Raw genomic sequence first — 144,179 nt, forward strand, 5'->3', positions numbered from 1 at the left:
AAAGTTGACCATAGAATTTAGTTTGAAAATTTCCATTTTTGAAATGTTTGTTTGATTTTCCAATGGTTAGTGGGGTCAAAGTGATGATCAATTTCAACTATAGCAAAAAGAGAAAATGCAAAGGAGCAGAATGGAATTGTTTTCTGGAAGGAAAGAAATTCTTACTGTAAGTATGGTTTTTGTTCAGGAGAAATTGCACATATTTTAATATGTATACTGAAAACCTGTGCTCGGAATTATAAAAGGACAAAGCAGCTTGCACATAAATAGGCAGAAAAAAAACATGAAAAAAATAAATCGGAGCACTGATTAAACATAAAATCTCCCATTCTCAAAAAATGGCAGTACATGTAAGTGACAACAAAGACCATGTGGGATTGCCAACATGAGCAGTGTGATATATCCAGCTGGTACTGCAACCACTCTTGTATGGAAAACACTCACAAAGCAATCCAGGATATTTCTCCAAATAAAACTTCAGATAGCAAACTCCCCATCAGGCAACCACAACACCACATGAAAAGAAGAATTTCCAGCTCATAGAGTAGTAAGTTAGTTGACTTAAATTGCACTTACATAGCAAGCATTTAAAACAACATAGCAGTAACACTGTGGTAAGTTTCAAACCAACAAGATGGCTGTTTTTCCTCCAGAGCGTGATGACGTCACACGGTGTGGCTCCACCCCTATTTTAATATGCATGTTCTAGTGACAAAAGAAACCTGTCTAAGATATCCGAGATTTGACTTGACTTCTGGATTAAATATTAGTTTTAGTGAAATTTTTTAGTTTTAGTGAAATTAGTTGACTCGATGGCTAGATTAAATTATTTTTCAGAATATTTGTACAAATATGGAAATTCTGCTGGTGTATAGCCAGCTCAGTTACCCAGATGTTGCAACTGTAAGAAATGGGCTATTTTACATTTAGCACAATGAAAATATAAAACACTGAATGAACAAACCCAGGTTGCTCTTAAGGGTGAGAAGAAACCAGCTAGGCCTCATGCACACGCAGTGTTTAGCCCCTGGGCGTGAGACTCCGGTGTTTAGGTGTAGGTGGAAGGCACTGGCGAAGCATCCAGCCCTGCTGCTGGCAGCCTTTAAAACTCAATTAGAGGCTGGAAGCTGCTCCAGCTGGATGGGTCTGGATGGTGTACCAAGTGGTACTGTTTAGGTTTTGCATGTGTCCAGAATGTAGACTGCTTGAAATGAAATGATAATGATTTCTTGCTATGGGCAGGAAGAATTGTTCCTGTTAGCACAGTTTTACCCCAGTGTCAGATTGGTATCCATCATTCTAATTTGATGTGGATCTTCTCATCTGAATATATACATTGAGGATGGGCATGATTCATAATTCTGAAAAGTTTCCTTATAGATATATTTAAATAAATATAGTCTAGTTTTATTTCTGGTGCCAGCATTGACTGATCTATTTTGCACCTTTATGCCCATGCTAAGTAAACCAGTTAGCTGTATATATACACTTTGCTTACATTGACTCCATGTAGAAAGGGCTTGAACTTCGAACACCAATATCTATGATGGAGAAATGGTGCTTCGCCTTCAGAGGACTTCATGTTTGAAGTGAATTAGCTTGCAAGTCAGGCCCATATACGATTTGATGAGTAAACGACACAATAGTATTGTTGCTGTGTTGTGGATATTATTGTATATATTGAACAACCTTCTGCATATATGCTTGTATGGTGAGATGCACTCAAGTTAAACAACTAAATACACAGAAAAAAGCTGTTTTACCTTCCGAGGGATTTATATTTCTGTCCATTCAGTCCCAAGATGAATGCAGCACAGCCAGGTGGATGGCACCACTTACAGTTACAGTATACCTTTATCCCAAGTTTTTTAGCATTTTTGAATAGATTGGAGAGGGATTATAACACCTGTCAGGTTTTTATTGCTGTCTGTGTCCCCATTTGGGACAGTCACTCCCTCTATTGGTCATGTTTACCAGTATCAACAAAAGTTAAAGTAAAATAAAATCTTGTGTTGACACCAGAACAGTAATAGAGGGGAATCTTCCAATTGGGACAGTAGTTCTATTGATTCTGGTGACACCTTGGTATTCCCTCACTTTGAAAAAAAGGTTCTACCTTAAGGAATACACTGAATACACTGTACCTTAAGAAGTACACTGCCTGGACAGTGAAAGAACAGCAGCAGACTTATGAAGTCATCTCTCTGTTCCCTGCCCTTTTTTTTCCTACCAGCATTTTCCTTCTCAATTTGTTTGCATGCAACACACCTGATTGGCTCCCAGTCCTGCCCCAACCTCTCCTTGCCCGAGTGCAACTGTATAGGGAATTACAAGAAGCTGATATCAAGTCAAATTTAGGTCCTCTCATTAGTTGCTAACACAACACAGAAATCACAGGAATCATTTAATGGTTTATTAATACAGAGCTTCCTTAACCGCTTCCCAGCCGCCCTATAGCAGAAATACTGCTACAGGGTGGCCCGGGTGCACAAAATCACGTGTATATACATGATTTTGCATTTCTGGGTAGGGGGCAGGCACTTGGCCTACCCGCACAGCCATTTGCACCTGTGGCTGGCAATCACCGGGTCATGGCCAGTAATTACTCGCCGGTGCTCGGTAATTACCGAGGGTCTCCAACGGGAGAACTGTTTTGTTTATTAACAGTTCTCATCCCTGTCAGCTCGGGCACCTTACTTTGGATGGATGTGCACAACACAGCCATTCAAAGCAGTGTGCTTACAGTGAAGCACACAGACACCGCCCTACAGTAAAACACACGCAGCACACAGTTAACCCTTTGATCGCCCCTCATGTTAACCCCTTCCTGCCCAGTGCCATTAATACAGTGTGAGTGCTTTTTTTTATAGCATTGATCACTGTATAGGTGTCATTGGGGATGTCAGTGACACCAAGTCAGTTCCGCCCAGTGTCAGAATGTCTGCCGCAGTCCCACTATAAATCGCTGATCGCCACCATTACTAGTAAAAAAAAATCCCAGTATCTATACTGCCATTTGTTAATGCTATAACTTTCACGTAAACCAATTAATTTATTGGGATTTTTTTGGGGAAGACATATAGCAGAATACATTTTGGCCTACATTTATGATGAAATGTGTTTTTTTAAATTTTATTACTGGACATGTTTAATAGCAAAAGTTCAAAAATATTGTTTTTTTCTCAAAATTGTTGGTCTTTTTTTTTTTTATAGAGAAAAAAATAAAAACGCACAGGCAATCAATTACCAGTGAAAGAAAGCTCAATTTTTGGGAAAAAAAGGAAGTAAACATTATTTGGGTGCAGTGTTGCATGACCAAGCAATTGTCAGTTAAAGTAACGCAGTGCCATAACGCAAAAAATGGCCTGGTCAGAAAGGGGGGTAAATCCTCAGGAGGGCAAGTGGTTAATGTGTGTCTTATACACCAATCAGCCATAACATTATGACCATAACCCGTTGAATCAAGGACTCCACTAGACCTCTGAAGGTCTTTGGTATTTGGCACCAAGCCGTTAGTAGCAGATCCTTTAAAGCAGTGGTCTCCAAACTTGGGCTTTGCTTGTCTTTTTCCAGCCCTTGGGGCACCATTCCATCCACTGACTCCAACAGAGCATTATTCTTCCCACTGATACAAACAATGGAGCATTATTCCTTCCACTGATACCAGCAATGGGGCACTATTCCTCCCACTGATACCAACGATGGAGCACTATGCCTCCCATCGCTACTAATGATGGTGCACTACTTGACATCAACGGTGGGGCACGATTCCTCGCACTGACACAAACAATGTGGCACTAATCCTCCCACTGATACAAACGACAGGGCACTATTCCTCCCACTGATACCAACTATTCCTCCTATAATACCAAAAATTAAGCATTTCGTACACCCGCTAGCCACAATCCAGCCCTCCTAATGTCTGAAGGACAGTAAACTGGCCCTTTGTCTAGCAAGTTTGAAGACCCCTGCTTTAAAGAATAAGTTCACTTTTTGCACAAAAATAATAAATGCACATTTTTTTGCAGGTAAATAAATGTGCATTTATTATTTTTGTCCAAAGGCGCCTGTAAAGCATTGCACCAGTGATCAGCAGCTTGAATGAACTACCATGGTGCTCCACAGCGCCGTGGTAGTTCATTGAAAACTACAAGCCCACAGCTGCTAAGGCTGCCTGGACTTGTAGTCACTCATTCAGTGAACTCTGTGAATGAGTGATGCGGCCGTGTGGGCGATAGTATGGGGAAACTTCTCCCTGTATTATCTGTCAGAGGGAGGGGGCAGTGGGCGCAGCTGCGGCTATGGGAACATGTTACATGTTCCACCCTGAAAACAGTGGGAACATGTAACATGTCCCAAAGGTGAACGTATCCTTTTAGTCCATTAAATTGTGAGGTGGGGTCTCCATGGATCAGACCTGTTATTCTAGCACATCCCACGGATGTTCCATTGGATACAATTGGATAAAGACTTAGAGAATTTGGAGGCCAAGTCAACTCCTAAATCACATTGTTACATTCCTCAGATTATTCTTGAATATATCAGACCAGGCCACAGTCCCCTATTGCTTCTGTAGTCCATTTTGGATGCTCAAATGTCCATTGTAGGAGATGCTGGCTGTGGACCTGGGTCAGCATGGGCACCCTGACTGGTATGTGGCTATGCAGCCCCATACACAACATACTGAGATGCATTGTGTGCTCTGACACCGTTCTATCAGAACCAGTGTTAACTTTCTCAGCAACTTAAAGTGGTACTAAACTCAATCATTAGAAAAATTGCTGACAGACAGGGTTTTTATAACAGAGGAGACCCTGCCTGTCGGCGAGTAATGTGATCTCTGTGTGCTTCTGCGATGTGACTCCTGGGCGCATGTGTAGCACCCTCCTAGTTCAGCTAGGTGGCGATAGATCCCAATATTTAGTCGGGAGCTGGTTAGCAGCTCAGGTATAGTAGCCAGAGGGGACAAATTCGGGCCAGGACTGAGAGACTCTGCAGGCCAGCCCCTTCTCGAATTTCCCTCTGCTCTGAGGCTTTTGGAGGAGGGCTTTGGAGTGGCTGTCTGCACTCCTGAGGGACCTCAGCCAATCCCCAACAGAATGCTTAACAAGGGGCTGGGACTCTCTTAAAAATGTTGGAGTTTGCACAGTAGCAGGAGTGTGGTGGTGGGAGAGGTGGAGACAGCTGGAGGAAGATGTGAGGCTGGAGAAGGAAGGCTGCCAGGAGGCCTAGTGGGATGGGGCCTTCCTGTGAGCCTGGAGCTGTAGAGGCTGAAAACTTGGAGCTCACTGGCCCCCTGTGCGAGGACCACTTGTATGGCAGGGAAGGAGCAGCCCAACTGACAGGCCTGGTAGCAGCAGTCAACCCACAAGTGGTACAGGAGAAAGTCAAAGAGTGAGTACACCTGCACCCTCTGGATGGATAGGGGAATGAGAACTCTGATGGGAAACAAGATTATGTGACTGTTCATCCATTTAAAAGGACAGGAACCAGATCCCCTGCTCAGGAAAACTACCAGATTGCTGACTAAAGAGGAGTTCATCTAGAGTCCCATAGAAACTGTGTTGCAGAAGAGAAGCCTGTGACTAGTTCCAGGAAGTTTGTCCTCAGTTATCGGTTCCCTTGGGCATCCTTTACCCCCCTTACCCTATCCCAGTTAGATCCCCTCAATAAAATACAAAACAAGAGGACTGATTTCTGACTCAGAATGCAAGTTTGTGTGGAGAATGCAGATTGCCTGACTGTGCAGGAAGTCTGGGTGAAGATACAAGAGCCGTGACAGTGCAGCACTGGATGGCTCAATCTGTAGGTAAGTCTCTCATAATGTACTAGTATGCAGTGCATATAAGTACATTATGGCTTATTTTAAAATAATATGAAATACTTTACTACCGCTTTAAGCTACAGTAGCTTGTAGGCAGATGCAGTTATCTACTTTGACACTAGGTGGCTCTGTACCAGAATAGGGTCTGGTTAGAGCAGACTGTGTCATCATGTGCTAGGCCCCTTTTAGATAGAGAGACCTCCGGCAGTGAGTGAGGCAGGGAGGAGCACAGATACACTTGAAGCATGGGAGCTAAACACCCCACACCTATGAGGATGTAACCAGCACATATAAGCCCTGGACAGGGCAGGAGGCCAGTAGGAGTAGACCTGCACACAGGAAGAGCCAGTTGTAGATTTTCTGTCCCTTATGGAGATGGGGGCTAGAGTGGATTGCAAAAGACCTTTTAGGCTAGGCCAAGAGTTCCCTGAGTGAGGCTGCTTCCCTGGAGTGTTTCGGTAGAGGTGTACCAAAGGAGGAGGTGACTACGGAGCACAGTCCTGTGAGCACTAATGACCCTGGGTGGAATGAGAGACTGTTACAGGGTGATAGCTGCTAAAGGTGCTGCATATGCTTTCAAATGTGGCTATGGTGGATTGTTCACTAAATGTGATTGACTGTGTAATGTCAAGTGACTCCGGTTTGTATGTTGATATGATGTGACTATTATGTCATTTCCAACATTCCATCAGTAAAGTGCAGCAAACTACTTTATGTGTAGACATGTCTTCCTGGGGATGTAAAGGTTAATGGCCAGGAATGTCATGTGGAGGCCTCAGGCATGGAGTGGGGCACAAGATGGCGAAGGTTCTACTGGATTGGACAACACTGGCCAGCCTTCTCTTCCCCCATGTGAATCAGTCTTTGCTGCCCATGACCCTGTTGCTGATTCTCTGGTTTGCTTCTTTGGGACATTTTTGGTAGGTCCTGGAACATCCAACTAGAGCTACAGTTTTGGAGTTGCTCTGACCCAGTCATCTACCCATTACAATTTGGCCCTTGTCAATGTCATTCAAATCTTTACACTTCTTTTTTTTTTTTTTTTTTCATTTTTTTCTGCCTTTAACACATCAACTTCAGGAAAACATGTTCACTCGTGGGTTAGGTGCAGCGTTGTGCAGTGGCAGTAATGACACTGAGGCCCAAGATGCAGAAACTGGTGTATTGTAGAACTTTCAGAACAGTTACAATAGCCAGATGGGGAATCACTATTCTAGGAACTCACAGTCAATGCAGTGGCGAGTCAGCGATAGTAGGCCCAAGCTGCACACCGCGCCTGGCAAGGGAGGTAAGCTGCAGTGTGGTAGGTCCAACCCAAGAAGGAGCTTGCGGAATTGTAGACGTAGGCCCTATGCTTTCCCTGCTCCTCTGGATCCTCCGCCTACCAATAGTGCTGTCTCTGACAGACAGGGTATCTACTCTAGCCACTTTGCAGAAGCGCACCAAAGCCTGGGGGCAGGGTCCTAAAAAGGCTCTGCTTGACCCAAGTTGACCACCAGGGTCATCTGGATGCAGCATAGCCAACCGCCACGCTGTTCCAGGGGACCGAGGAAACCAAAAAGAAGCCAAGTTTCTCTTGATTTCCTTTCCAACTGCAGTGCCGCTCCAGTCTAGCACTACTTACAGTGGAGAAAGCAGACCTGCCTACAAACTTGCTGTCTAATTTATCCCACCCACTTTCAGATGCCTTTATTGTGATATAATTCATGTTATTCAATTTACCTGTCAGTGGTCATAATGTTAGGACTCATCAGTGTATGTTTTTCTGTAATTGAGCTTAAAGGTACCCCTTAACTTTTTATGCAATTTACCTGCTGTTGCTGAAATCAGCCAGATAGAAGATGTTGGGAAGTAATCGCAAATCTTGTAGACATTTTCATCAAACTTTCTTAGGAGGGACAATTCTACAAACAGTGCATGCCTGTTCAGCTGTAGATAGTCCCCCTTTACTAGTGAACCTGTATAGTCATATTACAGATACCACCACAGCCTGGGGTGGAAGTCAGATGAAGTGTAGTGGTAATGAGCATGTTACATGCATGCATGCTAAGTAATGTGTAGGTGGAACACGTCCAGGCATTTATGACCTTTCACAGAGATCAGAGTATTACCCCTGACGATGTCTTCATCTGGTTTTCGCCCCAAAGGGATGAAGTCAACTTTACTGGGACATTATCCAATATCAGTATCTACTAGGGATGCACTGATACTGTTTTTTTTATTGGTGAGTATGAGTACCGATACTTTCGATCAAGTACTCGCTGACACCGAGTACCGATACTTTACGTAAATGGACACAAATTGCACCACAAAGAATAGCATGCGATTTGAACAGGAATGCTATTCCTGTGCAAATCGCATGCAGTTTCCCCAGTGTGTGAACCCAGGCTTGTCATAGACGGAGTTCACACAGGAGCAGTGCAGGAAACCCCCTGCAGGCATCCCATTCTGAGTGTCAGTGGTAGGAGAGGCATCCTTGCAGTGATGACAGTTCGGGCTAGACGTGATCTGATTGGTCAGCACCATCAGGGATTTGAAATCCCCACCATTTTCTCTCCTCTCCTACCACTGACACTCAGCATGGGATGCCTACAGGAAGGTTTCCCACACCACTCCTGTGTGAACTCGGGCTATGACAAGCCTGGGTTCACACAGTAGCAGTGAGGAAACCGCATGCGATTTGGACAGGAATCGTATTCCCGTCGAAATCACATACTCATTTTTATTCTATTAATATCTATCTATCAATGCAAATCGCACCGCAAATTATCGGTTAAGGTAACATGAGTATCGGCACCGATACCGGTATTGGTGCATCCCTAGTATCTACTTTCTGGAATGCGATCATATCTCAAAGATGACACAATCATGTAAATTGTGGTGTCTTTGCAGTTGTGTTTACAAAATTGTATGGCAAAAATCAGCCTCTGCTCCAGCCTCTCGCTTTGTGACTTGCTACGATATTACAATGTAGCTATTTGATCACTGGGGGGATGATACTCCAGAAACACCTCCTCTTGCCTGCAGACTGATAACACTATCTAAGGCTGGCCATACATGGGTCTGTGCAGTTTATGCAGTGCTTTATAACATAAGGGCAGACAGTACAAGTACAACACAAATTATTACAGGAGGGAGCAGACGGCCCTGCTTGTTAGAGTTTACAATCTAAGAACTAAGGCTGGCCATACATGGGTCATTTTCAAAGATTTTTCGCTCGAAAATCAGACCTAAGAATAATTGGATGATTTTCGTTCTGTTAGTGGCACCTGCCGATTTTCGTGGTTCCTCCCCATTTCGTTTATTTGGCATGCTGGAAAATTCATGAAAAACGACCGATTTTTTAAATCATTGGTGGCACCATTGGATTACAGAACAAGCAATGTTTTCGATTTTCAATCGAAAAATCATTTGGAATTCGACCCATATATGGCCTGCTTTACCCTAGGCAAAGCCACAGGAGCAAAGCCACAGGAGCTCAAGAATGGCTTGTTAGTGATAAAATGTGGCACTTTCTATACAGTTGTTGTATATAGTGACATATCAGATATGTATCCACAGGAACCTGTAAATGTACTTTCCCTGCACACATGCCACTCACTCCCACCTTTCTCAGATGAACTCTTTTGGGTTGCAGTGGCTACATGCTACCTGTGTCACTCCTATATAGAGCTTGGTGTCACAGACATCCTATATAGCTGGCTTTTTAAACAATATCTGCAACTGGGAGTAGAGATTTAATATCACCATTATACATAGCCCCAGCAGGAAAATATAAAAAGCAGTATGTTTCTGCTTGCACATGGTTTGATGAAGAAAGTCAGTAGAGCTTCACCACATTCACTATGCTAAGGGAAAAGTCCCCATGCATAGTGAAAATTCCCTTTTCAAAGTGGACAGTCTTATACAGGCCCATATGCATTATTTATCTTTTTGTTTTGTTCAATATGTTTATTGTTTTATAGCTTTCAGAGTATAAACAAGGTAACCAAGGATCCGATTAACAAATCATAGTATATACCAGCCTTTCTCAACCAGGGTGCCCAGGCACCCCGGGTGCCTTGAGGTTCCTTCAGGGGTGCCTTGGCAAAACGTCAAAAAATTGCCCAAAACTTGTATACAGGCCAGCAGGTGGAACAAGCCTGCCTTTTAGCCACATGTTTTCATTGTGCACCATTACGACCTTCTAGCCGGGGGAGTCCTGACAACCAATGACATCATCAGTTGATAAGGAGGATGTCAGCTGCCAGCACAGCATCCTAGTTTGACCCACCCCCACCCCTCTCCATCAGAGCTGGGGTTACATTACATTAGTGATGGAGAAAAAATGAAGGAGAAGAGAAACATTGGAATACTAGTCAGTAGCAGTGTGCAAAAGTGTATTTGCTTTGGAAGAATAAATCACCTCTAATGTTGGGTGTCCTACATGTGTGGATGTTGCTGTTAGAATAGTTTTTACATTATAAAATGGGGTGCCCTTTTAAAATTATGGACAGTCTTGAGGCACCCCATTTTAGAAAGGGGTGCCTTAAGACTGTCCTTCAATTTAAAGGGTGCCTCGGGACTGTCCATAATTTTAAAGAGTGACTTGACTGAAAGAAGGTTGAGAAACACTACATACAATACATCTGAGTAAAGTGAGATGACCAGAAATTGAAGCTGATAGGTAAATGGTCGATGACAACAAGCTTCATTATCAGTAACAAACATAGATGGGGAGTGAAGGTTCATCTTAGGTAGAGAATGCACATTATTTTTTTATTCCAGGTAGTGCATAAATAAAACACAGGGCGAATTGTGTATTTATAAAGCATTTTCTTTTTTTACCCATTCTCTGTTAAATAGGAATAGACTCTTAACTAAAATATCAACTGTACAAATACATTATGTCCAGCAGATGGCGCCAGTGTCACATAATGAAAAGCACAATTGGAAAAGGAAGTACAGAAAGGGTGTCCCTTGAACCAATGGTTCTCCACATTTCTCAAATTAAGAATCACTTGACAAGCCCCTTGAATAAGTAAGGGCCATCTTCATTTTTTTGTTAGTTGCCAATGCGCCTTAAAAATATTTACAATTTTATCTTGGACTGAAGAGAAGGCTGTAATAAATGACATTTCAAAAACAATTCACATGGCCTAGAAGTGATTTTGGTCTCTGCACAGCTTTTAGTCTGCGGACCAGAATTGGACTATGAAGGAAAGGTGGAAGACCGGCGTACTGACATTTATTACATCTGTGCTTTTCATCATCGTAGATAATACTGACTGAACAATTTATCTTAACAAATAGGATAAAAGCATAAAGCAAAATATACTTTAAACTTTCCGTTCCCCTATGTGGAAAGGCACAGAGGCACAAAGTAAATTGATATTTTTTTGAAAGCTTACCCCATAACCCACTTATCTTTGCAGTGCCTTCCTCTGTTGGGTGCTTCTACGTTTTTCTGATCATGTGACCCCTCCCATGATGCAGTGCCTGGGCCTCAGTGGCCAATGGTTAGGCCTGTACACTGTACAGGAAGAGGAGAACATCAGTAACCTTGTGTAAGCTCCACCCAAGATGTCATCCATTCCATGCACTGATGGGGATGAAGATGTATCTCTATGTAAGGAGACATAAGAATTCACCTGTTTTTACTAAATGAGTAGAGAATGGTCACATTCAAAGTAAATGTTCACCTTTCTAAGTAAATGGGATGAAACTAAGTGAAAATCATCCTCATAAAGAACACCCAATCGTGTCCAAGGAATTGAAAAAAAAAATATCAGGATTTTTGCTCCCATATTATTGGATGGAACATATACCTTATGGCCCCACTCCAAGCTGTAGATGGAAGGAAAAAGATCGCCCCACCAGCAAGTGAGAAGAGGGGAGCATGAGTCTGAGTGATTCCAGTGTCAGCCAATACAAGTGAAGGGATGGACACTGCTCCACCGACTCCAGGAGTCCAATGTTGAGGAATGGTCTCAGTCGCCGTACTGGCCATGCCCCCTGACGCATTTCGCCCCACCCACCGGGGCTTGGTTACAGAGGTGAGAGGACTGCCACTGACCTAGAACAAGAATGCAGATCAGAAAATCTGAGAAAATGTAGAAGTAATTATCTGCATACTTGTTCTACATTATTTAATCAAAGTATTGATGCAATTGGATCAGCATGACAGACAGGCAAGTAGTAATTGCAGAATGAGAAGTCGTCATTGACAGGATCCATGTTTCTCTCCAGAGAGCTTTCCTTTAATAAGGGAAGTTAGATGAATCAAATACAGAGCTTCCTCTAGTGCAGGGGTACAGAATTAAAACTCATGGAGGTCCACCTTTCTGGCCACACCCTCTGATGTGTTTCACCCCGCCCACTGGGATTTGGTCACCGAGGACTTCTGTGGTGGCTGAGGCCATTCCTCAACATTGGACTCCTGGGGTCGGTGCGACCGGGGTCTTAGTGTGCATAGTCTGGGCACAGGCTCACCAAAGACACCAAAGTCTATTCATAATACATTATTTATATCATTTATATTTTTTTGTTATGTGTTTAGAGGTGTATGCTTGCTATGCTTTTGTCTGCTTTTCATCTTATGTCTTTTTTGCATTAAAGAAATTAGGGGTTTGTAAAAAATAAACATACATACTCACCTATATACTGTAGCATCAGTGTGATGTTGCAGCTCTCCCATGTCGGCCACGAGTGTTCACATGACCATCAGTCACTGCTCTCCGCTCTGCTCCCCCAACACTCACTAGAGCACCAGGCTAGGGAAAAGGGTGTGAGTGGTTGGCTTCGGCTCTCAGCCGTGCACTGAGAGACAGAGCCACTTGTCACTCAGGGCTCTGGGTGGATTCTGCCAATATTGTCAGGATTCTTGCAGAGTCTGGAGCTGCTCTGCTACATCAGCTGATAGTGAGAAATAGCCCACTATTGGCTGAGTTTGGGTCACGAGAGAGCAAAAGCAAGTGCACTTCTATACACTAAAGAGATGTATGGCAAAAAAAGCTTTGGCCATTCTTCACTTTTAATCTCCATTTTGTTGTAAAATCTTCAGCAAAGGAAACATTTTTGAAACCGTTTCAGTTTTTCCTCTGTCCTTGCTAACCAGACTCCATATCACCAAACATATTGACATGCCTGCAGTGAGGCACTGCAAACAGAATTTGGTGCAGTACAGTATAACCCTGCATGCTGATATGAAATCCTCTTACATTAAGCTAGTAAGGCCTGCTTCACACCAGTGTGTTTTTTATTGCTTTTTGCAGAAAAGCACTACAGTACATTGAACATGGTTTCCTATGGGACATGTTCACATCTATGCCTTTTTCAGCCGTTGCGTTTTTGGGAAGGGTCAGGGACTTTTTGAAAAGCAAAAAAACAGCATTTATGCCACAGTAGTTCAATGGAGACGCTGCTGAAACACATGCAGTGCATTTTTTGCTGTATTTTGTGTTTTTATTTCCCCTTTAACAAAAAAAACCTGAAAGAAATGTAAAATGCAGTAAAAACGCACTAAAAACGCAAAGCGAAATGCAAAAAGCATTGCAAAAATGAATCAAAACCAAACTGCATTGGTGTGAACCAGGCCTTAAACAAACATGTCTCTCTGCTTACAATTGCTGTTTTTCCACTGCCTGTTTATGTTAGGCACTTGTGATATATCCAGGGTCTCATGGCTGCATCCTGGGAAGGCTACGTCACCAGTGTCTTCCACTTCAGGTGATGTTCACTGTCACATGTTCCAGGAGACAGACCCACAGTTCTAGCACAGTGCCAGGAAGTAATGGGAGATGGATTTATCTGCCCTTAGTAAAAATGGCCTTCCTGAGAAGACTTAGGAGGAAAAGAAAAATAAGGGATGTAAGGAATAAAAAGACTGTAAGCTGAGCTCCAGGGAGATATAAACCATCTGAGTCCTTTGTGCCTTTTTTAACCACTTCACAACCGCGCTATAGCCGAATGATCACTGCATCAAGGTTTTCCAGTTCAGGGAGGGCATCCTCCCAGAATGCGCCCTTCCGAGCGGCCCCAGCAGAGTGCACCCGGCGCTCTCCAGGATTGCTGTGCCCTAAGGACACAGCTGATCACATGATGAGGTAAAAGGCCAATCACAGTGACCTTTTACAACGTGATCACCTGTGTCCAATGACACAACAGATCAAGGAGAAAATACAATTGCTGGTTATCGGCTGCACTTTCCTCATGTTGTCACAAGATGAGGAAAGTGCAGCCGACAACTGACAATTGTCACAGAGCAGATCGGCACTGATCATCAGTGCCGCCTATCAGTGCAGCCTCATTAACAGCCTAATCATCTGTTTGCAAAATTTTATAATAGAAATTTTTATTCTAATTTTTTTGCACTTTTTTGTTTATAGTGCAAAAAAAATAAAAAACCCAGTGGTGATTAAATACCACCAAAAGAAAGCTCTATTTGTGTGAAAAAAATGATAAAAATCATATGGGTATAGTGTTGCATGACTGCGCAATTGTCATTCAAAGTGTGAGAGTGCTGAAAGGTGAAAATTGGCCTGGGCAGGAAGGGGGTAAAAGTGCCCAGTAGGCAAGTGGTTAAAGTGTAAAAAATCATTAATAGATAGTAATAGTTCTATATAAATAATAAAACATGATATATAATTTAATAAAGCAATCAATCAATAAATATAAATAAATGTATATATATATATATATATATAAACTTCTTTCTCAATTAATCCCCAGGCTGCCTCAATTACATTGCATGATTTGGATGATATGAGGGTTATTTACCAAATCTGAAGAGTGCAGAATCTGGTGCAACTCTGCTGATGATAGAAGCTGATTGGCTCTCAAGCACAGCTGCACTAGATTCTGAATGCTCCTGTTTTCGTTTTTAAGCAGGCCATACATAGGTCGAATTCCGAATGATTTTTCGATTGAAAATCGATAACATCGTTCGTTCTGTAATCCGATGGTGCCACCAATGATTTTGAAAATCAGTTGTTTTTCACAAATTTTCCAGCATGCCCGATAAACGAAATGGGGAGGACCCACAAAAATCAGCCAGTACCATTGCCCCACTAACAGCAAAAATTGGCCGATTATTCTTAGGTCTGATTTTCGAGCGAAAAATTGTTCGAAATTCGACCCATGTATGGCCAGCCTTAGTTCTTAGATTGTAAACTCTAACAAGCAGGGCCGTCTGATCCCTCCTGTAATAATTTGTGTTGTACTTGTACTGTCTGCCCTTATGTTATAAAGCACTGCATAAACTGTTGGCGCTAAATAAATCCTGTATAATAATAATAATAATATTACTAGTAAATCTACCTCCATGAGTCAAGTTCTCACATAAGCATGTGCCATACCATTTAGAGAGAACGCATTGTCACCATTGTTCCAATTTGTGTCTGCGCAGACAAACATGATCTTGTGTTAATGTTATGTGAACAATTTATAATTATAGGTATTTAAATCAGCTACTAATTTGACACACTATTCAAAAAATAAATACATAAAATAAAATAAAAAAATCAGGTGGATCACAAAAGCTAAAGGGTGTTGAGCCAAAACACTGTCAAAATGGAAAAAAAATAGAAGAGGTTTAAAAATGGCTATTAATGGAATTTGGTGTAATCTATTATACATGCTGGTTGGAAAAGAGAGTAGATTGTTGACTGAGTGATGAGTGGTCACTGTCCAATCACAGACTTGAGGCTGGAAAGTGATCTATCTGTATTGTTTCTCTGCAGTGGAGAAATGTTATGTCACAAACCTGGCTGTGCTGTCTGGTAGGACTGTGTTAACCTTAGCCCTAAATACACAGAAATGTAGATTATTTGTCAATTTAACAGGTAAAACAACTCTTATATTCTGGAATACTGCATCAAATAACAAGTGCACTTTAGATTCTTAGATTGTAAGCTTCAAGGAGCCTCCTAACCCTCTTGTATTGAACTGTATTGTTGCTGTATTGTCTCCCTTTATATTGTAAAGTGCTGAGCAAACTGTTGGCGCTATATAAATCCTGTATAATAATACTCCTAGATTGTAAGCTCCAAGGAGCAGGGCCCTCCTAACCCTCTTGTAATGAACTGTATTGTTGCTGTATTGTCTCTCGTTATATTGTAAAGCTCTGAGCAAACTGTTGGCGCTATATAAATCCTGTATAATAATAATAATAGATGACATCCTTGACAAATTTAAAGTGAAACTGTCATTCGAATTAGTGTCTATTCCCTCAACGCTGACAGAAAGCTATGGTATATTTTTCTACCAGCCCAACGTTCTTTATATGACTCTGCAGCTGTACAGTGGTAACAACACCAACAACCTTCCTGAATAAACAATTGCCATTTTATAGCGCAGTAAACCATAAAAATTCCCTCTGCTGAAATTGACAAATCAGCAAGCACGACCACATGGCCATATTGATCCCTGGGTAAGGTTCCTCTTTGTGGCAAATGCTAAATAAAACACAAATGTAAAACTTCAGCCCAAGATACAGCAGAAACATAGGACAGGGATGTATTTGCTTTTTTCTCATTATGTATAGTAGGTGCTGTTTAAAAACGTATTTGTGAATTTGCTGAAAGGTTCACTTTAAGAAACAAAAAACCGTAAACACGATTCTATATAGTGGAATTTATGTCACAGTTTTTCAGCCTTCGTGTTCTCATAAAGACCGCATTAACAGGATGTGTGCTAAGGACCATCTCCTCCCTTTGTTAACCACAAAGGTGTTGAAATAACAAACTGAAATGGCTTCAGTGGCGGCTCCTTCCTCACATATTTGCAGTGGGGGGAGGAATAAAGGGCTCAGCTTTCTGCTCATTAACAAGCTATGCTTTAGAGGGAATGAACATTTTTCCATTGCACATGTAAAAGCTTAATGTGAATATCAATGCATGTGAATGTTTTTTGTTTTTTTCCCTTGTTTTACGTGTGGTTTGTACAGTAAGAACATATGGGGCAGCCCTATTTGCTCATTACATAAGCGGGCGCTGCTTCCTGCTTCCTAGTGCTACATCTACATAGTGGTTGGGCTTACTTCTCTTTCTCACAAGTCAAACCTTTAAAGCATATCTAAACCCAAAGACAAAAATGCCCAGATAGCCCAGAACAATGTAACTGATAACAGTCAGTACAAGTAAAGAGTACAGGATGTTATCAGCAAGTTTCTGGCAGGATCAACTGGTATTTTTTTAATGTATCAAAGAGACAGAGCAAAACACTTGCTAAGGTCAATTTTACCATCTAAAATGGGGCAAACAAGAGAAATTCTTTGCGCAGATTTACAAATACTTTAACCACTTCAATACCAGGCACATTTACCCCCTTCCTGCCCAGGCCAATTTTCAGGTCTCAGTGCTCTCACACTTTGAATGACAATTGCGCGGTCATGCAACACTGTACCCAAGCTAAAATTTTATCATTTTCTTCACACAACTAGAGCTTTCTTTTGGTGGTATTTAATCACCACTGGGGTTTTTATTTTTGCTAAATTTACAAAAAAAGACAGAAATTTATTTTTAAAACCCTACTTTTTTTCTTTGTTTCTGTTATAAAAGTTTGCAAATAAATAATTGTTCTTCATAAATTTAGTCCGAGATGTATTCTGCTACATGTCTTTGCTGAAAATAACCCAAATTAGTATTTATTATTTAGTCTGTAGGAAAGTTATAGAGTTCACAAACTATGGGATATATCTGAAAATTGATCAATCCTGAAGTACTGACGGCCAATCTAATTTCTTGTGGCCCAAAATTGTCAGAACAGTACAGATATCCCCCAAATGACCCCTTTTTGCAATGTAGACAGTGCGACATATTTCATAAGAGGCATGGCGAGTTTTTTGAAGTTGTCATTTTTTTGTCATTTTTCAGAAAAATAAATAAAAAAAATTTTCACAATTTTTTTTTTTACATACTGTCACCTGTGCAGTACAGCGTCATCATATAACTGGCATGGCGGTGATCAGAGACACTGACTGGTGACAGTACGAAAAAAAAATGATGATTTTTTAAATTTTTTTCTTTTTATTTTTTATTACATTTTTTTTTTTAAGATTTTTTTTTCATATTGCACTATGATCAAAGTAGTATAATGTTACCATAGTAACATTGTACTACTTTGTGGAAGTGCTCAGTATTTATTTTTATACACAATTTGATTATAGCAAAGAATTTCTTTGCTATAAGCAAGCATTTAACTGAATGAAATCGATTCATTCAGGGTTTTTTGTTTTTATCTGTGATTGGCCACGGCTAATCACATGACACAGATGGGCTGTGATTGGCCCAGCCTGTGCATGTGATCGTTGTGATCATTCACAGCTAGACACACTTGTATACAATGGATGGCATGAAAGGAAGCCATCCATTGTATACAACTATCATGTGACCTGCTGTGATTGGTCACAGCAGGTCACATGGTACTAACAACGGGGCCTGTACACAGATCTGTCATCGGCTGTGTCCAAGGTACACGGCCGGTGACAGATCTCACCACAGCGCTGGCATGCGCAATGCACAATCTGGGAAGGAAGACATATGGCGTCCTCCCGGAGGGACGATTGTTCGCCCGGCTGCCATTTGGCCATAGGCCGGGTGGCAATTGGTTAAGGGTTTCCGCTGGATTGAAATTCAGCCGGTTCAGCAGAGACAGTCTATCAATCAACTTGTGTACAACCAGCCTATTAAGTTTTTCCTGAACACTCAGTTCCACCAGCTGTAGAGGGCAACACTGACCAGTGTGTCAGAACACAATAACAGAGCGGGAGTGATTCCCCTATCCACCTAAAATGTGTGGATGGGGAATCGGATCCTTTTTTTTATCATTCAACCAGCAAGTTGAATGGAAAAAAAAAAAGATTAATGCATGGCCAGCCAAAGGTCAGCCATAGACGGATCAAAATGCAGCTGGTTCAGCAGGAACTGGCCGAACTTTAATCCATGTGCAGGCTGGTTTCACTGAAGTTGATATATCAATCAATTTCAGTACAACCAACCAGTCAGGTTTTTTGTGTGATCAATTTATTCTGATGGCGCGGAGAACCCACCCCCTGCCAAAATACAAACGCACAGCGGGAGAGATTCCCCCATCAGCACTGATTGTGTTGATGGGGAAATAGAGTAACTTTCTTTAGTTCAATCAGTGGTGGAAAGAAAGAACATTCCATGATGTAAGGACAGCCTAATGCCTGGTACACACATTCAGTCTTTTTTCTTTCAACCCAGCAGGCTGAACGTAAAAAAATGAGAGATCGCTGTACTAACTAAACGTTGTTAGTGCAGTGATCTCTCCCACTATACAAGCACTGATCAGATGCTGGTTTTCCAGCATGTCCCTTCAACAAATGCTGATTCTTAGACGGGCTTCTGTCAGAAGGTCAGCTGTACACATGGTCCAAATGTCAGCCGGATGGACCCGGCCAATATTCGGACCATGTGTACCCACCTTAGATCAGCCAGCTCATTTAAAACAAAACGCTCCCTTTGTGATTGATATCTTATCTCAGCCTTGTCTATGAGAAAAATAGGGCCTACAACTGCTTCATCTCCTTAAAATGTTAGTTTCCTGGATCTTATGCTTAACCTCTGACTTTAAGTCCTTATTTACATTTTCAGCAGCCCTTGCCGCCCCTCTGAAATGTGATTTTTGGTGGATCTTATTTCGGAGGATGGTTGACAGGCGGCTGGGAGGTGACATGTTTAACCCTGAAAAGTTGACACCACCCTTCTGCAACCATGTGCATTGTATGAAGTTGCAGGGCGGTTGTGGAGATTCCTCTATTCACTTGAATGGGTCACGTTCATTGGAGGTACTGCCTGCCAAGCAAAACAGAGGATTTCATTTTTGCCATGGCTGTGAAGCAAAGCATCATAGCGATGGCATTTGTACAGCCCTGTCTGATGGCCTTTGCAGCTTAAGGAGGTAGTAAAGCCACTGTCTATTTTTACTGCTTCCAACCTCAAGTGTAAATGAGTCCTAACATTTTCAAAGTGAAAAGTATACCTTATGGTGCCATTCCAAGATATGGATGGAAGGAAAAGGATCACCCCAGTGAGAAAGAGGGAAGCATGAGTCCGAGCGATTCCAGTGTCAGCCAATACAAGTGAAGGGATGGACGCTGCTCAACCGACCCCAGGAGTCCAATGTTGAGGAAAGGCCTCAGCCGTCGTACTGGCCGTGGTCTCTGATGCGTTTCACCCCACTCACCGGGGCTTGGTTACAGAGGTGAGAGGACTGTCACTGACCTAGAACACGAATGCAGATCAGAAAATCAGAGAAAATGTAGAAGTAATTATTTGCATACTTGTTCTACATTATTTACTCAACGTATTGATGCAATTGGATCAGCATGACAGACAGGCAAGTAGTAATTGCACAATTAGAAGTCGTCATTGACAGGATCCATGTTTCTCTCCAGAGAGGTTTCCTTTAATAAGGGAAGTTAGATGAATCAAATACAGAGCTTCCGCTAGTACAGGGGTACTGAATTAGAACTCATGGAGGTCCAACCAGTAAGATTTTCTTCCAACAGAGGTCCAAACGGCAGTTTTCTCAGCCCTCTTACGGTATATCACAATCCCTATACTTCAGTTTCCTCAGGCCCCCCCAACACGTCAGAGTCCCCAACTTCACATCAGTTTCACCTTCACAGTATCACCACCCAACCCTTTACAGTACTCCCCCATTATTTTCAGCAGTCCTCAACTCACCTTCAAATCATCACCCCCGCCCCACACTATTGTCCTCTTCCCCTTCACATAACCCCAAGCAGAACTGTGCCCCCTTCACAGCCCCCCCACAACAATGCCTCCCCTTTACATCTCCCTCCCCACAGCATTGCCCCCCTACATCTCTCCCAACAGCACTGTCCCACCCCCTCACATCACAATTCCCCCCCCCCAACAGTATTGTTCTCTGCCCTTTTCACATCAACCCCCCTCCCCCCCCTCACACGCACAGCACTGCCCCCTTCCCCCTTCACACCCCACCCCAGTAGTATACTTTGCCCTCCTCACATCAACCCCACCCCCCTCTTCACATCCCCGCATAGTACTCTCCTCTGCTGCTTCACATCCCCCCACCACATCAATGCCTCCCCTTTACATCTCCCCCTCCATAGCAATGCCCCCCTCCTCGCATCACAAACCACCCCTTTACATCACTGCCCCTCTTCACATTTTGCACCCCTTTACATCACATACACAGCCAGAGTAGTGTCCCCGGCCCCCCCTTCACTCTCCCACCTTAGAGTGGAGAGTGGAAGGAGTTTCTGAATTGGGTGTGGGAAGCACAGCACATCATTGAACAGAGCCACTTCTTTCCCCCCGTCCTCCACCACTGTTATAACAGCAGAGCGGACAGGAGTTGCGGGGGTTAACTTTTTGTATTAAACAGCAGGTGATTGGCTACTAGCACTGCCCTGCTTCCAATCAGCTCCTGGTTAACTTAAAAAGGTAACCCCGGCAGCTCTCATGCTCTATTCAATGCTGTATTATGCTTCCCCAGAAATGGTATGACAGCTCTCGCTCCCGCGATCTGTTCAATTCTGTGCTGTTATTCCACACTCGCTCCAGAAATGTTCTGTCTCCTGCTGTCCACTCTGCTGTTATAACAGTGTTGGAGGATGGGGGGAAAGAAGCCGCTTCTAAATGGCATGATCGGGTCCGGATGAAACAGTGGCTAGGTCCACATCCGAACCGCGGTCCGCCATTTAATGATTCCTGCTCTAGTGGTTAATCTGCAAATCCCTGTATTTATTAGGCCTCATTCACACATGTGAATAGTTCCATTAGCAGTTACATGCAGATACAGGTGGAAACCCCATTGAAAGCAGTGGGAGGCTGATAGCTCCCCCAGTTAATTGTGGTAGCTCACATGTAATCACTCATGGAGCAATTACTGGGAAGGATCAGCCCTGGATGCAGATAATCTGCATCCAGGTTGAACATTTTCGGAAATCCCTGCTTATGCAATTGCATGCAAACAGCCATGATTACCTGCAGAAGTTGTCAGCTTCCCATTGCATTCAATGGGGCTTCCTCCTGCAGCTAATCGCTGGAAACTCCCGCTGGATATCCCGCATATATTTGCTAATGGCCCCATTCGCAAGTGTTAATGGGACCTTAGAGTTAAGTTGGCCATGCAATTTGATAGTGATCAAAACTTTCAATTAAATTTTTTGGTAAAATATCAAAACAGATAAAGACATACAATGGTAATTTTAAGATTCTGCATGATTATGGAACCCAAACAGCCCCAATCCAACAAGGTAGAAAAATCAGATATCTAGAACTGCTAACATTTTTTCCTGTTTTTCCCATTGTATTTCAAATACATATTTCAATAAACTGTACTGAAGCTTTCAATTCATCACTCAGTTTTGACTTCACCACTGACTGAGTTCTGGCGTTTGACTGTGCTCGTAGGTGGTGACTTGCTTAGAATCTGACATTTACCAATGACTTTAAAGTGATTGAAATTGTAAAAATGACAAAGTTGTATAAAATTACTTTAAATGAAACAAAGCAATAGTAACTCAAATAAATAATAATTTCCCTTCATTGAAATGCAAACGTCTCATATCTTTCGTTACTGTAATATCAATATGTTAAATATGTTTTATTATTATTATTATTATTATTATTAATAATAATAATAATAATAATAATAATAATAATAATATATTAATTATTATGCTTAGATACATTTATTTTTTTCTTTTTGGGTTAATTTACCTTTAATTTCATGTGCAACCTTTTAAAAATATATACAAGGTGCAAAAATGAAAAATGACTCCTAACAACTGATCAGCTACTAAGTGATCATACTGTTAAAAGCTGGTATTTGGTTGGTCATTAAGGGATATATCATTAATACTTGCATATTTAGGATTATTACTCATTGTCAGCCACCGCCTGGCGGTATCTCTAGCTGCCCACAGCGCGGGGTTCCTCAGGGCGCGGAGTCTAAGTCCCAATCTGCTTGTTCACCAAGGCCCCTGATGGTGGGGAAGGACTTGGAGCAGACTGAGACCAGGTCGCGACCCCTGAGTACGTCCGGCTATGGTAGAGGGTACCGTCAGAGGTATGCAAGGAATAGAGCCTGACATGAAGAGGCTGGCAGGCCTGGCAGCAGGGACTGGATCTGTGCGGGATGGATGGCAGACCGTGGGGTATAGCATAATCAGGCGGGCCAGGTCGGTAATGTGTGGGCAGCGAAGTACCAGAGGAGCAGACGGAGAATAGTCAGGTCAAGCCCAAGTTCAGCAACGGGAGATCAAATCATAAGAGCAGGCAGGAGGGTAGTCAGGACAAGCCAGGGATCGAGCAGGAGACAGTCAGCAGGGTCAGGATCAAGCAGAGGTCGGCAATGGGAATACTTCACAGACAGAATGCAAGAACAGGTAATAAAGACCAAACAGCAATGTTACATACCCCCAGCTCGTTTAAATAGCGCACCCTGTGCTGCCATTGGTGCCAGGCATGTGTCCGCGACAGCGAGTGGGCATGCGCGGCCGCCGCTGTTGCCGCAGTTGCCCAGGTCCTACCGCCCGCCGGCCAGTGTGCGTCGGCATTCTGCACATGCGCCGCCCCACGTACCGCCGTGAAGCCCAGGGTCCCTGACACCCATACTGTAACTGAACCGACCCAGACTGCGCTTGAGTATGTCCGTTAGACTACTGCTTCCCCGTCCGAACACCGACAACAGACACCACAGCCGACCATACAAGACTAGACGACTTTATTTGAACACAGATACAAGATATATACACTCAGGGGACAATCCCCCCTCCCTGCATAATAATGACACAGGGCAGAGCAATCTACATTTAGTAACAAGAGACACACAGGTATTCAAACTGGTATTCAAACTTAACACCAGCAGACAGCCCCATCAAGAGGGAGGGCTGCTGGAGACACTTCCCCACTAAGCTAATACACATAAACACATACATCCCATAATCGTTTGCTCCCAAGCCATACAAACAATAGAACAACGGGATGCAGCCACATAACATTAAACAATCAACAACCCCCACCAATCTCCTAAACATGTCTACACAGTCTGAGACAAAGCCCACACAATATTAGGACAGATCACCCTGTACCCCTAACAGGCACAGGGTGATTTACACATAAGAGGGATATGGGGAGCTGAGACAGGGATCTCCCCACCTCTCCAAAGTGAGCTGGGTTCCATGGGCCCCCCACCCAAAGTGACTCCCATCACACATACCATACAGAGTCTAGCTAGCCTTAATAAAGATTCTGATTGGTTGTTTCAGGAAACGCCAACACACTTGATTCTGTCATTTTTTACAACTCGTTTAGATTGCAATTTCCTTCTGTATTGAATTGTAATGTAACTGTCAGTCTCCCTTTATTTTGTAAAGTGCTACACAAACTGTTGGTGCTACACAAATCCTGTATTATAATAATATTAATAACGACAACTCAATTCTTGTGAAAGCTCATATTTTGTAGGTAAAGCCAGACCATGATCTAGTACAATATGGTGCAATAATATAGACACCATTTATACACTAATATTCTTTTGGGGACAAGATAAACTTCACACATTGAACTAGCATTGCTGCATTGCTCCCAATAGTGAATGCCACTATGCGAGGAGCCAAAATTATTATTATTATTATACAGGATTTATATAGCTCCAACAGTTTGCGCAGCGCTTTACAAAATGAAGGTAGACATTACAGTTACAATACAATTTGGTACAAGAGGAAACAGAGGGCCCTGCTCGTTAAGGCTTACAATCTAGTATGACATTGAAAAAAAATAAAAGAACTGGTTGGTAGTGGATTTTACAGTTTTCTCTGATCCCAGATTTTGTGACAACACAAGGAGATCAAAATGAATTGTAAAACAGGCTTTTTAACCTCCAAGGGGTCACAAAGTAAACCTGCAAATGAGATGCTGTCATTGCTGATCTCCTTTTGAAAATGCTGGTTGCCTGGCCATTATTTGAATACAACGGCTTCAATACTTACAGTACTTTACAGTACATTACTCAGAGTCACTGACCTAGAACAAGCTAAAGTTCAAGCTTTGATTTTTTTTAATCAAAGTTTTCCAAATACATGCTCTGCGTTTGGAGAAAAGTCTGATAAGTGTGTGATTTTCCACTCTAGCCTCATGGGCCTGTACTAGGTGCAGCTTCTGCAAAGGACAAAATCACTGGCTCTAAAAGCCCTGAAGCAAAACTGGCCGGCTGCTCTGATTGTTCAGATGAGATGTTCCAGGTCTTGGCATTCAGAGGGCTGATGCATGCAAAGTTCAAATCTCCTAACCAACAGGCCAAACAATGCCGGCCCAGCCGAATGTGAAAGCTAATGAAATAATTCTTCAACTCTACGCTTCTTAAAACAATGCAGGCTGTGCATCAGCAGAGCTGGGTTTTCATCGGAGCTGTAATCCAGTATTATCGCTTTGCATCACGCTGGAACTATTTTGTAAATAGTCCTGGCACTGTTCGCCTGTCTACGTCCAGTATAAAAGTGACCCGGAGCCGTAGGCCCCTTACTGGAACAAGCGGGTACTGGCATACGGGTAAGATCTGCTTACTTCTTGGATTTTACTCTTTTGGCTCTGATTTGAGTAGTGTTATCAAGCAAAGCAATACACAAGTAAATGCCTAAGACAAAAAAAGTCACACAAGATTTTCAGACCCCTGCACAGATATATTTCTTGGAATTCCAATCTATCATAAATATAATAGTCCCCATGGAGGTAGAAATGTGTTAATTTGCCTACTGTTTGATTATGATCTATTGTTTAGTCTTTTTACATACACAGATGAGGGGATTTACTAAAACTGATGCACACAGAATCTGGTGCAGCTCTGCATAGTAACCAATCAGCTTGCAGGTTTTATACTCAAAGCTTAATTGAACAAGCTGGGCTTAGAAGCTGATTGGTTGCTATGCACAACTGCATCAGTTTCTGAGTGCACCAATTTTAGTAAATCCCTCCCGTTGTGTATTAATATAAACAATTTCTAAAATAAGTTATTTATTCTGATACACATTTGGTTGCTCCTGGGCCACTGATGATCTTACCAAAGGCACCTAATTAGTTATGGTCAGAGGTATCTCATAAGTACTGACACTTACATTAGACGATACCTGTAAAAGTTAAAAAGGCACATAAACTAGTATTTCATCTAATTTTTTTTTTGTAGTTTAGGGCTAAAATATATTTAATGCCATCTTTGATTTAGATAGAATGGGAAGGGAACCTATGTTAAGTTTTTTTTATTGCTGCCTGTGTCCATATTGGAGAGATTCACCATCTTTATTTGTAATGGTGACTATTATTATCAAGACCAGAGGTAAGGATAAATCTTCCAATGGTGACACTGGTGTCATAGTCTAAGAGGGGAATTTTCCTCATGTTGGGAGATTTCATGTAACTTTGTGCTGAGTGGGAAAGAAAAATGAAAGAAATCTCCTCAATGTTACAAAGACAGCAAAAATTATTTGATGAGGATTTTAACTATTTCTTAATGTAAATTTAAAGAACGTTTTGGCTATACATATACTTTATACAAATATTATAATATTCATAGTAATTGGCTTATCTCTAAAAATGGAAAAACAAGCCTTTGGGCACAGTTTCACCTTGTCCTGAAAACTATACTAATCTTTACAAAATATTATAGTTATTGTACATGGTGTATGACAACTAAGAAATTGTGGGGGAGATTTACTAAAATTAGTGCACTCAGAATCTGGTGCCGCTATGCATGGTAGCCAATCAGCTTCTAACTTCAGCTTGTTCAATTACGCTTTGGCAATAAAACCTGGAAGCTGATTGGTTTCTATGTAGAGCTGCACCAGATTTTGCACTCTCCAATTTTGGTAAATCAACCCCAGTGGTGAAAACAGACAACTGAATACTTCTCAGAAATTAATAAAAACTATGACGGGTGACTTATATTTGTCCCATGTGTCAAGTCTTTTTTGCTGACTTAGCTGTCCTATGCTGTATGAAGAACATATATGAAACATGCTAGACTACTTGAAAGTATTGTGCAGAGAAATTTTAAACAAGAATAATCTCAGAATTAATCACAGTGGGGAAAAATTACTTTTAAAGGAACTCACATATGCAATGAAATGTATATATTGAGAAATAAGGGCCCAATTAATAAAAAAGTTAGGATATTTATAGTAAGTACATATTAACAGTTATTGATGTCGTGTATGCCTTAATTTTTTATAATGCTTGCTCTTATATTTATTTTGTGTTAAATATAGATATTTGTAGAAGATACTTTGTCTTTGGCCATTTCACCCTGAGCTGAGTTCATTAAATGTAAAAGCACAACCTGCAAAAGAAGAGGGTTTATACATACATATCCGTCCATCTGTTCTTCTGATCTTTGTTCCCTTGCAGAGCAATGGAATCTTCACATCTTAAACACCCCACATGGCAGAGAAATATATTTCCAATATATTTAGAAAAAACATTACATATGTGACATATTTACAATATATTGGCCTATGCTAATATATTTTAAGATGTATTCTAAAAAATGTAAATTTATATCATATTTTCTAAAATAAATATAAATACATTTTCTTAAAAAATATATATATATTTTAAAATATATTCTTCATTTTTTTTGTTTTAACATATAGAAAATTCATTTTAACATGTATTCATACACGTTTGTTCCAAAAATATATTCCTGCATTCCAAAATTGTAGATTAAATGTATTTTCAAAGACAGATTTGAAAATGTATTATTAAAAATATTTGTCATATATTTTTTAATATATAAAAAATGCATTTCAACATACAGTGTGTATATATATATATATATATATATATTTATTTTTAATTAATTGAATACGGCCAAAATTGTAGTGAGTGTTTCAAATATATGTCAATATATTTGGGAAGAATATTTTTAAAATATATTTTTCTTCCACGTTTTGAATCCCTGCATGTCTTCCCATGTCCAAAACTCCTGGAAATGTAACATAGGAAGATTGCTTTTAAAGTGGTTGTAAACCAAAGACATGAAATACTAACAAAGCATATCCCTCTGTAGTGTGTACTTGTCTCAGTTAATTAACAGCACTAAGTGTAATTTTTGTCTGCTGCTTCATTCCTCTGCTATTAGCATGAATCACTTTTGACAAGTTTTACTGACACCAAGTGAAAATTGGTGACAGGAGAGGGAGCTTCAGCAGATTGACAGCCACAGCCCTGTTCCTGTGTGCTGTGTAAAGAGGGGTGTGTCCCTTCCCTCCAATCATCTCTCAGAGCTCTTCTCACTAAGCTCTGCAGTGTGTAATTTCAGTTCAACACCCCCTGTTTCTTAGACAAGCTTTAATAAACCTGCACTTTGAATGGATGTAGGTATCAGACAGCTGTAGATAGACAGGTACAACTTATGTAGGAGGATTTGTTTTATCTCTGTGTATCATCTGAACTTCACTGGGGTTATGTAAGGTTTTACAACCACTTTAGAAGTTCTTAAACAGGTGACTACTGGGGAATGGGTGGTGGAATAGGTGAGTATAAACCTACTTCACTTGCAAGTCCTGCATTTTTTAGCCACGTAATACAGTCAATGAGGTAAGATTTCAGCCACCCAGAGAGTGCATTATGTTCAATGAGTCTATGACACATAGACTGGCATAGTGAGAAGGAACAGTAAAGCAAACCATTGTATATCTCTGCAAAACAGGAAGAGGAGCCTAAATAAGTAATGAGCAACCATGGCAGCCCCCATGTACATATATAATTATAAAATACACATAGAGACACATTTTTTAAATCATTAAACCACTTAGATTACATTATTTACATAAAGCGAGTCTCTGTTACACCTATGTGTGAACAAACAATTGAAAAGACTATACAACACTTCTAAATAGCACCATCAAACAGATGGTGTGTCACTCCCTTCTTACCTACACATGCTGCGTTTGGTAAGAAATGAAGAGGAACCATAAAAGTCAAATCTTATATACAGTATATATGTATTTGTTTCTAACTTCTTGAAGGTTGCTCAGGGACTACATTAAATTGGCCATTCATAAATGCTTCATGAATGAGAAATCATATGAAAAATGACTAAGAAAGACAGCCTATTTGGCCCAGTGTCTTTTCCAGAAATGTCTATACGAAAGCATCCAAATACAATTTGGCCAGACAAAGCTTACTTCAGTTGAATAACTGCATGTTTTTTTTCCCCAGGAACCAAATATCAGCATAACAATGGCATCTGACCATCAATCTCCTGCCACTAAACAACAGCAACCTAGCTCAAAGGTGGGTGCAACATACCTGAAATATTGGAGCTGGGGGAAAACGGAAATGGATATCTCTGTCTTACATTAATATGAAGAATACATTTCTCTTGTGTAATATAAGGAAAGCTTGTTTATTTTAGCAAAAGAATATTTTTTTCCGCAGTTCCATCTAGTATTTATATTAGCATGGTACTTGTATTGAAGCTGAGACTGACCCCTAAAATTTACCATGTCATCCGGGATTCCAAGTAAACATATTTTGAACTCCCTGAGTAGTACTTTACTCAGATATGTAAAAAAATACATTTATGCTAATGTTAATAATAAAGTAGAAGTATAAAAGACATAGGTAGGCAGCAAGAATAATAACCAAAGAAATATGTATTGCAGAAAGGGGTTGGATGCTCTTTGCATAAATTCACAATTTTTGCCCCAAAGCTAGAATTGTAAGGCACTACTCTTTGATTCAGATTTAAAGTCCATTCCAATCACTTTTTTCATGCATAGAGAGAGATTTGTGCCATGAAACGGGGGCCACCAAATCAGAATGAAAACAAAAACTAAACAAAAACTGGCACAACAAAATCAGAGCCATATAAAATCTGGACAATTACTGAAACTAGCTAGGTCAGTGATTCAGAGGTCTGAAACAATAAATGGTATATGTATAAAGAAGGGAATCTGACATTCACCAAACAGTTATTGCACGTGACTTTTCCAACTTATTTATTTCAGGTACTTATATAGCACCGTCAATTTATGCAGCACTTTACATATATATTGTACATTCATATCAGTCCCTAACCCTCAAGGGGTGTACAATCTAAGGTCCCTAACTCACATTCATATACTAGGGCCAATTACCTTAGGTTGTACGCCCCTTGAGGGTTAGGGACTGATGTCAATGTATATGTATATATGTAAAGCGCTGCGTAAATTGACAGCGCTATATAAGTACCTGAAATAAATAAATTTAGACAGGAGCCAATTAACCTACCAGCATGTCTTTGGAGTGTGGGAGGAAACCTACGCAGGCACAGGAAGAACATGCAAACTCCAGGCAGGTGGTGCCGTGGTTGGGATTTAAACCAACGACCCTAGTACTGCCAGGCAGGAGTGCTAACCATTTAGCCACTGTTCATGTATTTCAGGGTTTGGTAAAAGTCACATTCACTACTTTATAGATATGCTCCTAAGGGTTTCATTATCAGACTCTACAAATTTCAACAAGTAAGGGTATAAATGCATAATTATATCCATGCATTCATTATGCTTTATTGTTACATATTCTGCTGGAGCTAACATAAGAAAGTGAGGGATATGAAAAAAGGTGCTTACATTGTGCCCAGAAAATGTTTCAGTAAGACAAAGAAAACAGTAATAACCCATATCAATCATGTTAAACATATTATTGTTCTCTCTTCAGCAAATTAAAATGTGATTGTTTGCTATGTCATTAGTGATCCTTGGTCTGTGCTGTATTGGAAAATAAGCTGGTATGCATGGATTTGCTGACTGTTACTCTGTAGAAAGTGTAGAATATGTCACTTTAGCTAGGCTTTGGCAATTGTGGGTTATTATATAACTGGTCACTCTAAAAAAAAACTGCTAAATGTTTGCAACTGGCTTAACCTATTTAAGTATTTATTTCAGGTACTTATATAGTGCCATCGGTTTATGCAGTGCTTTACATATATATTGTACATTTACATTGGTCCCTAACTCTCAAGAGGTGTACAATCTAAGGGCCCTAACTCACATTCATACATACACATACAAAGGCCAATTTAGACAGGATCCAATTAACCTAATAGCACGTCTTTGGACGGAAACCCATGTAGTCACAGGGAGAACATGCAAACTCCAGGCAAGTGGTGCTGTGGTTGGGATTTGAACCAATGACCCTAGTACTACCTTGTGGAAGTGCTAACCATTTAGCACTGCGCTGCCCAAGTATGCCTTTTAGAGCCTAGTGAATCTCAAATGTATACCTGTGTAAGCAGTGTCACCAGAAAAAAGAAGCAGTGCAAAACTAAGAAACCCTTCAGATATCATGTTATATTATGTGGAATGATCCTTTTGGATTTCAGTATTCGTAAAACTGGAAAACCAGATTATCCCAAAGAAAGAGGATCACTGTTGGCAAAGAAATGAACCAGTGAGGACAAATCAACAAATTAGCAGTAAAAGAGTATTTAAAACACACAAAATTGCATCATTTGCATCATGTATAGCAAGAAAGTCAGAAATATATGGATCTTCACATGTTAACTCCACTAGGAGTGTACACAGACAGTGAGTTACATAGTTACATAGTTAGTCTGACTTAAAAAAGACAAAGGTCCATCCAGTTCAACCATAGAAAAAAAAAACTATAATCCTATACCCACAGTTGATCCAGAGGAAGGCAAACCCCCCCCCCCCCCCAGCAAAGCATGATCCAATTTGCTCCTACTGGGAAAACAAGTTAATTCCTGATCCCCCAAAAGACAATCGGATATTCCCTGGATCAACTTTACCTATAAATGTTAGTATCTAGTTATATTCTGTGTATCTAAGAAAGAATCCAGGCCTTTTTTGAAGCAATCCACTGAGCTGGCCAGAACCAACTCTTGAGGGAGTCTATTCCACATTTTCACAGCTCTCACTATGAAGTAACCTTTCCGTGTTTGGAGATTACATTTCTTTTCCTCCAGACATAAAGAGTGCCCCTTTGTCCTCTGTGATGACCTCAGGGTGAATAGCTCTACACCAAGTTCACTATATGAACCACAGATGTATTTATACATGTTGATCATATCCCCCCTTAATCTCTTCTCAAAAGAGAATAAATTCAGTTCCTCTAATCTTTCCTCATAGCTGAGCTCCTCCATGCCTCTTATCAGTTTAATTGCCCTTCTCTGTACTTTCTCCAGTTCCCCAATGTTCTTCTTGTGAATTGGTGCCCAAAACTGAACTGCATATTCCAGATGAGGGATTACTAATGATTTGTACAGGGGTAAATGATATCTCTCTCTCTCGAGGATGTTTCTCGCTTTAGAAACCGCAGCTTGGCATTGCATGCCATTATTAAGCTTGTGATCTACCAGAACCCCCAGATCCTTCTCCACCATTGAGTGAGTGATGTTCGCTTTGTTACCACCTGGTATAGTTGGATGCTGACAGTAGAATTTTTCAGACCCCACAACATACATCAGTTTCAGGAGGGATGAACTGGTCATTTATTAATTTCCTCTTTACTCTAACGTGTGTATGGTGGAAAGGAAATTGTGAATAGATAGAATTTTTCATTGTGTGTTTTTGGGGTAGAATTACCAGGAAGATCTTATTTTATGTATAACTGTGTATAACCTCCTCCCTCCACGCTGCCAAACAATCCTACTTCCTGACCCTCATCAAGACTCTCTCTTCCAATCCTCGCCGATTCTTCTCCACCTTTAACTCTCTACTTTCTCTGCCCCCACCTCCACCCAGCACCTCACTCACCGCCCTTGAGATTGCCAATCACTTCAAAAACAAGATTGACACAATTTGCAAGGACATCGCCGCTACTCAAACTCCCTCCAAACCCGTCCTCTCTCACACAACTACCCCCTAATCACCCCTCTTCCTCGACACAATCTACAGAGACATCGTCGCTGCTCAAACTCCTTCCAACACTGTCCCCTCTCACACAGCTACCCCCTCATCACCCCTCTCCCTCGGCCCCACCACTGCTCTGACCTCCACCTCCACCCCACCCAACATTCCTCACACTGAAATCCCCTCAACACTCCACACCTTCGACCTTACTACCATTGAGGAGGTCTCCAAGGTCTTCTCTGATGCCCGCCTCACCACCTCGACCCTATCCCCTCACAACTCCTACGACCTTCCTCCCCCTCCATCCTACGCTCCCTCACCCACATCTTTAATCTCTCCCTCTCTTCCGGCGCATTCCCCTCCCCTCTGAAGCACGCACACATCACCCCCATACTTAAAAAGCCCTCCCTGGACCCCAATGACCCGAACAACCTCAGACCCATCTCCCTGCTCCCATTCACATCCAAAATCCTCGAGCGCTTAGTCTACTCTCGCCTAAGCTCTCACCTCAACAACAACAACCTCCTTGATCCCCTACAGTCCGGCTTCCGTCCCCTACACTCCACTGAAACTGCCTTACTCAAACTCTCCAACGACCTTCCAACCGCCAAAGCTAATGGCCACTATTCAGTGCTCCTACTCCTCGACCTCTCCGCGGCCTTCGACACAGTTGACCACCCCCTCCTCCTCAAAAAACTACACTCCTTCGGCCTCAGAGATTCCGCTCTCTCCTGGCTCACATCCTACCTATCACAACTCTCCTCCAGCGTTACCTATAACACTACCACCTCCCCCTCACTCTCCCTCTCTGTTGGGGTCCCTCAAGGCTCCGTCCTCGGGCCCCTTCTCTTCTCCATCTACACCTCCTCCCTTGGCCAACTCATACACTCTCACGGCTTCAACTACCACCTCTATGCTGACGATACACAAATCTATCTCTCAACCCCTCGCCTCACCCCCTCAGTCTCCGCCCGAATCACAAATCTACTTAACGACATATCAGACTAGATGTTGCTCTACTTCCTTAAACTGAACCCCTCCAAAACCGAGCTCCTAGTCTTCCACCCAGCCCACACACCACCCCCCAGTGACTTCTCCATCACGTTCAACAATGCCACTATCAGGCCCGCCCTGCAGGCCAGAGTACATGGTGCTCCAACCTATCCTTCCAGCCCCAAGTCCAATCACTAACTAACTCATGCAGACTCCACCTCCGCAAAATCGCCAAAATCCGCACGTTCCTAACCCCAGAAACCACTAAACAGCTCATCCACTCCCTCATCATATCACGGCTCGATTACTGCAACTCCCTCCTCACTGGCCTGCCTCGCTTCAGTAGATCCTGAATAGGGCAGCCAGACTCATTCACCTTACCAACCGCTCCGTTTCCGCCACCCCCCTCTGCCAATCCCTCCACTGGCTTCCGATTGCGCAACGGATCAAATTCAAAATCCTAACACTGACGTACAAAGCTGTCTACCATACTGCCCCAAATTACATCACCGACATAATATCCAAGTACCACCCAACACACACACTCCGCTCTTCACAAGACCTCCTTCTCTCTAGTTCCCTGGTCTCCTCCTCCCATGCCCGCCTCCAGGATTTCTCCAGGGTGTCACCCATCCTCTGGAACTCCCTACCCCAACCCATCAGACTATCACCTTCTCTCCTCTCCTTTAGGCGCACCCTGAAAACCCACCTCTTCAGGGAAGCCTACCCCATCCCCTGCTAATTTGCTGACCTCCTCCACTCTTCCTACCACTCCAACCCCCACAGCTATCTCCTCCTGTACCACTATCCCCTCCCTCCTAGATTGTAAGCTCCAAGGAGCAGGGGCCTCGAACCCCTTGTGTATTGCATTGTATTGTTATTGTACTGTCGCATGTTCTGTCTCCCATTGTAATTTACAGCGCTGAGCGAACTGTTGGCGCTTTATAAATACTGTATAATAATAATAATAAGGAATAGTTTGAGTAAAGGAGGTGATAAAGGCATAAGTCGAACAATCCTGATTGAAACAGCCATCTCCTTTGTAAAATAAATATATTCAGATGCTTCAACTGCCTGAATACAATAGCCAGCAGTTAGAATTTCCAGCGTAGATGAGGGAATTGACTGGAAATGTAGCCATGCATGGCTAGTCCTATTGTGCAGTGTTCTCCCTGCCTAGGTGCTTACTCAGACCTGATCAGCATGTGACTAGGAGCTATATGAGGAGAACAACCCTGTGGATCTGTGTCATTTGACCTGTTCCAGCTCCTGGCACTCTAGGATGGGATATGCGCTAATGTAGAGGTCAGACAAAGAGCTCTCTGTAACACAATACACAATGCAAGAACAGCAACATGGTACAACCGTACCTGCTGTGCCAGAACTGTGCCAATATACCCGTTTATCTGCACTGCCAGAACCAGAACACAGGGAAGTGAGGGAAAAATATTTCTGTTTTAGTTAAAAAGACCCTGTGACAGTGTTTTTTTAAAGCCCACCCCTTGGACCCAGTTATATTCACCTTCACACTCCCCCTCTGCTCCTTCTTTCACAACAGCTGCATTAAATGCGTAAAGTCATGAAGAAGCAGTGGGGATCACTGTAAAAGTGAGTTTATCAGGATGCTGGGAATGGCGGCTATTTTAAATATACCTTGTCATACTGCCTTATAGGCTCTGTTCACATTAGTGCAATTGCTTATGCGACCTGAGTCACACAGAAACTTATATACAAAGGGCCACATAGTGTGATATCCTTAAAGCATTTATTTTATATACAGGCATAGGATGACATAGGATGGCAGATACACTCCAATGAATAGAAGATATACTGACCCAGATGCAGAACAAAGATGGCCGCCGGGGCCCCTCGTGGCGCCGGCGGCAAGGCGTCCAACCTACTGTAGCTTTCGCTGACGCGTTTTGAGCAAAAGCTCGTACTCATAGGGGTGCAGCTTACAGTGGTGGACGCTAGTGACACTGTTTAAATACAGGACGGAAGATGGCGCATGCGCGGTATCACATCTTCCGTGTGCTGGATGTTTGCGTAACGGGTGCCATTTTGATGTAGCCCAACCTGACGGCGCATGCGCAAACGCCCTGTTATCGGGTACGGAGACAAACAGCAGGCAGTAATGCTGTGAACACCAGGAACAGTCCAACTAGTACTCTGGGCAACACGAATCCACTATGTAGGATCATAGATGGATCATAATACTATGGGCAGAGCTAAATATGGACAATGAACAAAAGGCGAAAAAATGTAAGAAATATATGCGGGATCATAGGGACTATGCCGAAAATCAAGTTTTCAAATGGCAAGTGGACTCAGATGAGTCCACCAATGTCTCCCCTACACCTATGGAGACTACCCCATATACACCTAAACCAAAGAAGAAAGGCAAAGGTGGGAAAGTCCCCAATCACTCTCGCCATACATACTATCTCAGCCACCCAGGGAAGCCAGGGTCACTCAAAATAGCAATATTCCCACGTCTAATCGCTTTGAACCATTGAGATCTATATCGGATGATAACATAGGTTCAAGAAACTATGAGTGGTATCCCAATCAAGGGTATAGGGATAATCAGTTTAGGAAACCATTTCAACAACACGTCAACAGACCCCCTTCTAACAATAATTACAGTAGGGGATATGATAATTATAATTCCCCGAGAAGAAATCATGGAGCTCCTTATAGACATGATAACTTTATGACACCTATGCCCAGAACACCACAGGAGCCATTTAGACAGCCACCTTATGCCCCACCTTATGGAAACAATATGTACTATCCCCCAACAACTAACAATTCCACATATCAAAATGGGAATTGGAATCCCACCCCGGTTCATTTTTTAGACCAGGGAAGCTCACGCAAAAGAAACGTTCGAGCAGAGGAAAAAGGGGAGGCAAAAGGGTCAACAAACCCAAAAAAGAGGAAACTTTAAAAGGCAAGGGGATTTTCAATCTCAGTGGGAAAACATTAACTCCCCACGAGTTGGACCTATTAGATAGAGGACTAAAATTTGCACCGAATAATAAACTGGATAAATTCCATACATATATTGATATAAATAGATTTGTAAGATCGATAGCATTGAAAAAATATTTTCATCTGAATCCTATCACTAGGAATACGACGAATATAACTACTTACTCTAATTTAAGGAATGCATCTTTATTTAACCCTCCCCCACAAACTCATAGCTATATCAACACCTTTAAAGAAATGGTACTTAAAGATTTAGCTGCTGTTAAGGTAAAGAACCATAATGACCATCAGGGGACTTCAAAAGCTATCAATTCCCTTCTTGACCAGAAAGACCTAGTCATAAGGCCTGCGGACAAAGGAGGAGGAGTTGTATTAATGAATAAAGATAGCTATAATAAGGAAGTATATAATATTCTTGGAGATGTAGACACATATTGTCGTCTACTAAAGAACCCTTTAAGTACATACAAAAAAATCTCTCAAAAATATCATTGCTAAAGGCTATTCTGATAGTGTTATTAATAAGAGAGAGAGGGAATTTTTATGTCCATCAGTCCCTAGAGTACCAGTCATGTACATTCTCTCGAAAATACACAAAAATTTAGAGAATCCTCCTGGTAGACCCATCATAAGCGGTATAGGATCTCTATGCTCTAGAGCAGGAGAATACATAGACTATTTCCTACAACCGCTAGTACGAAAAACGCCATCTTATCTGAGAGACACTAAACAAGTGTTACAAGACATTCAGAGTCTCTGTGTGAATGATGACACATTTCTAGTAACAGCTGATGTGGCCTCTCTGTACACAAGTATTGACCACTCAGAAGGTATGCAAGCGGTAGGTTTTTACCTTAATGAGTCTGCTTTGCCTTTTTCACAAAAAAACTTTATCCTCACACTTTTAGATTTCGCGATGACTAGAAATTATTTCTGGTATGATAGTAACTTTTATCTACAAAAAAGCTATGGGGGCGAAGTTCGCCCCCAGTCTGGCCAACTTGTTTATGGCGAGATGGGAGGAGGATGTTATATATGCCAGAGACTGGCCGGAACTGTACTTTTATAGGCGATATATAGATGACATATTGCTTATTTGGAAAGGGGATGAACAAGCATTAGTTAATTTTTTTGGTACCCTTAATAACAACACCCTAAATATCAAATTAACTTTTGATTACAGTAAGACTAGTGTGAATTTTTTGGATTTGACATTAATAAACCAAGATGGTACCATAGTAACTTCTTCCTTTTTTAAAGGAACAGATCGCAATAGTTACATTCCCACTAGCAGTTGTCATCACCCACTGTGGCTTTCAAACATACCCAAAGGGCAATTCTTAAGGCTGAGGAGAAATTGCACCTCTGTTGATACCTTTTTATCACAAGCATCTATATTGACAGATTCTTGGAAAAAGGATACGACGAGTCATGTCTCACCCGCACTATGCATGAGATAGGAAATATGGATAGAGACTCCTTGCTTGCTGACAATATCTCACAAAGGCCACAGAAGATCTGTCCCTTTGTTACTACCTTCTCTAGACAATATAAGACTATTTCTAGGATCATCAATCGGAATTGGAAAATTCTGAAAGCCGATCCAGTGTTGACTAAAATTCTTCCCGACAAGCCTGAGATTACTTATAGAAGAGCTCAATCTCTGAGAAACCTAATAGCCCCAAATATCATCAATCCCCCTAAGAGTTTTTCTTTTCTAGACAATACCATCGGTTTTTTCCCATGCAACAAGCGTATCATGTGCGCCTGTAATGGCAAAAGGAAAAAGAGAGTTGACAATTTTACATCTACTAGTACGGGTAAAACATTCAAAATTAATAACTTCATATCATGTCACAGTAAATATGTTGTTTATCTCTTGCAATGTCCGTGCAATAAACAGTACATTGGGCGCACCACCAGGAGACTTAGAGACAGGCTTCGTGAACATGTCAACAACATTAAAAAGGGCTTTAAAGACCATTCGCTATCTTTACATTATAGGACCCACCACAATAGGGATCCATCTTCCTTGCAGTTTGCAGGAATTGATATTGTACAAGCCCATTGGAGAGGCACAAATAAAAAAAGAGCAGTCTCGCAAATGGAAACGAAATGGATATTCCTGATGGAATGTATGCGCCCGAAGGGACTTAATATAGAACTGGATATCAATAGTTTTATTGATAATAGTTAACTTAGATTATCCAGATATATATTTTTTATTATTGATCTCAGTACATATTTTCATCCTTTTGACATCATGACTGAATTTTTGTTGTTTAGGTGATTTTAGTATTGAATGCCTTAACATTTTAATATTGGCATGCACTAACGAGTTACAGGTGTATGTCACATTTTAATATTATGTAAATTTTGGATAAATTGTTATTGTTTATTTTTATTCTTGATTTTATTCCTGGTTTATACCAGATCAATTCTTTAGGTGTATTATGTATACACTCAAATATTTATGAATTGTCATTTTATTCATGTCTATTTATGTTTGGTAGATCGCATATATTTTTATTACCCATTTAGATATTATTCGATCTGTATATGCATGCTCACCAGGTGTATTGTTTACAACTATCATTGTTGGTAATTATTTTTATGAATTTAATAATCAATTTAATTTAATCCACATTTCACTCTCATGTGAATAATAATGATATATCCATATATAGTATTTAATGATATATCTATTGTAATTATAACAATTGGTATTATGGCAAACATGAGCTATGTAATATCATCTTGGATTTGGTCATCATTGTCCATATTTAGCTCTGCCCATAGTATTATGATCCATCTATGATCCTACATAGTGGATTCGTGTTGCCCAGAGTACTAGTTGGACTGTTCCTGGTGTTCACAGCATTACTGCCTGCTGTTTGTCTCCGTACCCGATAACAGGGCATTTGCGCATGCGCCGTCGGGTTGGGCTACATCAAAATGGCGCCCGTTACGCAGACATCCAGCACACGGAAGATGGCGCGTGTGATACCGCGCATGCGCCATCTTCCGTCCTGTATTTAAACAGTGTCACTAGCGTCCACCACTGTAAGCTGCACCCCTATGAGTACGAGCTTTTGCTCGAAACGCGTCAGGGAAAGCTACAGTAGGTTGGACACCTTGCTGCCGGCGCCACGAGGGGCCCCGGCGGCCATCTTTGTTCTGCATCTGGGTCAGTATATCTTCTATTCATTGGAGTGTATCTGCCATCCTATGTCATCCTATGCCTGTATATAAAATAAATGCTTTAAGGATATCACACTATGTGGCCCTCTCTGTTTATTTGAGCTCTGGTGAAAACCAGCCAGATCTACAGAGCAGCCGCATCTATCCGAGCGTCAGGCAGTGGAAATTGTTGCTGACCAGATCTGACCAGACCAGTCTGATGACTCCAGAGGTCCGGTGACAGTATATACAAATGCGCATAAAGATTGCGTATCTGGTGAGTGCGCAATCTTTACATTATTTATCACCCTGCGGTTCCAATCATTGGACGTCTAAGGATCATCTTGGATCATAAGAGCACCCCTTCATTGGACTCTTTTATTTATTTATTTTGCACCCTTTTCACCCTGCAGCCACCATCCAGTGGCTTTATTTCATTACCACTCAGTCACTGTCTATTATATTATATATTATATATATTCGATTCTTGATTTTATTGCTGTCTATTAAGTGTTTATAGCACTGCACCTCCCCCTCCTTTGTATATCTACGTCTCGGAAGGTTATATGGTGCCTTTTTTTGGTGTACAGCTGCTGTGTATCTATTCAAGCGCTCACTTATTTTGTTTTTTTGACACAGAAACTTATGGCAGTGGAGATCACACTGTTTTCAGTGATACCTGTTTGCATCAAGGCAACTCAGCATTTTGGAAAAAGGTCCTGCACTACTTTGGTGCGATTCCAGCATGATTTTCACCCCAAAGAATTTGCAAACCACTTAAATAGTAGCATCCAAATAGTATCCAAATTCCATGCAAGTTGCACTACATAATCACACTGAAAGTTGGATCAAAATCAGATCGCAGCAATGTAAACCTAGCCTTACTTCACTATTTCATACTTTTTCTGTGCAGTCTGTTTGCTTTTTTGCAAATCATATATACTTTGTTCCTTAAAGCGGAGCTCCACCCAAAAGGGTAAGTTCCGCTTTAAGCCTTTGTCCCCTGCTCCCCATTAAGGATTGGCACCTTTGGGAAGCGGGTACCTGAATTTCACAGGTACTCGCTCCCACTTCCGCTGAGATTGGAAGCGGAAGTTGTCCACCCCCCTTCCCTCCCCATAGTCTTTTGGGACACATGACAGGTCCCAGAAGACTATGGGGCCAGTCACAAAGTGCAGCGCTACTCACACATGCGCAGTGGGCACCCGGCTGTGAAACCGCAAGCTGTCACAGCCGGGTGTCCACACTGAAGATGCCGGCACCAGGGAGAGAAGATGGCGAAACCAGAGGTTGTGAGGACATCGCTGGACCAAGGGACAGGGACAGTTTTTGTAGCTGCTGACTTTTATTTTTTTTTCCATGTGGAACTCTGCTTTAATCTTACTGTAGGAGACATCAAACATGAAAACAGACATTTTAAAACTCAAACACAAAAATGTAATATATATCAACCTATCAGTCTTTAGATGTGGTGGCTGCATTTGTTTCCTTTTTTTCAAGATTTTTTTAAAGACCCGTTTACACCAGCAGGTGCACTGTAAAAATACATACTAGACCCATTGGGGGAGATTTACTAAAACTGGTGTACTCAGAATCTGTGTATGGCTTCTAACTTCAGCTTGTTGAAACTTCAGCTTATTCCATTAAACTTTGATAATCAAACCTGGAAACTGGTTTTTATGCAGACCTACATCAGATTTTGCATGCGCCAGTTTGATTTTTTTAAATCAACCTCTATGAGTCTGGAATGGATTTTAAGGGATTACATCATTAAAAAAAATTTTAAATGTGTGAGGTCCCTCAGGAAATCCATTCCAGATGGAAAGAGGTGGGAACAAGTGTGCGCCCCCTCACTCAAATCATGCCAGGCCACAAACTCTCAATATAGGGGGTGCCTTGCCATGGGGAATGCCTTGGCAAAGTATTTTGTCCGTTGTTGATGAAGAAAGCTGGTGGTTGCCGTGATTTGCAGGGAGAGAATTTTTTTTCAAAATAATATAAATGTCCAAAAAAGTCCCTCATTGTAAATCCATCATCAATCACAATGCCAGTTGACGCACTAGAAAAAAAATAACGATCAATCCTGATGGTAGCACTAGCTATTTCACTAAATTTCATGCTGTATGATGATAACAGACAAGGAAATGATAATTTAAAAAGTGTTGACTCTTACGGTTAACGCAGGAAACAGGAAGATGGACATGCAATGGAAATATAGAAGATAACAGTCTATATGACCTTAGAACAATACCATTAGCAGAAAAGTAAGGTGCCCGCTTTGCTAACATGTTCACACTAAAGACATTTCAGTAGCAGTGTTGCAAGAAATAAGAAAGCTCCTGACCTTAGGGTCAATTCAGTTAGATAATATAAATGATGGAATTCACAGGTTAACAATAATAAAACCTTTTACGACTATCTGAATCCATATGCATACAGTGTGACCTTATGTGTTCTCCTGGAATAGACTGACAACCACAAAATGCGTCTATGTGGAAATAATGCACGTTAATCCCATTAATGCATTTATATTTATGTTTGAAACAGCAAGCCTGGCAACCGTAAAGAGTCAATCTGATAACATTAAAGAGGCATGAATGTTTTCTGTCATTTGTCTTGATAGGTTTGCAGATACCTTTCTTCTAGGAGACATTCATTCATTTTTGTAGATAAATACAAGGCTTGGCTGTATCATGCAGTATGTGTTTATATGTGGGGGTTGGTTTTCCAACCTACTTGTTTAATGAATGACATTCATAACTCTAATTAGTTTATAAGGACGAAATTGTAGCCACTGAAGCTCATGTGACTGCCATGGGACCCATGAGCACAACAAACCTTCTCTATCTGGTTGAGTGATATTAAATAATAGTGAGACTGTAAAATGTTTACGTAGTATTGCACCTGTGCCAGTGTAATCTACAAAGTAGACAGCTCTCGGTGGTGAGATTATGGTGATGTGAGGAGTAGGGATCCCATAGTAATTAACCACAGGTTGGATTTTAGCACTGGAGCCTATATACTGTATGTGTAGCATTTACCCCCGAAGGAGCTGCTTGATGTGTTGGGTCCTCTGTTCTTGTGCCCATATATTTGAGTGCATGTGTGTTGGGGATATATATACTGTATGTGTATATATATATATATATATATATATATACACACACACACACACTGTATATCTAATGTGTGAATGTAGCCAGGTGCTGACCTACAGAAATATGGAAATATTGCAATATTTCCCTTTTTATAATCAGTTTACTTTCGCCCTCTACTGAGATCCTAATGTTTTACTTCATCATTCTCCTCTGGCCAGCAGGGGGAGACCTAAAGCCAAGCAAGCCTATAGACTTCTGCACAGAGCGTTGAGAATCCTGGGTGTTGTAGTTTGAGACAGCAGCCATATTATGGGACACATAGACTCATTAGGCTTCAAATTCCATAGGCACTGCGCAGTAGGAGGAGTGGAGAGAGGATTTTGTTTATTGAACTACCCAGGAAACTGCTTCCTCTTGGTGCCAAGGAGTTGGAGATAGAGGACCTCTGTCAGGGTGTTCATCTGCCAGTGGGGATGCAAACTTGAGCCCAGGGGTGAGGACACCTGGGGGCAACGCAGCACCACCGACATCACAGCTCCTGCACTGCTGCCACTCACCCTTTCCTTCCCACTGCTAATCACCGGAGGCCATCAGGAATAGACTGTGGGGGCCTCTTCTACATCCAGTGTCCACAAAAGCATCCAAGGAACTGTTGAGAGCGCTATCTGCCCATTATTGACACTGCTAGCAGAGACTGAGTCACTAAGAGCAGGACCCCAAGTGCAAGAAATCCATACTGCATCTATATCAGCCCTGTACTGCACTTCTATCAACTCTATACTGCAGTCATACTGAAATGTCAATGCATTTGACCCGCATATACACTGCACCTGTATCATACCTATACTGCACCTTTACTGCAACTATACTGGATGCTGGTTTACCAAAACTGCCACTAAGTACACCACTGATTCTTAAAGGGCCTCAAACAATAGCTGGCAGAAGAACATCATCAAGGATTGGCCCTCCAGCAAATCCATCCCACAAGTCCCTTTTGATCCATTCTCTCTTTCTTTCATTTTAAGGACGGTACACATCCAGTTGGTTTGGGCCTAGCAGAGTCACAACTAACGCACTTTGTCAGCATAGTCTCCTGTATTCAGTAAATAAAGCCAACTGTTGCACTTTAGGTTACCTTGCTACTGTTTATCAAATATAGTGAAAATTCAGCGACCGCTCAGGATAGAAATACTATAAGCTGCATATGCACCAATATAGGAACCCTAAAGCCTTCTGAATAATATCAAAATAAAGAAACGGTGCAGCGCTAAAAAACAATGTAAAAATATATTCAAAATAAAATCTATAATAATCAAATCATCCAAATTATAACGTAATAAATATATAAGTGAATATAGCACTAATTTAGGCGCCAAAAATAAATGTGATCAGGTGAACAGTCTATTGTCAAAAAAAGTGTTCATAGATTAGTGCAGGCTTGACGCGATTAGGTCAGCATATTAGTGCTCCATATGGTTATATTGCTCTAGTGACATCCAATAAATCCATGTGACTTAATCCGTGCGAAAGACTGTATGAAATGCGCACTCACCAGATGCGCATAATATATGCGTAATAAGCTGAATATGAATCTGTAGGGAACCCCTTTAAATGGATCTGCCAGACAGCATGGAACCAGGATCCCTCCTCTTGACACAAGCCTCCTCTGCAGCCACGACAGAAATGCCTCATAGTGTAGTAATTAAGGTTGATTTATTGTTTAAAATAAGAATCTAGATGATCATCTGGGAAAATCCACAGGTTTTCGCTTCTAAAAAACAATGTGGCTGACCAGCCACTCACTAAGATGGCCGCCAGACCTTTGTGTGGCTCCGGCGGCGTGACGTCATGGCGTACGGCTCCTCCTTGACATGTTTCGTGCTCACGCACGTTTTCAAAAGGGGGTACACATCCAGTTGGTCTAGGCCTAGCATAGTCACAATGAACACACTTTGTCAGCATAGTCTCCTGTATTCAGTAAATAAAGCCCACTGCTGCACTTTAGGTTACCTTGCTACTGTTTATGCTGATCTGGACACCAGCAGCCCCTCCAGCAAAACCATCCCACAAGTCCCTTTTGATCCATTCTCTCTTCCTCTCTCTCTCTATTTCATTTTTATGGACAGTACACATCCAGTTAGTCTAGGCCTAGCAAAGTCACAACAGTTACTGTTTATGCTGATATCGACACCAACAGAGTTTATTTACTAAAGCTGGAGAGTGCAAAATCAGGCTCACTTCTGCATAGAGACCAATCAACTTCTAACCTCAGCTTGGTTGATTAAGCTTTGGCAATAAAACCTGGAAGTTGATTGGTTTGCAGAAGTGAGCCTGATTTTGCACTCTCCAGTAAATAAACCCCCAAGTGTCATCTTATGCCTAATTCTTATTATTAATCACTCTGTATGCTACATTGTGTTATTACCTTTGTTAATCCATTTTCTTGCTTGCCTCGTTACCTACCAGACTGATAATATATTAAGTTTACTTTAACTAACTAGTTCAGTGCCTGTTTTCTTGGACATGGTATCATTACTGGTTACTATGTATCAGGGGTGGACTGACAACTCATGGGGCCCCTGGGCAATAGGGGATCATGGGGCCCCTGTGTCCTTGCCCACACTCAAAAAAGCCCATGAAAAAGGTACCAGGGACATCTCATGGGGCCCTCTACTGACCCCGGGCCCTTGGGCAGGGCCCGAGTTTCCAAATGGTCAGTCCGCCCCTGCTATGTATTACTTTCAGTGATTTTCTGTGATATTGCATGCTTTGTATACTCAACCTCAGTGGCGGACTGACCATTTGGAAACTCAGGCACTGCCCGAGGGCCCGGGGTCAGTAGGGGGCCCCATGAGATGCCCTTGGTACCTTTTCCATAGGCTTTTTTGAGTTTGGGCAAGGACACAGGGGCCCCATGATCCCCTATTGCCCGGGGGCCCCATGAGTTGTCAGTCTGCCCCTGCTCAACCTAGTGTGTCAGAGGGGCTGAAGTTCTTATGGAGGTCGAGGCAAAGAACAGAGGGCCCACCTTAACCAGTGGCTCCTACGAGGGGTAGCACTACACATATATATGTACATTATATATCCCCAAAACACAGTAACACAGATACACCAGAAAGTGACATTAAACAGTTAGTGGCAACTTATATTGCAATCTGATGGAGGTAAGAAAAGACTGTACAGTGATGAATCAGCAAAAAAAGATACTTTACTAGTTCACAGTTAAAAGATATACCACAATAGTAAACAATCAACAGGAAATAATAATACTGTAATATTTACCTGATATAATTAATAGGCTGCAAGCAGTGCATGTTTAATAGTTCCCCTTGTTCTTGAACTTGCACAGGGTAGGCCTAATTAAGGGAGGAACTATAAGTGTTCATTGAAGTAACAGTCAGCAATAAGTAGTACACATGCTTTAAACCTTCTGCTGGCCAGCTCTTTGGGACCCAAACCCTTGTGCTGGAGCACTCGTGGTAGTGTTCCTTTAAAAGTTCATGCATGCAGTGATAAAGTGACTAATCTGAGAAATCTGTCCCTCTACTTGTAAAGTGTAGAATGGGTGGCCAGCAGCTGATCACTGATCCTTTGAAAGCAGTGGCTTTCCATCCAAACACAAGGCAAAAGGATTTCTCTGTTTGATAGTGTTCTCCGCGTCTGTTTCTTTAACTGCACAGCAGGTTCCCCCAATCCAGGTGGCACTCCAAGGCTTCAGAATAGCGTCCGCTCTGCGTCCAAGTAGAAATTGTTTGCTGACCGCCCTCACTGCATTGAGGTGGGTTACAGTCTGTCTTAATCCTGGTCTTCCTGCAGAAACACTGAGCATTATTCCTCTCTCAGCCTGGGAAAACTACTCCAGCTCCTTCACTTTAATATCCCTGTCATGGGAATTGTTGTTTCCAGCAAACCTGTGGTGATAGCTCTTCAACAAACTACACTCTCCACAATCCTCTATGTTTTTTCCTCAGAGTCTCTTGTAGTCCATGTCCCCAGAGCATCCTCTAGTGGACAAAGGGCAGAATTAGCACCGGTTGTAACGGTTCCACAGTAAGAGTCTCTGTTATGACTGTGTAGAAATCCTTTATGGGCACACACACACAGAAGCAGCAGCAGAGAGTGAGAGACTGTAGTTGCTCCTCCTGCCAGCTAAGTACCGGGTTACATACGAACAATCTATGCTGTCCTACTAATGGTTAGCCTACTACAGCTAGGTAACAGAACTGACAGAAGCAGAGCTGCATTTCATTCCAAAACTGAATTTACTTCTGTGATTAGATCTGTAAAACTGCAGTACAATCACATAAACTGAAGTTATAATATGCTTGTATATAAGTCTCTCACAAATGTTTACAATGAACACATTTCTTACAAACAACTACCTACAAATCCCATCAAATATATTGAAAAGTGATCTAGACATATATATATATATATATGACTTTGACAAACACAATGAAAGAACTTACAGGCATATGTTTATCAAAGGGAGAAGGGAAGCCTTCACTGGTGTGTTCTTCTGGAAGTTAAACTGGAACTGGACTGATGTGTGAGTGAACCTTCCTGTTTCAGAATAGAATAGACTGCAATTACAGTGAATGTCTAATAGATGATTTCCTACTCAACAATGATGTAAATACAGAACAAAACCCAAACTCCTTTCTACCAAGATCACCTCTTTTACGTAGGCCATTTTCTTGTTTACTGGTTCTTATCCAGTTTTAAATTTTATGACTATATACTTTTGTAGCCAGATGCCCACTGGCTCTGTGTTTGCGATCCTCAGCCAGCTCTCCCCTCCTCCTGCTGTTGTTTGTTAGCAGCGCAGCGGCAGGATTTATCTGGCTGCTGTGCTACAGAGCAGGCTGTGAAAGATCCTCCTATTTTCCTATTCCCCTGCTCCCCCTGCTCTTCCCGGCAGCAGTGGAGGTTCACCAATTAGCAGCAAGGAACTTATGATGCAACCACTTATCTCCCCCTCCCATCGGGGTGATGCAAGCATGCTGGAGGTCCCTGCAGGCAGAGGAGGAGAGGACAGAGTCTTTCCTGGGCAATTCTGCAGAGATCTGGGAAACAGTGTGGGGAACCCGGAGTGTGCAGACTTGCTGTTGTGTGTGCCTTCACCGAGAGCGAACATGATGGAAGCCAGAGCTTTTAGCTGCATCAATAGAGACTGAGGAATGAGCCACTGAGATCCTCTGGTGATGTGAACTATGGGTCACACACCTGATGCTTCTACCTTTCTGTGCACACCTTCAGGGAGACTGATCTTGAAAGAGAGGGCGAGAGTCTGAATGCTGGGACAAAGCTTTGTGGGAGACCTGATCATGAGGAATGAGCTTTCTGGGACACAAGGCCACCATGTGCACTAGATCAGAGCTCTTGCATACCAGGAGGGGTGGGCAGAACAACTGACCTTAAATTGGAGATCCACCCAAAAGGGGAAGTTCCACTTTAAGGCTTCATCCCCCGCTCCCCTTTTAAGGATTGGCACCTTTGGGGAGCGGGGAGGGGGTACCCGGATTTGACAGGTATCCGCTCCCACTTCCCCTGAGATTGCCTAGGTGATCGGAAGTTGTCCTCCCTCCATTCACAAAGTGCAGCTCTACTCGAACATGCGCAGCGGACACGCGGCTGTGAAGCCACAAGCTATCATAGCCGGGTGCCCACACTGAAGATGATAGCGCTGGGGAGTGAGGAAGGCCAGTGAAGCTGGCTGTGGTGAGGACACTGCTGGATTGAGGGACAGGTGGAAGAGAGAAGGGACGGAGCAGGAGAGTACATCGCTGGACCCTGGAACAGGTAAGTGTGTGTTTTTTAAAAGTCAGCAGCTACTGTCTATGTAGCTGCTGACTTTTATAAATTCGACTGTAGCTCCATTTTAACCCCTTACTGCCCACAATTAATAGTGACTGATCTTTACCTAACAGCCCATCAGCCTTCTATTGAGGACAACCTTAAAGTCAGCTTCATGTGCACCATCTTACAGATGGGCCCCAATGATAGCTAATACTGATAATTAGGTGCCAAGTACTTTGTAGCGACCTCCAGGAGTACTCCTTGTCAGGAACATGTACACCCACCCACTAAAGGGCTGTATGCTCACAGTGCACACAAGGCCATTCATTTTTTGGGTTAGCTAATGCTGATACTTTTATCCCTGTTTGCATTGGTTAAAGTTTAGTTTAGCATTGCTGCAGTATAGTTGCGTGCCATAATATAAGCCAGTGTTCACCCTATTTAGTTCAGTATCTTTAAATGTGTTCAGTTGCTTGCCTACTGGTTTAAGCCTTGTGTTTGACTTTCCTTATTAAAATATACTCACTTTATCTAACACCCAGCAGTCTGTGGCCTATTTCCTGAATAATATGGTGGGGTAATATACCAATGCAGATGTGAGTGGCATTCAATTTACAACCAGGTGTGTCAGTGGGGGCCGAACAGTCTTAGAAGTTGTGACAGAACAGAGGAGCAATCAAATCAAGCAGCTCCTCCGGGGTAGAGCTACACTTTTTGTTCAGTTAAGTTTTTTTCTTTTGATGATGGCATAGAAAAATGCATGGTTAAAGACTATACAGGAAGGTTGCCACCCAACCTTTTTTTTAGCTTGTGGTACCTAATGGTAGGCATCCTGTCCTACCTCCAGTTTAGCCCATGTAACTAGGTTAACCCATGCCTGCTTTGCTTGTAATCATTTTGTAATCAGTATTATCTAAATATAGACAATTCTCAGCTTTCTCTCATCATTGTCTGCTGTCTGCACTTGTGTTCAGCACAGCATTCCAATATGATGGTTGCAGCCATTCATTTCTATGAAAGAAATCAACACATCTATAACATTAGGCATATGGACACCAGGATACACACTGAAGAGTAACCTTGACCCATCAGCAGCCATCAGGCATTTTGGGGTCCCAAAGCTTTAGGCCTAGGCCTGCTGTGGCCGTCCCACCGAATCCTCCCACTGGCCATCTCACTGAGTCTTTCAGTGCATCCACTTTTATTTTAACACGCTTACATCTTAATATATCTTTCATCATATGTCCTCCTTCTCCTCCTCTAGTCTTATCTCCTCCTCCAGTCCCATCTAGTCCTCCTCCAATCTCATCTCCTCCATCCCATGTCCTCATCCTTCTCCAGTCCCATCTCCTCCATACATCTCCTCCTCCATCCAATGTCCTTCATACCATGCCATCCTCCTCCTCCTCCAGTTCCATCCTCCCCATCCCATGTCCTCCTCCTCCAGTCCCATCTCTTCCATCCCATGTCCTTCTTCTCCTTCACTCCCATCTCCTCCATCCCATGTCCTCTTCCTCCTCCATCCTATGTTCTCTATACCATGCCCCCCTCCTCCTTCATCCCATGTCCTTCTCCTCCTCCAGTTCCATCCTCCCCATCCCATGTCTTCCTTCCTCCTCCTCCAGTCCCATCTCCTCCATCCCATGTCTTCCTCCTCCTCAAGTACCATCTCCTCCATCCCATGTCCTCCTCCAGTCCCATCTTCTCCATCCCATGTCCTCCTCCATCCCTTGTTCTCCATACCATGCCCCCCTACTCCATCCCATAGCCTCCTCCTCCTCAGTCCCATCCTGCCCAACCCATGTCCTCCTCTTCCAGTTTCATCTCCCCATCCCATGTCCTCCTATCCCAGTCTCATTTTCCCCATCACATGTCCTCCTCCATTCCATGTCCTTCTCCTCCTCCATCCATGTCATCCTCCTCCAGTCTCATTTCCCTGCTATGTCGGTCCTCTCTCTCAGTGTCCTACCTCTGTAGTCCTTCTATCCCTTCTGGGCTCTCAGTACAGCCCTCATTCTGGTGATATACCTCAACGGACAGTTCCAGGGCTCAACTCACTCTCTCCGGACACACAGCTCCGATTGATGACACTTTCATAGGCCGAAGCCTACAGGCCTTACTCATCAAAGGAAGCGGGTCTGGATGGCACACTACACACCCGCTATTGGACAGACTGCTTCTGGGGCAGAGAATTGTGGTTGAGGGAGATGTTGGAGAAGGCCAGGTGAGAGGCGGTGGGGAAAGGTGCAGCTGCACCTGCAGCTCTTATTTTCTTGACTCAGCGTGGGACACAGCCATTTCAGGACAGCCTAATGAAAATCGTGGCAACTATGCAGCCAGTATGGGCTCAAAGGGCAGCTGCTTTGGGCCCCACATTAAACATGGCCCTGGTTGGGGCATGGGCTCCTCGGGATGCCTGCGCTCCCTTCATGTATATGGGCTGTCCCCCCCTGATGGATGCCCTGCCTGCATCTAGCTTATTGAAACTGATCAGTTCTAACCTGATGAGGTAGTGTATTTACCTGGGATTTAGGAATTTTAGTGCAAGAACTGATGAGGGGGGTGTATTGTATAACTAAGTTTACACTTTAAATATGAACACAGTGTTAACAACTGAAAATCTTTTGCCTTTCAGATTGTCCTTTTTGAGCAAGAAAACTTCCAAGGCCGCTGCCATGAACTCAGTGGACCCTGTACCAGCCTAAAAGAGGCCGGTATGGAGAGAGTTGGCTCTATCCTCGTACACTCCGGACCGTATGTATCAATACATTTTACTGCAGGTTATACAATCTTTTTATACTAATATAAGATTGCAGATTGCATTAATAAAAACTGTATTTACCTTTGAGGTTTATGGAAAACTACGATCTAAGATGATGCTGTACAGGAAATATAATGTGACTAGCATCTATTTTTACTAATGAATGTAGAAATTTGATTTGACATTATCAATGCATCAATGATAAAATGTTTTGAAAGGGGACTCTTGTAATAAGATAAGAGAAACATGAATAGTTAAGTAAACTCACAGTAAGAAATCAGTTGTTTGTCATTGTTCTAACTGCTTTAAGTGGCTCAAAGAACCATCAAGTTGAAAAAAAAAAGGATTCAGTTCCCCCATTCACACATTTGATGTGGATGGGGGAATCCTCATGTCGGCGCTGACCAAGTGGGGATCATCCAGCAGGCTGGTTGTACAGAAATCGATCGGCAGAGCCCCAAGCCCTTCAACAGCCTTAGGCCTCATGCACACTGAACGTTTTTACAGCTGCTCCTAGGGTGTCTGGCTTGATGCATGTAAATGCATCTAAATGTGCATTAACGCTAGGAGCATTTAGTGCTTTAGCCTTAATTCATTCCAATGGCCAGAATAAAATATTTATTCTGGCCAATTAATTGAATTAACTCCCAAACACTTGACAAGGGTAGACGCGGCTAAATGTGTTACACATTTTTATAAGCATCAGGCATTTTTTTGGTCAAAATGCTGCTGCCAAGAGAAAAGGCTTCTAGGAGACTTAAAATAAAATGTCCAGTGTGCACAAGGCCTTATAGTGATGAGAGGTAAAAATCTAATATCTTGCTGTAGTGTATTGGTTACTGCGCTGTGCATAGTCACTGCACTACTCTGTCATAGTAGAACTTATGTTATGTCCTATTTTAAGTTGGTAGTACACCACTAAAAACTGTATATACAAATGATAAGGATATCACAGTGTTTATATTGGCCACATTTAAAGTGTTACTAAACCTGTAACAGTCAAATACTCCTAGAGTAACTGCCTGTCTCCTGGAATCTCCTCCATGCTCTTGAGACTGTGCTGGGAGACACAGCAAACCTTCTTCAGTTGGACTTCCTGTGCAACCTCTGTAGGGTCCAGGTGTCACCACATGCTACCAGTAGTGACACTGACCCTGGCCAAATGCAAAACTAGTGAACACCTGTAAAACCATTCCTGTTTTGGGGGTCATCTCATTGTTGCCTATCTAGTGCACCTGTTGTTAATTTCATTAACACCAAAGCAGCTGAAACTGATTAACAACCTCCTCTGCTACTTAACTAACCAGATCAATATCCCAGGAGTTTAATTGGCTTGATGCTATACTCTGATTAATAAGTGTTCCTTATTTTTTTGAGCAGTGCATAAGCATGTTATACTCATTGTGGAACCTAGGGGGCTAATCCTCCGCATTGTGTAAAAAGGCTGTTTGATCCTGTCTTCTTTGATCTTCCCCTTCTTTAACTGTTGCCAATCCATCGGCTGATAGTACAGAACTCTAGGCGTTACGCTGCGCATACTCAGTTTAGTGTATATTAATCAGCACTGTTCAGACAGAAGGTCAGGGGTCATAGGACAGTCAGAGCACAATGAAAACTTCTCCTAAAAGCTTTAACCAGTGCTCAGCTGGATACTGATAGGGGTCACAAGACTGCTATATACTGCTGATGAGAAAAGGTATTTAGCAGTTTATATTTACTAAAATAATTGCATTTCCATGTAGCGTGTACTGTGGGAGACCAGATATAGTGAATGCAGGGTCCTGGCTTTAGTAACACTTTAGGTGGCTCTTTCCTGCTACAAATAAATTTGTAAATGTAAAAATAATTAACATGATATTAACCACTTGCCGTCCGCCTGCTGTTTTTAAACAGCAGGACGGTGGCACTCCAGGGGCGGGTTGTCGTTCATAAACGGCACCCGCCATTTCTAGCAGTGTGCGCTCCCTGGGAGCGCGCAGCACCGCGATCCAGTGACCGCTGTGTCCTCCGGACACAGTGAAACACTGATCGTCGGACGGGACCTCTGTATGAGGTCCCGGTCATGTGATCACTGATTGGCCAATCAGTGATCACATGCAAAGTAGTAAGCAAGATGTCCCTTGTGACATCATTGCTTACTACGTGTGAAATCTGTGAATGATCACAGAGGTCACATGGTACAAGGCTATTCATAACAGCCTTGTACCATGTGAAAAGCAGCGACCAATCACAGCTAACTCAGTAGTTCTCAATGGCTGCAAGAATGCAGACAGAGAGAAAGAGAAATTATTGCTTTTACATCCTATATGGGTGTAAAAGCAATCACTGTAAAAAAAAAAAAAAATCTTCATCACCCCCCACAAGTAGTACAGTGTCACCATGGTGACACTGTACTGCTAGGGTGACAGTATGTAAAAAAAAAAAAAAAAACAATAAAAAAATTAAAAATGTAAAAAATTTTTTTTTTAAATTATAATTTTTCGTTATAAACTAATTTGGCTTTTTTTTTTTTTTTACTAAAAAGATAACGGAATACATTTTGGCCAAAATTTATGACGAAAGATTATTTATTTGCAAAATTTTATAAGAAAAACACTTTTTTTCAAAATTTTTGGACTTTTTCATTTACATAGCAAAAAAAAAAAAAAATCCCAGTGGTGAATAAATACCACCAAAATAAAGCTTTATCTGTCTCAAAAAAATGGTAAAAAATTCATATGGGTACAGTGTTGCATGACCGCGCAATTGTCATTCAAAGTGTGATAGCGCCGAAAGCTGAAAATTGCCCTGGACAGGAAGGGGGTAAAAGTGTCTGGACAGGAAGTGGTTAAACCCTGAACTCTTTTATACACTTTCATCAGCTGATTTAATGGATAAGTTCACCTTTTGGAACATGTTACATGTTCCATACATTTTTTGGGTGGAACGTGTCACAGGTTCCAGCATCTGCATCCTCTCTCCCTCTCCCCCCTCCCTGTGACAGCGAGTGGGGTGCGATTTTCTCCCTGCACCTGCTGTCACAATTTGAAAATAACGTGGCCATGCTGGGCTCTGCTCACATGGTGTTGTCATTCATTCACAGCTTCCTGTGAATACATACAGTTCAACTACCAGCCATTACAGCTGACGACTTGTAGTACTGAATGAACTGCAAGGATGCTGATGAACGGTCTCATAGTTCATTCACAAGCTCTGCAGCTTGTAAACAGTCAGACTGTATGAAGGTATGGACTGAAAGCTGCAGGGCTGCAGGAGTCTGACATTGCACCTCTGATCCACTGTTAAGGGGCGCTATGGTATGCAGGCTCCTTAGGAAAAAATAATAAATGCATTTTTTTACCTGCAAAAATATGTGCATTTATTATTATTTCCAAAAAGGTGAACGTATCCTGTAATCACAGAGTGTACAGTTTTATTTTACCTTTTAATCCTTGGCTATGTTCCAGTTTAATGTTATGCAAAGATCCCTGCCCCAAGGTTCCTGTTTCAGGGTAGCTCCTTTCTCTTGCAGCATCCTAAGGAGCTACCCTTGCATTTAGGGAGTAGAGTTGTGTCTTTCTACATTGTGTGCATCAATAGAAACACACAGACCCATTGCCTAGAATGAGTCTCCCCGCTCCTCCCACCTCTCTTTTCCAAGCTGACTGACTGGAGACTGTGCTGTCAACTGTTAACTCTTTCCTATGAAAACCAGAAGTTCAAGGAAGCATCACTGAAAGAGCAGGAATAAGTAGAGTTGAAAGTTGTAAACTACAAGTGCTGGGGTAAGAATCTTAAAAATAGGTTACTGAGGAATGTTTATTTTATTGTGATAAATATGTTAAGAGAAAAAAACGCTGAGGGTTTAATGCTACTGGAAGTCTGTGAATGTTTTTATTTATCCAAGTCATGGTGAAGCCAGTAGTAGTTAGTCCAATTCAGCAGGATTTGTTCTGCAATGTTAAAGACATTTCACAGCCTATCTGAGCCACTTCCTCAGCTCTAATGGGTGTGAGGAACATACTGCAGAATTTAAAGCCAAAAGTCACAATAATCCATATACCAATAATCCATATACCGTGGACTATGTCAAGGCAGATCTAGATTGTCTGGAAACAGATTGGGTGGTGTGAAAGTATGTGGAAACACCCTGTTCTAAATACATAATCCAATCCCTTGGTGCCAGGATTTTTGCAACAGGTGTTAATCCTTCAATTTTCATGGTGGAAGGTGTAAATTGTTTTTAAATTGCTGGGGTAGAGATGTTAAAAACGTCTTCTAAGACCAATTCTTAGCATCAACTCTTTCACATATAACATCGCTAAGTATCTGGCTACTATTCTATCACCCTTAGTTGGCAACACAATACACAATATTCAGAACTCTAAAACTTTTTTCAACAAGGTTATTGTTAGAAGCAGAATATACAATGGCGTCCTATGATGTCACATCTCTTTTCACTTATGTGCCAACTACAGAGGTTATTGAGATTGTAAGGAAACATCTGAAATGAGTACAAAATCTTGACACCCAATCAAAACTCAGCAAGATGAAGTATGTGCCTTGCTGTGAAGTATGTGCCTTGTGAGTTGCTGTAAACTCTGAAATGAGTAAAAAATTGAAGTATGTGCCATGCTGGACCTTTGCCTTAACACAACCTATTTTAAGTACAAGGATAAGTTCTTTTGATAGAAACTTGGATGTGCAAAGTGACCACCAATATCTTCCATTGTAGCTAACCATTGCTTTTAACTTGCAAATCAAGGAGGTGGAGAGGAGAGCCTTAAGCTCATTCAGTGGATGTGGATGATACTCAAGTCAAGATGAGAACATCAGAAGTAAATGCTGTTAGTGAACACATAAACTCAATGGATAAAAACATCAAGTTTACACAGAAAGATGCAAAGAATAGTCTTTTTGGACTGCATGTATCAAGAATGGAAGCGACATACACATTAAAGTTTAAGGAAACCTTCATACACAGATTATTATCTGCTTTTTGAAATCCACCACCAACTGGTACACTCTGCAAACTCGGGGATATTTTTTTTTATCCAAAAAGATTTTATTTGAAAAGAAGCAGCAAATACAGATATCGTGTTACAACTTTCAAGTATGATAATAACAAAAGGGAAAAGTAAAATTACAAAGAAGGAAGGGGCAAAGGTCATTTAACATACAGCCATTGCTAGGGTAGTATGATCATGTATTGGGAGGTTCAGCAGTAGCATATCATAGGTTAGAGCATTTTATACACATACATTTAGAAGAGCCTAGAAGCGCTGGCAGCTGCTCGATCCCGGAGTAAGAGAAGACTAAAGTTTGTTGGGACAGGAGGGATCTACTGCGGCATTAAAGATACTAACTGCACTTTGGCCAATGTCATCCTCCTATAGATGTGCTTGTCCAGTAGTTGAGAAGCTCACTGTGGGGGGTGGAGAACAAAGGGAGAAAACAAAACCTCTGGGATATTAGAACTTTGCAACACCCTGATAATTTGGTAACAAGACTTTTCAGAAGTGTTTTGAAGCTTTATGGCTACCCGGCTAAGCTTTCATTAACCACTTGCCCTCCTGAGGATTTACCCCCTTCCTGACTAGGCCATTTTTTGCTTTACGGTGCTGCATTACTTTAAAAATTACACCGTCATGCAACGCTGCACCCAAATGAAGATTACATCCTTTTTTCCCACAAATTGAGCTTTCTTTCAATGGTATTTGATCGCCTGTGCGTTTTTATTTTTTGCGCTATAAAAAGAAAGCCTGACAATTTTGAGAAAAAAACTATATTTTTGATCCATGTCCAGTAAAAAAATACACATGTAGTAATATACAGTAGTCATCTTGTATGTACCAGGAGGGTCAGAAAATCTCATTTTTACCAAACATTGCATCTCTGAGAATTTCTAGCCCAGCAATACTCTAATATAATAAGTTGTACATTCAAAAGACAAAACACCTAAACACAAAAGAAAGAAGCAGTGTTTTGGGGACAGTGAGGTGCACATTTTGGACAACTGGTTCACAAGAGGCATGAAAGAGGCCATCTGTATCAGAATGGAAAAAACATTCCAAAGCAGGTGTTGAAGCCTATGAAGTCATCTGTCACCTACTGTACATATGATGACATTTTACCATCTCTACTCCACCAATTTGACAGTGAAGCACACTTTTAGCCATGTGAATCAAATGATTAAAGTGTTTGTTACCCCATTTCATTTTCCTGATATGTGTCTGTTGCACTCTGTACTTGTATGAAAAAGTATCCCCTCTGCATTGATTCCTTTGTGTAAAATACCTGGTGATCCTGCCAGTCCCCCTACTTTTCAATTTCAAACTGACCACACTAGGCACATGAGCATGCAGGCAGGAGTAGTCTACATTCTCCACTGAAGGTGGTGCTTTTCCAGAATGGCAATGCAGCAGGAGGAGAAATTCAGGAGAAACTGGGATTCTCTGTGATTCCCTCTGTCTCCTAGGGCAACGTTCCGAATGGCTACACTGCATTCAGGTGACCCTGGTAGCCACCTTGTGTTACTCAGAGTCTTTTTAAGTCCCTGCCCTGCACATTTGTTCCAAGTTGGCTAGTGTAGAGACAGCATCCCCGTTTGTCAGGGACAGCACTAGTAGCAGGGAGAGGTTCCAGAGGGGGAGGGAAAGCTTAGGGCTTACGTCATCATTTGAGAGAGCTCCCTTTTGGGTTGGGCTGACCAGGTCACACTCTGCTCCCCTTGACAGGCTCTGTCTTCAGCTCAGGCCTATTCACTGCTGACTATCCTATATCTGAATGTTGTGAGTTCTCTGGTTGGCTTTGTTCCCCCCTGGGATGCAAGTTCTACAATACTGTATTGCAAGATGCTACCATCCAGTACTCTGTGTTCTCTGCTGCTGCACAACACACCACCCACCTAACAAGCACATCAATTCCCATGTGGGCAGTTCTCTGGCTGTGCTGGGAGCACAGCCTGTCTGTCCTTCAAAGGCCAAGCCTTATGTGGCTAAGAACAGAGATTATTTAATCACAAAAGAAAAACACACACAAATGTTTTGCCTTGTATTTCTATTTTAAACTGAATGGGTTGTTTTAACAGGTAAAAGTTCAGACATATTGTACTTTAACGCCTTTTTGGCACCACATGATTGATTATGTAATCAGAACAGGGTGTTTCCATTACCTTTCACACCTCCCATCATGTTCTTGGTCAACTAACATCTGCCTTGACACATTCCCTGGTGATCGAATTAATGTGACTGGGCTACCTGTGTAGCTATAAATGCTCCAGTATCTTCCTGAACTACAACTGAAGATGTGGCTTAGATAAGCTGCAAACTGTCTTCAGTATTACAGAACAAATCCAGTTAAGTGTGACTAACTACTACCTACAAAAAATGATGATAAATTGTTGACCTAAAAATAAAGGAAATGTGATCACAACCCCTCATCTCATCTTGTAAAGCTTACATATGTTACTGTTCTAATTTGAAGTGTGCCTTTTGATAAAGCTGTTTTTCAGCATTATGCATTCATGCTGCATGAAAGTTGTGTTACACCCTGAGCATTTTTTAGGTTAATACACTGAGCACAATTAAATAAACATTCCCCAGTAAACTGTTTGTTAAATGTCTTACTCCAGGACTTGCAGTTTACCACTTTCAATGCTGCAGGCCCCTGCTCTCTATGTGCTGCTTCCCTGGACTTCTGGTTTTCACAGGAAATAGTTAACAGTGGATAATGCAGTGCCCTGACAGTCTGTTATCTTGGAGATGGGAAGAACAGTGGAGAGCCTAGCCATCCAAGGCTACTGGGCTGTGTGCTTCTTTGATGCACACACTGTAGAGAAATACAACTTACGCAAGGGCTGCTCCACAATTGCATACAAGTGCATGCAAGATAACTTCATAGGATGCTACAAAAGAAAGAAGAAATCCTGAAACAGAAACCCTGGGTCAGTGGTAATGGCACCAGCATACACTGGATTAAATGAGAAAAAGTCAGCTGCTGAAAGTGCTTAAAGTGGTTCTAAAGGCAGAACTTTTCTTTTACCTTAATGCATGCTATGCATTAAGGTAAAAAAAAACTTCTGCATGCAGCTCCCCCTTTATACTTGCCTTACTTAGTCTAGATCCAACAATTTGCATGAGAACAGAGGCTCTCTGCTCTCTCCCTCCTCATTTGCTCAATCACAGTCAGTGCCAATGAGCGGGGATTGGGGGCAGGGTCGAGCTGCACTCTGTGCATCAATGGACACACAGAGCAGGGCTTGGGAGCAAACCCACATGAGCGCCCCCAGAGCAAACATCCTGCTATGGGGGCACTCAGGGGGAAGGAACCAGGAGTGCTGGTAGGGCACCCAAGAAGAGGAGGATTGGAGCTGCTCTGTGCAAAACCATTGTATAGAGCAGGTAAGTATGACATGTTTGTTATTTTAACAACTTCATTATCACATTTACCCCCTTCCTGCCGCAGCCAAATTTCATTGCTGTCACACTTTGAATGACAAGTACTCACCAATTACTGTACCCAAATTAATTTATAATCATTTTGTTCACACAGATAGAGCTTTCTTTTGGTGGTATTTGATCACCAACGGATTTTTTATTTTTTGCTAAATAAACGAAAAAAAGACCAATAATTTTGAAAAAGAAAATGTGTTTTTCTTTGTTTCTGTTATAAAATTTTGCAAATAAATAATCTTTCTTTATAAATTTATGCCAAAATGTATTCTGCTACATTTCTTTGGTAAAAATAACCCAAATCAGTGTTTATTATTTAGTATGTAGGAAAGTTATAGAATGTACAAACTATGGGATTTATATTTCAAAATGGATTAATCCTGGTGTACTGACTGCTTATCTCATGTCTTGAGGTCCAAAAAAGCCAGGACAGTACAAATATCCCCTCAAATCACCCCTTTTTGGAAAGTAGACAGTCTGAGGTAATCAGATAGAGGCATGGCAAGTTTGGCAGTTTATTTCTTTTTACATTCTGTCACCAGTGCAGTACAGTGTCCTCATATAACTGATATGGTGGTGATCAGGGATGCTGGTGACAGTATGTAAAAAGAAATGTAATAAATGTTTTTACATACTGTGGCCAGGACAGTATGGTGTTACCTTAGTAACACTGTACTACTCTGGGGAGGTGATCAGTATTTTTTTTTAAACACTATGATTACTTATAACAGTGATAATTACTCTATAAGTAACCATTTATATTTTTGTAATCATATGGTACAGAGGAGGGGTGCAAGGGCATTCACGGGGGCAGTTGGTGATGGAATATTCATGGAGTCGGTCCTCCACACTGTAATATAAAGGGGTACTATGATATAAATGGGACTGCACTGTAAAGGGGCACTGTATTGATTACAGTGCCCCTGTAATCCATCCATTGTGTAAAATTGCCATACTATCTGCTGTGATTGGTCACAGAATTCTCATGGTACTGGCAGCGGCCCAAAACACTGATCTGTCATCTGCTGTGCCCAGTGGCACCACAGCGCAGTCCATGGGGTGTGCACAATGCACATTCTTGGGAAGATGTAATTTGTCGTCCATCCAGAATGAGAGAGTTCCCACCTATTGTAATATGATGGCTGTGCGGGAAGCAGGAAAAAAAATCAAGAATGTACAGTCACTTTAAAAAAATCGAGGGTTTAAGGTAAAATGTGTGTTTTATTTCTGCCAAAAAAACATACTGTAAGGGCAGCACAGTGGCTAAGGGGTTAGCACTTCCACCTAGCAGCACTAGGGTCATTGGTTCAAATCCCAGCCATGGCACTACCTGACTAGAGTTTGCATGTTCTTTCTGTGCCTGTGTGGGTTTTCTTCGGGTGCTCCAGTTTTCTCCCACACTCCAATGACATGTTGGTAGGTTAATTGGATCCTGTCTAAATTAGCCCTAGTATGTGTATCTTTGAATGTGAGTTAGGAAGCTTAGATTGTATGCTCCTTGAGGGCAGGGACTGATGTGAATGTCAAACGAGGTTCAAGGGTAGGCTAAACCATCGGGACTCTTCTCTTCTTGAATGTGAGGTTTGCAAGGTAATGACTAATTTTGTACCCAAGATCAGCTCCAGCTTTGTTTCAATTAGATGAGGAGCAAAGCTTTAAGTCTTAGCCGAGTCTTCAGGGAAGACTAGGAAAATAACTTTTAGCTAGGTCTCTGTAGACATATACAACTAAATATTTCAGAATGGATATTAAATATTCAAAGGATTTCTTAAATTTTCTGGGCCTGGTTGGCACTACTATTCATAAATCTAATGTTGCTTCTATTCCACAGCTGGGTAGGATATGAACAACAAAACTGCAAGGGTGAACAATTTGTCTTTGAGAAGGGAGAATACCCTCGCTGGGACTCCTGGACTAACAGCAGAAGGAGCGACAGCATCTCCTCCCTGAGACCAATCAAAGTGGTAAGAACAAGACTATGCACATTTCTTAATATTATATATGGATTTCATGCAGAAATGACACTGCTTAAGGCTTCATGCACATGGACACATTTGCTGTGTAGTGTAAAAACGCTGCATATTTCTGGTGCCCAGGACATCCTGGAGCTGCATACAGTTGCCCATACGCATGAATGGGGGAAAGTAGCTGTACATCACTAGCATGGAGCATGCACACAGACATAATGTCCCAAAGTGTCCCACTTTGACACATCCAAGCAACTCACATTTTCAGATGCCAGGCAGTAATAACAGCCCACATCTTAAAGTACAGCTGTCATGGGAGAAACATGTAGGTTGCCATTGTATTTTCAATCATTTCCAAGCCACTGACCTCAAACAAGTAAGTAGCAAGTACAGTTAGAGGTTAGACAGATCTGTATACATATTTCAGGTCCATAATTCAGGATGATCAGAGATAGGTGGCAACTAGCAGATTTCAGAGCATTTTATAGCGACAGCCCCCATATTTCTTTGATTAGAGGTTTGCAGTTGGGCTTTGTTAGCCCTGAGTGTGAGTAAAATGCAATAGCTAGTTGGTTGCTTGTTTGTAAATGATTTCAGTAACCATTATGCTACTAGAAAGCACATTTTTGTGCCCACAGTCTAATAATAATGCATACCGCAGGGTCTAAATATAAAAAAATGTGTTGGACAAATTGTCTATCCCTCACAAGTTGATTTAAGTTGACCATCAGCTCTGTCTAGTAGCCATAATATGGTATTTTTTGTGAAATGCAACAGTAAAGAAAATACTGCATTATAGTCACTAGATGGAGCTGACAATAATAGGAAATTATGCAAAATGTGGTCAGATTTTTTGGGGGCTGCACAAATGCACAGAATTTTTTTTATAAATAGACTCTCAAGAGTCTATTGCTGATAGTTTTCAGTGTGGGTCTCCCAGTACTGAGAACCAATAAATATCAGCAGATTCCTCTAACAATAAAATATCTTCTAGCAATTAACTCTCCCTTACATGGACACATAGTAACTAATGTTAACCATAGCACTTAATTCAATATTAATTATGTAAATAACAATACTAATACCAACATACCAAAAATATAGCTGGGTTTCAATGTTTAGTACAAGAAAATGAAACTAATTCCTAATCCTCCTTAGCAATTGTAAACTCTACATACCTTTTTATATGTCTAGTTAGTCAAGTTGAAAAAATATACATCTAGTCCATCTAGATCAACCAATAAAAAAATAAAATATGGAAAACCTTCATATACAGAACCCTATACCCGTAGTTGATCTAGAGGAAGGCAAAAATACTCAATATAAGCATGACCTAATTTTCCTCAAGGGGGAAAATAATTGCTTCCTGATTCTCCAGGGGGCATTCAAATATTCAGTGGATCAACTACCTTGGTGTTATTTCCTGTAAATGGTAATATTCAGTTATATTTGTGCATTTAGGAATGTATCCAGCTCTTTTTTAAAACAAGATACTAAGCCAGCTGGAGCTAGTTCTTGAAGGAGTCTATTCCTGTGAAGAAGCCTTTCCATTTTGGGAAGTTGAACCTCTTTTCCACCAGACATAACAAATGGTCCCTAGTCCCTTGTAAAAACCTGAAAGTGAATAACATCACACCAAATTTACTAAATGGGTCACTTATGTATTCATAAATGTTGATCCTGTCCCCTCTCCCCATCTCAAGAAAGAATACATTCAGTTCATCTAATCTTTCCTCATAGCTGAGATCCTCCATGCCTCTTATCAGTTTGGTTGTCCTTCACCACACTTTCTCCAGTTCTTCAATATCCTTTTTATGAATTGGTGCCCAAAACTGAACTGCATATCCAGATGAGGTATTACTAATGATTTGTTCAGGAGCAAAACGTTGTCTCTCTCTCTCTCACTGAAATATGTGCCTCTTAATACAAGAACATTTTAGAAATTGCAGCTTAGCATTGCATGCTATTTTTGATCATCCAGAACACCCAGATCCTTCTCTACTATTGATTCCCCCAGCTCTTCTCCTCCTAATATGTATGATGCATGCATGCTTTTAGCCGCCAGGTGCATAATTTTTCATTTATCAAAATTAAACTTTGTTTGCCACAAAAATGCCCAATTACATAGTACATTAAAATTGACTTGTAAATTGGAAACATCCCATAACAATTTTATTCCACTGCATAGCTTAGTGTCATCTGCAAAGACTGAATTGTACTTTTAATCCCAGACCCTATATTGTTTCTAAATAGGTGAAAAAGTATTGGCATACAAAACTAAAAACCTTTTACTTCACATATCATATTCACTTTTATATTTGGATTACTAAGAAGTTAACAAATAACTTTCAGACTGTTTTTTTTTTCATAAAAAAAATTGACAAATAGCTTTCTGTTATTGTCAAGGCCAGTAGCAATGTTATAGCTGCAGTAACTCATAAACAGAAACCATTTCTCATTATTCCAAAGCTGTATACTGCTATCAGCAAAGGGTTGTTCTTTGCACATTAATTAAACAGTGTATGGGCATATTCAATGAGAATGCACAACATACAATGAAATCTATCCAAAAAAGCCAGTTAGCAATTTTTTTTTTAGTTTTGGATGCTGTCTATAATTCAAGTAGAAGTTTTCACCTCACTTCCTACCATTCTGTGATCACTGTGCTCCGTATAGGACATAGGCAGCAATTACATTTCTGTGTAATATGTAACCTTTTCTCACTCCACTAAATAATCTTTTAGGCACCATTTATATTTGTGCATTGCATTTAACATATTCACCATGACATATGTTGTGTTAGGGCAGGCCATTCAATGCTGCAAAACACACTGAAAAAAGTGCATGCATTATTTTTAGCAGCTCAAATACATGCATCACAATGTATTATTGTGCAGTATGATGCACTCTAATACAGCTACATTAGGAAGGTGTACATAGAATAGTGTTGGTGCAACATAATTGTCTTTGGTTAGTCCATAGTCCCACCTAAGAGGAAAGAAAGAAGGGTGGTGGGGGGGGCTGAAAGAAACCCACTGCTGAGTCCAGCAGAGGATCCTTAGGGGCTCCAGAACAGTGCACACTTCAAGGCTGGCCTTACAGAGTGGAGCAGAAGCAGATCTCCAAATAGACATGTAAAGAGAAAGGTGGAGGAGGTGCCACTGAGTGTAGACTTTAAAACACTTTATAACAAATTAGCTAACATATGCACTCACATTTTCGGAGACATACATAGGCACATCTGTGACATATGACTATCTTCCGCGGCGGGTGTGGACATACTGTGGATGTGAATCATGCAGAAGCTGGATCCAGAGAAGACTTTTAGATTGCAAGAGCTGGATCCAAGGCAGGCTGTGGTATGGAGCAGGGCCAGATGAGCTTCGCAGGATGCGGTGGAACACCGGTGGACTGCAGCATTCCTCGTGACCATGTGACCAAAAGTGACACAACAATGTTCAGAGCATGCACACCAGTTGCGGGGGCGCACTCTTTTCTCAAGATTGACATACATTCAAATGTGACGAAGTTTGAACACATTTGAATGTATGGCAAGGTTGACAAAGGAGCGTCCCCGCAGCTGGAGCGCATGCTCCGAAACGTTGTTGTGTCACTTCCGGTCACGTTGGAATGCTACAGTCCATCTGCGTTCCACTGCATCTTGCGGAGCTCATCTGGCCCTGCTCCATGCCCCAGCCTGACTTGGACTCAGCTCTTGCAATCTAAAAGCCTGCTCTGGATCCAGCTTCTGCATGATTCACATCCGCCGCATGTCCACACCCGCCCCGGAAGATAGGCATATGTCACAGATGTGCCTATGTATGTATCCCAAAATGTGAGTGCATCTTCAGCTAATTTGTAATAAAGTGTTTTACAGTCTCAACCTTTTCAACACTGAAGAAAATGACTATAACTACAACTCATGATAAATTAGTGAGATGGTCAATGGGAAGAATTCTCCTTACACTTGTAGTCATTGGGAAGAATTACTTACATTTACATAGTCTTACATTTACATAATTGGTCTGGCTGAAAAAAGACAAAAGTCCATCCTGTTCAACCATTAAAAAAAAAAAAGTTATAATCCTATACTCAGTTGATCCAGAGGAATGCAAAAAAAACCCAGCAAAGCCTGATCCAATTTGCTCCTGCAGGGAAAAAAATTCCTTCCTGATCCGCCGAGAGGCAATCGGATATTCCCTGGATCAGCTTTACCTATAAATGTTAGTATCCAGTTATATTCTGTGTATTTAAGAAAGAAACCAGGCTTTTTAAAGCAATCCACTTAGCTGGCAAGAACCAACTCTTGAGGGAATCTATTCCACATTTTCACAACTCTCACTGTTCAGAAACCTTTCCATGTTTGGAGATTACATTTCTTTTCCTCCAGACACAAAGAGTGCCCCCTTGTCCTCTGTGATGACCTCAGGGTGAATAACTCTACACCGAGTTCACTATATGAACCACTGATGTAAAATATACATGTTGATCATATCCCCTCTCAATCTCCTTTCCTCAAGAGAGAATAAATTCAGTTCCTCTAATCTTTTCTCATAGCTGAGCTCCTCCATGCCTCTTATCAGTTTGGTTGCCCTTCTCTGTACTTTCTTCAGTTCCCCAATGTTCTTTTTGTGAATTGGTGCCCAAAACTGAACTGCATATTCCAGATGCGGTATTACTAATGATATGTACAGGGGAAAAATGATAACTCTCTCTCTCTGGAGTCTATACCTCTTTTAATACAAGAGAGGATTTTGTTCCCTTTAGAAACTGCAGCTTTGGCATTGCAAGCCATTATTAAGCTTGTGATCTACCAGAACTCCCAGATCCTTCTCCACCATTGATTCCCCCAGTTGTACCCCCCCTAGTATGTATGATGCATGTATATTCTTAGCCCCCAAGTGCATAACCGTTCATTTATCAACATTAAACCTCATTTGCCACATAGTTGCCCAATTAAACAGAGCATTGAGATCGACTTGTAAGTTGAAGACATCCTGTAAGGACATTATTCCACTGCACAGCTTGGTGTCATCTGCAAATACAGAAATGGTATTTTTAATCCCAGACCCTATATGGTTTATAAATATATTAAAAAGTAAGGGTCCCAACACTGAACCTTGGGGTACACCACTGACAACCCTAGACCATTCAGAGTATGAATCATTAACCACTACTCTTTGAATACAATCTTTTAGCCAGTTTTCTATCCATTTACATACAAATTTTCCAAGCCTGTAGACTTTACCTTACACATTAGCCATGTGTGGGGAACTGTGTCAAACGCTTTTGCAAAATCCAAGTATACCACGTCCACCGCCATCCCTCTGTCCAAGGTTTTGCTCACCTCCTCATAAAAAGAGATCAGATTTGTTTGCCAATGTCTTTCATGAATCCATGCTGTCTGTTGCTTAAAATATTTTTTTCCAGCAAGAACACATCTATGTGATCTTTTATTAAACTCTCCAGTATCTTCCCAACTACAGAAGTTAAACTAACAGGTCTATAATTACTTTGTAAAGATTTTAACCCCTTTTTAAATCTTTAAGCACCACTTTGGCCTTACACCAATCCAGTGGTACTATGCCAGCCATTAAAGAATCCCTAAAAATTAGAAACAATGGCTTTGAAATGACATAGCTCAGTTCTTTAAGGACTCATGGGTGTATGCCATCCAGTCCAGGTGCTTTATTCATCTTTAATCTGGCTAAATATTTTTGAATCATATCAATTGTGAGCCAATGTGGATCATCTGGAGCTGTGTCAATACCATGCCCATTATAGACAAGAGCTCCCCCATGCACCTTTGTATACACAGAGCTGAAAAAGGTATTTAATAAATTTGCCTTCTCTTTGTCCCCAGTCACCCACTCTAGATTATTTTGTAAAGGGCCTACATGCATGGAGCGGACCTTTTTACTATTAATATATTTGAAGAATTTTTGGGGTTGGTCCTGCTATCTTTTGCAATCTGTCATTTGTTTTCTATTTTTGTGGTCTTTGTTTCCTTTTTGCATATTCTGTTATATTCTTCGTAATGTTTATACAATGATAGCGTTCCTTCATTTTTATATTTAATAAAAGCTCTTTTCTTATTATCTATAGCTTTTTTAACTTTGGCTGTAAGCCACATAGATTTGATTTTTATCCTTTTAAACTTGTTGCCCATGGGAATATATTTTGCAGTGTGTTCACATACAGTCTTTTTGAAGAACTCCCATTTCTGTGTTGTGTTCATTGATGCCAATATTCCCTCCCAGTCTAAGTCTTGTAGAGCAGCTCTTAGCCTTAGAAAAATTAGCTCTCTTAAAATTGAGCATTTTTATTTTTCCCATGTGTGCTTGCTGTTTACAGCTAACAATAAAGTTCCTTAGCTATAGACAAAAAGTTCAATGGTGTCAATCGGAACTTATCCGAGAGGCAGAAATTGCTCATTGCTCAAGGGACCCCTAGCAACCTTTGAAAGAACCCTAGCATTCCATGGTACCCTGGTTGAGAAACCCTGGCCTAGGTGATTGGAAGCGGAGGTTGTTCCCCACCCGCCCTCCTTCCCCATAGTCTTCTGGGACACGTGACAGGTCCCAGAAGACTACGGGACCATTCACAAAGCTTTTGTAGCTGCTGACTTTTATTTTTTAAAATTTTGACTGGAACTCCGATTTAAGACCTTCATAGTTGAATATTGTTCTTCCCAAAGGGGACTAAATGCAGCACTCTTTTATTAACCATCTGCTAAAGTGCAAAGCCAATATTAGAACAACATTACATTCATCTAGACCATTGACTCTTGTTTGTAGTGCACTACACAGAAACTATTGTTCAAGTCTGAATATTGTGTTTCGTTGTCACAGGATGCACACTTCCCTATTGTCCAGATGAGTTTATTGTTGAGAGCTTTTACAACCAGCTGAATATTATGTTCACAGTGTTTGTTATTTTCTAGCAGTGCTGTCTACATCCACTTATGTTTTGAAGGTCTCCCTGTAAGTGGATAGACACCTTAATTAAGAACCTTGTTCTCATATCATTGTTTTAACTTGGGTCCTTAACCATTTTGCCTCGCACACATGTTCCCCCCATGTTAGTTTTAAAAAAAATTGTGTTACTGCACATACAAATACACATTTTATTTTGTAATTTGTCCCTTTTAAAATGACAGTAAAATTATGATTCTGGTACAAAGCATTGCACGTTTTTTTTACAAATCAAGTAAAGTGTTTGTTTTTTTTCAATCTTGTGCTTTATGAACAAAGCAAACAAAAATAAAAAAAAGTTTAAAGTGGAGTTCCACTCAAAAGCGGAAGCTCCACTTATTTGCCTACTCCCTATCTGCACTGCCATTTTTGACACATTTTGGGGGGAGTGGATATCTGTTTTTGACAGGTATCGCTTCCACTTCCTGCTCAGTTTGCCTTGTCGAAGTGAGCCAGAATTTCGGCCTCCTCTTTCCTCCTGCAGTCTCAAGGGAACTTTGACAGGTCCCAGAAGACTGCCGGACCAATCAGGAGGCTCAGCATGACTCGTGTATGCGCAGTGGGCACCAGGCTGTGAAGCCGAAGGATGTCACAGCCTGGTGCACACAGATGAGATGTCGGTGCCGTGGAAGAGAGAAGGGATGGAGCAGGAGAGTACATCGCTGGACCCTGGAACAGGTAAGTGTGTGTTTATTAAAAGTCAGCAGCTACAGTTTTTGTAGCTGCTGACTTTTAATAAACACAAAAATGGCTGGAACTCTGCTTTAAACATTATTAGTGAATAAAATAGAAATTAACAAAAAAAATCAGCAGGAAAATAATAATTGAATGAAGAAAGAGTGTAAGGAGTTAATTAGGGCTGATTAAAGTAAATCAAAGGTTAATAAGGTTTTATTCACAGGAACATTTTATAAAAAACAAAAAAAACAACTTTTTTTTTACTTGGCAGGTTGCTTAACTTCTTGCCGACCGCGCATAGCCGAATGACGGCTTCACCGCGGCCGGCCAGTTCTGAGTGGACGTCATATGACGTCCTCCCAGAACGCGCTCTCCTGCGCGCCCCAGGGGGCGCGCACCCGGCGATCTCCGTGATCGCTGTGTCCTACGGACACAGCTGATCACGTGATGTGGTGAAAGGCCGATCCCACCGGCCTTTTACCACGTGATCAGCGGTGTCCAATGACACGCTGATCACAGGGAAATGCAAGTGCCGGTTCTCGGCTGCACTTTCCTCACGCTGTCAGATCGTGAGGAAAGTACTGCCGAGAACCGGCAGTTGTCAGAGCGGGGATCGGCACCGATCATCAGGGCACTGATGATCAGTGCCCTGATGATCGGTGCCGAGCAGTGACACCCGCAAGTTCCGCCCAGCAGTGCGCCCACTAGCCCCGCCCACCCGTTCCCAGCAGTGCCCCCACCTGTGCCCAGCAGTGCCCCCACCTGTGCCCAGCAGTGCCCCCACCTGTGCCACTCTGCAGTGCCACCTACCTGTGCCCAGAAGTGCCACCTACATGTGCCCAGCAGTGCCACCCACCTGTGCCCACCCACCAGTGCCACCCACCTGTGCCCACCAGTGCCACCCACCTGTGCCCACCCACCAGTGCTGCCCACCAGTGCCACCCACCAGTGCAGCCCAGCAGTGCTGCCAGTCAGTGCCACCAGTCAGTGCCCAGGGGTTGTGCCAGTCAGTGCCGCCAGTCAGTGCCCAGAAGTGATGCCAGTCAGTGCCGTCTATCAGTACCCATCATCAGTGTCACCTATCAGTGCCGCCTATCAGTGCTGCATATCAGTGCCGCCTATCCGTGACCCCTAATTAGTGCTGTCTATCAGTGCCGCCTATCCGTGCCACCTCATTAGTACTGCCTATCAGTGCCCTTTAGTGCTGCCTATCAGTGCCCATCAGTGCCGCCTATCAGTGCCCATCAGTGCCGCCTCATCAACGCAAATCAGTGAAGGAGAAAAAATACCTGTTTGAAAAATTTTATAAAAGAAACAAATAAACTTTTTTTTTTTTCTCCAATTTTTTGCACTTTTTTTAATTTATAGCGCAAAATGTAAAGCGCCCAGTGGCGATTAAATACCACCAAAAGAAAGCTCTATTTGTGAGAAAAAAATGATCAAAATTTCATATGGGTACAATGTTGCATGACCGCGCAATTGTCAATCAAAGTGCGGCAGCGCTGAAAGCTGAAAATTGGCCTGGTAAGGAAGAGGGTATAAGTGCCTGGTAGGCAAGTGGTTAAAGCAGAATTCCAGCTGAAAAAAATAAATAAAAGTCAACAGCTACAAAAACTGTAGCTGCTGACTTTTAAAATACAGACACCTGTCCCTCAATCCAGCGGTGTCCTCACCACTGCTGGTTTCACTGGCCGTCTTCTCTCCCTGGTGCCGGCATCTTTAGTGTGGGCACCCGGCTGTGACACTTTGCGGATTCACAGCCGGGTGCCTACTGTGCATGTGTGACAAGCGCTGTGCTTTGTGAATGGTCCCGTAGTCTTCTGGGACCTGTCACGTTCCCCAGAAGACTATGGGGAGGGAGGGGGGAGGACAACTTCTGCTTCCTATTACCTAGGCAATCGCAGTGGAAGTGGGAGTGGGTACCTATCAAATTCAGGTGCCCGCGCCCCAAAGGTGCCAATCTGTAATGAGGAGCGGGGGACAAAGCATTAAAGCGGAACTTCCCCTGTTGGGTGGAACTCCGCTTTAAACTGACTTCATCTGCAGATCGAAGTTCATCATGAATAAACAGAAAGATACAAAATGAAACATTGTTTCTTTGCTTGTTTCTGTATTCACTATTGCTAAATGTTGTTGATAAACATTGCCAGGCTGCTTTTTTTTTGGCAGCTCCAGACCTTTCTCTGTGTACTGGGCAATGCTGCTTTGAATAATTAGAGCTGAATTACAAAGTACTGGGACAGGGGAGGTGCTCCCTACAGAAGGACCGGATTAAAGGGTAACTTACCTTTTGTAGATAACAAGGATCCAAAAAAAGATCAATTATAATATATATATATATATATACTGTAATAGATTATAAAATTATATACAATTTCTGCACAAGCCATGTTGTAATTTGTGATTGTAAATGTTCAGGGTTTTTATCTTTAAAATAACAAATATTTCATACTTACCTGCACTGTGCAATGGTTTTTCACAGAGCAGCCCAAATCCTACTCTTCTCGGGTCCCCTGTCGGTGCTCCTGGCCCTTCCCCCTTGCTATGGGGGCACTCATGCAGACTCCCTCCTGAGCCCCATTCTGTGTGTCTATTGACAGACACACAGAGCTGGCTCAGCCCTACCCCCTCTCTCTCTCCTCACTGACTGTGATTGACAGCAGCAGGAGCCAATGGCACCCACTACTGCCTTTCTGTCCAATGAGAGTGTGAGAGTGGAGAGAGCTGCTCCTCTCTTGCACATTGCTGGATTGAGATTGGGCTCAGGTAAGTATGAGGGGGCTGGGGCAGAGCTGCATTAAAAGGATTTTTTATCTAATGCAAAGAAAAAACCTTCTGCCTTTAGAACCACTTTAATGATTTTAAAAATGATCTTTCCTTTTCAATCTGCAGCCGCTGTATATTTCTGTTGAATTCAATGCAATATGGCAACCTGAAGGTGTTCTGTACATTGTTGGTGCACTGAATGTCCCAATAAATGTATTTTCTGCTTGTGTGATTGGCTCGCTGATTTTCCAAAAAGTCTGCTTTAAGATACAAGTCAGATTTTTGGCACCCTAAGGGATAGACATTTCACCCAACTTGTAACAATGCATGATCTCTCCAGTGATGTCTTCAGTGCAGAGGAGAGGAACCTGCAGAGCCTGGGCGATGATGTCATCCATAAGCTTACTATGTGCTGGGACTCGATCATGTGACTGGACAGAATAGGTAAGTATACGCATCTTTCCTTTTACAGGATAGATAGAATAGGCTTAGAATTTAGCTTAGTTAGGTTTTGACCGGAATTACACTTTAATGCTTACCATAATTAACACTGTCTGTACTGTGCTGGCAGATCTCAATATCAGTTCTAAACCATATTTAAACCCTATATGTCTTAGCAAGAGCTAGATATAGAAGCAGGGCTTCTGCATTGTAAATTATTAAGGGGAAGCTCAGAGGGGCAGATTTACTAAAATTGGTGCACTCAGAATCTGGTGCAGCTGTGCATGGCGGCCAATCAGCTTTTACCTTCAGCTTGTTCAGTTAAGCTTTGACAATAAAACCTGAAAGCTGATTGGTTTCTATGCAAAACTGCATCAGATTTTGCACTCTCCAGTTTTAGTAAATAACCCCCCGTGTGTCCTTCTTTGTCAGTGGGGACAGATTGAGTTTCCGCTCTTTTCTAATTGCTCAGAGTTGCTTGAAATCTGCCTAATGCCTGCACCAAATGCCTAAAAAGGTAAGAAATACAGTCATGGCCGAAATTGTTGGCACCCTTGATATTTTTCCTGAAAATCAAGTATTTCACACAAAAAAGGTATTGCATTAACACATGTTTTGCTATACACATGTTTATTCCCTTTGTATGTATTGGAACAAATATAAAACAGAGGCAGAAAAGCAAATATGACATAATGTCACACAAAACCCCAAAAATGGGCTGGACAAAAGTATTGGCACCCTTAACTTAATATTTGGTTGCACACCCTTTGGAAAACATAACTGAAATCAGTCGCTTCCTATAACCATCAATAAGCTTCTGACACCTCTCACCCGGAATTTTGGACCACTCTTCCTTTGCAAACAGCTCCAGGTCTCTCTTATTGGAAGGACACCTTTTCCCAACAGCAATTTTAAGATCTCTCCACAGGTGTTCAATGGGATTTAGATCTGGGCTCATTGCTGGCCACTTCAGAACTCTCCAGCGCTTCTTTGCCATCCATTTCTGAGTGCTTTTTGACGTATGTTTGGGGTCATTGTCCTGCTGGAAGACCCAGGATCTTGGACGCAAACCCAGCTTTCTGACACTGGGCCCTACAGTGCGACCCAAAATCCTTTGGTAATCCTCAGATTTCATGATGCCTTGCACACAGTCAAGGCACCCAGTGCCAGAGGCAGCAAAACAACCCCAAAACATCATTGAACCTCCACCATATTTTACCGTAGGTACTGTGTTTTGTTCTTTGTAGGCCTCATTCCGTTTTCGGTAAACAGTAGAATGATGTGCTTTACCGAAAAGCTCTATCTTGGTCTCATCTGTCCACAAGACGTTTTCCCAGAAGGCTTTTGGCTTACTCAAGTACATTTTGGCAAACTGTAGTCTTGCTTTTTTATGTCTCTGTGTCAGCAGTGGGGTCCTCCTGGGTCTCCTGCCATAGCGTTTCATTTCATTTAAATGTCGACGGATAGTTCGCGCTGACACTGATGCTCCCTGAGCCTGCAGGACAGCTTGAATGTCTTTGGAACATGTTTGGGGCTGCTTATCCACCATCCGGACTATTCTGCGTTGCAATCTTTCATCAATTTTCCTCATCCGTCCACGACCAGGGAGATTAGCTACAGTGCCATGGGTTGCAAACTTCTTGATAATGTTGCGCACTGTGGACAAAGGCAAATCTAGTTCTCTGGAGATGGACTTGTAACCTTGAGATTGTTGATATTTTGCCACAATTTTGGTTCTCAGGTCCTCAGACAGTTCTCGTCTCCTCTTTCTGTTGTCCATGCTTAGTGTGGCACAGACAGACACACAATGCAAAGGTTAAGTGAACGTCTCTCCTTTTTATCTGCTTTCAGGTGTGATTTCTATATTGCCCACACCTGTTACTTGCCCCAGGTGAGTTTACAGGAGCATCACATGCTTGTAACATTCTTATTTATCCGCAGTTGTGAAAGGGTGCCAATACTTTTGTCCAGCCCATTTTTGGAGGTTTGTGTGACATTATGTCGAATTTGCTTTCTTTCCTCCCTTTTTTTGTTTTGTCCCAATACACACAAAGGGAATAAACATGTGTATAGCAAAACATGTGTTAATGCAATACGTTTCGTGAGAAATACATGATTTCCTGGAGAAATATCAAGGGTGCCAACAATTTCGGCCATGACTGTATTTGTTTTATTATTTTTAGGTATGCTATGTACATACAGTAGGTACACATAACAAACGTATAGTGGGGTTTTATGGCATTTGACTATAAAAGTGGTATACACTTTAAAAGGTTAAACAACCAAAAATAAATATTGCCTAAACATTCTTAAATATAAAAATAAAATATATGGCACATCTTATCATAATGTAAAAAGTATTGCCACAAAGGTTAGTATAACTTATGGCCATCTAAAAGAAAAAGGCTAAGCAAAAGCTGATCGAATTTTTCTAACATGAGACTAATGGGCAGGTTGTCACAAGAACATAGTGAAAGCTGTATTCAACAGAATATGAAAAGTGGTGATGCCCTAATACATATGCATGAAGGTGCAATTTTACACAGTCTCCATCCTTTTTAGATGTAAGTCCTTATGAAACAACATTTAGTAATGTGAGTACTGTGAATCTATTACCATTTATTTAAAATGAAATACTTGTTTTCACCTTTTTTATTCTTTGTTACATCTCAGTGCTGCTGGTCTTCTGCAGCCTCTTTCTAGCAATGCCCTATCTACAAGCATGCATTTCTCAGGGTAGGTTTCCTGGTTTTGATGATAGTCAACCATTCCCATGTAATGTGTTCTTGAATGGGTTCATGTAGGAAAAGTGTACAATACAGTGACAATACAGAAGACCATTTTGGGGACAAAGACGTAGCATTGTCACCCTATAACAGTAGGTCCCTGAGCAAGGACCTTAATGGCAGGATCAACAGGTATTATTTTAAAGAAAGCTTCATATGAGATTTTAATGATTGGGTTTATATTCTTTATTGAGTAGTAGCAGTACATTCTGTTACAGGAAGCATCAATATTCAAAGATATCATTGACCAATCAAGGTCTTACAGAGAAATATTAAATAACTGTATGATGTTTGAACTGTATAGAGCCTTCTGATTCCTCCTTAGCTGCAACTGCACTCACTTTTTTTTATTCCTGTGCCTGGTATTACCTCCATGTGTCCAGAATTGACAGAGATAGAGAGTTAAAATAAACTATAACTATAAGAAGAACAAATACCTAAAATACAAAGCTTTGCTGCTGCCTACAGGCTGAACACAAAACAACAGCAAAAAAGCCAAAACAATATTCCTCCATCCATGCTTTTCAGATGATTGGATGCAGCAACTTTTTGGCCATCAATTTCTACTATGTAAGCTATGCAAACAGCTATTTTAGGCCATATTAAAATAAAATTATCAGAAGGGCTGAACCATTTACTTTTCCTGGAGAACAAGTTCCTTCAAGCTCATTTATGTGCTGGTCATCGTATGCATCTGGTAATGATATTTCTAGAGAATGGTAAGATCGGAACATTTAATGATAACATAGACCCAGTACTGTATCATGAAGGGTTGAAGTTGCAGGTAATTTTGACCCTAATCCTCTGTGATGTCTCCTGTCAAGAGGAGTGGAGGAGTTGATGCTAGATGTACAGGAGGAGTCTTCAGGATTGTTGCTAGTTACATCACTCCCTTACTATCTCTGTGCAACAAGCAGTAATTGGTTAGCTGATCTAAAGGCTGTTGGGTGTCTTAGCAGTACAGCCAGATCCTTCCATCAAACCGGGAGTAGATTTATTGCCTTCAAGGTTTTTGGTACAGCCCTCCCAGCTAGCGCTCTGAAAATAACCTTTTGTTCCCATGGCTCTAAAAAAAATCTCAAAATATCTTATCAACTAAAATGGACAATACAGGTGAAGTAGTTTAACCACCAACTTGTCTACCAAGGTAATGCTTATAGGTGTCTTGGTAGTCAAGGGATTAAAATCATCTCTTGGCTGTTTTGTTCAGGAGGCTCTGAGCTCTTAAGCAAAATAAATCTAGGCAGCTGTAGCGTATACCAATCATTTTTACAGGTGGATGTGTATTATATTGTGTTTGTGTGCACTAAAATTCATTTTAGTGTATTTTGTACTGAAAATATAGGCTTGATGAATAGTTGCAACATACAAAAATGCAACTCTTATTTTGTTCTACAAGCGTCTGCTTTCAGAAAACATATAATTGTTTGGGGGTTTTATAATGCAGATTTTACATTTGCGCATTACAAACAACAAACGATTCTCAGCACACTTACCAGCTATCCTGCAGAAAAACTAAATTAACCCCGTCTAACAGTATATGTCAATGACAGAGGGTTTAGTTGCAGTCATTTGCAAATATATGTGAAACCCACAGTGCCTAGTCAAGGCTCTTCTGTATACTGTAGTCCTAACTCTATAGTTTTGAGAGTCTTCAAGCTGTAGCACACATAGCAGTAAATACATTAAGGGCTCCTTAAAAGTGCAGGGACACATTGGACACCCAGCAAAGGCACAAGGGCAGCTGAAAACATCAAATGTGTCCCCACACACAATTCAGCCAAAAAGATGTGCAGATAAGTGGCAGCCACCCCAATCTATAACTTGCCTTTTACAGTAAGGTGTACATTGAAGGGGCTTAGCACATTACAAAAAAAAAAAAAAAAATTCCCATCACACTTATCAGCTAGCCTGCAAAAAAAACAAAACAAATTAACCCTGTCTAACAGTACATGTCCACAACAGAGGGTTTAGTTGCACACATTTGCAAATACAGAGGTTGGACAAAATTATGGCACCACCAGATAAAGGAACAAAATAGTTACCTGATATGGTTACCTGGTATGGTGTTGGGCATTTAAGACAACCTGTATTCTCCTGAGAATTGACAAATGTAACTCTTGGATGGTGGATAGTAGAATTTGATACCACTCTTCATTCAAAAATTGTTCCAGTTCTTGCAGAGATGCTGGTGGTGGAAATCAAGCCCGAACCTTGTTCTCCAAAACTGACCATAGTGGCTCTATGACATTGAGGTCTGGTGACTGTGGTGCCCAGAGAAGGTGTGAGACTTCGTCTGCATGCTCCTCAAGCCACGATTTTACAACAGATGTGAGTCTTGTAAATGGTACTGCCTTCAGGAAACAATGTCTGCACCATGGGGAACACATGGTATGAATGTTTTGCTTATGCAGTTCCCTCCGTACAGTTTTTGTGGCTTTGGAAGACTGAGATTGATCTCTTCAGTCACGTTTGCAGCAGTTGTTTCCTTTTTCTGGGTTACAATCCTGTGCAATGTTTTTTTGTCTCCTTTGGCCAGTTGACCATATTGATTGCACTTATGTTTATTAGACAATGTTTTCCTGGAAACTGTATATACCATCATAACCTTTGATGCTGTACCTCACGGCACCGCACATAAATTGGCAACTTCAGTCGCAGAGGCACCAGCTAATCAGGCACAAACAATTTGCCCTCTTTGACACTCAGTAAGCTCTGAGTCTTCCCACCTGTTAGCTAGGTGTCTCATCACACAGTGAAAGCAAAAGAATGTTACATCACTTCTGCTTTCAACTCAAAACATGTCATCACTTTCACACCTACAAATCATGTAGTGTTTCCATAGTTTTGTCTAACCCTTCTATATGTGATAGCCACAGTGCCTCTTCAAGGCTCCTCTGTACACTGTGGTCCTAACTCTACATTTTACATTTGTGCAGAAAATTTAAAAAATGCTTTGGTAGAGAAGTGCTTGAGTCAAAATTTAAAGGTGTTTGCATTAGGGTTATAGAGTAATTGTGTGCAGGAGCACTAACACTTATGTGTTAATGTAAAACATCAATATGGTATTGCTACTAGACTATCCCTTTGAGAACTTGCTTGCTTTGGCAGTAAAAAGGGGGAAAGGGATTAGAATTTATTCTAAGATCTTAGGCTAAAAGTAAATTTTTTGCACTGTTGCCCTACACTGGTTAGTTATAGCCACAGAACTAGCCTCTGTTTGTGCTACCGATCCTTGATTTAGTCAAATTCTCTGTTATGATCTGTCATAGTATTTTCACAATTGGCACCATCAGGTGCAACAAAGAAAAGTTGCTGGCAGGGCCCATTAAAATTTTAGCAGGAACCCGGGGAAGTTCCGGCACCTCCAGCACTGAATGTATGCTATGAAAAAGGATGCTGGGGTGTTTTGGAGGGTCTATTGATGCTGGCTGCTGGGAGATTTATTGTTGTTGAGGGGATCTATTGTTGCTAGTGGGTCTTATGTTGCTGGGGAGTCAATTTTTTCTGAGAGAGATCAACTGTTAAGGGAGTTGTCTATTGTTTCTAGCTGTTGAAGGGTCTATTGAAGCTAGCGGGGTGTCCGTTGTTCCTGGGGGTATATTTTGTTGTTCAGCCGATCTATTTTACCTCTTTTCTCGTTATCATGATCAAATTCCATACAAATTACTTAACACCACAAAATTATATTTGGTTCTGTATTCTCTAAAAGGGGCGGTTCTGGAAGATAGATAGGGGGTATAACCATAGGATGGTGCTCAGAGGTGGGTAGGGGGCAGAGACAAGGGGTGAGTACCTGCACCTATTCTCTGAGAAAAAAGCACTGAGCATTGGTCCATTATACCTAGAGTCTATTAGCAGAAGAATTAGGCATTACATAACCTAAGTGACCTTCACAGGAAACAAAAAAGTCACATCTTCCCTAACAATAACAAAAATTTAGAACAATAAAGTTTCAATCAGGGGCAGACTGACCATTCAAGCACTGCTTGAGGGCCTGGGGTCAGTAGGGGGCCCCATGAAATGCCCCTGTTACCTTTTTTATAGGCTTTTTTGAGTGTGGGCAAGGACACAGGGGCCCCATGATCCCTATTGCCTGGGGGCCCCATGAGTTGTCAGTCCACCCCTGGTTTCAATGTTTTTGTTGTGTCTGCAAATAGTTACACAAAGACACTCATTGTGTTGCTTCTTCCTCCATCTGTGTGAGCTCTTCTGTAAAGCTGACTGCAAGAAGGTGATATCAAGCCGAATTAAAGCATAAATTCTCCTTCTGAAAAAAAACCCCTAAATTTTATTTTGTTTTCCTAAGGAGCCTGCATAGCATTGTGTTGAGAGCTAGAAGCCTTCAGCTGCAATGGTTGACAGTACTTGTAGGCATTCAATCACAGGAAACTGTGAACTAATGATGTGGCTGTGTGGGCAGAGCCCCATGTGGCCGTGCTGTTTTCAAACTGTGACAGTGGGGAGTGGATCAGGAGGGGCTGCAGATGCTGGAACATGAAACATGTTCTACCCTAAAAATGGTTAACATGTTCCAAAGGTGAGCTTATCCTTAATGGTACTTATGCTGCTTACATAAAAATACAAAAAAAACAAAAAACATTTTAGGATGTAATAATAACACCGCTGCATTAAATTGTGCCTTTTAAATATGCCAGGATTTCAACTTTAAGCCACTGGATGAGGAAAGGAGGAGGGTGTTTGTTGTTTCAAAGTCCCAAAGCATTTAGTCCTTCAAAGCTGTGATAACTTATAAATTGATTCGGCCATGGCTGTAAAACCTACTCTATCATTCACTTTGTTAATTTGGATTAAGGCCAGACAACGCAGTTAAGTTCTGCTATATATTTTGTATTCATTAATAGTAATGTGTATTGGATTCCTGGTGAATTTCAACTAATGGATCTCAGCCTGGATACACACATTTCAAGCATTCTGATCAACATTTACAGTATTGTCCACACAAACATAATGACGTTTTTTTCATACATATACTGTAGACGTTCATCTACATTCATCTAAAAAACTTTTTAAAAGACTGTGATATGTTTCCAAACATACTGTGGGTGAATTTGTTTTATAATGACATTGATTTCTCTGTGTTTTACAGGATAGTCAGGAACATAAGATTGTCCTTTATGAAAACCCAAACTTTACCGGGAAGAAGATTGAAATAATTGATGATGATGTCCCAAGTTTTCATGCTCACGGCTATCAGGAAAAAGTATCTTCAGTGAGAGTACAAAGTGGAACGTGAGTACTTGTGATCAACCACTGACAGCATTTATTGATGAGTTCAATAAGAATGGCTGTACTGCTCACTGATACCGACCTGATTTACGCTGGCCATACATTAGACAATTTTCAAACTCAATTTCCTTTAGCTTCAACTTCAACTATGTAGTGCAAAGGCCTGTCTGACTGCATACAAAATAAAATTGTTTAGGTTTGACATCATAATATATGTTTTTGGTAAATCTAAAGGAGAATTGTATAATGTATGGCCAGCCTTCACTGTACAGACTGCTCTTCCTTAACACACAAAGATAAATGAGGCCAGTTGCAATCATTTGATGCACTCATACAGAGATTCAAACTGAAGTTTTTTTTTTTGTTCAATGAAAGCAATTCAGAACAGAAGGGAAATATCTGATCCTCGCAGCTGTTTAAATGCTACAGTCAACATATGTCACACATTAGGCCTTGGGGAACATCTGAATATTACAGATAAGTCTTTAGCTCTTGGTGGCTGGAAGGAGGGCAGGAAAGAGCATAAAGCAGAACAAATCGTGTTCTCTGTACCCATTTAAAATAATTGGTGAAACTGAATAATGGCAACGGAAAGAATTAGAATTAAGATGTTATATAATAAATATTTGTATCATTGTCAAAGACTGTGAGACATTACACTTGCTGCTGCGACTTTTAAATTATGTACCCTCAGCTGCCAAGGCAGTAATAAAGCTTTCACCTATGGCCTGTAAGTACTTTACTCACATCATGATATCATCCATGCAGCCAATTCCAATCATCACATCTTTATCCTCTGTAGTAAATAGCTTATCTTCACGTGGCCAAGCTCTCTTTTGCACAGTAAGGACGTAAGACTTAAAGAGACCCTGTCATTCGACCATTCAATTAAAAAAAAATCTTCAGATAAGATTCTATGTGCAAATGTATTTGCATGGGTTTTACCTGTAAACACCCCTCTTGGGTAGACATCCAAAAGCACTGAGACTCCTGCTGGGCACTGTCATTTTTGATTTGATGTCAGCAGCCCTAGCAGACTCAGAGCCATCACTGAAGTGGCACTCTATAGTATTCCCCTTTGCTACCTCCAGCATCTACCTAAACATTTATATAAGGAGTGAAGATAAGGGTGGAGGACAGGAGATCTAACCCTAACCCCCAGACAATGAGAGGGCTATGATGTGCAAGGGGGAGTAGACTGTGCAAGTGATCTTTTTTTTTTCTAGCAAGTTTATAGGCACAAAGCAAAGAAATGTATAAAAGGTGTATGTGGAAAGGAAAAACGACGCAAGCAAGCATTTAAAATACTCAATGTTTCTGTCTTTTACAGGCAATAGTTTTTGAAGTTGGTGACTGAGGTTTTTTTTAGTCTTATACCTTAGCTTAAGATAATTGATCCATTTTATGCATGGACACTGGATAGACACTAGCTTTTGAAGTTGACAAATACATGTCCTTAGAGAACAAAAGGCTAGTATAGACAATGAGAACAATGAGCCAAGTATTCAAGGCTTCAATTGTCATAAACATCTCTCTACAAGGCACTAGCTGGCTGTGGAAAAAATATGTTCTTTCTATTCATTACCAAGTTTAAAGTAATGTTATGTGAGCATCTCTTATTCAGTAATACATTAAGACTCCAAACAGAACCAATTGCTCATAGAAAGAACTTACTATAGAGATTATGGACCAGTTTCTATAATGAGCCTGGGATTGTTGGTACATAAAATCTTGAACTTATTAGCAACAGACGTCAAACATATATAGATGGCTGGTAACTTCCAAACTGGTTTCATGCCTTTGCTGGCATTTGTCTGGCTTAGATTAGAATTGACTCCTTAGGCATTATGCTAATTGATTCATCATCTCTATAATAAATTCTTTGTATGATGTATGAAGTGATTTTCTCATATTTGTTTATGAAAAAAAAAAAACAAACAAAAAAAGTTTCCAAGCCTGTTTTTTTCTCACCTAAGCCTGCTGCTATGCCCCATGTTGGTGCTTCTTCCGGTTGTAGAAACCGGTAATTCAGCACTGCAGTCTGTGCCCTTACCTAAGATCCTCTCTTGAGCTTGAGATGGCCCTGCTGCTGGGCAGCCAATAGGAAGTGCCCACGTCACTCAGGCACAATGTGGACATCTGAAGAAGGACCTTACTCCTCTTTGCATCAGAAGATAAAACATGTGCATCATGTAACTGTAGCTTTAGTAAGTATTTGTGGATTGTAGATTTGGATTTTTATAAAATAGCTTCATTGATTAGCTAAACAAGGTGGGGGAATGGTTTGTATGTGTGGACAGGGAGTTCATGAGTGGCCACCAAAACATCACAGAATTAAATATCATGTATCCATAGTTTTTAAAAAATAGGGTTTCTGGAAAATTACACTTCCTAATGTAACCATATGTCCTAATTTCAATTTCTGGAAAATAATACCTACATCTGTATGGTTATAATAGGAAGGATATAAACTTCTGTCAAGTTACTGTCTGTGTTCTTGTTTGGAAGAAATGTCCCCATTTTCTGTCCTGTCACAATAATCTCTTGGACAGTAAATAAGGGCAAATTTCCCTCAAATGAGACAACTGAAAACACCAGAGTGGAGAAGGTCTAACCCTTCAATACTCAATGCAAGTCTGAACCAAGTGGCTCCAGTTTAATTTGGGTTCTACCCACAGTAATGTTTTCTTCCTTCTAGATTAAATAGAGTCATCCATATAAAATAAATCTAAGCTTGTTAGATAGGATTTGTCTAGTGACTGCATTTTCATACATTTGGCAGCTTTGTTCTTGCTGGGTGAAGTCAGTAATATGTCAAATCAACCCATTGGTTTTTTTTTGGGGGGGGTGTTAGGAGATTGTTTGTGTTTTTATTCTGCTTACTATTTGATTCCAATGTTGCCCATGTGTCTTGACATTTTTATTTATCAGTTTCATTATTTTGCATGCATGTGCTGATCTCTGGTTAATCTCTGCAGTAGATGACACTACTACAGTGATTGCCATGGTCTTCCTGGTCCCATACCGAGCAGCTGTCCTGCTGCATAGTAACTTCAGGGGGTCATGAAATTCGGCACAGCACCATTCACAGAACACCTTGCATTTTTCTCAATTAATGCAAGGCATTCTCTGATTGTATGGCATGAAGATCATTATGTCACCACCCTGACTCTCAACCTTGAACATACTAGGTAAGCCTGTAGGACTTGTGTACTTAGCATGTCTTAAAATGCCTTCACACTGCAAATGTTCCCATGTACTTCTTTACAGGAATTTGTTGTCACTTTGACAGCTGAGAACCTGGTCTGTGTTCAAGAGCTACTTACAGTGGCTGTTCTTTAATGATCACTGTAACAGGTTGCAACAATGGTTTTTTCATAGACTGATAACTTTTTAAAGATATTGTAAGTATTTGTTGCTACGTCCAGATAACAGGCTTTCCTGTTTTAAAAAATTTACTGTAGAAAGCTGTAGTTATTTTTCTAGCAACAAAAATCAAATGTATTTACCGTATATATAACACTAACAAGCCCCAATCCCCTTCTTTCTGCTAGTTTTTCAATTGAGTTCTATACATTTTTTAACCACATGCACTCTAATTTTTCATTTTTTGTCTGTATAAAAAAATACACAAAAGTATAAAAAGCCTTTATTTCTGCAAATAACCTCCCCATGCTTTGTTTGAAAGCTATCATTAGTTAAACAAAAATGTGTTGTTTTTTTTTACTTTTATAAAAGTAAATAATTCTCTGAAGACAATGCCACTAAAACAAAGCCTTACTAGCTCAAAAAGCAAACTGCATGTTTCTTCTCCCCTGTTCTTTCTTCTCTTTCCTCCTTCTTGCCTCATTCCTCACTGTATTTTTTCCCTTTTGCTCTTAACAGTAATTCCCCCTAGAACCACTTTAGATAGAGGAAACTAAGGTAATAAAGCTACAAATATGCAACTATATAACTTGTCTGCAACCAGATGGAATACACATTGGTTTAAATCCCTGGTGCCCAACCTGTGGCCCTTTGGTATATGATGTGTGGCCCTCAGACTTCAGCAGCCTGTAGTGGGAACAGGGTAATAGCATTGATCTGCCTCATGTAACATGTTCCCAGTTCCGTATTGTATTCTGCAGCATATCCCCAGCCAAAATATAGCATGTTCACATTCTCTGACCCTCATTTCCTCTATTAGGTCTGCAGTTTCTGACAGTATTCTCAAGCGTTACATATATTTAAAACTATGTGTGGCCTATTGGTGATGTCAGGAGACACATTTGAGGCCCCCTCTAGCACATACGTTGACAACCACTGGTTTATATCCTTAATAACCAGGCAAATATTGTCACATTATTGTGTGTTTACTTGTTTTGTATTGTACAGCTGTTACAAATGTGTTTTCCCAATGAAAATGGATGCTATCTGGACACTGTACTCTCTGATCGTAAATAAAGAATTAAAAAAAAAAAAAACAAGCTGCTAAACCAAGTCCTGTCTTAAACAGTGTTTTTGTGTACATTTACACGTTATTAATGTGGTACTGTTTGCTTGCAGGTGGGTTGGCTATCAATACCCAGGTTACAGAGGATACCAGTACCTGTTTGAGAAGGGGGATTATAAGGACAGCTCAGATTTTGGCGCCCAGCACCCCCAGATCCAGTCTGTGAGGCGCATCCGTGATATGCAGTGGCACCAGAGGGGAACCTTCCACCCTACCAACTAAAAGAAACACTTCCTCTCTCTCTCGTGCCACTGCAGAGAAAGAGATACTGAAAAGGCTTTTACGTGATCTGCTGCTGTTTTTCCTGCGGCATGGTTATCCCGCATGCCACTGTGTGACTAAACCTGCTAAAGCAATTTAATAAAAGCTTTGAGTTTAAAACTCCTGGTGACTTCCTGCACTTTCTATTTAAAATAATAATGACCTTATAAAAACATTTATCTAATAGATACAACAATACCAAGCTCTATCTATACAATGCTGGGTAGGGTCCATTTATGTTGATGCTTGTAGATTTGATGTGCTGAGGTGCATTGTGGTACCGATGCCCATTCATATATATATACACGTTTCCCACAAGTGTCCATGCACCAAAAGCCAAACCTTACCCTCTTTTCCCCAATACACCATAAATGCAATATAAGCAGGTCAAATGCAGTCTCTGAACTTATGTACTGCTCAATTAAAATCAATATGTTTTGCTGTCCTGCATCCCAAACACATGCCAAATACAGGAAACCAAAACCCATCAACGTGACCCTTATACAGTGGCCATATAAGAAAACGGTTTTAGCTTTGTCATTGGAAAATGTAATGTGCAGACATCTAGAAGTGTATAGTCAACTGTTTGGGGATTCACTTGCATGGGCAAGAAATGTTTTATTTATGCAAGATAAATATTAGAATAATAAAGTACAAAAGTGTTAAAACAAGAATAGTGCCTACCTTCCCCACCAATTTCTTTATAGCATATGATTTTACCAGTATGAAACACATAGATCATAGACTCTGAAAAAAACAGACTGCTGACTGAATGGTAGCACATGGTGAGTTTTTCAGCTCCACATGGTGTTGTGATAGACTCAGTTTATATGCCAACTTGTATTTCAAGGCTTCCCACCCACCTTTATTCACTGCAACACTGATTAACAAAGGTGCACCATCACAAGGGTGATTTCAGCATCATATATATACTCAGAAAGTATTCAAGAGGTAAAAAAATCTCCTCCAGCACAAAATTACCCCACCCCAGTAAAAAAACTCATGGAACCAAGGAGCAGCCTAAGAGTTCTCTCTGCTCTGTGGGTCCTGCTCTGTATCTGAGGTCTGACTGGGCACATGGTTATTTTATGCTATGTGGAGTCCCTGTAGAGTGACGGGGACATGACCTCTGTCTATGCAGGGACCCCCACACAGCAGTAAAGCGCAAGGAGGAGACCTGAAAGAACATTGTAACTTCTCATTACTAAGGATGAGGTTAGGTTTAGTCCGAACTCATGCTCGGTCAAACCTGGATGGAAACTGTTTATGCCAGGTCCAATCAGCCATGATTGGGCACTGGGCATTCCCCTTGCCATAGCTGCAAGTACACAAAAGGGCAACAATGAACATTGACCTAAAATGATTAAGCTCCGAGGGGCAGAGTGAAATGTGTTGGGAGCATGGCTTGGCGGGAGCCCAGGCTGAGACTGCCATTCAATTCAATACCAGCGGGTCTGCATAGATGTGCAGTTTCATGGGATCCATCCTTTGCTTAACAATTGACCTAAATTACCATGTTATGTGTCCACATTAGGTCTGATGTCAAGAGTATTGACCCCTTTGTGTATGTGCAGTTACAGGGTGGTGAATTCCGCAGCTGATAGGACAAGAAGTGACAGGTTCCATCCTGGTTTGGCTGAATATAGGTTCAGACCAAACCCAAGCTTATCCTACTCATGATTGAATTATGAAAAAGGTAACATTTTCAGGGCATTATACACATTAAATCTTCATAATTGTTGGTATTGGTCAATTTTAATAGTTTTACTATTGGGAGGATAAAACCCACTTATAAAAAAATTTGATTTTTTTGTTCTCATGTAAAATTGTTTTCTCTAAATTAATTGAGAGACACAGTTTTGATTGAAGATCGGCCTGTACCAATAGTTGTGCTGCCTATTTTCAGGAATAGGACACTAAGTGCAAAAAACTGAAGGCAGCTAGGAAGACAGCTGCATTGGGTGGGTACCCCCACCAACTATTAATATACATCAGCTAGTAGCAAGCAGAACAAGTATATTAGAGAATATATGAGCCAAAAGTAGGCTAACATACCAAATCTAAGATACCAAATCTGAGCAACAGGTCGTAACAACCCAAAAGAAGGGTGGGCTGTTTATCTCAATGAACTGAAATTACGGTGAGTACAAAAAATTCTATTTTGTCTTATGTTCATTGAGAAACACAACTTTGATTGAGGATTTTTGATTGAAGAATGCATACCCAAATCACAACATCAGTACATAAAGGGTTAATTACATGCATATGGGTGCTGGGGTTTCTTCAAGTGGTTGTAAACTTCAGACATGAAATATGCACAAAGCATATTCCTCTATAGCAGTGATGGCAAAACTTTTTGAGCCCGAGTGCCCAAACTGAAAAACAAAATCAATTTATTTATTTCAAAGGGCCAACACTGCAATTAATCTCACCTCCGGCAGTGTCAGTGTGGTTTCCAACCCGCCAGCTCATTCCCATCCACGCCCCAGGCCCCAGAGCAGTGTGGGAACTGCTTCCTCTCATCCACGTCCATACCCGGATATGTCACCCCTGGCGCCAGAGCCGTGTGGGAGATGTAGTTTGATGGGGGGTGCGGTGTGGACCAGATCTGGATGGCTGGTTAGTGTGCACGGTCCCTGTGTGCTCATTTTCCTGGCCTGTCCACTGAAATGACTCTGCGTGCCACTCTGGCATGCGTGCCATAGGTTCACCATCACTGCTCTATAATGTGTACTTGTCTCAATTAAGAGCACTAAGTGTGATTTCTGTTTGCTGCTTGACTGCATGAATCACTTCTGACAAGTTTTCCTGACACTGAGAGAAAAATGGTGACTGGGCTGGGACCTCCAATAGATTGAAAGCCTCAGCTTTGTTCTTGTGTGCTGTGTGGCGGGGGTTTGTCTCTTCCTTCCAATCAGCTCTCAGTTTACCTCTCTAAGCTCTGCAGGTGTAACTTCAGCTCTCCACCCCCTTTTTTCTGAACCCTCAGACAAGCTTTAAACATTCAGCACTTTGAACGGATGTAGAGAAGAGAGGGCTACAGATTGACAGGTACAAATTATGTAGGAGGATTTGTTTAATCTCTGTGTATCATCTGAGGCCATTCACTTCACTGGGTCTATGTAAGGGTTTCAAGAAAGACCCAAGAATAATATAAATAATAGGCAGCACTCAGACAGCTAATGTTTTGATTTTCATATCTTTTTTTAAAGAAAGCATCATATAAAGACATACAGTACAAGAGAGTACATGCAGAATATTTCTCCACAGTTCCTCTACCTAGACGAAGACAAACTCCCATCTACAAGCATCATATACAGTACATTTTCATTAGAACAGGCAAGAGATCCAGGCTAAAAGTACAGCAATAATCAAACATCAATACACATGGATAGATACCAGAAAAAATCCTTCAGCTGACAAGCGGACACTGAGGATCAGGCAGAGGTGAGAATCACAACGTTTCGGAGTAGAAACCCCTTTCTCAAGTGAGACCCACCTCAGGTTTGCCTTTTCTATTTATGAGTTCATTCAGCTTAAACCCCTAGAGGGCATTTTGGTGCATTTTCTGAACTGGAGGAGGAGTGACACGTGGTACATACTATTGCTGAGGTGTATAAGTTGACGCTATCCCTTTGATATGATTTATGACCTCCTACAAGTTAAAAGGTCGATACATGTGGGTAAGTGTTTAGTTATTACACATGAGTTGGGGTGGTTGACTGTTGGAAGGGAAAGGCTTTCTTTTTGAAGAAGAGAGAAGCACATATTTTAATTTACTGCAAGAATGGCTTTGAGACTTTTTTGTTGATTCATATAAAAATACAATACAAATCGTACTTGGTTTTAGACTTTGGTTGATTCATATACTATAAATATAACACAAAAGTAGATTTGTTTTTTGAATCATTGCACATATTGGCTTTTGATATTTTTGTAGCCCCCTCCAAGTTAAATTTAGTTTTGCTTCTCTGTAGCCATAGGAGCAGAGGTTAATTGATTAGGGAGGCGATCCATAGCTTCACAGGCTGTGGTCTTGCTACCTTCCCATGCCTTCTGGAACTTTCTGGATAGGTTTAGAATCTAGTGGGTGGAGGGACAGAGGCTGCAGCCTGAAGATTCATGGAGTTTCCACCAATGCCTGGGGAGGAAGGACCATAAATACAGTCCATAAATATTCAGAAGCCTGGCAGTCTGGGGAAGCAGAATTCGGGGTCTAGTAGTCTGGAGGGACCCCCTGTGCTAGGGGGCTTTCCCCCCTGGCGCAAAAGGAAGAGAAAGAGCAGCAGGAGAGAGAAAGGCCTGTGCACCACCTCTCTGGACTCAAGGAGCCATTTAAAGGGACTGTGTGAGTACCTACCAGCCAACATACCCAATATCTTGGAGAAGACAGTGTAGTGCAATACCGCACATGCCTGGGACCTAGGGGACAGCTTGAGTGCAGTGCAAGACAGCCAGGAGCACCCCTCATTATCTCTATCTTGGGTTGAGAGCAGTCAGGTGTTGTGCAATACCACCAGGTGCTGTGTCCACAACTTTGACTTCTTGGAGTTTTTGTTCATTTTACATGCTATGTCATCATTACCACTGGTGTGCAGCTCAGTTTGAAGCAGCCTACAGTAGCCAGAGACTTTCGCACGTCCTCAACCATTCGTAAATAGTTGGCAATATTTCTTCAGTTTGGGGCATCCCAAAAAATCAAAAACCAATTCCCCTAGATTGTTCATTGAGTATGTGGAGAGAAATTGGGAAATTCCTGTTGCCTGGCAGTAAATGCTGTGTGGGGGAATAGGCCCGAAATCCTATGGCCCTTGCGGGGGTAGCACTACTTTTTTTTATTGATGTATACACAGTTGGATCATAATTGGTTGCACATTATATGATATGTATTCACCAGAGGTTAATTTCTGTATTGGAGCACTGCACAGTCCCTTCTTCAGGGTATTAGATATGGTGGCAGCAGCAGACACAGTTGAGACTACAGTACAGGTGACACAGAGTGAAGTCTTGATATCAGTATCTAATACAGCATTACGACTAATGCATACAGAGGAGCTCTGTGAGGAAAGGTCATGTACCGCAGAACATTCTGACTACATTTTAGTGTCAGCCATGTCACTTTACAGAGACACTTAGGTCACTGCAAAATGCAAGTGCCACTAACAAACCCCCTGACAACAGATGGGTACTCAAACAGCCACTAAATTGAGGACACTGTATTTGGAGAAAAGGTGGCTGTACAGAAAATAAAAAATGACTGCACAGGAGGCTAAATGGCTCCATCAGCGCTGCTGTTTGTCAAGCTCTACCAGAATGTAAGGTCCGGTCCAAGCATGTAGGCCCTTTACAAAATATACTAGAGTGGGTGACGGGGGACAAAGAGAAGGAAAATGTATTAAATACCTTCATCTCTGTGAAGCATGGGAGAGCTCCTGTCCATAATGGGGATGATATTGACACAGCCCCAAATGGCTCAAAATTGATATGGTCCAGAAATATTTAGACAGAATAAAAGTGAATAAAGCACCTGGACCAGACGGCATACACCCATGGATCCTAAAATAATTTAGCTTTGTCATTTCAAAGCCATTTTTTCTAATTTTTAGGGACTCTTTAATGACTGGCATAGTACCACTGGATTGGCGTAAGGCCATTGTGGTGCCTATATTTAAAAAGGAGTCAAACTCAATCTTTACCAAGTAATTATAGACCTGTTAGTTTACCTTCTGTAGTTGGGAAGATACTGGAGAGTTTAATAAAAGACCACATAAATGAGTTCTTGCTGGAAAAAAATATTTTAAGCAACAGACAGCATGGATTCGTGAAAGACAGAAGTTGTCAAACAAATCTGATTTCTTTTTATGAGGAGGTGAGCAAAACCTTGGACAAAGGGGTGGCTGTGGATGTGGTATACTTGGACAGAGGGGTGGCTGTGAACATGGTATATTTGGACAGAGGGGTGGCAGTGAACGTGGTATACTTGGACAAAGGGGTGGCTGTGAACGTGGTATGCTTGGACAGAGGGGTCGCTGTGAACGTGGTATACTTGGACAGAGGGGTGGCTGTGAACGTGGTATACTTGGACAGAGGGGTGGCTGTGAACGTGGTATACTTGGACAGAGGGGTGGCTGTGAACATGGTATACTTGGACAGAGGGATGGCTGTGGACGTGGTATACTTGGACAGAGGGGTGGCTGTGAACGTGGTATACTTGGACAGAGGGATGGCTGTGGATGTGGTATACTTGGACAGAGGGGTGGCTGTGAACGTGGTATACTTGGACAGAGGGGTGGCTGTGAACGTGGTATACTTGGACAGAGGGGTGGCTGTGCACGTGGTATAGTTGGACAGAGGGGTGGCTGTGAAAGTGGTATACTTGGATTTTGCAAAACAGTTCCTCACACACAGCTAATGTGTAAGGTAAAGTCTACAGCAGGGTTAGGCAACCTTAAGGAGTTGGAGATTTACCTGAACCACATGGGAGAAGTCAAAGATCACCTGGCGCAGTGTTGCCTCCCAACATCTAATTTAAAACATTAATTGCTACCATGTCACAATTGAGTGCATTGCACGGCAATCATGGGTGGTAAAAAGGAAGCATAGCGTCTCCTCACCACCTGTCAAACACACTCAGATTGCCTTTCAGAGGAGCAGCAGTGAACGAGCCCGGGTTGCATCCGGCAGCGGCAGCCTTAGGGCTCGTTCACACCAATCCCTACCCCATTAGCTGCTGAGGCAGCAGCCAAAGGTGTAACATGCCACAGCAGGAATTAAACCCCCCGTTGCTTTTAGCGGGTGTTAATCGCAGGTGCTACACCCACCAACCATGACAGGGTCTATAACTCCTACTGTGGCTGCGACCTCTGTACACCTCTGGCCACTACAGCTAAACAGTTGCATTTGGGGTAGGGGTGGTAAAAAAACATCTTAACTGTGGGGTTTTACCACCCTCAAACTGCAAGTGTAAATGAATCCTAACTGTTCTGAGCCCCCTATAAGGCTACTTTCACACTAATGTGCTGCGGTTTACCTGCACCATGGTACAACGCAGTGCATCTTTGACTTTCCTGGGTTAGCTGCACTCTGCCATAGATATCCTGCAGGTGTGGTTCACTTTCTGAAAGTGCACCAAAACTTCTGCATTCAGGAGTTTTGATGCACTATAAGTCTATGGCTAAGCAGAAAATAACCTGCAGGAAAGCTGCAGGTACACTGCAGTGTGAAGGCTGCCCTATACTATTATGCCCAGTGTGTTGATTCACACTGACCTGAAGATCTCTTCTTTCCTGCTGCTGGCACCACGCTGGAGACTGCTAGCTGGGATAGGAGGTGGAGTGCAGTTGATATCACTCAGCATGGGACAGGAGCTGGCACTACAGAAGAGGCATCGGCCTAAACAGCTCTTCCTCCCTACTACAGCTCTAACTTTACAAGTAGCCCCTCTGCATTGCACTCTGTTTGATGCTCTTGGATGGCGGGTCAGCAAGCCCAGACCATAATCTACTAGTTACCTGGGTGCAATCTACTTGTAGATCTAGATTTACAGGTTGCTGACCCCTGGTCTACAGGCTCAGAAAAATCAGTTTGTAAATGGATAGAAAACTGGCTAAAAGATCGTATTCAAAGAGTAGTGGTTAATGATTCATACTCTGAATGGTCTAGCGTTGTTAGTCGTGTACCCCAAGGTTCAGTGTTGGGAACTTTAATTTTTAATATATTTATAAATGATATAGGGTCTGGGATTAAAAATACCATTTCAGTCTTTGCAGATGACACCAAGCTGTGCAGTGGAATAACGTCCTTACAGGATGTCTTCAATTTACAAGCCGACCTCAATGTACTGTTAAATTGGGCAACTATGTGGCAAATGAGGTTTAATGTTGATAAATGTAAGGTTATGCACTTGGGGGCTAAGAATATGCATGCATCATACATACTAGGGGGGTACAACTGGGGGAATCAATGGTGGAGAAGGATCTGGGAGTTCTGGTAGATCACAAGCTTAATAATGGCATGCAATGCCAAGCTGCGGTTTCTAAAGCGAGAAACATCCTCTCTTGTATTAAAAGAGGTATAGACTCCAGAGAGAGAGATATCATATTACTCCTGTACAAATCATTAGTAATACCTCATCTGGAATATGCAGTTCAGTTTTGGGTACCAATTCACAAAAAGAATATTCAGGAACTGGAGAAAGTACAGAGAAGGGCAATCAAACTGATAGGAGGCACGGAGGAGCTCAGCTATGAGGAAAGATTAGAGGAACTGAATTTATTTTCTTTTGAGAAGAGGAGATTAAGGGGGCATGTGATCAACATATAAATACATAGGTTTTTCATACAGTGAACTCAGTGTAGAGTTATTCACTTTAAGGTCATCACAGAGGACAAGGGGGCACTCTACATCTGGAGGAAAAGAGATTGATTCTCCATATACGGAAATGCTTTTTCAGAGTAAGAGCTGTGAAAATGTGGAATAGGCTCCCTCAAGAACTGGTTCTGGCCAGATCAGTAGATTGCTTTAAAAAGGCCTGGATTCTTTCCTAAATTCACATAATATAACTGGATACTGATATTTATAGGTAAAGTTGATCCAGGGAATATCCAATTGCCTCTTGTGGGGTCAGGAAGGAATTTTTCCCCTGCTGGAGCAAATTGGTTCATGCTTTGCTGATTTTTTTGCCTTCCTCTGGATCAACTGTGGATATAGGATTGTGTATATACAGTCAGGTCCATAAATATTGGGACATCGACACAATTCTAACATTTTTGGCTCTATACACCACCACAATGGATTTGAAATAAAATGAACAAGATGTGCTTTAACTGCAGACTGTCAGCTTTAATTTGAGGGTATTTACATCCAAATCAGGTGAACGGTGTAGGAATTACAACAGTTTGCATATGTGCCTCCCACTTGTTAAGGGACCAAAAGTAATGGGACAATTGGCTTCTCAGCTGTTCCATGGCCAGGTGTGTTTTATTCCCTCATTATCCCAATTACGATGAGCAGATAAAAGGTCCAGAGTTCACTTCAAGTGTGCTATTTGCATTTGGAATCTGTTGCTGTCAACTCTCAAGATGAGATCCACAGAGCTGTCACTATTAGTGAAGCAAGCCATCATTAGGCTGAAAAAACAAAACAAACCCATCAGAGAGATAGCAAAAACATTAGGCGTGGCCAAAACAACTGTTTGGAACATTCTTAAAAAGAAGGAATGCACCGGTGAGCTCAGCAACACCAAAAGACCCAGAAGACCACGGAAAACCACTGTGGTGGATGACCAAAGAATTCTTTCCCTGGTGAAGAAAACACCCTTCACAGCAGTTGGCCAGATCAAGAACACTCTCCAGGAGGTAGGTGTATGTGTGTCAAAGTCAACAATCAAGAGAAGACTTCAACAGAGTGAATACAGAGGGTTCACCACAAGATGTAAACCATTAATGAGCCTCAAAAACAGGAAGGCCAGATTAGAGTTTGCCAAACGACATCTAAAAAAGCCTTCACAGTTCTGGAACAACATCCTATGGACAGATGAGACCAAGATCAACTTGTACCAGAGTGATGGGAAGAGAACAGTATGGAGAAGGAAAGGAACTGCTCATGATCCTAAGCATACCACCTCAGCAGTGAAGCATGTTGGTGGTAGTGTCATGGCGTGGGCATGTATGGCTGCCAATGGAACTGGTTCTCTTGTATTTATTGATGATGTGACTGCTGACAAAAGCAGCAGGATGAATTCTGAAGTGTTTCGGGCAATATTATCTGCTCACATTCAGCCAAATGCTTCAGAACTCATTGGACGCTGCTTCACAGTGCAGATGGACAAAAGCAACCAAAGAGTTTTTCAAGGGAAAGAAGTGGAATGTTATGCAATGGCCAAGTCAATCACCTGACCTGAATCCGATTGAGCATGCATTTCACTTGCTGAAGACAAAACTGAAGGGAAAATGCCCCAAGAGCAAGCAGGAACTGAAGACAGTTGCAGTAGAGGCCTGGCAGAGCATCACCAGGGATGAAACCCAGCATCTGGTGATGTCTATGCGTTCCAGACTTCAGGCTGTAATTGACTGCAAATGATTTGCAACCAAGTATTAAAAAGTGAAAGTTTGATTTATGATTATTATTCTGTCCCATTACTTTTGGTCCCTTAACAAGTGGGAGGCACATATGCAAACTGTTGTAATTCCTACACCGTTCACCTGATTTGGATGTAAATAACCTCAAATTAAAACTGACAGTCTGCAGTTAAAGCACATCTTGTTAGTTTCATTTCAAATCCATTGTGAGGTGTATAGAGCCAAAAATGTTAGAATTGTGTCCATGTCCCAATATTTATGGACCTGACTGTATATATTATTTTTTTTGTAGAATAATGGAAGGCTACATGCCCTTTAAACATTTTATTGCTGCCTGTGTCTCTGCTGCAGATTTTCCTTCACTTCCTGCCTATAGTTATTGTGGCAGTAAGTGATGGGAACTCTCTAACAGAGCCCTGGATAGCAGGAAAAAAACAACAGAGGTCCTAATCCTTTCTCACTTTGCACTCCTGTGACCTAGAATCAGCTGACAGCAGGCAAAATCCTGCTGTTGGCTGACATCACCGAGCCGGTCTGGTCTCTGAAAGTATCCTGATGATAATGTTGAGATTCACCCAGATATTTGACTGGCAGCTAGCTCAGCCTCTCTGCATGTCACTCAGAGCCTGAGCCAGCCCTTCCATGCGTAGTGCTCCAGTGAGCATTGCAGGCAAAGAGCAGCGAGTGGTGACTGACAGTCACCTCTCTCTGCTCAGAGTGGGCTGAGAACTGAGCAATCAGTGGGCATGTGATCACTCATTTCTCGGTCTTAGAGCTGTCTGGGGACAGCTACAGCATCTTAGAGATTCTTCAGCCATAGAGGTGAGTATGTACGTTTTTGTTTTTTTTCTGTACTGCTCCTTTAATAAACACAAATATCCCCTCTATGCAATAATTACCGGGTCGGAATAAATAAATCATGCTCTGGTTGATATTTGCTTTAAATGTGCAAACAGTGTCATTTGAACTGTTAACAATTGCAACCCTGTGAAAATGTTGCTATTAGTTGTGGGAAATTAGTCATTGCTAATTTCTGGTTGTGCAAACCTAACAATCAGGGAAGGAAAGAGAACTCAACATAAGAATAAAATGCTATTATTTTACTACTTTATTAATATCATACTAATGATTGATAACAGTTAAAAACAAAACAGTGCAAAAGCAAAATGATTGTATGGCCCTCTAGATTTTTCATGAGTTCACCTATGTTTACCAGGTTACTACCAATGTTCTAACTATAAATATGTGTAATAATCCCACACTACCTGCAACCTACAGTATGTGTGAATAACAATGCAGCCAGCTGACACTATCATGTGTTCCCACACTACAAATTGATGCAATGATAATGAAGTGCTACTACCCACAAAACTACTAGTGTTGTAAGTGCTAAAGTAAGCATGTGATAACACATACAGAGCAAATAAATACTGAGATAAAACCTAATGATTCCACCTGTGTAACAATGTCAAGATATACACACATCTAAAAAAAAAAGTGAAATACAGATAAATACCATTGTTTCAAATATTGTCCAGTATTGTGGATGTTTTTTCCCCTAAAACACAGTGGGGTTTATTTACTAAAATTAGAAAGTGCAAAATCTGGTGCAGCGCTGCATAGAAACCAATCAGCTTCCAGGTTTCATTGCCAAAGCCTAATTGAAGAAGCTGAAGGTAGAAGCAGATTGGCTACGATGCACAGCTGCACCTGATTCTGAGTGATCCAGTTTTAGTAAATCCCCCTAAAACACAATGGGGTTTATTTTCCAAAGCTGGATTTATTTTCTCCCTAAATCTTTAAATAAAACACAACAGGGTTTATTTTCTAAAGTCTTCATTAAATATACTGGTACAAAGTAAATTGGTGCAATAATAAAAAAGTGCTAAGCAACTACGTCCTACTGCATATCTATACCTATTTGCAAGTGTTATAATAATGACAATATACAATGCAGATAAGTATCATTATATAACCTGATAACTACACCTGTGTAGTGTCAAACTGTATATAAAAATAATAGCTGTAAAAAGCAAATGAATGGCACATTCTCAAAAACTGCCCATCAGGCTGGAAATTCTTTCTTAAAACACAACATGCATATCATATGTAATCTTCACCCAATTCACAAGTGTTCACTACTTCCAAATATAAAACAAAACAGTGTCCAATCTTTCCACCACTGTAAACCACAACTTGAAAAACTTCTCCTCCGTGAGCACTGCATATCACTCATGCATCCACCACATGGCCACCCTTGTGTGCAATATATGCCCTCACCTCTGATTATGACCTCTGTATTATACAGGTCAGTCAACAGCATGTGCTCTTTAAAGGAATGAATCCTCCAGTTTTCCTCCTCAAATATCTGCTGGCAGGCAGTGCAGCTCAAGATAAAAGACAGTTATCTCAGATATTTATCTGCACTGTATATTGTCATTATTATAGCACTTGTAATGTAGGTATAAATAAGAAGTAGGAAGTAGATGCATAGCACTTATTTACTATTGCACCGATTTATGTTGTACCAGTATGTTTATCCTGGGTACTGCGGTGCAGTATATCGCATGTGATTCGTACAGGAACCGCACCGCATTCCTGTGCAAATCACATGCGATTTGTGTGCGGTGCGATTGGAGCCATACATTTTGTATGCCTCTAATCGCACTAAAAACATGCAGGACCCTTTTTTTGGTCTGCACTAGAATCAGATCGCATGGATATTCACACCTATGTGATCCCATTCTGCACATCGCATTGCTATTTGCAAATCGCTTTTGGGGTGTTGTTAACATATGCACCCGCAGTGGTTCGCATGAACGGGGTGCGATTCTGATGCGGTGCAGAATTCTCACAGAAAACGCTGTGAATTCCGGAACGCATCAGTGTGAACCAGGGCTTAGTGATGATCATATAGGAAGTGTGCAATGGTGTAGGTTTACTAAAACTAGTGCAATCAGAACCTGGTGCAACTGTGCATGGTAGCCAGTCAGCTTGTTCAATTAAGCTTTGGCAATAAAACCTGAAAGCTGATTGGTTTCTATGCAAAGCAGAGAATTTGCACTTTCCAGATTTAGTAAATAATTTAGTAAATAAACCCCATTTTGTTTTAGAAAAAAAATCCACAATATTGGACAATATTTGAAATTATATGATTTCTTTGTATTTCACGTTTTTTTATACACTGCTCAAAAAAAATTAAAGGAACACTTTATAATCAGAGTATAGCATCAAGTCAATTAAACTCCTGGGATATTGATCTGGTCAGTTAAGTAGCAGAGAGGGTTGTTAATCAGTTTCAGCTGCTTTGGTGTTAATGAAATTAACAACAGGTGCACTAGGTGGGCAACAATAAGATTTTCCCTAAACAGGAATGGTTTTACAGGTGGAGGGCACTGACATTTTTCCCTACTCATCTTTTCTGACTATTTTTCACTAGGTTTGCATTTGGCTGGGGTCTGGTAGCATGAGGCGATACCTAGACCCTACAGAGTTTACATGGGCAATCCAACTCCTCCAGAATGGCACATCAATATGTGCCATTGCCAGAAGGCTTGCTGTGTCTCCCGACACAGTCTCAAGAGCATGGAGGAGATTCCAGGAGACAGGCAGTTACTCTAGGAGAGCTGGACAGGGCCGTAGAAGGTCCTTAATCCATCAGCATGACTGGTATCTGCTCCTTTGTGCAAGGAGGAACAGGATGAGCACTGCCAGAGCCCTACAAAATGACCTCCAGCAGGCCCCTGGTGTGAATGTCTCTGACCAAACAATCAGAAACAGACTTCATGAGGGTGGCCTGAGGGCCCGACGTCCTTTAGTGAGCCCTGTGCTCTCTGCCCGGCATCATAGAGCTCGATTGGCATTTGCCATTGAACACCAGAATTGGCAGGTCCACCACTGGTGCCCTGTGCTTTTCACAGATGAGAGCAGGTTCACCCTGAACACATGTGACAGATGTGAAAGGATAAGCTGTGGAGAATATTATGCTGCTTGTAACATCGTTTAGCATGACTGTTTTGGTGGTGGGTCAGTGATGGTCTGGGGAGGCATATCCATGGAGGGACGCACAGACCTCTACAGGCTAGACAATGGCACCCTGACTGCCATTAGGTATCGGGATGAAATCCTTGGACCCATTGTCAGACTCTATGCTGGTGCAGTGGGTCCTGGGTGTCTCCTGGAGCACAACAAAGCCCGGCCTCATGTGGTGAGAGGATGAGGGCAGTTCCTGGAGTTCCTAGTCCATATCAGTATAGATATCCAGCACAATAATTTTCCCCATTGAGATATGATGTGTTTTCAAAGTGTTCCTTTCTTTTGAGCAGTGTGTCTGTGTATATCTTGACACTATTGCACAGGTGGAATCGTTAGGTTTTAGCTCAGTATTAATTTGCATTGTATATGTTTACTTTAGTAGTTACAATATTAGTAGTTTTGTGGATGGTAGCAGAGTGGCACTTAATTGCTAATGTTCTAACTATAAGACATACCATAGACAATTCGATTTTCTTTCCTTCAAACTGCAATCATTTCCTATAGACACTAAGTACATTCTAAATTGGATTTGAAAACCTATTACCCAGCAAGTGTGTAAATGAACAGCAAGTTAAATTTACTTTTCTTATTGTTTCAAGTGTAGTATTAACGGCACATAACACATATCCAAAATGTGTAAAAGCTTCCCTGAAAGAAGCAGAAAGGGAATGCAATTTCTTGGCGAAACATCTTCCTGAGTTGCTTCATGACTTTCAGCCTGTCCTACACTTACTGGAGTTTTGCCCTTAAGGAGTCTATCATCAGTATATTTCCATGAAAATGATATCACCCTGTTCACTCTCAAAGTTGATAATCTAAAGTGAACAAGAGAAAAGTGGTTTAACAGGGCAAGAGGAAAACATCCATTACATGTGATGGGTGTTGTGGCAAGTATCCCAGAATCCTGTGCCAGAATCCTGCACTACAGAACAATTTTCTAAGCTGTTGTTATTCACATTATCAGAAAGAAAAGTATTGGCACTGACAATCATGTTCTGAATAAAAAAAGACAAGGCTGTAATAAATTAAATGCAACAGTTATGTGCATAACGAGTGAATAAAAATTATTTTAGGTATATGGCAAGGCCATTATTAAATAGTATCACTGGTTTACAAACACACAAAAGTACTTGTATAGCAAAAGTCTCATTTGTTTAAAGTGTTTTTCGAAATTATTATAATCTATAAGCATTTAATCGTACTTATTTTGTTCTTTTTTTTAATTGTTTTTTTCTTTACAGTCTACACAGATAGCAACAATTTTTATTTGATTAACAATTTGGTTTGAATAAAAATTAATAAAATAGGATTTTGATACTTTTCATTAATGTTATTTACATTTTAAGAGTAAGCCTCCATTTTTAGGCAGACCCTATCAGACCCTCCAATCTCTGTGGGCAGTTGGGTGTAAGTGGACTTGTGTTCGTTTACACCCAGCTTCCTCCGATTCAGCAAAAACAAATGGAAGAGGATCAGTTTCCCTTCTTCTGCCCCAATCAAATTGGAGGGCAGTCAGGTATTATTGGATAGCTGGTCAATTTACATCTGACTGTCCATAGAGGAGAGCTGGCTGTGTTCTTGTCCACTCTGCATAAGCGGAGCAGACACAGACCTGTCATCCAGTAGCTCCACTCAGCAGGGGATCAGCGGACAGAACCCCTGCTGAGCAAAACTGGTTCTGGCCCATGTGAAAGTGGTCTAAAAAGGACAAATGTGCAGTAATGCATATTAATCAGTCAAAAATCAAAGTTTATTCAGTTACTTCCAAAGATCTTAGGGAAATGAGGACCAGCATAAAGTAGCCATGATTAAATTGAGTCAGAGCCTGCTGGCAGAATACACCACATGTACATTGCATTCCTTGTACTCACAAAATACGTCCCTTCTCATGTCATTAGTGTTATTGGGACACAGCAGGGTGCAGGTGTCTTTTTTATTTGACAGACTTTAATTAGAGAAGGCCAATATTCTTAAAATCTCACAATTTATCACATGGGCGGCCTGCAAACCAAGGATTTCAATGGCAATAGTTGCATGGCAGAGGATAGTTCTCGTTATCCTCTGCCGTGTGACTACACTATTTTTTTTGCTCACTATTTATTTATCTTTTCACCTCTGACGAAGCTCCATTTCAAGGAGCGAAACATGTTAGGCTCTGTTTCACTTGGGAACACTTGTCTTTTCTTTTGAATCACATGAGTTTTTTCTTTTCCTACTCTATTTTTTTTTTCTGTGTGGGGAGAGGAATACTTATGTCAATTGAGATATTGATATCTAGAGAGGCATTTTTGTGGATATGTGGCATATAGGCAGCACAATGGCTAAATGGTTAGCACTTCCATCTATCAGTTCTAGGGTCGTTGGTTTGAATCCCAGCCACGGCACCACCTGCCTGGAGTTTGCATGTTCTCCCTGTGCCTGCATGGGTTTCCTCCAGATACTCTGGTTTCCTCCCACACTCCAGACATGCTGGTAGGTGAATTGGTTCCTGTCTAAATTGGCCCTAGTATGAATGTAAGTTAGGGACCTTAGATTGTACACCCCTTCAGGGTTGGGGACTGATGTGAATGTACAATATATATGTAAAAGTGCTGCATAAATTGATGGCGCTATATAAGTACCTGAAATAAATAAGTATGGGCTTTATAAATTAGTGGTGTGTTGTATCCACATGGATGAGTGTACCTACATAATATATCATAGATAGATGGATCTCCCTTTTAAGATCATGAGAGAGGCAGTCTATATTTTGAGTGAGACAGAGGCTGGTATGAAAGTATGAATATTCTGGGAGATGAAGGTTATGAGGATACAAATCACCTACTTTCGAAAATTATATTCTAACTGGCCTCTATATGCTTTGAGGCTGAATATGCTACTGTACAGCGCTGAGCATACCCTTTGGCGCTATATAAATACTGTATAATAATAATAATAATATCTGTAAGATAAAATCCACATAGACATATGCTGCTCTCCACGCACTTGAAATGAGGGCAATATCTCTTATTTAACCTCACCCTATATGAATTTACATTTATGGTTACAATACATACCTTTTATATGACTTAATAAAAGTAAAACTTTATCCAGGTGGCTTTTTGGTGCGGTGGGATACGTACCCTTGTTTAGTTGGAATTTATAATTGCCATATGGGATCAAATTGCTAGTTTATTATAGGCTTTGTGGAATTTTTTTCCCCTAAAGAGGTCATCAAAACTAGAAAATCTGTTTTTTCACATACCCAATGCCAAAATCCTAAGTCCAGCAATTAAGGAAGCTGTGCCCGAGTTTTTTAGACCTGCTCCAATTGCAGATCTTGCTACAAGATCTACTGTACCAAAAGCAGTTTTGAAACCTGAACCAGTCTTTGTAATGCAAATGAAAAGCCCCACAGTAAGAAGTGAAAGGAACCTAAACAAGGGGTAAAGAAGCTGAACTGTCACCAGTATATTCTGGTGGCCTGTAGAAGAAGCAACTGCTTCGAAACGTGTCACCTGACATTTTTCTTCTCTGCCATTGGTCGCCTGCTGAGTCCCTGTCTTCCTTGCGGTCCACGCTGGTTTCGGTGCCATTTTCAAACTCACTGCACTGCTGATAGCTGATGGCTCCATCCCCGTTCATCCTGAACGACCAGGACTCGTGGACTCGACCAGGACTCGCTGGTGGATTACCAAAGGATTACCTTACCACCATGCTTTCTTACGCCTCGTGTTTGTGAGTAGTTTTAACACCCTATATTTTATTAAAAAATAATAACCCTCTATACTTAGATTGGCACCCCCTTCTGTTCATTTTTATCTCCTGCAGAGTACTGCTTTGCTCTATGGGGAGCTGCCTTCGCCTGCCATACACCACTTAGGATCCCTGGATTGTGGACTTTTATGTCTTGTCTGTCATTTTTTTTATTGCATTATCTTTTATTGTGTCATTATTGATTTTTATTATCATTCTTTACATATATCCACTATCCCTCCCTCTTTTATATTTTATATTGACCTTCCACCATATTTAGAATTTTATTAGTCTGGTCACCTCCCAGCGCCGATTTGTTCTTTTTTTCTCACCAGCATATTCTGCTTGACCAGAAAAAGGATACACATGGACCATAGACGGGGCCCACGGGCCACAGTACTAACTGGAAGTCCTTGACCTTGAGATCTTTGGAAAAACACAGACATTTAGATAGTGTTACTCCAGGAGATCCATGTTTAATAAATATGCTTACGCACATCTCTGGCCTCCCACTTGCAGTATACAGTATATTTACATGATCATTTTATTTCTTTCATTAAAAGTTGGGAGTGCAGTGTCTTGCAGTAATTGCTACTGCTGTTCATCCGTATTGTAAGCTGCAGGGGCAGACTGACCATTTAGCCACTCGGGCACTGCCCGAGGGCCCGGGGTCAGTAGGGGGCCCCATGAGTTGCTGCTGGTACCTTTCATAGGCTTTTTTGGGTGTGGTTTGAGTGTGGGCGATGACACAGGGGCCCCATGATTTCCTATTGCCCGGGGGCCCCATGAGTTGTCAGTCCGCCCCTGGTAAGCTGTCTACACTATTGTAGCTCTGTGTGCCTATAAGGCTAGTTTCATGATGTGCTGGGGGTGGGGCAGCTGTTTGAAAGTACACCTATTCTTTAAAGCCCCGTATACACATTGAGAATATCGGACAAATGATCATCCATTTTTTTTTTTGCATGATAGTCTCATATCGAAAGTAAAGAGGTTACTAGAGTTAAGACAATTCTTGTACGACAGAATAAAAATTCGGAAGTGATGTAATATATTGTAATGTATTTGTATTGTATTTTTGGACAAAAACTGTAGTGGTTAAATAAAAATCATACAACCTGGTATCGTATGAAAAGAATTTTCATGCTTGTCCCTTCTAGTAATTTTGGATGATTTCTATGTACTATCAGATTATTGTATGATCGCTTTGAAAGCAGCATTTTTCCTACGATTTTCTGATCGTGTGTACGGGGCTTAAGGAGGTTTTGGATGTTTCCACAGGTTGCATAAGCTGTTGGAAAAAGCCCAAGTTGTGGTGTCCAAACTTGATGGAGGATAACATTTTTATTTTAGCTTGTCAGGTAAAATATTCCACTTGTGAGAGAAAAAAAAATGTGCTAGGACTCCATTGGATGTCAAAAAACACAGCAGCTAGCACGATACTATAATACATAATATAATAAGCATCACAAAACAATAGTGCAGTGCTAAAATAAATTAAAATGTATGTGCAATACAATAGTACAATGCAAATATATGTGCTCTTATGTGTGACCACAAATTGAAAAAATAAAGGAATCCAAATGTGAAGCCAAAAACTGTGAATTCAGTGGTTCTTCGATTATGAGGGAAATGACAGATGTGGATGTCAAATGCCACAAAAATTTCTTAATGATGAACCATACAGCACCTTGGTGTACAACAAAGGGAGGCTTTCCAGAATCATATGATACCCAATTAAGAGTGTTCAATCAGCACTTGTATATCAATCCAAGATACCCAGCTTTCCTCAAAACCACATGTCAAAGAATGGTACTGCTGCGTTATATCAGATCACTGTGTATATACACCCAGTTGGACATAGTGTCATGAAAAAGAAAAAGACAGGCTCTCCATAGTGGAATCCAGATTAAAACACCAATTTAATGTTTTTAAATGCACTTACAATGAAAAGATGACATTCAAGCACTTCATATCATATAAACAACTCGTATTCCAACCAAGATTCCTGCAGTGGGATTACATGTGCAAAGTGGCGTGTGTTCCGTCTCTGCCATACTAGTTGCGTCAAAGATGACATGCTCCTGATAACGTCAGTAATCTGTAATGATCTACAGCACTAGTGAAATAAGCTGAAGGACCACCAACAATGGAACAACTTGGCAGGTTAGCTACAACTATGGAATCATGAGAGACTGAAAGTGAAAAAGACTTATAATCTGATCGGGAGTGCAATACAAAGCATTTAAAGCGATTGTAAATTCTCACCTTGTAAAACAACACCTAGAAATGAAAGGCAAAACATTTGTGTATAGATATAAAAAAATATATATAAACAGTTTTTGTTCCCTTTTTTTAAATAAATGAGCACATTCCATCTGTTTTCAGGTGAATAAGAGCTGGGTAGGGGAAACAGCCATACTCTGATCTTCTTAGTGAATGACTATGCAGGGCATGTGTGTCAGGACGAGTCTGATAATTGGAGAAGAGCAGGCTGAGTTCCCAGCACAGCTAGAGAACTGACCACACTGTGTTCTCCTGTTTAGTGTAGTCAGTTTTTAATTGGAAAGCATAAGGACTGGTGGGAACACCAGGTACAATATTTCATACAAAGGAAGCAATACTAAGCAAACAGGGTACTTTTTCATACAAGTACATGGTACAGCAGGCACATACCAGGTATATGAAATGTTGGGTTTACATATTCTTTAAAACCATAGATGATTTTTAATTTCTTTCTCCACATTCAGACACACTTAAACCATGCAACTGTAAGTTAATATATGAAGACAGTTTTTATTTGGGCTTGTACAGGCCTGTGTAAGTGTTCCGATTCAAGGTAATATGGAACAGTAGAAATAAGATTCAAGTAGGCTATACCACAATTGCAGGCAAAGAATTAAAGCGGAGTTCCACCCAAAAGGGGAAGTTCTGCTTTAAAGATTGGTCCCCCGCTCCCCATTAAAGATTGGCACCTTTGGGGAGTGGGGGGGAACGGGTACGCAAATTTGACAGGTACCCGCTCCCACTTCCGCTGCGGTTGCCTAGTTTTTTTAGCTGCTGACTTTTATTATTTTACAGAGTGAGTGGAACTCCGCTTTAATTAATTAGCAAATGCAACTAATTATTTTCCTGTTCGTGATTACATCACCTTTTATCAGGATATCCTTGTATTTCCACACCTGCCACTCTGGTATTTTTATGTATGGTTTACCACAATATCTTCTCCGCTCCAAGGAATTTAGAGATGATATCTACTTTGAGGGCAGCGGCTGGTTACTATAATTTGCAACAAAGAAAAAAGAAAGAAATTGAACGTTTGTAAGCTTCAATATAATTCTTACATCAAAGTGCATAGTATCAAATGTTGCATTATTTCCTTTTTTGTAAACAACCAGATCACATACCAATCAGATTCTCAAATAAAGAATACAACGTGTTATTTATGACATTAAAAACTTCTTAAAAACGTAAAAAACATGTCTAACATAGCAATAACATAGCATGAATCACTCCCTTTCACTGTATATTTAGTGTGCTATATGGTCTAATAGACCTTTCCAGTGGTATGAGCACATGGGCAGCTACTTGTATAGTCCACTTTCATAAGTAACTTCCATCCAACTTACAGTCTTTGTAACAAGTTATTCAAGGGTTATGGGTCTTCACACCATGTAAACTCTATGGAGTGTCCATAATTTCCACAGGTCTACCTGCGGATAGACCATCAGCGCAGAGGTATTAGGTAAGCCAGTTTTGATGTTCACAATATCAGATAAATCCATATGCCAGCATGTCAACTAAGTAAAGCTGGGAGTTTATAGGTATAAAGAAATACATTGTAATGGCGCTACTTTGGTTCTCAACCATGCCAAAGTCCTCCTGTTGTTTTGCAGGTACTTCTGACTTTTGAGGACTGAGATTTAAATATACTATACCATCACTGTGGGCAATGTTAAAATTAAAGTGGATCTGTACCCACCAAGCAGAAAAATTGATGGAACATTCATCATCCATAAACATCACACATTCCATTTCAAAGATTAAAGAGTTTTTGTAAAACTTCTATTTCTTCTTTTGGGTTTACTTGAGACAGTAGTGATGTAGGACTGACCGCATGGGTGCACCTTGAGAAGGCCAAGTCACCAGTGCCTCCAGAGAAATCTCGCCTGAACATGTGCACTTGAACAATAAGAAGCTGCCCCAGATCAGGTACAGCACATGTATTGTACAAGAGCTGGCACATTTGCTGTACATGATCTGAGGAGGCTTGGTACTGAGCAATAACGTGCCACCCCAGATCACATACATTGCATGCATCAGTTCTTGTATGGCACATGCGCAGTATGTGATCTGGAGCAGCATGTTATGGTTCCAGGCAATGAAAGAAACTAAGCATTTTGGTGCAGCATCTATTGGCTCAATCTTGCTCCATAGTAATATGCACTCCCTTCTTACTCATGTTATAAAATCCATTGCTATCTGGATAAATAAATCTGTTGCAGAGCAAGACATGCTAAACAGAAGCAGTGAGACATATTGTGCGACATATTTGTTACAAGGTTACACAAATCCCTTCTTTTGCTGCTCTAAAGTTGTGCTGCACCCAAATGAAACCTGACCCTGACCACTTCTTAATTTTGCTTCCGTTTACAGAAAAATCTGTCTCATCTTTGGTATTAAATCTGGAAATCTGTTGCAGTTGGCTGCCTAGGAATTAAGATGAAATTAAGTTGCAAATATACTATAAACTTGTTGAAGAAACTTTGCTGACTGAGGAGCAGATTGGCTTGCTATTGTATCATTAATTTGCCCCAGTGTCTTCATTTAGTGGTGCCCAGAATTTACTGATGTATGTTGATGGTTTTACCTTCAGCAAGAGATTTATTTATTTATTTTTTGCTTGATTCTTCAACTACAACCAACTATAGAGTCAAGAGTAATTGGTTAGTAAGCACTAGTATATATATATCTACAATTCCTTAAAGCATGAAATACTTACAACATCTTTTTTTTTCCATTGCTGAAAATATTGCTAAGATAGTGCCAACAACATTACAGATCAGTCATAACTAGCAACAGTAATTAGCTTTCACAAACATTTCTTGACTGTATTGTGTGTAAAGCTGAGAGACATTTTGCAACATAAGAGATGACAGAAGGGCAATTAAGAAAAATTTGGAGGAAGAAAAATGTAGTAGTGTGAAAGAACAAACATTAGGACAGATGGTATCAGAAGTAGATAGTGAATTTTACAAGCTTGGCAAAAAGAACCAGGGTTTTGCAAGGCATGAAGGGGGAGTTGAGAGAAAAACACAAGAAGAGGCGTTTTGTGTTTACAGTGAGACTTATGTAAAAAAAGGTCACAAGTGATTGTTTTAACTAAAAAAAAAAAAAAATATTTAAAAATTGTGAAATTAAAAGTGGAACTTCGCTTTATCAATCAACATGGGCTATTTTTAATCTTTATGCTGTTCGCATTAGAAAATAGATAGGAAAGTATATCATATTTACATGTTTTAACCTTTTTTTTACTTTTGTTACTTCCTGGTTTCCGTGCCTAGGCAAATGATCTCATACATCCCAGGAGTCTTCAGGAGGGGAGGGAGGGTTCTCAGCTCAGTCAATTCTTGAGCTAAAGGCAGATGGATTCCAGAAAGTATATACTACATGAATCATCTGCCCTTACTCAAGATGGCCACTGCCAGGAGATGCCAAGGAGCATTTTTCAAAATGATTTCTCAGCAAAATGAAGCATGGAGATGTGGATGGACGGGGGAGTTTGCTTTGAATATTAACAATGAATTAGATGGCATTTTTGGTTTGCGGTGCTCAGATGCAGTTCAGTTACTATTATTATAATATTATGCAGTATTTATATATCACCAACAGCTTGCTCAGCGCTTTACAAAATAAAGGGAAACAATACAGCAAAAATACAGTTCAATACAAGAGGGTTAGGAGGGCCCTGCTCCTTGGAGCTTACAATCTCCATTTTAATCTCTTTATAAATACTTAACAAACTGTCAATACACAAGTAAAGACATTTGAAATTTAAACTATGATCTTTTGAGTGAAAATAAGTTTATCACTGTAGCTTTAAAGTGTCACTAAATCCACATCATAAAAAACATCATAAAAAAATTATCAATAAATGGTATATTACTTGCTGTTCATATATACCCAGTCACTATGGGCTCCATTTTCTGTATTCTTCAAAAACCTGGTTGATCTTGCTGCTCTCTATCGCCACCTTCTGTTCGTGTCTCCAATTCAGATAGGGATTTTGCAGCTGTAGTGACAACTCTGCACATGCTCAGTTTTCAGTGAGTTTCTATGCTGAGCATTTCCCCCATATCACATCTGAGCAGCCCATATGACTATAGAGTCACACACGTGGATGTATACTAACCAGATAAACACAATGGGATCACCCCAAAATCCATAGCAGACCTTTACTCTTGATAGTGTAGGTTGAAAATTAATTGGTCACTACTCATTCCTCAACCCATAGTAACCTTGGTTGAGAAAGTCTGATCTAAATGGATTACTAGGACTGCAATGATTTTTTGGAGTATTCCTTTTCTCATCTAGTTTCATCAATACATTGACTTGTTCAGTATGAAATGATGTTATCATACTCCATCTTGTCAAAATTCTAGAGATGTGCTCACAGCTTTGCAGCCCTTATAAACAATTTGATATTAATTGCCTATAGCCCAGGTTTGGGTGCATGCAACTCTCTTCTCAGGTAACACTATATATTTACTTACACACTTTTACCTCACCTTTGTCTTTTTAACCACTTGAGCTCCGGAAGGATTTACCACCTTCATGACCAGGCCATTTTTCTATACCACACTGCACTACTTTAACTGGTAATTGCGCGGTCATGCAACTCTGTACCCAAATTCAATTTGTATCATTTTTTCACACAAATAGAACTTTCATTTGGGGGTATTTGATCATTGCTGGATTTTTTATTTTTATATATATATAAAAATTATATATATATATACACAAGATATTGCTAAAAGTATTGGGACATCCTTCCAAATCATTGGATTCAGGTATTCCAATCACCTCCATGGCCACAGGTGTATAAAATTAAACATCTCAGCATGCAGACTGCTTCTGCAAACATTTGTGAAAGAATGGGTTGTTCTCAGGAGCTCAGTGAATTCAAGCGTGGTACCGTGATAAGTTGCAACCTGTGCAATAAGTCCATCCATGAAATTTCCTTGCTACTAAATATTCCACAATCAACTGTTAGTGGTATTATAACAAAGTGGAAGCAACTGGGAACAACAGCAACTCAGCCATGAAGTTGTAGGCCACTCTGTAGACTCAATAGCTAAAGACCTCCAAACTTCGTGTGGCCTTCAGATTAGTACATCAACAGAGCACATACAGCTTCATGGAATGGGTTTCCATGGCCAAGCAGCTGCATTCAAGCCTTACATCACCAAGTGCAATGCAAAGCGTCGTATGCAGTGGTGTAAAGCATGCAGCCACTGGATTTTAGAGCAGTGGAGACATGTTCTCTGGAGTGACAAATCATGCTTCTCTGTCTGGCAATCTGATTGACGTGTCTGGGTTTAGTGGTTGCCAGGAGAACGGTACTTGCCTGACTGCGTTGTGCCAAGTGTAAAGTTTGGTGGAGGGGGGATTATGGTGTGGGGTTGTTTTTCAGGGATTGGGCTTGGCCTCTTAGTTCCAATGAAGGGAACTCTTAAGGCTTCAGCATACCAAGACATTTTGGACAATTTCATGCTCCCAACTTTGTGGGAACAGTTTGGGGATGGCCCCTTTATGTTCCAGCATGACTGCGCACCAGTGCACAAAGCAAGGAGACATGGATGAGTGAGTTTGAGGTGGAGGAACTTGACTGTCCTGTCCTCAAGCTGGTAGAACACCTTTGGGATGAATTAGAATGGAGACTGCAAGCCAGGATTCTCGTCTGACATCAGTCCCTGACCTCATCAATGCGCTTCTGGAAGAATGTTCAAACATTCCCATAAACACACTCCTAAACCTTGTGGACAGCCTTCCCAGAAGAGTTGAAGCTGTTATGCAAAGGGTGGGCCAACTCCATATTGAACCCTACGGACTAAGACTGGGATTCCATTAATGTTCATGTGCATGTAAGGGCAAGCATCCTAATACTTTCGGCAATATAGTGTGTGTGTAGATAATATATATATATTGTAACGGGGTTTGCTCAGCAGCGGGTGTGTGTGACCCCCTGGATGGGTGCACAACACAAAAACACAGGCACAGCACAACAACAGTGGAGGTGAAAAACAAAAAGGTGCAGTTTATTTACAATATTTACAGGAAAATGCCAAACCAAAAAGAAACATCAAATCAAATCCTGGCCAACTTGGCTACTTACTGTACAAATAGCTTCCCTAGCTATCCACTAGGTACAGCCTGATGCTATACCTAGTCCCTGTTAGTTGGAGGCTAGCCACACAGGCTTTTGTCTCCCTGCACACAGATAGGATGTTGCTCCCCAGTCAGTTCAGGCACAGATCTGGTTCCAGGTTGGAGCAACTCCCTAAGCAAGCTGGGAAGTTTTATAACAGCCTTAATGATCCCACTACCTTCAGCTGGGCTCATTAACCCAGTGCTGAAGGACTCAGCACTTCCCCCTAGTGGAACAAATCCCCATAGAATCTAAACCTTGGACAAATGTATCGTCCATCCAGGATGCAACCAGGTGATTTCACCTGCCTACTGTCACAATATATATACACAGTAAATATACTTACCATGTATTTTCGCTGGAGTTCACCTTTGACAAAACAACTTACAAGCCTGTTTTCCATTATACTACTATGGGAAGGACTCTACTGCACTGAGGCAGAGAATAGGGCAGGTAGGTTTTGGAAGGTGTATTCTACTTACTTGAAAACACACACATTAATAATACAACAAGTATTCACATTTGTTTATGCTTAACATCATTGTATAATGATTATTGGAAATGGTCTCTTTTGTTTTATACTGCTATTCAATTACTTTGCTCATATTTGTTAAAGTAAATGCACACCGGATGGGTGAAAATGTTCAGTAAAACTCAGAAACAAATTTGTACATTGTAGTAAAGTCTTAAAATTGTATAAAAAGAATCTAAATTCTCTTGTGTGATTACTATATGATTCAGTAAAAAAAATATTTTACTTCCATGATTGACCTAAATTCTCCTTCATTTGTGTTTCCCATGCTCTCTTTCAGCTGCTGATTGACAAGCTTGTGATTTAGTAGTGACAATGCTAATAGGCTTGCCCCATGTAATGTGTTCTCATCACACTGTAATTCAAGCAGGCATAGTCTACATTAGTGTGATAACGTTTTATACATTGACATACTTCCTTAGACCCAGTCTGTCTGGACAGTGTGACACTGTGACACCTGCTGACCTGACACCATTCACAGGCAGCTTAACTCTTTAATAAGAAACATAAGCTGAATCCAATGCAATTTTACTTCTGATAATTACAGAACAGGGGATGTTTTTACTATCTCCAATCTGTAAGAAGACAATGACTTTCCTAAACCCTATCTCTGCAAAGTACTAACATTGACTGAGGAAACATGGAGAAACTGATAGGGTCTAGCAAGAACTGAACAAGCTAGCACTAAACAGAAGAGTAGGACAGAGGGAGATAAATCACATTAGTAAAAAAGTTGTGCTGCCCAAAACCGCAACTAGATGTGAGCATACTACAAAACAATAATAACCTGATGCAGTTCAATGCATACAGTATAAGTGGACAGAACATCTTCCCAACTCAGATAGAAAATGCACCCAATGGCATCTACCTCTCACTAGATGACAGTAATGTTGATAATATCAGGGTATTCTGATGTGCAATATTCCACAAGCTACCCCAGCACCAGCCAGGTCCTTTGGAGGATGGCCCAGAAATTGTTAAAGTGATACTAAACTCGCAAGGGTTAATTGTCATCATTCATCCTCATAATTCATATACATAGATCATGCCACTGTGTCATGTACCTGATTGGAGACTGAAATGACGAGGTCAGCCTCACTTGTGTCACTAGCCCTGACCCCACTGGAAGTGGAATAGAGGGTGTCTAGGGACCAGGGGGACAAGAGCGCCAGCAGATGTTGTTTGCAGGTCATGCAGTTGGAGACTTTGGAAGACTGATTCAGGCACAGCAGTAATATGCAGAGCTGGTATGGTAGATCGCCAGGTGTGCACCAGAACAAGGCAGGAAGCAGGGATGGGAGACAGGAGCAGTGTCAAAGGAATAGCCAGGGTCATCAACGGGCGGACACAGGGGCGGACTGACAACTCATGGGGCCCCCGGGCAATAGGGGATCATGGGGCCCCTGTGTCCTTGCCCAAACTCAAAGAAGCCTATGAAAAAGGTACCAGGGGCATCTCATGGGGCCCCCTACTGACCCCGGGCCCTCGGGCAGTGCCGAGTTTCCAAATGGTCAGTCCGCCCCTGGGCGGACAGCAAGGTACCAAATCATAAGCAAGCCAAAGTCAGGAGCAGAGCCAAAGTCAGGAACCAGTATCAAGCAGGAGAGTAATCAGAGTCAGGTCAGGAACAAGCCGGGTCAGCAACAAGGAAATCACACAGGAACAAGCAGGAAACAGGGAACAGCTGAAGACCAGTCAGCACTCAGCACAGGCAGAGGCACCTTTTAAATAGTCCATCTGGCGCCAATCTTCACCGTGCGTGTGCATGTGCGTGTGCGTGATCGTGCATTTCTGTGCACATGCGCACGTCTATTCACCAGCCATCTCACGGGAATTCCCTTACATTGCCCCCCCCTTAGGGACGGCCTCCAGATGCCTACTAAAGCTTGTTTTTCGGGATGAAGATGAAGGTAGGCCTGCACTAACCGTGGAGCATGGACATTAGCGCATGGTTCCCAGGAATTATCCTCTGGACCATAGCCTTTCCATTTCATGAGGAACTGGGTCTGACCACCCCTCTTTCTACAGTCCAGGATGGCTTCTACTTCATATTCCTCATTACCTTCGACAAGCAGTGGAGCAGGAGATTCTGGACCTCGATCCGGAAATAGACTTGGAACTGTTGGTTTTAATAAAGAGACATGGAATACCGGATGAATCTTCATATTCTTTGGTAACACTAATTCAAAAGCTACAGGATTAATCTTTCTTTTGATTGTAAATGGTCCCAGGTACCTTGGACCAAGCTTCTTTGAAGGGCAGCTCAATTTCAAGTTTGTTGTAGATAGCCAGACCTTATCTCCTGGTTTCATATTCAGATTCCCCCTTCTTTTTCTGTCAAAAAATCTCTTGTTATTTGCCTGAGCCTCCAAAATAGTTTCTTGTAACATTTGACCATTCCTATTGAGGAATTCCAGCCTTTCTTGTACCGCCGGAACAGCGGGTTCCCCCGGCATTTCAGGGAGGAAGGAAGGATGGTATCCATAGTTGGCATAAAAAGGGGACTGTTTGGTAGCAGAGTGGATGGAATTGTTATATGCAAATTCTGCCATTGGAAGGAGAGACACCCAGTCATCCTGTGAGTAAGAAGAGAAACATTGTAGATACTGTTCAAGGGTCTGGTCTGTCCTCTCAGTTTGCCCATTCGTTTGTGGATGATATGCAGAAGAAAAGCGAAGTTTGATCTCTAGTGCCTCACACAGAGCTTTCCAGAACTCAGAGGTGAACTGCACACCCCGATCGGATACGATATTGCTGGGAATACCATGTAACCTCACAATCTCTTTAATGAAAGCAGAAGCAGTCTCAGCAGCAGAAGGAGTCCCTCTCGGGGGTATGAAATGGGCCATCTTTGACAGATGATCAACCACGACAAAGATGGTGGTGAACCCTTCAGATGGGGGAAGCTCTACAATAAAGTCCAAAGAAATCATACTCCATGGTTTTTCAGGTATTGGAAGGGATTCCAATAGGCCCCAGGTCTTGGCTTCTTTCAGAGGCATACCGAGCAAGATCTAACGCAATCTTTACAATCTTTCATTAAGTTTGGCCACCACAAGGAACGGGAGACCAAATTTGAAGTCTTGTGGATCCCAAAGTGACCTGCTAAAGGATGGTAATGGCATCTTTTAAGAATGAGAGTCCTGAGTTGTTCCGGTATATAAATCTGTTCTTTATGCAGATACAGGCCATCCCTTAGCTCAAGATGCATTTCCAAGGGGGGTGGATGCTCATCAACCGATTCCTTTATTTGTGATACAAGGTCTGCTTGCAGGAGTAAAAAGTTTTTAGCTGGCAGGATCATGTCAGGCTCAGATGGTACTATTGGGTGAGAGCACATCGGGTTTGCTGTTCTTTGATCCTGGACAGTATGTCAAGTGAAACACGAGAAGAAAAGTGCCTATCTTCCCTGCCGTGGACTTAGGCGTTTTGCAGTTCTCAAGTATTCCAGATTTTTGTGATCCATAAAAATGAGGATAGGGTGTGAAGCTCCCTCCAGCAAGTAGCGCCATTCCTCGAGGGCTGCCTTGATGGCTAACAGCTCCCTGTCTCCTACATCATAGTTCCTTTCAGGGGAGCATAACTTTCTAGAGAAGAAGGCAACAGGGTGAAGGAGGGACTTGGGTCCTTGTCGTTGAGACAATATAGCTCCAACAGCATTTTCAGAAGCATCTACTTCCAGAACATAAGCTAAAGCAGGATCTGGGTGCATCAGGATAGGAGCAGAGGTGAATAAGGTCTTTAGTTGTTCAAAAGCTGCTTGAGCCTCGGGAGTCCATTTGAAAGCAACATGTTGCCTGGTTAACTGCGTGACTGGTGCAATGATACCGGAAAAGTTCCTAATGAATTTGATATAGAAATTAGCAAATCCCACAAAGGAACTGAATGGTCTGTTTCTCAAATTCACACTTTTAAGCTTTGGCATAGAGGTGATGTTGACATAACCTACCCAGTATCTTCTTCACATGGTCCCGGTGTTGTTCTATTGAGCTTGAGAAGACTAGGATGTCATCCAAATAAACAATGATAAATAAATCAAGATAGTTCCGGAATATATCATTAATGAAATGTTGGAATGTTGCTGGGGCATTAAAAGGCCAAATGGCATAACCAGATATTTGAAGTGCCCAAAGCGTGTTAGAAAGGCCATCTTCTATTCATCCCCTTCACAAATTCTGACTAAATTGTATGCACCTCTCAGATCTAGTTTTGAAAAGACACATGCCCCTCGTAGCCTTTGGAATAATTCAGGAATCAGAGGAAGAGGATAATGGTTCTTCACTGTTATCTTATTTAGATCATGATAGTCCACACATGGTCTAAGAGTATGATCTTTCTTTTCGACAAAGAAGATGCCAGCTCCCGCTGGTGATGTAGAGGGCCGAATAAACCCTTTTTCCAGGCTTTCATCTATGTAATTCCGGAGGAACTCTAGTTCCAATTTGGAGAGAGGGTAAATTCGCCCAAAAGGGATCTCAGCACGAGAGTTCAATAGGACAATCGTAGGGCTGGTGCGGGGGAGGAGCATTGGCACTCTTTTTGTTGAATACATTTAAGTAATCATGGTAGACAGCAGGGACAAGTTTCATCATCTCTGAATCAGGATGGTTGCTAAGAAGTGGAGTCACTGCGCATGGTTCCTTTGGAATGCAATGGTTTTGACAGTATTCGGAAGAAAAGAGGATGTCCCCAGAAAGCCAATTAATGGTTGGGTTGCACGCCCTTAGCCAGGGCATGCCAAGGATGACTGGAAACATTGGTGAGGTTATGACATCCAGACGTAGAAGTTCCTGATGTCCTGAGGATGAGTGGCAGAAGATTGGCATAGTCTCTTGCGTCACTGGGCCAGAACAGATACCAGAGCCATCAGACAGATGGACTGAAAATCTTGGTTTCTTGGTACAGAGAGGGATATTGTATTGATGAGCAAAGGTAGAATCCATGAAACAGCTACAGTCACCAGAGTCTATAATTGCTAAAACAAAAATAGTTCTTCTAGCAAGTTGCAAGTGAAGAAGGTAGGAGAGGTGTGTTTGACTTGTTCCTTGTGGGTGCATCATATGGAACCAGCTAGGAGAGGGCTTAGGAGGTCTCACTGGACATGTCAGTACATAGAGACCCGCATCACCACAGTAGAGGCAGAGGTTGGAGTCTTGTCGTTGAAGTCGTTCAGCAGAGGATAACAGTGGTCTCCAAAAGCTCCAAAAGGAGAATTACGAAGCCCCCTTTTGCTTGAGAATATGTCTGATGCGACAACAGTGGGTGAGGGGACAGGTGTCTCTATTTCAGAGCAGATCAGGACACCCCTGCTAGTTCTTTTGCCCTGCCTTTCCCGGAGCCGTCGGTCAATTTGAATGGCTACGTTTATCAGGTCCTCTAGCCCTGTTGGTACCCCAACTCGGGCGAGCTCATCTTTCAAGATGTTAGAGCGACCAAGGTGAAACTGATGGCGGAGAGCAGACTCGTTTCATTGAGTGTCGGAACCCCATATACGGAACTCGGTGACATATTCCTCTATAGGCCTTTGGCCTTGCTGTAGCTTGCTAAGCATAGATTCTGCAGTCTGACGACGGAAGGGATCAGCATAAATTTGTGACATCACTGAGAAAAAAAGAGTCTGCAGAAGTCAGAGCCAGATCATGTTGCTCACGAAGGTAGTGTGCCCAGGATGGGGTTCATTCTGAAGGAGTGAAATAATGAATCCAACTCTGGTGCTTTGTGATGCAAAGGTTCTTGGTAGCAGAGAAAAATATAGCTCACAGGAGTTACGAAAGGTTTGTAACCTCCTGCAGTCTCCCGTGAAAAACTCAGGTACTGGAACCCGGGGTTCCGGTGGAGGAGAAGTTCCATGAATCATGCTGAGCTCTGTCTGGGTAGTTATGTCTGAGACTGCAGAAAGACCCATGGCTGTTGAGACATCTGACTCAGGTATTGGAACCCGGGGTTCCAGTGGAGGAGAAGTTCCATGAATCATGCTGAGCTCTGTCTGGGTAGGTATGTCTGAGACTGCAGAAGGACCCAAAGCTGTTGAGACATCTGACTTGGTTGGTAGTTGGTTTTCCATGTGCTCAAGGTTCCTTTGTAAACTCTGTAAGACAAGGCAGAGATTGATTGACAGATGTCCCCCATTGCAAAGGCCTCCCTTTCAAACTCCATCACTGGCTGACTGGTACTGTCACGTACCTGATTGGAGACTGAAATGACGAGGTTGGCCTCACTTGTGTCACTAGCCCTGACCCCACTGGAAGTGGAACAGAGGGTGTCTAGGGACCAGGGGGACAAGAGTGCCAGCAGATGTTGTTTGCAGCTCTTGCAGTTGGAGACCCTGGAAGACTGATGAACCTCTAATTCAGACACAGTGGTAATATGCAGAGCTGGTATGGTAGATCGCCAGGTGTGCACCAGAACAAGGCAGGAAGCAGGGATGGGAGACAGGAGCAGTGTCAGGGACAAGTATCAAGCAGGAGAGTAATCAGAGTCAGGTCAGGAACAAGCCGGGTCAGCAACAAGGAAATCACACAGGAACAAGCAGGAAATGGGGAACATCTGAAGACCAGTCACCACTCAGCACAGGCAGAGGCACCTTTTAAAAAGTCCATCTGGCGCCAATATTCACCGTGCGTGTGCACGTGCGTGATCATGCATTTCTGTGCACATGCGCACGTCTATTCACCAGCCGTCTCACGGGAATTCACTTACATACTGTATTTATTTTAGCAAAAATAAATACCATCCTCTGGGAAAGATTTGTGGGAAGAGATTCTATTTCTCTGCAGATGTATGCTCTAAAATCAGCAGAGGACATCCGCAGTATAATTCCTTATCTGAACTGTGCCAATCACATGACTTCTAAAAAAAAAACTTTCGGAATAGAGATTAAAAATAAATAATAAATAGCAATACACAGTATTCATATGCATCTTTATTAGTAAGCAAATGTTTATTTCTTTGGTGCATTATGGTGTAGGTGGAGGTGGAGGAGGAGGCAGGAAGGAGCATGTCAATCACTACTGTGTATATGCCCACTATGGTTATGTGGGCTGCCTAGCAGGTAAATGGGAGGAAACAATTGGCTTGTACAGTGATAGAAAAAGGAGCATGAGCACTAACTGTTGCAATGGGGGATCCAGACATTCTCATGCTGCAGGGGGTACTCCGTAAAGGTGCAATATATTACAAAGACAGATTTTAACAACTTGGGTTTAACAACACTCTAACTGTCACTGTAGAAAAATTTTTTAGGTTAGAGGATATATAAAAGGCCTTTTAGCAAAACAATGGGGGTTATTTGCTAAAACTTGAGAGTGCAAAATCTGGTGCAGCTGTACATGGTAGCCAATCGACTTCAGCTTGTTCATTTAAGCTATGACAATAAAGCCCGGAAGCTGATTGGTTTGTCTGCAGAGCTGCACTAGATTTTGCACTCTCCAGTTTTAGTAAATAACCCTCAATGTTGGCTGCAAGAATGATGGATGCATATAAACACACATATGCAGATGTGATGCTCACATACAGTATATCAGATATTTATGTGATTGATTTGTTATTGAATATGCTGTTTGGTTATCCGTATTACAGATAGTAGCCATCCTATTATGTGTAATACAGTTTCTACAATTTCTAACCTTTTATCTATTCCAACCATTCTTTCCTGTTCTGAAGACCCTGGGGTATTCATTCAGGTGGAAAACTGCACCCTCACAGACACTTTTGAATGAGTTAAAATATGAGCAGTGGGTCCTGGTCTAATCAAATGTACAGACAGAGTGGTAGCATAGTACCATTGTAGAGAGATCATTTCCCTTCCTATAATGTGATCAGTATTATATTAAGATTATGGAGGAATAACTTCCTTGTGAATGTGATTATCAGTATTGCATTCACAGAATTCTGGTATAATTAGAAGCCACGCCATTAAAACAAACCAGTTCAATAGATACCATCATGCAAGCTACATTACTAAACTTGACATAATTGTACAGTATTCTCAATGAAGTTCTTCCAGAGCACGTTCGATGCAGAGCGCAGATTCCTAAATCCCAAGGGAATGGAATATCCCCTGTATTTTTCAAGCTCAGCCCACATAGACAACACTCTGCTGCACTTATCTATGACTCAAAGCAATCAGCAAAGTAAGTCTGTAGGAAGATGTGCATTTGTTCCATTGTGTGCAATTATATTGCTTAAGATGGATGTCAGGTATTAAGTGACAGGGAACTGTCAAATAAGACTTGCAGACAAATTATTATACATTCTTTTACATTTTACTGTGTTTTCAGATTTTGGTTAGGCTGGTTTCTCAAGGAATTTTACCTTATGTTGCCTGCACTGCAAATGTAGCATGAATAAAGGATGTGTCACTGAATATAACCAGCCAAGGAAAAGTCACTTGGTATTATCATGAGGGCTGGTATAAGAAAGCTTAGGGAATTGCTGTTATCTGGACTTTGTCAGAACCTTTTCCAATTACAATTAAAAATTCACCATCCTTCTGATCTGTAAAGGTACAAATAGTCATGAGATGGTACTCTAATGTCTATGGAAACCACACATGACTGATGCACAGCAATGCTTTGGATGAACATTTGAACAAACAAGTTATAAAAACTAATAAAGATTTTATTTGGCCCCTAAAGCATCTTCAAATACTTCTTGCCTCCTATTTGCATTTGAAAAACATGTGAAGCTTAGTTGAGCTGAGTTATCATGTGTGTGTGGGCTGGCCTTCAGCAGTGTCTGTGAGCAGTTAGGCTAGGGCACCCTACGTAACTGCAAGGTATACCTACTCATTGATCTTTGCTTGCCCAATCTTGAGTGATTACTATAAAGTATAAGAGTTAGTGAGCTGATACCAACTAAAATGTTGCTAGACATCTTATCTTTACCGCAGATTACATAATGAAACAACAGTCTAATGCTGCTATAAGCTATTATGTGGTTTCCTGTAACAACATTGTAGTAATGACTTCCTAGGAAGCTGCTGGTAATAAATTAATTTCCCTGCCTGTCCATGGCTACCTGCTCTATATCTGGATCCAACAACTCACCATCATACCTCTGACAATAATTAAGCTCTAGTCTCTAGAGCATATATTACAGTTCTCAAACTGGAGAGATGGTTTAGTGGTGTAGGATACCTAAAAAAAACCCCAAAAATTGGAGGACAGATATACTGAATTAGAAATAGGCCCTATGACACGACTTCTAAAGATAAATTCTGATGGACAGAGGAACAGAGGATAGTCAGAAAAATCTAATCCTTTGAAAGCTGTTACAGTGTTTTCTTGCTCCTAAATTTGACTTTTGTCACTCTTTAAAAAATGCCTGAGCCCATGGTCAAAAATCCTGTCTTCCAAGGTCTAGATGGCAGCTTTTACCCATCTCCTCTGTGACCCTCTTTAGGCTACTTAATTCAGCCCAGCTCCTTTCAGGTATGCACTCCAGCAAGTGGCTTGGTATCAAGGATTCTTGGTACATTGCTCATGCTGAGATCAGATCCACATACGAAATCTTCACACAGGCCTCCTCCCAGGTAGATTCACCAGGCATATGCACTCAGGGTAAAAAGTTCTGGAAAGTGCTACCGAGCATGTATCATCTGTCCAAGCCATACTTCTAAACAACATCATAAAGGATAGCCTGAGTCACATAAATATTCACAACATGGTAGTTAAACTTTATTCTTGATCATAACACCCCATATCCAGAATTCAGTGAAGCACACACTTCCCTAATTTTAGAGCTGGGGAAAAATCCCAAACGTGTTTAGTCCTGCTGGTCCATATCATTACTAAATATGGACTACAAACTACTTGCTGAAATCATGGCAGATTATATCCAAACCCTCATACCAACATTATTCACCCCTCACCAATTGGGCTTCCTTTGCAACAAACACTCTACCATCAGAACTGCAATTGCAGCTACAGTCCAAATTCTTCTTCTTCCCTATCACTGTTGCTCTTGAGTCTTGATGCCAAGAAGGCTTTTGATTGTTCCCTCCTGAATCAAATCCTTTGTACCCGAGCTTTTGTTTTTTTTTTTTTATACAATACATTTATCATAACGCCCATACTAAATTAATTGTTAATAACCAGCTTTAATCTACAATACCAATACAAATGCTAAATAGCCATGCATCTCTTTTTCGCCCCCTGTGGAACAACTTGGACCTCCCAGAGAATCTTCTGGACTTCCTACTGTTGAACAGTGGCACTGTAAAGGTCTTCATTAAATAAAACCTTTGGTTGATGTTTGGTTTATGTTCACAACAAGCAACCATTTCCTTCCAATATAGTTTTAGAGAAATTTCCATTCCTAAACAATAATCTATTTCTTTTTTCTAAAGATGAATTCTTATATTGTCTCAACCATTAAAGATTTCTCTCAGAAGGACTGGTGAAACTCATTAGACACCCTTTCAGGATATCCTAACACAAGTAGGAAAGCAATTTCTATATAACTTCTTCTGGCAGCTGCTGAATTACACATCTCCATCGACTGGCCTTAAAGTGGAGATCCACCCAAAAGGGGAAGTTCCGCTTTAAGGACTGGTCCCCAACTCCTCATTAAGGATTGGCACCTTTGGGGAGCGGGTGCCAGGGATTGTGTGTGGGTTAGTACCATGTACCCCATAATCATTCACATGGGAGGAGCAGGATCTGGGGGTCCTCTTGTTAAAGAGGGCTTCCAGATTCCATTAAGCCCCCCTGCCCACAGACCTCCACAACCACCGGCCAGGGTTGTGGGGAAGAGACCCTTGTCCCAATCAACATGGGAACAAGGTGCTTTGGGGGGGAATCTCCCCTACCCCAAAGCACCCCCCCCCCACGTTGAGGGTACTTGGCCTGGTATGGTTCAGGAGGGGGGGGGCTCACTTTTCTCCCCCTTTCCTGGCCTGCCGGACTGCATGCTCGGATAAGGGTCTGGTATGGATTTTGCAGGGAACCGCACACTGTTTTTTTCCTTAAATTTTCATACCTGGCAATTCTTTTTTTTACATTCAGCTGTCAGTGGGGTTGTTAAGGATGCAGTGGCCCGCTTTCCGGCCGTCTCCTTAACAACCCACTATTCTTCACAGAGAATTCGGATCAGTCGATACATTTTTGACCGATGTGAATTTGAAATGAGTTAGATAATTAATAAACAAAATTAATTTGAATGAATATGAACAAAATTCATTACTATTGTTATTCAGAAATTCAGATGCATCCCAATCTCTGAATAGCCAAAAATTTGTCCGAATTTAGATTTGGAATGAAACGAACTGCACATGTCTACTCTTTCTTACATCCCTTCAAAAGGGGTGATTTTAGGTAAAATTCCTCTGCATTTGTCAGAATCACAGAGGTGGAGGCAGGGAGCTGCAGTTAAAGCTCTGTGAGAAATGATTGGAGGAAAGGGCACCCTCCTTCACACAGTACACAGGAGCTATGTTCTGTATAGAAAAGCTGTCTGCTGAGCTCCCCCCCCCCCTCCTCCCCGACACAAATTTATCTTGTGTCGGGAAAACAGAAAGCAGAGGAACAAAGCACCAAAGAGAAACGACACTTAGGGCTTTGGAGATAGACAAGTAAACACTACAGATATATGCTTTGTTCATATTTCACGACTGAGGTTTACAACCATTTTCCCCCATTCTGATTTGGAACAGTGTGGCTCTACACAGTCACACAAGTGCTCCTTCCCACTGGAATGTCTATCCTCCCTCGGGGGGGGGGGGGGGTATAAGGAGAGGGGAGGAGAAGAGAGGTCTGTGCTCTTTGTAATCCATCATAAATTAAAGTGTAACGACACTGTATCTGAGCACCACAAACCAAAAGCGCTAGTTCATTTATTTTTAATATTCACAGCTAGTGATGGGCTGAACATCTCACTGTTCGGTTCACGGTCGAACATTCAAATCTACTGAAAGTTTGACCGTGAACTTCGAACAAGGACAACTTACTGAGCAGTATCTCACCGCATCTGAATATGCGGTAAGATACTGCTCAGTTAATATAATACCACTTATTATTAAGTCATGTGGTATTTTAGTAGTGAAACATTCATTCATGTTTCAGCTGTCAGCAGGGTTCCCTGCTGGCAGATAAATGTCAAAAGAATTGTCAGCATTGCCTGACAATTAAAAAAAAAAGAAATGGCATAGGGTCCCCCTCCTATCCATACCAAACCTTTTGGGTCTGGTATGTATTTTTAGGGGAACTCACCCTCCCCTTGCCTCCCCCCCAAAATTCATAGCAGACCCTTATCCAGTCATTCAGCCCGGCAGGTCAGGAAAGGGGGGAAATGAGCGGATGCCCCCCCTCTCCTGAACCATATCAGGCCACATGCCCTCAACATGGGACATGCGGGGTGCTTTGGGGCAAGGTGGCTCCCCCCCAAAGCTCCTTTCCCCACGTTGATGGGGACAAGGGCCTCTTTCTCACAACCCTGGCAGGTTGTGGGGGTCTGCGGGCGGGGGGCTTATCAGAACCTGGAAGCCCCCTTTAACAAGGGGGCCCCCAGATCCCGGCCCCCCCATGTGAAGTACATGGTATTGCTATCCATTCACAAAAAAAGTGTTTTTTAAACAAAAGACAGGAGACAGTGTTTGAGAAGTCCTTTATTAAAAATAAAAATTAAAAAAATGTTCCCAAAGTAGATCCAACATCAATCACGATGCTCGCCACCACTGCTGACACACAAAAAAAAGAAATCTGCTCTGCTCTTGAGACTGGCCGCCATAACAGTTCTTAAATAGGATGATGATGTCACAAGGGGGCGGGATCATCCCTGCCCCCTTGTGACGTCATCATGCTCTATGATTGGCAAAAGCATTGCACCTCATCTGTGCCCGTCAAACAGTTGTACCGCTCGTGTGTTCAACACACGAGAGGCCCATGTTTGAGTCAAACTTACATTCGACTCAAATATGCAGCCCATCACTATTCACAGCAAGCTCCCCCTTCCATCCATGTCTCTATCCTTTATTTTTGCTGAGAAATCACTTTGAAAAACACCCCTAGCATTTCTAGACCTGGCCATCTTGAGTAAAGGCAGATGATTCTGTCAGGGATGCGGGTGTGACCAGAAGTGTGTGGACTGACACAGGGAAAAGCAAGCTTCAGATATGGTATAAATAAGACAATTTATTAAAGACTAACAATACAAACATAAACGCAGTGCACCAAACCCCAAGCTAACACAAATACATACAACAAGGTGAAACAAACCCAAACCTAAACTGATACAGATACACAGGTACATACACATATAGAGCACAACGTAATCAGGCAGGCCGGGTCGATAACTATCGGGCAGGTAGGTACAGGAGGAGCAGGCGGAGAGAATGGTCAGGGTCACAAGCCAGGGATCAAAACAGGAGAAGTCATCAGAGGTCAGGATCAGGCCGGGTCGGCAACAAGTCAGGCAGAGGCAGAAACAGAAACAGGAACAGGAACGCAGGTTACAAGATACAGGGGCCCATGGAAAAACACACACCAAGGCACAGACTGCAGGTCTGGCCATCCCTTAAATACACCTGCAATCAGCCCCAGGTGATGGCTAATTGCCGAAGTGAACCTCTGGTTGTTGAGAGCACCCGCTGGCCAGCCCTGGTACTGCAGCCCACAAGGCAGGTGAGTCCCACCACTATTGGCAAGTCCATTCCTGACAGTTTCATGCAGCATTTACTTCCTAGAATCCATCTGCCTTTAGCTCAAGCATGCAGACAGGAAGGTGTGCTTAGCGGACAAAACCCATCCTCCCCTCATGAAGACTCCTGGGATGTATGACATCATTTGCCTAGGCATGGAAACTAGGAAGTAACTATAAAAATGTAAAACAAAAAGTTTAAAATAAGTAAATATAACATACTTTCCTATCTATTTACTAATGATAGGAGCATAAGGATTTAAAATAGTCAATAATGATTGAGATAGCAAAGTTCCACTTTAAATGGACAGAGCTGACACCACATTTGTAAATGGGGTGGGGGTTAAGATTTGTTGCTAGTCTCCTCTATAGATGCCCACTGCCATAGTCAAGAACTGGATTGACCTTTCCAACCACTGTACAAAGCTATTTAGTAGATGGCAAGAGTAAGAAGTGAAGTTCAGATAATGTGGACAAGCTGATGGATGTTCAGTACAACCTGGTGCTTGTTTGGATTGTTTATATGTATACTATTAATGTGGATGCCAGTACATGGACTGTAATGTTATCAATAATTTGGATTGTTTCCAGTAAAAGAACTGAAAATGATACCCAGTGCCTCACATTTGTCTCTCATAAGCAGGGTACTGTATAATGCCTTAAAGAGGCAGAAAAAGCACAGTGGGAATGTTATAGCAACTGGCTCAGGTTAGGAGTGGGTCAATGTCTGGTGGAGGTAGCAATAGCAATGGCCTGGATGGGTAAGTTCCACAAGAACACTCACTAGGTTGTTTGGGCTACTGTTATGCAGTCCTCAGGTGGCATATGGCTCACCTATGGTCCAGAACTGGAAGACCAGGAAAGCACGACCTCACAATGTGTAAAGTGAAGTATACTCCTGATCAGATCTATTGGAAGTGAAGAAGTGCCAGGGCTTGTGTGTGGGTTAGAACCAGTGGGTTAGACTTATGCCACATTGCTCAATCCCTGTAAAACTCTGCTTTTAGCGACCTGGGTAGAGTTGCCGCCTCATCCCTTTAAAACTGAACACATAATAAATAAACAGGTTCTGTGGCTGATTAAGGTGGTAATTGAACTCACTTAGTGCCTTATCTGCATTTAATTAGCCTCAGAAACTGTGTAATTAATATGTGTTCAGTTTTAAAGGGATGAGGTGGCAACCCTAGACCTGGGCCATGAAGTGGCTAAACAATCTGGTTCCTGGTTGAACTTTTCTTCAGGTGCTTTGGAATTAAGTGCTGTTTTGTCATGAATGATATGTCATAGAAGGTTTGAGCACAATATATTTCTGGAACATCAGTTGTTTGAAGGGATAAACATGAGAAAATGTGTATATATTCCACACATGTACTAAGTAAATACAGTATACAGTGTATATATATATATATATATATATACACACACACATATTTTTTTTTCTATTTTGCCTTGACATATGCTTCAACATGGGAGCAGCTTTTACAGAGCATAACACATCTCAGTAAAGCAGAGGAAGGCACTTTGATTCTGTAATTTGTCTTTAGGAAGATACATTTTCTACGGCTGAGAGATCAGATGTGGCCTAGTAAGCAACTCAAAAGGAACAATAGAGTACAGGAAAATAGAGTCAGCGGGTACTAGGGCAATTAGAAGGCTCTGAACTATTTTGTTTCAGCTTGAACTCCTGCTGCTGTGTTACTGAGTTTTATCACTTATGTCAAGCAGTATGTTTGTGGCAGTCAACCAAGCTAGGATTAACACAAGGGAGGATGAGATCTACACAAAATTATATTAATCTGTAGAGGTGCTTTTGCTGGCATAAAGAAGCAGAGGCACCTGCTGTGATCACTAGCCACTTATGGGGACATTTGGCACTGACAGCAAAACAGCCTGCAGCTAATTAGCTCTGTCTTGCTGCAGTAACATTCACTGCAGTCAATTAAATAATTCAGAAGAATCTCAAAGACAAAAACAAAATCTATGCAAAAACAGAAACCACTTACACACTTAGAGGACACACTGAGTGACTGAACCATGGTCTTCCCATATCAAGCTGTAAAATCTGCCTGCAACATTTATCATTGTTAAAATCATGCCAGCATTTTCCTGTTTGGTTTAACACAAGAAAATGTGTATACTTTTTTACATAGCTAGTTTCCCATATAAGAATTCATCTTCTTGTTTTAAAGAAAGCCTACTGGTGAACACTAACTCAGAACTCAGGTGAGAAAGAGCACAGGCAAAGGACACACAATAGTCATGACCCCATTTACATTGCCGTGAAGATTCAATAACAAAACATGAAGCCCACTAGTGCTTCTACACTGCTATTTTCTATCATTCTGGCATTTTAAAACACTTGCTAAAACTTAGAGATTAGATGAAAAGATCAGTGCAGTAAAAGTGTTGGGGGTTAAATAGGGAGTTTTTGTTATTCCAAAAAGAGGGGAAACTGAGGTGGTAAAAGGGACAGAGGGCATTGGTTCCAGTGAGGGACTGATGGGAACTATGAATGGTATATAAACCTCTGATCAACTTCTGAGCTGTTGGGGGGTAGGTGGGTGGTACTTCCTCCATGTTTCCCTCCTCTTTGGGTGTCAAGTGGGGGTCACATAAGTGGACTAACCCCGCAGTGGGTTCTTTTGGGCTACCTTCTACCTTCTGGGCCACCTTGAAGAAGGTCACTCGCCTTGCACATGGGGAACCTTTATGTGCCGTGCTCATCAATGTCCCGGAACAAGGGGGAGGCTGCTTTCATGGATAACTCCACCTTAATGTGGACCCACAACTCAAAGATGGTCATACACTGTGTACACTTGAGCAATAAACTGCACTTTAGTAACTTTCTTTAGCATCATGTCAATGTAATTTGTTGCATTTAGGGGGAACAGGGTGTATCTCAGCTACCTCACTCCCAGTAACGAAATGCCCCGCTGAGCACCTAGTGCACCTCTACCTCTGTACATGCTGGGCACCTCTGAGTATTTATCTGTTCCCACTGACATAGGGGACAGAAAGCTAGGGGAGATAATGCCAACAACAACTCCTTCACTGCAAAGGATGTCCCACCTTTCACAGGCAAAAGCTTCACGCCAGAATGCTTGCTAGAGCTCTGTTACGCATGGTAACCACTTGCTGTCTTCATACCCCAATGTGTGTACTGACCCAGACTGCAAACCACATGAGTGCCGATTACTTGCATACACCCCTTTTGAATAACTTCAGACCATACATAAGCAAAGTTCCAAAAGCTTTTATGTAGTATCTTCAATACAGAAGATTAATAAAAAAGTCTTTCTTCCTAATTAACCCAAACTGCAGTGGCTGCCCCAGCATACCTCCACAGGCAAGAGTCCATAGTGGCAATATCTAGAACGCTGGTGGCTTATGGGAGGACTGCAGGTTCCAGCAGTCTCCCTACATGGAAAAGGCTTCCAATGAAGATCTCTGGCAGGAAAGGAGAACCCCAGAGGGAATCAGACTGTAGAAACTTTTAGTGCGTGATCTGATCTGGATCCATGTCCCTCTTATCACAATATATGGCCAGTGAGTTGGGCCCCATCCCTCCCGACCAGGGCAGTGGCTACCTAACTACATAGTGGGCAGCCTGCCTACAAACTGGGAACTGATTGTTTTAAATACTGTAGGTGAACATATAGATGCATGTGGTAAGTTTGATAATCATGCTTTATGTTTGTCATGAAGTTACACAAGTGACTGCAACTGATTAATCTCTTTAATGTGTAAGGCCCCAACATATACATTGGAATATAAATTGTTACTGATGAAACTATTGGTATATTGAGGAATGTCAGACTGTTCCATTGGGCTAGGGCAGTGGTGGGCAACCTTTTTTTTCAACTGAGCCAAATCTCGCCAAAACCACGATTGAAATTTATTTTGAGAGCCACATTTTTAAAACTGAAAATACATCCCCCATATAGTAATTCATCCCCCATAGTAATTCATCCCCCATATAGTAATTCATCCCCCATATAGTAATTCATCCCCCATAGTAATTCATCCCCCATAGTAATTCATCCCCCATATAGTAATTCATCCCCCATAGTAATTCATCCCCCATATAGTAATTCATCCCCCATATAGTAATGCATCCCCCATATAGTAATTCATCCCCCATAGTAATTCATCCCCCATATAGTAATTCATCCCCCATAGTAATTCATCCCCCATAGTAATTCATCCCCCATATAGTAATTCATCCCCCATATAGTAATTCATCCCCCATAGTAATTCATCCCCCATATAGTAATTCATCCCCCCATATAGTAATACATCCCCCATATAGTAATTCATCCCCCATAGTAATTCATCCCCCCATATAGTAATACATCCCCCATATAGTAATACATCCCCCATAGTAATTCATCCCCCATAGTAATTCATCCCCCACATAGTAATTCATCCCCCATAGTAATTCATCCCCCATAGTAATTCATCCCCCATATAGTAATTCATCCCCCATAGTAATTCATCCCCCATATAGTAATTCATCCCCCATATAGTAATTCATCCCCCATAGTAATTCATCCCCCATATAGTAATTCATCCCCCATATAGTAATTCATCCCCCCTATAGTAATTAATCCCCCCTATAGTAATTCATCCCCCATAGTAATTCATCCCCCATATAGTAATTCATCCCCCCTATAGTAATTCATCCCCATATAGTAATTCATCCCCCATAGTAATTCATCCCCCATATAGTAATTCATCCCCCGTATAGTAATTCACCCCCCTTATAGTAATTCATCCCCCATAGTAATTCATCCCCCATATAGTAATTCATCCCCCCTATAGTAATTCATCCCCCATAGTAATTCATCCCCCATATAGTAATTCATCCCCCATATAGTAATTCATCCCCCATAGTAATTCATCCCCCATATAGTAATTCATCCCCCATATAGTAATTCATCCCCCATAGTAATTCATCCTCCATATAGTAATTCATCCCCAATATAGTAATTCATCCCCCATAGTAATTCATCCCCCCTATAGTAATTCATCCCCCATATAGTAATTCATCCCCCCTATAGTAATTCATCCCCCATATAGTAATTCATCCCCCATATAGTAATTCATCCCCCCTATAGTAATTCATCCCCCATAGTAATTCATTCCCCATATTAATTCATCCCCCATATTAAGTCCCCAAGCCCCCCCTGTGTCAATTCACTTACCTTTGCTCCGCGCGTTCCTCTCGCCTTGTTCCCGCGCCGTTCTGGTCTTCAGGGCGGACTGTGAGAGGAGAGGAGTTCGTCACGCTGCCCTGCCTACATCCTGGCTGCCCTGCCTACATCCTGACAGCTGCAGAGTCCTGACTTTTGGGGCGGCCGCCCGAGAGGAGGGAGGGGAGCGGGCGCCCGGCACACAGAAGAGCCGCATTTAAGTTTGTAAAGAGCCGCATGTGGCTCGCGAGCCGCGGCTTGCCGACCACTGGGCTAGGGTCTTATTTTTGCAGTGATGGAGTGGGGCAGGGTTCCTTCATGCCAAACCTAGGTTATTATGGGGGGATGTGCTGGAGGTGGAACCCAATGACAGGCACTTACGAGGATTGAGAAACAAGTAAGCAATGTTGCCTGGGTTTATATAGAAGTGTAAGGATGGGGACCTCCTGCGCCATGATGATATGATGTGTTGCCAGCCAAGTTTATTCAGCAGAAACACTGCAAGCATTGAACTTCTTTCATTTGTGTAAATGCTTTTGCCTTCAGCCACTACACCAATTTACAAAATGTTATTTGGCTGGAGAACTTTAGTGTGATTTCAGTAAAACCGCACTAGTTGGATGGAATAGTCTCAGTTGAAACATTGTGTGGGCTATTCAGTGGTATGGGTTCTATACATTGATTATCAAAAACACTGATCTGCTAATCATCTGTGCTCTACAAACTATTTGTTACAAGCACCTATACTGTACAGTATATATACAGTTGGGGAATTCAAACTAATGATATATTCTAAAATATTTTGGCGCTTTGTGCATTTCTAATCACAAACATGCAGAATGCTGTCACCATAGAGATTAAAGCAGTAATAAACCCCCAAAAACGAAAAGAAATGCACTATACTGCAGTGATCTGGCCAGTAAGTATGTTATTTTTCAACTTCCCTTTTAATAGACCAAGCTGTCCAGCTCTAGACTCGCTAGCGCCTTTAACCACACGAAACATCAGATCCCCACCGCTCCAGCTCTGGCAGACTGATCACACCAAAACTCTCAAACAACACAGTCATGCGCTGGAGCAACTATGGTGCAAAACTAGATCCCAGCTAGCGTTCACCCGTTATAAATCTGCCTTCCACACTAACACCTCCTCCCTCCACGCTGCCAAACAAGCCTACTTTCTGACCCTCATCAATACCCTCTCCTCCAGTCCTCGCCGACTCTTCTCTACTTTCAACTTTCTACTCTCTCCGCCCCCACCTCCACCCAGTACCTCAATTACCACCCTCGAGATTGCCAATCACTTCAAAAACAAGATTGACACAATTCGCAGGGACATCGCCGCTGCTCAGACTTCCACCCCACTTATCTCCTCTCACACAGCAACCCCTCAACACCCCTCTCCCTTGGCCTCACCACTGTTCAGACCTCCACCCCACCTAACATCCCTCACACTGAAGCCCCCTCAACACTCTACTCCTTCGACCTTACTACCACTGAGGAGGTCACTAAGGTCTTCTCTGAAGCCCGCTTCACCACCTGCCCCCTTGACCCTGTCCCCTCACAACTCCTATGATCTCCCTCCTCCTCCATCCTACGCTCCCTCGCCCACATCTTTAATCTCTCCCTCTCTTCTGGCGCATTCCCCTCCTCTCTGAAGCACGCACACATCACTCCCATACTTAAAAAGCCCTCCCTGGACCCCACCGACCCGAACAACCTTAGACCCATCTCCCTGCTGCCATTCACATCCAAACTCCTTGAGCGCTTAGTCTATAATCCCCTAAGCTCCCACCTCAACGACAACAACCTCCTTGACCCCCTACAGTCCGGCTTCCATCCCCTACACTCCACCGAAACTGCCTTACTCAAACTCACCAACAACCTGCTAACCACCAAAGCTAATGGCCACTATTCAGTGCTCCTACTCCTCGACCTCTCCGTGGTTTTTGACACAGTCGACCACCCCCTCCTCCTCAAAAAACTACACTCCCTTGGCTTTAGAGACTCTGCTCTCTCCTGGCTCTCGTCCTACCAATCACAACGCTCCTTCAGCGTTACCTATAACACTACCACCTCCCCCTCACTCCCCCTCTTTGTCGGGGTCCCTCAAGGCTCTGTCCTCGGACCCCTTCTCTTCTCCATCTACACCTCCTCCCTTGGCCAACTGATACACTCTCATGGCTTCAACTACCACCTCTATGCCAACGACACGCAAATCTATCTCTCGACCCCTCGCCTCACCCCTTCAGTCTCTGCCCGAATCACTAGCCTACTGAACGACATATCAGATTGGATGTCGCTCCACTTCCTTAAACTGAACCTCTCCAAAACCGAGCTCCTAGTTTTCCCCCCAGCCCACGCATCCCCCCACTGACTTCTCCATCACGTCCAACAATGCCACCATCAGGCCCACCCCACAAGCCAGAGTACTTGGTGTCATTCTAGAGTCCAATCTATCCATCCAGCCCCAGATCCAATCGCTAACAAACTCATGCAGACTCCACCTCTGCAACATCGCCAAAATATGCCCATTCCTAACCCCAGAAACCACTAAGCAACTCATCCACTCCCTCATCATATCACGACTCGATTACTGCAACTCCCTTCTCACTGGCCTGCCTCACCACAGGCTATCCCCACTTCAGTCGATCCTGAATACGGCGGCCAGACTCATCCACCTTACCAACCGCTCCGTTTCTGGCACCCCTCTCTGCCAATCCCTCCACTGGCTTCCAATTGCCCAACGGATCAAATTCAAAATGCTAACACTGATGTTCAAAGCTGTCCATAATTCTGCCCCAAACTACATCACCGACCTAATATCGAAATACCACCCGAAACGCACTCTCCGCTCCTCACAAGACCTCCTTCTCTCTAGTTCCCTGGTCTCCTCCTCCCATGCCCACCTCCAGGACTTCTCCAGGGCATCACCCATCCTCTGGAACTCCCTAACCCAATCCATCAGACTATCACCTACTCTCCTCTCTTTAGGCGCACCCTGAAAACCCACCTCTTCAGGGAAGCCTACCCCGCCCTCTGCTAATTACCGATCTCCTCCACTCTTCCAACCACTCCATCCCCCACAGCTTTTCCTTTCGTACCACTATCCCCTCGCTCCTAGATTGTAAGCTCCAAGGAGCAGGGCCCTCTAACCCCTCGTGTATCGCTCTGTATTGTTATTGTACTGTCTCGTGTATTGTCTCCCATTGTAATGTACAGCGCTGAGCGAACTGTTAGCGCTATATAAATACTGTATAATAATAATAATAATAATAATAAACGTTCAGATTTTTTTTAAAAAAGCAGATATGTCATATTACCTGCTTTGTGTAATGGTTTTGCACAGAGCAGCCATGATACTCCTGTTCTCCAATCTAGCATTCCTGTTTCCTTCCCCCTGCTGAGTGCAGGTTGCTGTGGGGGCACTTGTGCATGCTCGCTCCTGAGCCACCTCTGTGTGTCTCTATGGGTCCCGCCTCTGGTCCCTCTACTGGCTGTAATTGACAGCAGTGCCCGTGGCTCCCACTGCTGTGTCTCAGCCAATGAGGAGGACAAGACCCAGTAGAGAGCCGCTGCTCTCATGCACATTGCTGGATTGAGATCAGGCTCAGGTGAGTATTGAGGGGGCTGAGGAGGGAGCTGCCACTGAAGGCTTTTTTTACCATCATGCATAGAATGCATGATGGTAAAAAACCATCAGCCTTTGGAACCACTTTTATCCATATATGCGGTGCGGTACATCACATGTGATTCGCACAGGAACAGCACCGCATTCCTGTGAAAATCACATGCAATTTGTGTGTGGTGCGATTGGAGCCATACATTTTGTATGGCTCCAATCGCACCGCACCCGCACCAAAAAGGTGCAGGACCCTTTTTTTGGGCCACACTAGATTCAGATTGCATGGGTATTCACACCTATGCGCTACAATTCTGCACATCGCACCACGTTTTGCGGACCAATTTTGGGGTGTTGTTAACTTAACATACACACCCACAGTGGTTCGCATGAACGGGGTGCGATTTTGATGCAGAGAGGAATTCGCACAGAAAATGCTGCAAATTCTGGACCGGATCAGTGTGAACCAGAGCTAAAGATTAGAAAGCTGTAATGTATCAGTTTTCATTTTGGGTTTAACGATTTAAGTGTTCCTGGTTCCTCACTAACTGTATTTAGTTGCTTTTGTGTAATACCGAGGAGAGAGTAGCAGCATATAGATGGTAAAACCTGTGTGATGTAACCCTAATGCTGGCCATATGTGGTTAGAATCCGACTGAACCGGCCAAGATTTGAACCATGTATGGGCAGGCTGAATGTGGCACATTGATCAATTGATCAAATTGGGTACAACCAGCCTGCCGGGTTTTACATGCGATTATCGCTAGAGGCTGCTAAAGACGCTTGTAATAATCACTGTTTTCTTCCCGCGGGAACAGCTTCGCTCACCCTCCTGCCTGGAAAACACAATGGCTCATTGGGAGGGATTTGAGCAAATTTCTTTCCTGTAACCTACAGGAAAGAAATTTGCTCCGTATATGGCCTGCCTAAGCAGGGGCATATTTACCACAAGGCAAACAAGGAATTTACCTAGGGCGGCATTTTTCAGGTGGGCAGTGGAATCTTTCATGGGGGCAGCGACATTTTTCAGGGGGGCAGTGCTGCCCCCCCCAAAAGAAGGGATGGAAGAAGGGACATGCATCATGGCGACCAGTTGGGATCTGAGAGAGGCTGCAGGATGCTTGATGGTGTATGCAGAGCCTGACTCTTGTTCCCGGGGGTGTCCGGAGCTGTAAAGGTGAGTGTCTCCTCTCTGTGTATGGGGGAAGTGGTAGTGGGAGGCTCTCTCAGTTGGGGGGCTGGAGTGTTTTTGGTCAATATCAGGCTCTCTACGTTTGGAAGGGGGGTGTTGGTCGGTGTCAGGGTATCTCCATGGGGGGATGATTTTTCTGTTGCCCAGGGCAGCACGAAACCTAAATACACCACTGTGCCTAAGGCTGGATTAATACCATGCGCATAGATTTTAACCCATTTTTTTTAGCGTTTTTTTGTGTTGTGCTGCATTGCTGTGGGTTTTATTGTTTTCATAGCATAAATCAAATTACTTTATCTGTATTGTGTAGCAGAATTGTGTGACATATTACAGCATGTTGCGCTGTGTTTAAATGCATCATGTTCTATTTTCACCCAGAACACCAACACGTGTTGGCGAGCACAGTGTCAATTGGAAACAATGTAATATTCCCTGTTATTGCATTGGGTCTGCTTTGAGCAGTACAACCCAACACACATGGTATGAATGAACCCTAGGTGCTAGCTTGCATTGTCCTATCTCAGTCTGGAGTTGTAATTTGTTATAGCTTCAGTATACAGACATTGTAGTTGTATGGTCTTTTAATTGCCTCGGTTTACTTGCAATCTATGTTTCATGTCTGGCAACATCCCAATGTCATGCCATATCATGTGTTAATCTCATCACCAATGTACTTCTAAAGAGGGACGCTTGATATACTAGCATGTTAGTCATGGGACTGAGAATTAACAGTTGAGGGATTCATTTTCTACATGAAATATTAAGCTTTGAACTTTCTTTATGGGTCACTGAAGAAACTTGGTACTTTATTAGATTGTGTTTTTAACCTAAGGCTTAGCAGATGTCCAAGCTATCACACAGGTTTCAGTAAGAAGATAGCTATTAATCCTATTTTATTGAATAAAGCTGATATTTGAAATATTTCTGCCTAACTTTTTAATTACGCATGCATTAAGATTCACGCTTAGATTTCTACCATCACTATACAAAACATTTTTTAAATGTAATTTGTTTAGTTAATATCACTAGTCCTATGCTTTCTAAAAACAACTGCAGTGACATCTGTTGGCTAAACTAGTAAACGGCACTCCTTGTTACAAAAATGTAATTATGGATGATCAGCAATAATAACGCCATCTGCAAAGCATTTGCAACATTTTATCATAAATGTATCCTAAGGAAGTACTTAAAGTGTTATTAAACCCAGGACCCTGCATTCACTATATTTGGTCTCCCACAGTACACACAACATAGAAATGCAATTATTTTAGTAAATATAAACTGCTAAATACCTTTTCTCATCAGCAGTTAGAGCAGTCTTCTGACTTCAGCAGAGCACTGGTTAAAGCTTGTAGGAGGAGTTTTCTTTCTGCTTTAGGAGGATGTGAAACCCCCGACCCTCTGTCTGGACAGTGCTGATTGGCCCTGTGCTGGTCACATGCACTTTCCCAAGAAAAAAAAAACCTCTCTAGCAATACACACCAAATTGAGCATGTGCATGTGACTAAGGATTCAGTTTGTATCAGGTGGTCATTTCAACAAGAGGAGGGGCATATAATTTCTTCTGATCAAACATCCTTTTTACACAATGCAGAGGATTAACCCCTTAGGTTCCACAGTGAGTATAACAAGCATGCTTTACTGCATATACAGACTGATTTTACTGTTGTGGGTTTAGTAACACTTTTAAGCACTTAAAAGAGAAGTATGGGGTTTGTTTATTTCCCCAGATTATACTTACCTAGGTGGATGCAGCATCGGTCTAATCTCAACTTTAAAGTTGGGATCTTTCCCCAACCTGGACAGGCTGAGTGACGTCAGCCGGCAGCGAGCTTCAGTCCACTGTCAGCTGAAAACGGCTCACAGGAGTGCAAAACAAACTGCATTGCTGTGATCCACAGGAGAAGTACAGCCAAAACAGCTTTCATGACCAGGGCATTTTTGCTTTTTATCACTGTGCTACTTTAACTGGCTATATTGCACGGTCATGCAGCACTGTACTCAAATTAAATTTAGATGATTCTTTTCATACAAATAGAGCTTTATTTTGGTAGTATTTGATCACCACTGGGGTTTTTATTTTTTATTATATAAAGAAAAATATTTTGAAAAAAACCCCACATTTTTTACTTTCTGCTATAAAACATATAAAATAACAGAATTTAAAAAAATCTAATTTCTTCATCAAAATAGGCCAAAATGTGTTCTGCTGCATGTCTTTGGTAAAAAAAAAATCCAATAAGTAAATATTGGTTAGTTTTTTTTTAAAGTTATAGTGTCTACAAACTATAGTATATATACTGGAAATTTTATTTTACTTTTTTATGCTAGTAATGGCAGTGATCAATGACTTATAATGGGACTGTGCGCGGACAATCTGACACTAACTGATGCTGGGTGAGAACTGACTAACTGACATTACCAGTGATACTGAGACAGTGATCAATGCTAACACTATACACTGTCACTGTACTGATGATACTGGCTGGGAAGGGGTTAACATCTAGGGGCAATCAAAGGGTAACTGCGTGCCCAACAATGTGTAAAGTGTGCTGCTTTTACTTCTAGATGAGTTTGTTTTTTTTCTCCCTGCTCTGCAGGGAGAAAAAACAGGCACATCACTGTTCCGTATACAGAGTCCAGTGTTGTTATTAAACAAAAGGCTCTGTACTGTCATTTGCTAAGCTGTTCAGCAGGTCCTGGACATAAATCATTGGCAAGGACCTGCTGACCGACTTGTGCTGTAGTGAATGACAGCTGTTTGGTTTCTGCTCTGAGGAAGGAGGCCTGTCCCTCAAAATGAACTAGCTGTTTGGATCCACTGGATTTGAGAGCTGTCTTTTGATTCATTGATATATGATATGCTATGATTCACAGTGGGTTTGTGAGTATGTTTGCATCTTTTACCGCTTTAGATAATGCACTAAGCGTTTGTTCTCTTTTTGTTTTTTGTTGTTTGTACAGTTTAAGATTCCCCAATCTTAAGAGGTCTGCAATGCCAGTATCATCCAATCCAGGGTTGCATAGTGGCCATCACATTTGGAAATATATTTACATCAAGCTTCTCTCTAAGTGTCTAACGTTAAGGTGTCAAGTTTTTACTTTGCAAGCAAAATGAATAGATATATTTAATGTTTAAACTGAAACAGTCCAATAATATTCATGAACCTAAATCGATGCTAATACTTTGAGACCTAATAAACTGTCATGTTTTGAAAAATCGGTTGAAAGTAATACAAAATGGAACATGTTTCAGTAGTTGAAGAGTAAATCCTGTTCTACAAAGGGCCCAGTTGCAGACCCTGAGGCCAGCACAGTCCAACACTATATAAAAGTAAGGAATAATTCAATTTTTCAATATCTAGGAAAGCACACATGTCTTGCACAGATGAGAAATATCTATTTGTCAGCAATTGACAGACACTTGAGTCCCTCCAGTAATAACATACTGCTGTTTCACACTGTGCCAAAAAAGCAGTAATAAGACCATTTGCAGGGGTTGCGGTGTTATAGTAACCTAAGAAACATCAATTCTCACTTTCTTTTCCCTCTGGGATCTCATTTCAAACTTTTGTAATTAAAAGAGGGCTCTGGGATTATTTCCTTTAAGAAATGTGAAGCAGTGAAATCAAATGATATTGCCTATCTCAGCTTCGCAGGTATACTGTGTAGTAACAGATGAAAAAGTTGGGGGAAAAATGAAAACTCCCTTAATATCATGAACCTCGATAGATTCAAAAATAGACATGTGTATGACTTTTTCTTTCTAGCAGTTTATGAACAGTGAACTAAACATATGTATGACACAGGCTTAATAAAAAAGCATGTTATAAAACGCATTGATTAATACACTGGAATAATCTGTACATTTTCACTCAAGTAGTAGAAAACCTTCTTCATTTGCACCATCTCACTTAAATCTACAGTTATTGACTTGCCCCCTGGCATTACAAAAAAGTAAAAGATGAGCCAACAAAACAAAACAAAAATCCACCAATGCCTTTCTACTTCCAGTTAAAGACCCACAACAAGCATGCAGCAAGAAGTGAGAGATGTAAGGACACCTGATCTGTATACTTGACAGGTCAGCGACTCAGTGGGGGAGATTTACTAAAACTGGAGTTAAAAACGTGAGTTTTTCAGCGTTTCTTAGTGTTTTTGCATTAGTGTTTAGCAGCGGCTTTCTGCGATTAGTGACGTTTTCCCGCACTTGTCCACGTTTGCATTTTTTAGCATTTTGTTTTACCAAAAAAAAGTTTTTTTTGTTCAAAAAAGTCCAAAAATGCCGGAGTACGGCATTTTACTGTGTTTTACCGCATTTTGCCATGTTTTGCTGCCTTTTTCAGCGTTAGAGCGTTTTTCCAGCTAAAAAACTCCTCTAAAAACCCACTAGGTCTGGGTTTATTTTCCAGCCAAAAAACTTCTCAGCCAAAAAACGTTGATTACAGTCTATGTGTGCATGGACACATAGGATAACATGCTGGGGGGTTTACTTGCTGTAGAAAAACACATCAAAAGCCAAAAACAGCAGCTGTAAAAACATCCAGTGTGCATGAGGACTAAGAAGTGAGAGATGTAAGGACACCTGATCTGTATACTTGACAGGTCAGCAACTCAGTGGGGGAGATTTACTAAAACTGGAGTTAAAAATGTGAGTTTTTCAGCTTTTCTTAGCGTTTTTGCATTAGTGTTTAGCAGTGTTTTGCTGTGATTAGTGGCGTTTTCCCACATTTTTCTGCATTTGCTAGCATTTTGTTTTACCAAAAAAAATGGTTTTTTGGTCAAAAAAAGTCCAAAAACGCCGGTGTGCGGCATTTTACTGTGTTTTACCACATTTTGCCATGTTTTGCAGCATTAGAGCGTTTTTACAGCTAAAAAACTCCTCTAGAAACCCACTAGTTCTGGGGTTTTTTCCAGCCAAAAAACGCTGATTACAATCTATGTGTGCATGGACATATAGGATAACATGCTGGGGAGTTTACTGGCTATAGAAAAACACATCAAAAGCCAAAAACAGCAGCTGTAAAAACTTCAAGTGTGCATGAGGACTAAGAAGTGAGAGATGTAAGGACAGCTGATCTGTATACTTGACAGGTCAGCAATTCAGTGGGGGAGATTTACTAAAACTGGAGTTAAAAATTTGAGTTTTTCAGCTTTTCTGAGCATTTTTGCATTAGTGTTTAGCAGTGTTTTGCTGTGATTAGCAGAGTTTTCCCGCATTTCTCTGCATTTGTGTTTTTTAGTGTTTTGTTTTACCCAAAAAAAAATTTTTGGTCAAAAAAAGTCCAAAAACTCCGATGTGCGGCATTTTACCGCTGTTTTCTGCATTGTGCCATGTTTTACTGTGTTTATCAGCGTTAGAGTGCTTTTACAGCTAAAAAAACTTCTCTAGAAACCCACTAGTTCTGGGGGGGGGTTTTTCCAGCCAAAAAATGTCCCAGCCAAAAAACATTGACTACAGTCCATGTGTGCATGGACACATAGGATAACATGCTGGGGAGTTTACTGGCTGCAGGAAAAAACATCAAAAGCCAAAAACAGCCGCTGTAAAAACGTCAGGTATGCATGAGGACTAAGAAGTGAGAGATGTAAGGACACCTGATCTGTATACTTGACAGGTCAGCGACTCAGTGGGGGAGATTTACTAAAATTGGAGTTAAAAATGTGACTTTTTCACCTTTTCTTAGCGTTTTTGCATTAGTGTTTAGCAGCGTTTTGCAGTGATTAGTGGCGTTTTCCCGCGTTTGATTTGTTAGCAATTTTTAAACCCCAAAAAAGTTTTTTTGGTCCAAAAAAGTCCACAAAAGTTGGCGTGTGGCATTTTACCGCGTTTTACCACATTTTGCCATGTTTTGCCGTGTTTTTCAGCATTAGAGCATTTTTACAGGTAAAAAACTCCTCTAGAAACCCACTAGTTCTGGGGGTTTTTTTCCAGCCAAAAAGCGTTGATTACAGTCCATGTGTGCATGATCACATAGGATAACATGCTGGGGAGTTTACTGGCTGTAGAAAAAAACATCAAAAGCCAAAAACAGCCGCTGTAAAAACATCCAGTGTGCATGAGGACTAAGAAGTGAAAGATGTAAGGACACCTGATCTGTATACTTGACTGATCAGCGACTCAGTGGGGGAGATTTACTAAAACTGGAGTTAAAAACATGAGTTTTTTATCTTTTCTTAGAATTTTTGCATTAGTGTTTAGCAGAGTTTTGCCGTGATTAGCGGAGTTTTTCCGCATTTGCATCTTTTAGCGTTTTTTACCCCCAAAATAGTCCAAAAACGCCAGTGTGCTGCATTTTACCGTGTTTTACCGCATCTTACTGCATTTTACCGCACTTTGCCATGTTTTGCCTTGTTTTTCAGCATTAAAGTGTTTTTACATCTAAAAAACTCCTCTAGAAAACCACTAGTCCTGGGTTTATTTCCAGCCAAAAACAGTTGATTACAGTCTATGTGGGCATGAACACATAGGAAACATGCTGGGGAGTTTACTGGCTGTAGAAAAAATTGTCAAAAGCCAAAAACAGCAACTTTAACCTCTTCACGCCGGCTGAATGTAAATGTGCGGCCTCCCGTCATCTGGGCCTAGACGCCGAGCAGCCACACATTTGCATTCTATTAAAAAAGACATATGTGCTGAGAGCGCGTGCCCTGCGCGCTCCCAGCACACATGTCCGGTACTGACGGAAAGGTCCCGATCTCCTCTTTCGATCGGGACCTTTCCCAGTCATGTGACCGCCATGTCACAGCGGTCACATGACCCTAAACCCCGCCCCGCCTCCCGGCTTCTGAAACCCTTAAAGTTCCCGGGAGGTGCCGGCGCGAAGGGGTTAAATACGTCCAGTGTGCATGAGGACTAAGGCTAAGTTCACATCACAGAGAAATGTGGACCTGCGGGCGGGTGCCATTAGTTCTAATGGCATGCCACCCGCACTGGAAAACGCAACTGTACTGGGAACCGAGGTTCCCATGCGAGCTGCGTTTGTGGAAGAAGTGCAGGGACTTCTTCCCTGTGTGTCACGGGGCACGGGAGTCCATTCAAATGAATCGGCTCTTGTGCCCGCGCAAAACACGGCCCGCACGGCCCCATATATGTGAACCAGGGCTAAGAAGTGAGAGATGTAAGGACACCTGATCTGTATGCTTAACAGGTCAGCAACTCATTGGAGGAGATTTACTAAAACTGGAGCTCTCAAAATCTGGTGCAGCTGTGCATGGTAGCCAATCAGCTTCTACCTTCTGCTTGTTCCATTAAACACTGGCAATAAAACCTGGAAGCTGATTGGTTTCTATGCACAGCTGCTCCAGATTTTGCACCATGCAGTTTTAGTAAATAACCCACACAGTATTGCAGCCTTTAGATCATAATTAAAACTGGGCGATTATCATTTTCAGGAGAGGTCAACGATGGCAACTTACATATTTCTTTTGCTACATTTTTTCCTTGAAGCCCAGAAATACCACATTGCATAAGAGCCTTTAAAATATCTACTTCCTGATAAATGTCTAAATATTTATGACTGGTATTGAGCAAGCTGATTGATATGCATTAACTAGAAGTTGTACTGTGGTTCAAAATAATAACAAGGTTAAATGAAAAAAGCAAGAGACATAAAGTGGCTTAATTTGAAATCCAGACTTGTGAATGAATGCGTTGCTTCTTGGAAACCATGTACGCTGTTTATCTCATACAAACACTTTTTTTAAACAGTGCACTGGAAGCCATATGATGCATGGCCTGGCTGGTATACTGACGAAATGAGATGCATTGCTGAACCTCTACAACGGGGAACATGAAATAACATAAGGTCTTTCTAACTTCATTGCCTCTACTTTTTTTCATTTGTCTTGTGATGTATAGAGGTATGATATTTATTTTACGACATGAAGATTACATACTTGTGAATTTTTATACTGAAGTTTCCATTGTACAAATTCCGTACTGAGCTGATAATCTGTGCATTGTCACAATGTGAAAATGAATGGGAATCATTCTGGGCTGGTCAAACAGGTCAACAATTCTTTTCTGAAAAATCATTCTAATGGCATTTTCTTTAGTATACTGTAATGGCATACTCTCTAACAGGGGCGGACTGACAACTCATGGGGCCCCCGGGCAATAGGGGATCATGGGGCCCCTGTGTCCTTGCCCAAACTCAAAAAAGCCTATGAAAAAGGTACCAGGGGCA

The 144,179-nt window shown here is 41.7% G+C and overlaps 1 protein-coding gene across 1 annotated transcript; it reads left to right on the forward strand.

Moving 5' to 3' along the window:
- Nucleotides 1-25,293: 25,293 nt before the first annotated feature.
- CRYBB2 (crystallin beta B2) lies at nucleotides 25,294-85,667 on the forward strand. The gene is made up of 6 exons (XM_089684116.1): nucleotides 25,294-25,371; nucleotides 29,035-29,109; nucleotides 51,372-51,490; nucleotides 61,761-61,893; nucleotides 80,652-80,794; nucleotides 85,337-85,667. The coding sequence occupies exons 2-6, from the start codon at nucleotides 29,056-29,058 to the stop codon at nucleotides 85,503-85,505; spliced, it is 618 nt and encodes a 205-aa protein (XP_089540242.1). The 5' UTR covers nucleotides 25,294-25,371; nucleotides 29,035-29,055; the 3' UTR covers nucleotides 85,506-85,667.
- The last annotated feature ends 58,512 nt before the right edge of the window (nucleotides 85,668-144,179 follow it).

This window comes from Staurois parvus, unplaced genomic scaffold, assembly GCF_062004578.1.
Source record: "Staurois parvus isolate SC_StPar_1 unplaced genomic scaffold, SC_StPar_1.0 ptg000336l, whole genome shotgun sequence".
Classification (NCBI taxonomy): domain Eukaryota; kingdom Metazoa; phylum Chordata; class Amphibia; order Anura; family Ranidae; genus Staurois; species Staurois parvus.

Coding starts and splice junctions, on each gene's coding strand:
- CRYBB2 (XM_089684116.1), top strand. CDS start 29,056: ATGGCATCTGACCATCAATCTCCTGCCACTAAACAACAGCAACCTAGC. Junction 29,110..51,371: donor AACAGCAACCTAGCTCAAAG/GTGGGTGCAACA, acceptor TTTGCCTTTCAG/ATTGTCCTTTTTGAGCAAGA. Junction 51,491..61,760: donor ATCCTCGTACACTCCGGACC/GTATGTATCAAT, acceptor TCTATTCCACAG/CTGGGTAGGATATGAACAAC.